Source organism: Thunnus albacares, chromosome 4 (assembly GCF_914725855.1).
Source record: "Thunnus albacares chromosome 4, fThuAlb1.1, whole genome shotgun sequence".
Taxonomy (NCBI): domain Eukaryota; kingdom Metazoa; phylum Chordata; class Actinopteri; order Scombriformes; family Scombridae; genus Thunnus; species Thunnus albacares.
In genome coordinates this window covers 19,648,967-19,755,430 of record NC_058109.1, presented here as the reverse complement: position 1 = coordinate 19,755,430, position 106,464 = coordinate 19,648,967, and the positions used below count along the sequence as shown (strand labels likewise).

The following is a 106,464-nucleotide window of genomic DNA, read 5'->3' as shown; positions in this document are numbered from 1 at the left end:
TTTCCCACTAAATGCATACAATGCTAAGACGAAAGCTCTGGAGACTTACTGTTTTTCTTTATTTGCCCTTTAGGGACGCCTGTACCATGGATTTTCAGATTGCATGCTAAAGGTGTGCCAATCTGAGGGCCTGGTGGGGTTGTATAAAGGCATGGGCCCCGTGTTTCTGCGCTTGGCCCCACACACAGTGCTCAGCATGCTGTTCTGGGATCTGATGAGACAACAGACTGTGAGGGACCGCCAGAGCCAGGGAAGGAGCTAAAACACTCCAAATGCCTGCACAGGATTGACTGGACTCAGTTGTAACTATCTAAGCGGTCCATCAATTGATGAAACACTGAATTTAATGCTAAGGTTTGACATTTTGGGGAAATGCTCTTTTTCTTTCTTGCCAAGAGTTAGATGAGAAGATTGACACCACTCACTGTGATGAAAGTGGCATTGATCTTCTCATCTAACTCTGCCAGAAAGCAAATAAGCTTATTTCCCAAAATGTTGAACTATTCCTTTAAGCAAATCCCAGGAAGAAAGTCTTGCCCAAGGACAGACTCTCCAGCAGTACAGACTATTTTTGTTGCAGTGCAGAAGATGGATGAACATTGAAGTACTTGACAGGATGTACCAATGAATGGATGAAGGACGAACATGCATTGCACACACTCCAAGAAATATTTTGAGGAGTTCCTATCAAATTTCTCAAATACATTAAAGTTGCTGAAGAAGTATCAGGTTTTACCTTAATACCTCAAATGAATTTACAAGCAATCTTTTGGGCTTTTGTATGTCAGCTTGAAGCAGAAGTGAAATGACAGAAGTGGAACGTATATGGCTTGTAAGCATATCAGTGAAGTACTAATGACATGAAGATCAAGTCCAGATTATTAAAACATAAGCTCTGTATTCCATGTGTATAGTCCAGTGTGGCTGCTGTTATGTTTCACAGTTAAATTAATAATTCTAGTTGCCTTGTCTGTTATATGTGAAGAAAGATACCTGATGGGAATGTTTTTATTTACTGACATTTGAACTACTGGTACCTAATGCCAAGAACAGGGCCATTTGATGTATTACAGAAATCCTACGGGTATTTCATGCCTTTGGACAGCAATCAATAATAATAATAATAAAGACAATTTTGTATAAAATGCAATAAATAAATGTGTTTTTGTATCCTTTGTATTGCTTCATTTTTGAAATATGTGATATCTACGTGACATTGTAAGCAAAGTGTGGTTTTATTTTGACCCAGTTAAAAGATATCTGATTGTAAGGCTAATCATCTTTTTTTGAGAGGACTTTCAGCCTCTTTCATCAGGAAATGATTAGACTAACAACCACAGTTAAATCACATTTGACCTTTGGAACTTAACCATGTAGCGCACTCAGAACTGATCAGCAGGAAGAAACAAAGGCAACTTGAAATCTTTACCAAGTTAGTTTTGGCTCACAGGAATTCAACATAAACAGATGAGAGATCATAGCACTCTTTTTGTGAGTGTCCTTGTTGGGATATTACAAGGAAAACATAAAAATGTTTCTCCCGTTCTCCTGGATCCTGGGAACTTCGGAGTGGATGCCGTTTGATTCAAATCCAGTTGACTGCTTTTTTCAAGGTGAGTTTAAAGGATAGGTTCACAATTTTTCAAGCCTGTCTTAGAGCAATTGTCAGGTACCCAAATGAACATTGAAACAGGTTTTACTTGCTATAATCATTCCTCCTGTTCATACTGACTATTAGAAGATCCAAATGCATTTACATTGTAAGTGATGGGGGAATAAACCTACGGTCCTCATTTTGTGCAAAAAAATGTATTTAAAAGTCAATCTGAAGATAATATGAGGCTTCAGTCATCTGAGTTAGTTAAATAAAGTAGATATCTTCCACATGTACAGTCTTTTTAGTGACAAAATCCCTCTTTGTGTCTTGACAGACAGTGTTTCCTTGTTGAGCTGCAGGGAGTATAGCAAAAAAAGAGGGGTTTTGGCACTGAAAAGACAGTAACATTGAAAGATATCTATTTGATTTGACTAATTGGATGGCTAAAGCTTCATATTAGCTTCAGATAAACGTTTAAATACATTTTTGGACAGAAGGAAGATTGTGCATCTGTGTAACCAAGAACTATTCAGATTTGTTTAAATATAATTTCTCGCCTTTGCTTGCCCAACTGGCTGAAGACTTCCACTGTTGGTATCTTTTACCTCTATCTCTGGCTAGCAGGATAAATTGTGTAAAAATGAATGTGCTTCCCAAATTTCTGCATCTCTTTCAATGCATGCCTGGTTTCATTCCAAAAAACATCTTTCCATTCACTTGATAGCTCTATTTCTCAGTTTGTATGGAACAAAAAAAAAATCGTAAAAGCATTCTACAAAAAACCAAAGAAATGGGTGGTTTGGCAGTCAGTTTTGAAACATGTCCACACGTAATCTATTTGTGCCCATCATAGAGTCTTACAATGTACAGTAGTTCATAGAGTCCACTGTTCTAAAAGCAAACTGGCTTGCATTTATCTTGGCACTGACCCTAATTGTGATAAATGTCACTAGGACCAGCTAATCTCACCCACATGTTTTGGACCTGCCCATCTGTCTTTGACTCACTCTCTACCAGCACATCTGCTAATATCCACCCTTCACACTTAGTTGGCCTGTTGGGTGCTTTACACACTGACCATCCACTGCCGTCATACTTCACTGAACTTGTAGCTTTTCTTACATTACTTGCAGGTTGTGTTATTCTGATGCACTGGAATAGTCATCCCCCCTCTCACATCCATTGGATAAAGGATGCCCTATCCTTTGTGAAATTAGAGAAGATTAAACACTCCCTTCATGGCACTAATGTAAAATTTGCAAAAATTTGGCAACCTTTCTTAGAGCATGTCAAGTCCGCCCAGCTGGTTGGTGTCCCCACTGACTGAGTGACCACTTATAATACGTCTGCATTCCAGTAGTTTCTTTACAAACTTTATTTTTGGTTGTGTTGTCATCTGTGTTTTAAAGGTCTTGTTGGTGCATGTGGAGTATCAGTGCTGTGCAATCTGATGAGAGTTTACTACTTCAGTCAAACATGCAGGTGAGTTTATTCTTGGAAAAGAAAAGGAAGAATGTCACACATTTTCGAGTGCATTATTAAATTATTTAAATGTCTCTCCAAACAGTGACTCTGAAAATGAAACTGAAAGCAAACAGAGGTCATCCTCACCAGGCAGTCCACTGAGAAGGAACTGGAGAACCATAGTCCAGTTCTGGTCCCTGACTGTCCTCCTGTCTCTGGTCGGCTCACGGGTTTCCTCTCTGATAGTCCTGGAGTTTTCCCTCAGAGCTGTTTCTGCCTGGGCATCAGCGGGACTGGTGAGCTCCTTTTAGCTTGTTTTACATCTTCATCAGAGCGTACTTTCAGTTTGTTCTTGTGTTCATTGTGTATAGATCTTTCTAATACTGAACTGACCCACTTTTATCCACCCAATCTATCTTAATTCAGGATGCTGATGGCAGAGGCCTGGAGCTGCTCCTGATCCAGTGCCAGTTTTCCCTGGGTTGCGGCCTCACCTGTACTCTGGTCTTCCTCCATCAGGGGGCTCCACACAGTTCCCTCAGCTTGTTTCTGGCTGCTGCACTCAGCTGGGGACTGGCAGGCTACTGCAGCAGTCTGTGGAGCCATGTGGCCAGACTCTACCCGCTGCATAGCACAGAGCGTTACTGTGGGAAGTGCATCACCCTCCTGACCTCTGGACACACCATACTCGCTTCACTGCAAAGAGTGGTTGTCTTGGCTTTCACTCTAGCAACTGTGGCCTCCACCGCTACGGTTTATGACCACTTCCTCTCCCAGAAGGATGCTCTCAAGCTTTGGACTCCACTCACACTGTGCTACACTATGCTGGTAGTCTATGTTCAAGGTGATGATCAGGGCAACTCTTTGGGGGAATGAAAAGGTTCCTTTTGGACTCTTGCCATTGTCTCTAGTGTAACTTTTTTATATTTCACACAGAGGGTCAGCATCGGCAGACTGGTGCAGAGGCACTGTTGCACACCGTAGTGCTGCGGTTGGGAGCCCTGCTGGTGCTCATGCTGACGGTGGGTCAGTGGTCTGATGTCCTCCACGTCCTCATCACTTTCCTGGGAGAAGCTGCCTGCCTGCTGCCCTCTCAGGACCTGCTACAGGTCGTGTTAAAGGTCTGTGTGAAACTCAAAAACTGTGATTTTACCAGCATATTTTATGCTTCCCTTTTTTTGCACAAGCAGTTACTTCTACAACACAACTATTGCTGTATTTATTAACTTATTTGTCAATCATGTTAACAAATGTAAAAATGACATGACTCAAATTGTCATTCTTAATTTTTAGGAGGAAGACACCACCTTGAGCAAACGTGAACAAAGCTCCAGTCACAGAACAAGAGAACACACAACCAAAACATCATCTAATGGCAGATGATGGTAAACCTCAAGTCTACCTCCAATACAAGTGACTACCTCAAATGCCAAGATATACTCATATTCAATATTATTCTTGATGGTATAAATGTTGTACTCATGGTTTCTAATGTCTCATGGCTGTTTTAAACATCATAGAATTTGTAACTCTTCATATGTGATATAGCAACTGCTGATTTCTTCACAGTTTTAACTGCAATATTATGATTCATTGGAGAGGTCATTTTTCTATGATGGTGCACTGTAATGCTTCATTTAATGGAAGACAAATACATGAAAAATGAAAAAGGAGTGGAAAACTGCATATTAAATGTTTTGTATTCATGATTGATTTTCTCTAGTAATACAACATCTCAAGCTGGAAGAGTTTTAAAACATCATAGAGTAGAATACAGATGAGCTAGAAAGTGCAAATAGATTCCACCAGCAGAGGATGAGGGCTTGTCAAAAATATGTTTTAAAATATGTATACCAGTCTTCCGTATGGTCAGGTAGAAAATATGAATTACAAGCACTAATTGCGGTAATTGAGAAGCATTTTGGTGTACTCTTTGTATATTAATTCTACTTTGGCTTGAATCAATTTTTATCAGATATTTTACTCAAATATTTTTTGGAAAGCCGAGAATCACAGTGGCCTACAATTCTGCTACTATGGTCCAGTCATACTTTACCTATATATTATACTATACCTGTCAAATTTACTTTGAACTTAATTTAACTCATTAGTTACTCATTGAGATCTCTTTATGAAGTATGAACAGTTGCTACTTTGAAAGGTGTCGATGAATTGTAGAGGGATTGTTCATTTTAAAATGGTTATCATGCATTGGGCCACTGACAGTGACCATACAGTATGTCACTAATTAAAGGGGCACTCCACCAATTTTACACAATGTCCTCTGTGGCTCTGCAGGGAGCTCTGATGATATCATAGTGATGTCATCAGGGTTATCAGCTTAGGTGTGAGACTTCACATGTTTAGCAGAAAGCCTGCGTTACAAACTGGAAGTGTGTGGTTTTAAAGAAGAGGGCATATTGGAGGCAGAGGGGAGATCTAATGAAAGACAATATTCGGTTGCATCATGGAAAATTTGGATCCAGTGTTTTTTGGAGCTTGACCCTTAACAGGGACAAAAAGTCAGGGTATTTTTCCCTATTTTCTTTTTATTCTGTCTGCTCCAACTTTATGACTTTATGCAATACTGAACTGCTGGAGTATTTAACTGTTATTCAAAGCAGTCTTCAAATAAAGCTTCTCTTTTACATTTACTAGCATAATTTTCAGCTACTTGAGGGATATTTGGGTAAAGTAACAGTATTTACTTAAGTAGGACATTCCAGTAGTTGTTCCAACCCTGAAAATGTTTACAACTAGGAAGTCAGAATCAAAATTATTGTTGCTCCTCTTCCTGTTCCTTTCCCATAATTTCTCTTCATTCATTTAATTTTCTTTTCATTGTCGTCTGGTAGATCCACCAAATAATTACCATAACATTTTCAGTAAACATTATACTATATAGTGACACTCGTAACTGAGAAGTCATGAAGCAGTGCATGAGGTTCAGAGGGTTTAATGAGGATTTTGGCTTTTGGGGGGGCGGAGCATAGAGGTCTGGGGATTGTGTCATCACTAGGCATGCTCCCTCCTGCAGCCGTGACATCACTGCAGCATTCCTTTCCACAGAGCTGGAACAACAGAGACCCCCATCACTTTTCTCATCTCCGTCTCCTGTTAACCCTCTCTCTCGCACATTCCTGCCTCACTCTTCTTTCACGTTGACCCACATTCATCTCTGCGCAGGAAAGTTTTATCCAACATTTGGTTTCTCGCTCCATCCTCCTCCCCTTTGACTCTTTGGAGGGGAGTAGACCTCACAAGGTTTGGCTCCAGAAACTAACCACAATATTTGCTGATCAGCAGACCTGATATTGCTCAGGCTCACTCTGGTGGAGAGCAGCAAACACAACAAAGCAGCTTTTTCATAGCTCTCACAGACATCACTCACGGTTCCCCCCTCTCCTAATATACCAACATCTCCTTTTGCACAATGCCCTGATTCATTGCACTGTTATGCTGCTGCTCCTTTATTTTCAACACAAAAGGTTCGTCAGGAAGGTCTGATGAAGTCCACCACAAATAATAACCAAACGGTGCTCTGGATGTCAATGAGGCACAGACGGAGGCAATGCCATGTGACACTGATAGTGAGTCAAGGCTAAAGTGATATAATGTAGTGGGGGAAGGGAAGAAGGAAAGAGGGAGAAGAAAAAAGGAGGCAGACTCAATGAGGGAGGTAGGGAAAATAAAGCTGACAGAACAATAAGGCAGAGCTGCACAGGAGAGAGAAGGAGGACAGTTTGAGATAGAGGTTTGCTGGAAAAGGCAGGTACAGTCACATCCTGCTGGCATGCAAAAAGATAAGGAGGTGGGAGGTGACTGTGTGTCTTGTGTAAGGGTGAAAACCTTATCAGGTACTTTAAGATGCTGTATATTGCATTTATAAGAAGTCTGACTGTGCTTTTGGTTGGATTGCACAACTGTTGCATGACTTTTCTTTGTGAGTGTGTGTCTGTCTGTGTGCATGCATGCCAGTGTACGTGTGTGTGTGTGTGTGTGTGTGTGTGCCTGCCAAGTTTTCATAGTGGATGGATGTGTCATGTTTTTTACTGCACTTTGCCCGAGATTAACTGTTCACCTTTTACGGTTGGGAGGGAGGTGGTATTGTCATTCAGCCAGAGCAGGAGGAGGGGTCGACGGACGAGAGTTGGGGAGGGAGGTACAGAAGGAAAAGGAGTGGCCTTCTGTAGATAGTCGCCCTCTTTGCCGGAGTTTAAGTCCTCTCTTCTCAGTGCCAGCTTGCAGGAGGGAAAACAGAGAAACAAACCAGAAGTGTTAAGATACAAAGCAGGGAAGGAGAAAGGAGAGAAGACTTCAAACCACTGTTTCTCCCAGGTATGTAGTGTAATGGCAGCTCACAGCCAGTGTGAGTGGGTTTTAAAGGAAACAGATGATTCAGATTTGTGCTTTCTGCCTCTAAAACCTTTCATTATGGGTAATGAGGGCTGTTGAGTGTGTGAATTTACTTCTCTAAAGTGAAAGTGAGCGCTCCCACAAAGTTGACTGAGAGGGCGTTTACACTTAAACATTATTGAGATGGTAGAGATAAAATGTCATGTTCACTGTTTGTATGTATTATTCTTATATTTCATTGTTGCTTAAAAGGATAAAGTGAGGTCTGTGATGTGTGTCTGTGTTTTTATGATTACCCTTTTAAACAGGACTATAAAACAATAAATGTAAGCTTTCTTGAGTTGAGATAATAATTGTTCTGTACTTCTGTTAGACTGTATTTGGGTTATAGACAATCATGGCATCAGCAGCTTCACCAAAAAGGATGGTGTCCTCGGTCTTCATCACCCTGGCGTCTCCCTACCGAGCCACTGTAACACAGCAACAACCCACCCTCCAAGCTCACAGTGCCCCAGCTAGAGACGAGCAGCACACTGCTGTACGAGTCAACCCAAGTGACAGCATCCCCGCCCTCCGACAGAAAAAAGAGGACCACTCGCCTGCTGAGATCTACAGCAGAGTAGACAAGAAAGGCCGGACTCTTGCAGGGGACTCGGTTCGAGCCTCAGAACCTCAGAGTCCCAAAACTGTCCCACCTGGACCCAGCAGAGGAAAGCTGCAAGAGGACAAAGACGACAGGGGTGCTGCAGGTATGCATATAAAAAAACCTTTTCTTCTTGGATTCAGTGCAAAATAGTACACAAGGTGCACTGGAACAAACTTAGAGTTTACAAGAATATATTCAGAAGTTGACCCAAAATGTATCAGTGCCATCAGGGCCCAGCTGACCTCTATCATATGTTTGAACCTGGTGTTTTGAATCACTTGTTGCTCTTTCAGGATCCTCTCTGAGGCAGCGGGTCCACCTAGATACAAATAAGATTTAGTTGCTTTCCTGAACTTTTTTGCAAGGGGTTTAATATTGTTCAATAGCTTAATATGTTTTTAAGCTTGCAACATTGATTGTTTTTAACTTTGTGTTTAACATTGTTTTGTCTTTATTTCCTATCAACTGTGTGTGTATCTGTTAATCTGGGTGGCGAGCTGCTGCATACAATTGCCCTTACAAGAATAAATAAAGTTGTATTGAATTGAATAATTGGAAGAATTTGTATCCCTCCTCTAACGCTCACTGGATTCAGGATGTACCCAGGATGCTGTCTGTGTAAGGCTGAAAAAGATAATGTGTTATTCTTGTATTGCTTCCTAAATTTGATCGCATTTGTCTTCCTTCTCCGGAACAAGTAGAACAGTTGTCACTTTAGTTTGACTATATATGAAGAGCAAAACATGAGCCAGAAAGACATAACCCCATCTTCAATTTCTCCCCTTATTTTACTATTATATGTTGATTTATTATTATGATTTTTTTTTTTTTAATTTCTTTATTTTTCCTAAATTACCTATTTCATAATTTCTCTGTCTTTGGAGGAGGGTCTCTATACATGCGTATATGCATGTGCATTTGTGTAAACATGCATGTGCATACATATGTATGTATATGTACTGTACATGTTTATTTATTTGTATTTTTTTGGTTGAGTTTTATATTAATTTTGAATTGGATTTATACCACCCAGCTTTTATAAAAAGCATGTTTTCTGCAAGGTGATTTAAAATAAGTCTGTCTTTTCCTGTCATACAGAGTTCATCCCTCCTCCTCCTCCTCCTCCTGTCGTACTGCCTTCATCTCTGGGACCATTGCTGTCTGAAGATTCAGCACCTCCACCACCTCCCTCTGCCCAAACACCTCTCTCCCACCCTCCGACCCCAGGCCAGCAGCCAGTTTACAACAGAGAGGTATGCAGACTTTTCTTGCAATGCTGCTAAAACACATTAGCATCACTCATATCCTCACCTTTACCACTGTCGTTTACTGTTTTACTGCTGATTCCCATTTTTAGCATAAATTCCTCTTGAAGTAGACATATAATTTTTTTTCCCATAGTCAAAGATTACAACTTTCCACAGCTTTTACAAATACCGTATAGTGTTGTGCAGTGGTAATAAAGATCATCTGCAGAATCATCTGCAAAACACATTATTGAAGGGAAAGCAGCTGTCTTTTAGATGTTGGTAAATGATCAAAAACACTTTATGAACTGTATGGATTTTCCCTTCACAAACAGAGTACTTTCCAGGCTGTTGATATCTTTATAAGAAACTTTTGTTCCCATCATTATAGCCACATCTCTGTGTAGAAAGCACAGACTTTTCTTTTCTTGGTCTATGTGCCTAGCTTTTTCTATGCATCTATCACAATGCGTCCCATGTTTTAAAGATTTATTGTTGTATTTTTCATTATATTATGTAAGGGATTTAATAAATATGACTTGTATACCTTAAATCTTACAATTATTTAATTCCTTAAGAGGCACCTCTTATGTTTATTTGCACAGTTAATTGCAGGCTTAGAATAATTTTGTAACTTCTTTCCAGTTTGAGAAAATGTCACAACTTCTGGGCGGATTTAGGTCACGTTTTCATATATATTCTTAATTTAAATGTTGAATACAGAGACTTTGAAGACTGATTTGATGCTGCTTCAGCCTTGGAAAAGTCCTAAGATTTAGAAGAGCTTCAAATGATGAGTGTTTTAGAGCAAAAAATTGCATGACTTTTTAAACCTGATCTTCATTTAAAGCAAAAGAAGGATGTTGGTATGTATGGTGGAATGTTTGGAATAACAATAGCTGCTCTGTCAGTCGGCAACATTTTTAAAATTTTAATGTCAACATACTGGGAGATCCACATACTAAGAGGTCCACAAATTAGTGATGCCAGTCCTGAGTCCAGCGTGTAAGGTTCACAGCCACTCCTCATCCTTTTGACCTCTTGCCTCCATTTGAGACCAAACTCAAATGTGAAATTGTCAGTTGTCTTAGTTTAAAGTTCAGCTTTCAACAATGTGCTTTACATTTAAGGTGGAAACAAGCACACCATCTAGTGGGTTAAAACAAAATGAACAATCCCGAGGGATCCACACAAATGACCAAGACATGGGTGAGAAGAATAAAGGTAACATGATCTCTTATTGACACATTTACTACTCCGGCTTTTAACTGTTCTTCTTTGATAATGCATGTGTTATTATAACCTATTTTGACATTTGATCTTTGTGTACAATGCAGAGGTGTGCGGCTTCTGTCGGAAGCCCGTGGCTCCTTCTGAACCTGTGATAGAGGCCTTAAACAGGAATTACCATGACGGTTGCTTCCAGTGTAGATCTTGTCACATTCCTCTGGCTGGTAAACAGTACTACAACAAGGCGGGAATCCCACTCTGTGAAGACTGCTACCAGGTAGATCAACGTCAACACAGCCTCCACGATAGGGTGTTATCAAAGCTGAAAATATAAATGCAAATCTTTTCAAAGGGCCAAACCAATGTTTTTGCATATTTTAACTTATTATCTTCAAATGGTGTATACTTTATTTCACTACTACCTGTTTTCAAAACTTCACAGTAGTGTTTTACATTTTTGAATTGTGTGTGTGTTTTTTTTTACCTTCAAGCTGCTATTTCCATTCATTTCACTAGATTATGAAAATCACCTTGCACAGACTTGAAACTTGCTTGAAATCCATCCATCATAGTTAACATCATCTCAGCTGTTAAAGTAAAATGTATGTTATTGTTGTGCTTTGATGCAATTACAACTGGAGATTACAACTGACAAAAGCTTGACTGTAATCTAAAAATAAATGCAGAAATTATGTTAATTGTGATGGATTGTCCATATTAACCAAGTTTCAAGTCTCTTCAAGTTGTTTTTCACATTGTACTGTAAATAATGGAAGTCAATGGCTGCTTGGAAAGTGGGAAATCACAATTAAAAAATACAAATGGTTTGTAGTAAATGGGTTAAACAGTCAAAAATGTGGGTATCATATGTTAATACAGAAGTTTATTGTATTGACCACGTTTTCTTTCTGTGTCCCTCAGGCCAGTCTTGAACTTTGCTGGGCATGCGGTGAGGTTATCAAAGATCATGTGATCCGCGCACTTGAGCGAGTATACCACCTTTCTTGTTTCACCTGTGCAACATGTAAACAGCAAATTGGAGAGCAAAGCTTTGCACAGGGAGAAGTTGGAGAAGTTTACTGCCTCCAGGACTACTACAGGTATGTAAATTTAAAATGATGGCATTATCCATTTTTCTGTCCTGTTTGAATTTACCATATTTTCCTTTTTATCCTGCTTTTAAGTGTTGCTCTTATGCATTTCTTTGCTTCATGTAAAGCAATTTGAATTACCTCTGTGTTTGAAAGGTGTTGTTAATAAAGTTGCCTTGCTTTGCCTAATATTTCCTCAAAAACTATGTCCATGAAGGAAGTATGCTCCAATGTGTAGCGCCTGCAACCAGCTAATCATTCCCAAAGAAGATGGTACTGACAGCTATACTGTTGAATGCCTGGGACGCTCCTACCATGAGAACTGCTACAGATGCGAGGTAGGCATTCAGCATGCAAACAGTACATAGGCACACTGACAAGTAAGCAAACACACAAGATACACATTAATCATCTCCAGGCAATAAGTCTTTCATATTGTCTGCAGGTCTGCGTCATCCAGCTCTCTCCTGAACCAAATGACCACGGCTGCTATCCTTTGGATGGGAGGATGCTTTGCAAATCTTGCCATCTGACCCTGGTTTCTGGCCAGCACTAACACTGGCTTTATAGCCCGGGATAAACTGCAACCAAAATGCTATACATATCTTTTACCAATAGAATAATAACTAAATATGGTTATTCTTACATTATATCATGCTTTCTGAAGAGCCTCTTGTTCTTCTTTTGTACTTGATATTTTTGCACTCAATAAACACAACAAAATGCACCGAATATATTTATGCAAAAACATTTGGCAAGAATTTTTTGAACTTCTTATTTGAACAGTATACTGTCTCTCAATCATGTTAATCCTTTGCATAAAAAAACCTTTATATGAAAAACCTTTATATAAAAATGAACTAATATATTTTATCTCCAGTCAGCCTCCAATTATATATAACATTTGTTAAATTACACACACAAACTATCAGTACTTATTAGGATGTGAAAAATACATTAAAATTTCATTCACAAGTATGACTGTATAACGTGTAAAATTTTAGTAAAAATATAAAATGCACTGTTAAGCACATTTAAGCCCAAGTGCAGTTTTTGATCATACTGGCAGGCCAAAGACCACCACCACCACCATCATCATCATCATCATCATCATCATCATCATCATCATCGTCATCATCATCATTTTGCTAACCTGCTCAGGTAAAGCAGGTAAAGAAAATAACCTCCAGGCCGCTCAACACCTTAACTACAAGAACAAATTAGCTCTGCTCTCTCACAACACCCTCTACCTAAGGTAGCTAAACATCTGTGTTTAGAAAATGTAAACACCAAATTTTAATACTGACTGAAATTAGACGTTTTATAAAATAGTGTGTATCAATGTGTAACAGAGCAAAGTAACACACCACAAATGACTCATAATGGACCAAAGCTTCTGAATGTGATGCTTACATCTTCATTTATATTACATGCAGATCTTCACATGGATTTGAAATTACAATATAAAGTTTCATTCTGACCATATGAATTATGTTGCTATTTATGTCGTGTATCTCAAAATTGTTTCTAGAATTTATGTTTATCAAAAACATGTATTAAAACTTTTTTTCTGGAAAATGTTATGTTGTTATTCCTCATGCTTCAGTTTTTTTTCTCTTTCTCATGAGATAATGTTGAAATGGTTTGCTTCCCTGCTGTCTTTTCTGTCTGGTCTTTAAGTGGTCCAAGATGTACACGTTTGACTTTTTGTGAAATTGGAGAAAAAAAATCAGTTCAAGCCAAGCTTAAAAAGTCTGATTCAGGCAATTCATATTCAAATTCATCCATAATATATTATTTCCATCAATGTGCATTTTTGCACAAATTGAACAGAATAACACCTTGCTGCAAGATGAGCATTTCATTTTAATCTAAGAAAACAAATCTGCTCAATTCACATTTCCCGCTGATCTATATGAACTGTGTGGCTGCTCTGGACATCAATCTGACAGCTGCTGAGTCAAAAACATACCTGTGGCAGCTACAGGATTTTTGAAATAAGGAGGCCAACAGAGGCTTCATGTTGAATGAGGGTGGCAATCTGTTTTGGTGTGAGTGCATAAGGCATTCTTTTTTTTTTTTTAATGCATCTTTATTTTGCTACCTATACTTTTATAATGAGGTTTGTAAGAACAACTTGACAGCCCACTTGCCAACACCCACCCAGAAATTTTGGGGAGGCTTCTGGGTTGGCCAATCAAGTTCCAGGCGTGTGTCATGTTTTGTGTTTTGAATGTCTTGTGATTGTGTGTTTCTGTGTGTTGGCCAGTCCTCCAGTGGGTGGGGTGGTTGGAATACTAGCTTTGTAATTGTAAATATTTGTAAACTCGATAAAAACATCTGAATAATAGGTGAGGCAAGGCGAGTTTATTTGTATAGTACATTTCATACACAAAGGCAATTCAAAGTGCTTTACATAAAATAGATAAATAAGGAAAGAGCATAGAGTCAGAGTGCAGTTGTTAGCAGCAGTTAAAGACAAAGGTGAACATTCACACACATGTCTTTGGCCTGTTTCTAAAACTAGCCAGAGTTGGGGCAGATCCAAGTTTATTCCAGCTATGTGTAGCATAATAGCTGAATACGGCTTCACCATGTTTTGTTTTAATCCTAGTAACAGTTAGCAGCCTGGTCCCTGATGACCTAAGAAGTCTATTGGGTACATAGGATGAAAGCAAGTCAGAGATGTATTTTGTCCCTAAACCACCGAGTGATTTATAGACAAGTGACAGTATTTTAAAATCAATTCTATGGCACACTGGGAGCCAATGCAGAGACCTGAGGACTGGTGTAATATGCTCAGCTTTCTTAGTTTTTGTTAGAACTCTAGCAGCAGCAATCTGAATGAGCTGTAACTGCCTAAGTGCTTTTTGGGAAGGCCTGAAACGAGACTATTACAGGAGTCTAACCTACTAGAAATAAAAGCATGGATTAGTTTTTCTAGGTCTTGTTTGGACGGGTATCCTCTAATTCTTGCTATATTTTAAAGATGACAATAGGCCGATTTTGTTATTGACTTGATGTGGGTGTTAAAATTTAGATCTGAATAAATAATAACAACAAGATTTCTGACTTGATTTTTGGACTTTAAAGAAAGGGAATCAAGATGAGCCACAACTTTCAGCCTTCCTTCTTTTGCACCGAGGACAATGATCTCAGATTATTCTTTTTTTAGTCGTAGGAAATTCTGGCACATCCAGTCACTGATTTGGTCATTGCATAGACCTAGTGAGTCTATAGGAATATAGTCACTTGGTGAGAGAGCTATGTACTGTGTAATTGAGCGTTGTCCGCATAGTTATGGTAAGTGATTTAGTTCTTTTCCATAATGAGGCCTAGCGGGAGCATGTAGAGGTTGAATAAAAGAGGTCCCAGAATTGAACCATGAGGTACCCCACACGTCATACTAGTTCACTTAGATATGTAGGTGCCAATGGAAACAAAATAGTGCCTATCTTGGAGATAGGAGCTGAACTAGTCTAAGACCATGCTGGAGAGTCCAACCCAGTTTTCAAGTCCATCTAGTAGTATTATATGGTCAACAGTATCAAAAGCAGCACTAAGATCCAGTGAAATTGAAATTTTGCTGGAATCAGTGTTCATGTGAATGTCAGACAGGTTTCGGTGCTGTGACAGGGTCGAAAAACCTGACTGGATTTTGATACTATTTGGAAAGATACTATTTGAGGTTATAAAGTTGTTGGTAGACAACTTCCTCGATTATTTTACCCATGAGGGGTAGATTTGATATGGGTCTGTAGTTGCTAGTTACAGAAGCATCCAGGCTACTCTTTTTTAGTAGAGGCTTAATAACTTCAGTTTTTAAGGCCTTTGGAAAAATGCCTGATAGGAGCGAATAAGACTTAACTATTTGCAGTAAGTCTGTCGCCAAGCAGCTATAAACATTTTTAAGGAAGCTCGTTGGCAGGGTGTCAAGGCAGCATGTTGAAAGCTTAAGTTGTTGTAAATTTCCCTCAAGAGTTTTGTGGTCAATGGCATTAAACAGGTGTCCAGGTGTGCTTTAGGAATGATTTGTCATAATAATAACAAATTCCAGGGGTGGTGGGGTTCTCGGGTGGTGTAAGGGTTGAGGAGTTGGCTATGAACTGCAACGCTCCTGCTTTGAGTCTGGACATTGAGATTAGTTGCATGTCATTCCCTATCTTTCTCTTATTTCCTGTCATCTCATTACTGCCAGCTAAAGGCCACTAGTTTTAGCCTCTTAAATATGACAATTAGTTGCTTTTCTGTCTATATAATTATAAATAGAATGCCTTTGGGTCTCTCCCTGTAAGTTGGACAAAACAAGTTTGAAGACTTTGTGACATTTTATAGACTTAAATGATAGGGTCACTATTTTTCAAGTCTGTCTTAAAACAACAGTCAGGTATCCAAATGAACATTGACACATGTTTTGCTTGCTGTAATCATTCCTTTTGAGAAAAAATTTGTTTGAATGTTTATATGAAGATAATATGAGGCTTCAACCGTCTGAGTTAGTCAAATAAAGAGAGTATCTTCCACAGTTAGTCTTTTCAGAAACTCCCTCTTTGTGTCTTGATGGACAGTGTTTTCCTGTTCAGCTGCAGTGGAAGAATAGTAACAAAAAGAGGGACTTCGGCACCAAAAAGACTGTAATGTTGAAAGATATCTACTTAATTTGATTGATTTCCACAAAAAGTTAAATTGTTAAAATCTTTAAAATTACATCTGATCCTTCTCCCTCATTTCAAAATTCCAGAATCTATAAATATGAAAATATATTTCATTTCAAAAGTTTAACTGTGGGACACAAGATTTCTCCTACTTCAGTGTAAAGTCCATTATCAGTGTTTGTGCACTAAAGGCTACAAGTTTCCACATCACACTTGTGTAAGTTGAATATTGAACCAGGATTGGCTTCAAAACTAGTTGTGATGTCACAAATCCTGCTCATAACTTACCCCTTAAAATCTGATTTTCAATGAGCACAAAGAAAATTTCCACTTGAAAACAGCCTTCCAGTGTGAAACTCTGCACATACATCATTCTGCACAGTGAAGCTCAAATATCCAACTGTGCAGGAACAAGAAGAAAAGCATATTTTTGAGCGGAGGGGGGACTTTGAGGCTCTCAAGGAAAACCTCAACCCTTATGAAAGGGTTAAAAGATGATGGGATCTTCTTTATGCAGTTGGATGTTATTCTAATCGATAACCTTGATTACCTTGCAGACGGTGTTGCAGTGACACTGCAGGCATAGTTAAAAGTCTCCCTCCATTCAAAAACATGTTTTTCTTCTTGTTATAGTTGGATGTTTGAGCTTCACTGTGCAGAATGATGTGCAGAGTTTCACACTAAAAGCTGTTTTCATATTCATCTGCTGAAAGTGGGAAGTTACTCTGTGCACATTGAAAATCCAATTTTAAGGGGTGGGCCTAGGAGCATGATTTCTGACAACACAACTAGTTTTGAAGACAATCAACTTACAAAAGTGTGATGTGGAAACTTAAAGCCTCCAGTGCACATACACAAATGGACTTTACAGTGAAGTAGGAGACATCTTGTGTCAAGCAGTTAAACTTTTGAAATGAAAAATATTTGCATATTCATAGTTTCTGGATTTTTTAATGAGGGTAAAAGAGGGTAATTTTAAGGATTTTGATTGATTGATCTTTTTTATGGAAAGGGTTTAGGGTTAGGGTCAACCATATCAGACACACATAATTATTCAAAGTAGAGTCTTTTATATACATCTTAAAACAGGTCTGGAGGGGATTTTTAATGTATGTACCTTGTAGGCTGCTGTTTTTTTCTATCCTTTTCTGCTGTACATGTGCTTTACTGTCGAGCACGCGCAGCTCGCACCCACAAACCGTCTGGAGCGAGGCTGACGCGCGTCCACGTGCCTGGCTAGAGGACGCAGCAGCTAAGCTAAGCGGCAGCAGGCTATCAGGCCCACAGCGTCACCGACTCAACCGTCGCTCATTTTGTTCAGGCGGACCTCCGAGCGGCGGGGATTAGAAACGTGCCGGATCATATGTGTGTGAAGGGGGGAAGGAAAGCGCAAGATGGTTCGGGAAACCAGACACCTTTGGGTGGGAAATTTACCCGAACATGTTCGAGAGGAGAAGATCGTGGAGCATTTTAAACGGTAGGTTACGCAAGAGGGAAGCAGCGCGCGCTAGGTGCAGCACTAGGTAGCTAGTTGCTATGGACAGCTTGTGACTAAATGCTAACTCAGCTAACGCTAGCATTTTTTAAGTTTTAACGCTTCAAGTCAGGGGATTTCAAATGTGCTGCTTGTGCTAGACTGCTCCACAGCGGTGTTTATGAAGGCCTATCGCTCGGAAAAGCATCACTCAAGTGCAAATTTACACATTTTTGTTTAGTCAACTTTTGCTAATACCAAGAGGCAAGTAGCTAGTTTTGCTAGCCACCGAGCTACCACCCAACCAACCAACCATTTTGTGGGAAGTCGAGACGTTTTCATGCTCAGAAGAAGCCAAAGGGGTAGCTCACGTTAGCTGGACAGCTGCTCAAATAACATTAGATGACTTGTGTTATTTGATCCACTGAAAACGTCTGACATAACGTCATTTCTGTAACAATTAGTGTTGTTAGAGCAACATTAATGTGCGTGAGAAACATTGGAGCTAAAATCTGCGACCGATCAGTGAGCCTACTGGGCTGATAATCAAATGTTAGCAAGTTGAGCTGCTGGTCGTCGGTAGCCATCACTATACTTAATTTGTCTAAGTTGCTTAATTGCAAAGCAGCTTTTTGCTCCCGCTAGTGAACTAGTACTTGACTTTAAAGATAGCCAACAGCAGGGCTAAACTTGTGTGCTGTCCCATGTTCATATAAGTCAAAGCCCGTGTAACTTTATATGTCGTTGCCGTTTGCTACGTAATGCCAAGGCCACCCGATAAACTCATCAACAAACTCGTGTGCAACAAAACAAACATTACATCGAGTCGTATTTAAATTGGAGCTCTTACAGTGCCTCGTTAATAGTGGTCTGTAAACAACAGCGTATTTGAGGATGTGCTTTTTTATAGTTTCATAGTTAAACACTGACATTTTACATGTATTTTTCCCGGGGGATGTTTGAATAACATTCGTACTTGGAAGTTGCTGTTTTGAAGCCTCCCAACACTCACAATACTCATAAGAGCGAGTATAATCATCCAGCATGATATCTGTATAATATAGTCTATATGTGGTCTCACTGTTTAAGACACTTTTTCAAATTCAGACTGTTCATTTCTCTTTCCTGGCATGAACGGAAACATTAGTGGACAATTGCTGTGGTTCATTGGGTTTTTTAAAAATTGTTTTTGATTAGATTAGATTCAACGTTATTGTCATTGAACAAGTACAAGTACTTAACGAGATGCAGTTGGCATCTAACCAGAGTCCAATTTAGCTATAAAGTGCTGATGTGCATGATATAAATTACTCTGAGCAGTTTACAAGATATACAAGATGTAGATATACACTAGTGCAGTGATGCAGTATGTTATCTAAAGTGAGATGGTGAGTTAATAATTCATATCTTTCTGTATTAATGATATCTTGTTATATTATTAGTGTCTCTTTTGCTCTTTGTTTACCATACAAAATAAATGGCAAACAGCTGCACTCACCATTTTTCTCAGCTTGTGTATATGTAATTTCCTGTTTGTTTTCATTGTAATTCCCTCTCAGGTATGGGCGTGTGGAGAGTGTTAAAGTTCTGCGGAAGCGGGGGTCAGAGGGTGGTGTGGCAGCCTTTGTGGATTTTGTGGATATCAAAAGTGCTCAAAAGGCTCACAATGCTGTCAACAAGATGGGGGACAGGGACCTTCGGACTGACTACAATGAACCTGGGTCAGTCCCGAGTGCTGTTCGGGGCCTTGAAGACAGCTCTCCCTCGAGCAGTCGAGACGTTACAGGATTCTCTAGGGGAACAGTTGGTCCAGTGTTTGGCCCACCTGTGTCCCTTCACACCAGAGAGGGACGTTATGAACGGAGACTAGATGGGTAAGTGGACATGGTCTCCCCTTAAAATCCAGGGGAATCTAAGTATCAGATAGGTGTAAAACCTAATCACATAGTTGGGTTTATTCGTGAGAGATAGATGCCTCAAGGGGGTCACACAAAGGTAATCTAGGGATCGTTCCACTTTTCATCATAATCGACTTGCCTTGCCCACGGGATCTAAGTAAATTAACTACACATCTATCTATCATTTCGTAAGGTAACTATAATTCAAGGTTTGACATCTGGTTTGGATATTACATCTGTGAGGAATATCCTGGTGAGTTCTGGATTTATTACATTTTGTGGGAAACTACCTCGGGGAGCTTTTGGATATTTTTTAAACATTTTTCTCCTAAACATGGGATCTAACCTTGATTTTTACTTGGAATCGCTTGAGGCTGGAAGTAAATCCCTACTATGAAGGACACTTTTCTTTGAAGAATCTATTTAGGTAATATATCATTACTTTTTAAGGACCACCCATCTCGGGTTGTCAGGTTTTTTTTCCCCTCTTGGCAACAGCTGATGGTTGGACTACTTTTTTACCATTTTTGCATCTGTGGATACGGCCTGTTCTGGATTTAAGTTTTAAACAAATGGATGGAAGAAATTTTACATTCGTTACACAACTCAAGAGAGACAGATTCAGTGCATATGTCCCAGGCTATTTAGTAATTTCAGGATGAGATTAACTATATATAATAGACATGTTTTGTCCAAAGTATGGAAGCTATACCAAGAAGACTTTGCAAGAACACTGAGGATCCAAACAACCAACCAACCAACCAGCAACATTTGTGGAGCTATTCTTGTTTTGGATTGATGGCCATGAAGACACAAGAAGACCGCATAGTTGGGATGTACCATCCTGGATGTATGCAATATGATACGCCATGTTGGATGTACTGATGTGGACCCTAGTATGGATAGGTGTAGCTGCCATTCATTTGGATTACTCAAGTGTGGATGTAGCTGTGTGAGGCCTCAGTATCTGCGGTGAGGAGAAGAGCACTCCAAGTTCCTACAGAGAGCTGAAGACTTACTTTTTCAAAGTAATTTGAAACGTTAAAGATGAAGACTACCTGTACATACACCGGATAGGATCCATGGATTGTGGAATTATATCATACCCACGGTCTGGGATTTTATGTGCTGTAATGATAGTATCTGAGTCTACGAGCATGTACGCTGTTAAACTACTTGACATTAACCAGTGGAATACATTTTTTCCCATAAAACTTAACTTCTGGAACATACTACTTCCTCTTACTACAAGACAAGACTGATCCAGTTGGATGTATTTTCCATTTGGGCACCAACTTACTCTTTAGTCAACCTGGAATGGGCTGAATTACCCTGAAGTTCATCATCTTTTTTAATTTATGTTTATTTGTTGAGGTTTTACGTTCCTATGTTTTTTTTTTCCCCCACATGTCGTGAAATCCATAAAGAGGTTCATATCTGTGGTTTTATTTTTCCTTTTTTCCATCCAGAGAAGAGAATTAAGTGAATTAAATTGTGGATTATACATCAACAATCTGCTGGCCTGGTGCTCCACAGTATTTGAAGATAACGTGCAGTACCATTCAAGAGAACCGTTTTTGCCTAATTAGATCAATTGATTTTTCCCCTTGGTTTTTTATTCGGGCTCTCACATTCTGACCACCTAGATTTTATTTGGATTAGTTTCGGTAACTTCTTTTCAAAAAGGTTGGTATTGCTCTGCCCTGTGCATATTTTCTTCTAACCTTCCTTAGTGCTTTGTCTAATATTAGGTTTTGCACTGCTTTTAGGGAAAAGATACATTTGATGCAGTGAGAGGAAAATATATGTGTATATGTATATATATATATATATATATATGTATGTATGTATATATATATATATGTGTATATATATATATAATTATTTGTCATTTCTTTTTGTAAGTACCTCCTTTATCCAGCATCATATAAGAACTACAAAGTATTGTTTTTTTCCACATTAAATACATTGATCTCTGCATGGCATTTTAAATTTCAATACCACAAAACTCTTGGAAAGGAGGAATTGTCCAGTTGAATACTTTGGACAAATGTTTCATTTTGATGTTTTCCTTTTCTTACCAGCAGTAAGTAGTTCATGAACAGTCAGCCTATGAAATCTGCTCCCCTGGACACCCTGAGGAGCCAAAAGTGCTGAATGTTTTTAGTTTTGCAAATGACGGTAAAATAAAGAGACTTGTTATATCATTTCAACATTGCTAAAGTATATGTTTGAGTTGATCTTAAAAATTAAACGAAGGTTCAAGTGACTATCAAAGTCTGGGGCGGCTCTGTTTCATGTGACTGTTGATGAATTTACAGTATAGAAAATTGTGCTTCTTAGGAAGTCTTTTTGCTCTCAGTAAATGAGATGTCATTTTAGGCTGCTGACAGTTTAGATATGGGAGCAGCGCCACAGAAATTGGCCTTATTAGTATTTCCAGACAGTACCAGTATTTGATAGGTTGCCTCACATTGTTAATATCTTCAAGAGTCAAATTATGCAGCTTGTTTGTGTAGTTGTGCAGGATTTATTTTTGTTTTTTCTAATTATTAGTACATGCTACTCCTCTCAATCCCATGAGAAGCCCAAACACCACATTTTAAAGTAAATCATGAAACTTTAGTTATGAAAGTTATTGCTGAATAAGCTTTAAGTTAAAAAACAGTTCTTTAGAGTCACAACTTTTTTTCTTAGTCACAGACTAGACAAAAAATGACAGTCAGACTAATGGATTTTGCCAAGGCAAGAGTGACGCAATCTATACTGGCACTGCTCTTTATATCAGTATTAAGCTACTTTAAGAAAACCTCTTATCTGGCCTGCTCTCAGCGGTGTCTTTGCATTATTTTGTGAAGAGGAGATTTGGAGCCATTTAAATTTTCACTATTGTGCATTAGATGCCAAAAAAGCTTTAACAGTAAATAGTTTTTTTTGCCTTTTTCTTTTCTGTTTGGAATCATAATAACTCTTTTTCTCTTTCTATCCTGTTCTTATTTCACAGTAGCTCAGAAAGCCGTGAACGTGCATATGATCACAGCCCATATGGACACCATGAGCGCAGTGGCACTTTCGACAGACAGCGTCACTACAACGCTGATTATTACCGTGATCGTTCTATGTTCGCTGCTGCTGGCCCAGGGAGCAGTGCCATTGGGGGGAGTTTTGAGGCATCAGACCCACATTTTGACTCTAGAATTCGAGACCCCTTTACTCTTACTAATGCTACACGACGTGACCTCTACAGAGATGACAGAGGACGACGTGTTGATAGAACTTACCATCACCGTCGAAGCCGATCATCTCATTCCTCCCAGTCAAGACACCCTTCCCCACAACGGACCACAGGACAGACCCCCAAAACTCCTCACTCCCCTAAAAGAGCTCCTTTGTCCCCTGGCAGAGGCCCACGATCTCAGTCCCGCAGCAGATCTTCAAGCTCTGATTCTGTCAGCAGCACCAGCAGTACGGGCAGTGGCAGGTGAGACTTTTTTTTTGTTATGATATTAACATTTTAATTTTCAGTGAGTTTGATGACTAGAAAAATACATTTTGTCAGCATCAACATGTATGAGCAAATACTTAATTGACTCAGACTGACAAGTGTCTGGTCATTGCGCTCCCTTTTCTTTTGACAACAGCGATTCAAACAGCAGCTCAAGTGATGGATCACGGGCACGTTCTGTTCAGTCGTCGGCTACACACGCACCACCTCAGTCTTCTATGGTTCTTGATTCAGATGAGCCACGTAGAAGCTTTGGAATCAAAGTGCAAAACCTACCAGTGCGCTCCACAGGTGAGCTTTAATATGTCTGAGACAGGTTGAAAGTCCGCCTCCTAAAGAGTCATTCAAATAACTCTTCAGTTTTCAGACTTGCTCAGAACTATCAGGAAATTGTAACTAAAGTAAGTGATATAGATATTAGAAGCATGTTGTCCTACCCCCTTTCAACCTTTTTATATTATGTTTGTTGTTTGGAATATATAACTGTGTAAAATTTCAAGAATAGGCCAGTTGTGATTTTAAAAATTCAATTAAAGAACAGTCATTCACTTGTTTTGCCTAATTATATTTACCATTTTTTGGTGCTTGGCATTCATTTTGATTGATCTCACTAGTGTACAGGTCACTCTACTTCTAATATTTTTGCAGTTGTGGTCTTACCAGTTTACTACTGTAATTATGGCAAAACTTCCCACACTACAATCACATTTACAGTCAGGATATTGTGTGTATTTGACTTTAAAAACTGAAAACATAACCCCCCCCTAACCAACAAAGAACTTTGGAATAGGCACATGCGTTAACTAGTCATCTCTGCTTGGCAGCCACACCAGTTTCACCATAACAAGTGCTTACAGTCCAGAAAAGTGTAATCAGTGACAATAAGAGGAAACTGTAAGAGGTGAGAAAGGTCTTATGAGGGAGAGGTTTTATGAGGGAATGAATTCCTCTGAAATTATGCCTTTTTATTATGATTTCTAGCAGACTGGAAAATCTGTTTCCAGTACTTTTTGAAGATTGAGTATTGGAATAACAGTAATCCATTTTCTCTCTGCAGACACAAGTTTAAAAGATGGACTGTTCCATGAATTCAAGAAACATGGTAAAGTGACCTCAGTGCAGATCCATGGAGCATCAGAGGACCGCTATGGTTTAGTGTTCTTTAGACAGCAAGAGGATCAAGAGAAAGCCCTTAGTGTCTCCAAAGGAAAGCTGTTCTTTGGCATGCTTATTGAAGTCACTGCCTGGAATGGTCCTGGTATGTGGTAACCAATATTATACGGAACAGTATTTAATGTGATAAATACTTGATGCAGACACATTCATTCCCCATAAGTAATTTCACAAATTAATTTTGTGTGCTGGTGGTGGAGAATATGAGCTTGAACTTTAGTAGCATGTCAATAATATTAATAATTAACCTCTTCCTTCCCTCAGAAACAGAGAGTGAAAATGAGTTCAGGCCCTTGGATGGGAGGATAGACGAGTTCCACCCAAAGGCCACAAGGACATTGTTTATAGGCAACCTTGAGAAGACGACCAGTTATCAACAACTCCTTGACATTTTTCAACGCTTTGGAGAAATTGTGGTAAGCTACCATCTTACTGTGCACTGTACAAGTAAATGTGTGCATTTTATATTTGATATTTGTCTGTAATTGTTCTGTTTTGTCTTTTCTGCTCAAGGACATCGACATCAAGAAAGTAAATGGAGTTCCTCAGTATGCCTTTGTGCAGTATTCTGATATTGCCAGTGTTTGCAAGGCCATAAAGAAGATGGATGGCGAGTATCTGGGGAGCAACCGACTAAAGGTAATGGTTTTACAGGATAAAGTAGTGACATTTCTGGTCTGTGTATGTTTTATCAAATGTGTTCGGTGAATATAATAATTCATTATGTTCTCTTTCTCCTTGAAGCTTGGTTTTGGGAAGAGTATGCCCACAACGTGTGTTTGGCTTGATGGTTTGGCAACCAATATTACAGAGCAATACCTCACACGGCATTTCTGCCGCTATGGACATGTAGTCAAGGTAAGGTGTTATATTTTCACCATTGATTTGTTGCTTTTGATTTTAGTGCTGTTAGTTTTTCAAAATTGTAGATTTTGAATTCTGATTTGTCCTTTTCTTAGGTTGTGTTTGACAGGATGAAAGGGATGGCCCTCATCCTGTACAACAACACAGATTTTGCTCAGGCAGCTGTAAGGGAGACCAAAGGCTGGAAGATTGGTGGCAATAAAATAAAGGTAAAAAAAATTAAATTTATGGGTGATTAGTAAAATGTATTTTTCGTGTGTTTATATGTTTATTTAATTGTGGGCTTATTCATTTGTTATAGGTGGATTTTGCAAGTCAAGAGAGTCAGATGGCATTCTACAGATCTATGCAGGCATCTGGTCAAGACATTAGAGACTTCTATGAAATTCCTCCTGAGCGACGGTAAATTGTCCATATTGCTAATTGTGTGCAATTAATGTATTTATGTTTTTATTATATTTTTTAACAATTTTTGTTAGTTAATAACTATGATTGCTGTTTGGAACACTTCTTTCAAATAAATTAACCCTGTTAAAATGTATCTGATGTAAAGTGGTAATGTTTAGAATTACAGTTCGATTGCAAAGCTCGTCTGAATCTGAAAGTGACAGTGCAACTTTATAAATTAATGAATTGCTTAGGTTAACAGAATTCATTACTCTTCTCCTATTCTCACTCTACAGAGAGGATCGCAGACCCCCGTACCATGAATTTACAGCAGAAAGGGCTTACTATGAGAATATACGAACCCCTGGCCTCTATCCAGAGGAGGCTCGAAGAGACTATGCTGCTCGCAGCAGGGAGCGTTTTCCTGAACTGGAACATTATCAGGGGGATCACTTTGACCCACGTTACCATGAAGACCCAAGAGACTACAGGGACTACAGAGACCCCTTTGAGCAAGACATTCGAAAATACATATATAGTCAAAGGGAGCGAGAAAGAGAGCGAGAACGTTTTGAGGCGGACCGCAGCAGGTGGAGCCCCTCCCATCCACGGCGACCCATTACTCCTGCAGTTTCGCCATCACCATCTGACCGCGCTCCCAGAGATTCAGAAAGACGGGTTTATAGCCAGTCCTCTGAGAGAAGTGGTAGTGTGAGCTCACTCTCACCACCACACTTTGACAAATCTGAAAAGACTTTGTTAGAACATGCCTCAAAGAGTGACAAGAGTGAGAAGAGCAGTCTACCTGAGCGTGTGGCAGGTGCTGAGAAAACCAAACGTGCAAAACGAAAAGAGAAAGGTGACAAAGACAAAGCTGAGAAAGTTAAATCAAGAAAAGTGAAGGGGCAATCCCCATCCAACCCACTACCTGACGCAGAGCTTGAGACTGGTTTTGAAGGAGGGTCAGGAAGAGGAAAGGGATCAGAGCAAGATGCTCATGAGAGGCAGAAATATAAGGTGGATGGTGACTCTGCTGGAAATCAGTTGTCAACTGCTCACCTCGACTCTGTAAAAAGTGAAAGATCTGAAATGGGTAAAGGTGATAATGCAGACATGGATGGCAAAAATCGAGTCAAGAAACATCTTAAACCTGATTCTGGAAATGATGGGAAAGATTCAGCAGTGGATTCAGATCGCCTTGCTGCAAGAAAAAGACGCTTTGGTGATTCCAGTGGAAGGACTATTCGTCCGAAGAGAAGTAGGCTTGAGGAAGAGGATGGTAATCAATCCACAGACTTAGGTGCAAGTGCAACATATCTGAAAGAGACAGACTCTGACAAACACAAAGATGCACAACGCAGAGAATCAAGACTCAAAACTGATAAAATTGGCACTCAGAAAGATGGTCAAGAGGACCTTAGAGGACAAAGAGAGAAATCAGAGGGATCTTTGGACCCACTGGAACCAAAACGACATCCAGGGCACACTTCGTCCAGAAGGTTTTCGCATGAGGGTAATACAGACCAAGGCAGTACAAGAGAACAAGAACACCATGCTGCTTTCAAATTTGGTCAGACTGCTGACACTGATAAAAGTGCTAGGAACAAGGAAGACCATGTTGACATTGATCTCTCTCAGAGTTACCGCAAGCAAATGGAGCAAAATAGACGGTTGCACCAGCAGCAACAGCAGCGGGAGTCTGATAAACCTGACAAACTAGGAAGTCCCCAGGGAAGTGAAACAGAGGACTTGGAGCACCGCAGTCTTGTGCATGAAGTTGGCAAACCACCGGAGGATGTCACTGATAATTTCCCATCTCACAAACTAAAGAAACTAGACCAATTTGACACTGACCCAGGAATCAAGAGGGAGCGTGTCTACAGGAGCTTTAGACAAAAAAGTGAAGATCCCGACTGGAACAACACTTCTTCTCCGGGACATCAGCACTTTCCTCACCATGCAGAGGAAGACTTTGCAGATCATTCTCAGAAAGAGCTAAGTAGAAACGATGACAAAATTCACCCAGATTTGGAGTTATTAGTCAAAAGGACTCATAACACACAGGTAAACAAGTCAAATACTCCTTTACTTAGTGTGGAAGAAGAGCAACAAAAAAGATGGGAGAGCAGAGTTAAGCAAGACTTGTTACCTGACCTGAACTTTTCTAGAAGTCTAAGTAAAAACATTCACAATCGCAAGCGTTTGGAATATGGCGTTTGGCATGACTTGGAGCCTGGGGAAGTACGATCAGACTCTGAAGAGGACAGAGACACCAAACCCCACTCTCCTGTGCCGTCAACATCAATGCCTTTTTCAGAGAGGCCAAGGGTTGACAGATTTTCAGACCCCAAACTAGCACACCTTGAAAGGAACAAATTCTACCCTTATGCACTTGACCATACCATTACACCTGATACAAAGGCTCTGCTTGAGCGTGCAAAATCCCTCTCGTCTTCTAGAGAAGATAACTGGTCATTCTTGGATTATGATTCTCATTTTGCAAGTTTTCGCAATAGAAAAGATACTGAGAAAGTAGAATCAACACCACGACCTACACCCTCTTGGTACATGAAAAAGAAAAAGATTCGAAGTGGATCTGAAGACAAAGTTGATGACAGGAAGGAGGAGCCAAAGCCAGAAGAACAAGAACGCAGGGAGCTATTTGCCTCCCGCTTCCTTCATAGCCCTGTCTTTGAGCTGGACTCTAGACGACTTCAACACCTGGAACGCAAGCATGAAGAACCTGAGCATACACAAAACCAACAACCCGGACAGCAAGGGACAGTAGATGGTGAACTTGATTCTGGGCCAGTTGTCCTTTTCCATAGTCGTTTTTTGGAACTCACACGACTACAACAACAGAAGAATAAAACCCAACAGTTGCAAGAAGCAAAAGAAGATGCAATGCTAACAGATGAGAATAAAGTGGAAGAAGCACCTGTTCAAGAGCAACAAGTGCTGGAGTCACCTGAAGCACCAGAAGCTGTCACAGAGCCAGAAATTAAACCCATCAGTCCTGCTGAAGAGGTGATTTCTGAACCCAGACTCACACCTACTTCTGTCACCGAATCTGTGCTCAAGGACTTTCCTCCACCAGAAGAGAAATGTGTTGCGCTAAATCCAGCCAATGAGCCTTATCCCACTGTGTCTCTCATAAAGGAAGAGGTAAAGGAAGAGGTCAAAGAAAATGAACATGTTGTACCTGTGCACAACCTGACAACTGTGGCATCTGAATCTGAACCTGCACCTATAGCAGTACAGGAATCTAGTTATTCAGTGGATCGATGTAAACTTTCTCCATCTGAAGGGAAATTGGATATAATTGAGGATGTAAAACCTCTGTGTGCAGAACAGCCAAGCCGCCACGATTCTCACGATGAGTTTATTAGCAGTTCAGAACCAGAGCTTGATCCTGAGACAACACAACCAGAAGTGCCTGAAGCCACAAGTCCCATACCACTTAGTCCTGAAGAAGAGGTGGATATAGTCAAGGAAGAGACCCATTCCACTTTTAAAGTAATAGCAGAGCCTGAGGGAGAGAAGACACTTCAAGTAAGTAAAGTGCAGATTCCTATTGATGACACAAATGATGAGCCAGTCTCACCCCAGAAAGAGCACAAAACAAAAGAAATGAAAAACAAAAAATGCAAACAATCCCCTGCTGAAATTGCACCAGTTCCGCTCATGTCTACCTCTGGGTCTGAAAAACAAGCAACACGCAAGAGTGAGCGCATTGACAAAGAGAAGCTGAAACGTGCATCATCCCCAAGAGCTGAATATAAGTCCACAGGCAAATCTCCTATTCATGGATCAGATCCTGATATCTTGGAGCAGAGCATATCATTGGGCAGAGCAAGACGAAGAAATGTTAAATCTGTGTATGCCACACCAGTTGAAGATGATGTGCCAGTTCGTTCTGGAAAGGAAATTGCAGAGTCACCACGTTCTGCACGAAAGCGTGGTACAGACAAAGATGCAACACAACAACAAAATATTGATCAGGATGTTCCCGTTCCAACCCATACAACTAAACGGGGCCGTCCTCCCAAGAATCGTAGACAAGGTGAAGAGAATACAACAGTTAAAGTAGAAAAATCTAAAATGGACAACAAAGACACTGATTCAAATGAATCAGAGAGTGGAGAACGAACTCCAAGACTGTCAAAAGGGAAAACATCCCCTCATGTCACAAAGAGTTCATCAAGTCAGATGTCCACAGCTGGATCAACAAGGAAGGGAGAAAAAACTGAGGTGGCTGAGGGTGACGATCAGGAAATGGATTTCACAGATGATGATACCTTGGCTGTGCAAGATTCATCAAGTTCATGTAAAGATAATCCATCAATGAAAGTTGATGAAAAGAAAGAGGAGAAAGACAAACAAGGAAGAGAAATGGGCAAAGATAAAGATGTTCTCTATGAAAAGGCCTGTGAGGGTAAATCAAATGGGAAAGATGCAGATTCCCCTGTTTTAGAAGAAAAAAACACCCCAGAGAAAGACAGGAATGTCAGAGGAAAAACCAAATTGACAAGGACCCCTAAGTCTCCTGTTCTTAAGAACCTCAAAATCAGACTAAATGTCACAGAGGTGAAAGATCATGTTTCAAAGTGCACTAATGCCAACAGAGGGGGCTCCACCAATGAAGAAAATGAAAATGCTTCTTTGGAAAAAAAGGAAATCTTGGAAACACCAAAGAGCTTAATTTCACAGGAGATGGAATTAGAGCAGGCTGTGGAGAACATTGCCAAACTTACAGATCCAGCTTTTCCAACAGAACCACTGACGTCACCTGCCCCACAAACAGAAGTTAAAAGTGACCCAGAGGAAGAAAAACCTTCCAATCCTGCTAGTGAGACAGAACTAATGGCTGCTATTGACTCCATTACTGCTGAGGAGGCAACTGCATCCTTAAGTCAAGCACCTCCAGTAAGTGCAGATGTAGGTTCAGAACCTGAGACACAAGACTTTGTTCAACCTGCCAAAGAAGATGAACCTGAAACAAATACATCTGCTATACAGGAGGAGCCTCTCTTCCCAACCACACCCAAAAAGGGCACAAAGGGAAGACCTAAAACACCCAAACGTAAAGCCCAAAAGCAAGTAAGAAAAGATTTAAAGGAAGGACTTTCAATAAGTGAGGAATCTGGCACTCTTTTAACAGATAGCACAGCCTCCAGTGCAAAGATTGCTCCTGAGACAACTCCATCAGCAGCAATGGCCGCTGTTATTACTCCCACTACTTGGAAACCAGAACCTGAGCCTACAGCTGTCAAGGCTACAGATGTAAATGCAGAGTCAGAGTCATCTTCTGAAGAGCAGATTCAACATCTTAAATCTGTTTATCCCCAGTCCAAAAGTCCAATTTGCCCAAAGCCTCAACAGGTGCCACCAGAGTGCATCTCGCCTTCCCTGTCTCCGCTAGCCAATAGGCCAAATATCAGACCCATTCAAACCAGTAGAATACCTGTTTCTCCACCAGATTGGCTCCACCAGTCTAAAGATACAGGAGTTTCCTCCTCACCTGTCATGCCATTAGCATCCAAGGAAAACCAGCCTTTACCCGCTGATTCTGAAAACACGGATATTGATCATGGTACAAGTGACCTGAGAACAATTCTTATGAAACACAAGAATATTTCGCTACCAGGAAGTAGTTCTATTCCTACTAATCTGCCCACTCTCCGAGATCCGAACCCATCTGAAAGTAATACTCCATCAGCTGTTGTGCCAAATAAATCCCCACTACCTGATAGTAGAATGCCAGCTCATCCGGCCCCACCTATTGTTCGACCTCCAGCTTCACAACCATCTCCTGAGACAAAGTCTGTGATCTCTGTCATTGCATCCACTGCAACCTCTGTTATCAGTCGTGTTTGCAACCCTCCTGAGCCTGAGGACAAAGTAAACATGAACATTGGAAATCCTTGTGTAGACATGGCTTTACCCAAACCAACCTATAGGCCCAGCAAAGATGATACTGGATCATACCATGGGCCATCTGTTGGTGATGAGGGGGGAAGTGCTGCACGGTTCATTGTTGAGAGCCCAACTCTTGGTACAGGATCTTGCCCAGGTCTGAGGGTAAATACATCTGAAGGAGTGGTAGTATTGAGCCACTCAGGACAGAAAACTGAGGGACCACAGCGGATTAGTGCGAAAATAAGTCAGATCCCACAAGCATCAGCAGGTGACATGGAATCTCAGCAGTTGGTCTCTATGCCCCAAATAAAACAGGAAATGTACGGTCATTCTCAGTCAGGACTTCAAAAGGGACCTCCACAGACAGATCATGGGCACCCTGGTAAGACACAGTCAACTTTGTCTTCTATAAAACAAGAAAGCACTGGTTTGGAAAAATTGGAGTCTACTTACCAATCTGGATCTCAAGGAGTAGTGAAACGTCTCACACAGGGAGTTGGTAATCAGCAAGTAATGAGTACCATGTACCATCAAGACTACATGCCAATAAAACATCAGAAGAAAATGGACAGTGCCGACCCTCACAGCACAGATGGTGCTAAACCACCTTGGACCTCTGCTATAAGTCCTGCAATAAGCCCCCATTTGCCCTCTCCACCTGGAAACCATGTAGGTTTTGTTACAGCTGCTGGTGACAGAACTCCTTCACATCTCAGTGGGGTCAAACAGGAACCACGGTCCCCACGCAAGTCAGGTCATCCACATTCTCCGTTTACTAAAGTGTCCTCTCCGATAGGCTCTTCATCACCCAAGGGCATACCAGTGATGTTATCCACCGGCATTCCTGCCATGCAACAGTTTATTACTGGTGTACATCATCCAGAGCAGTCAGTTATCATGCCACCTCACAGTGTGCCTGGAGGCTTAGGACGAATGTCTCCTCACCGTGTTACCCAGTCAATTCCAGTGGGGCATCTTGTGCAAGGAGATGTTCGGGTCAATACTCCACCTCTCTCTGTGATGAGCTATGGGATGCATAGCGATACTCTTGCCTCTCCCTGGCCAGGTCCCATTCAGCCACGCCCCACGTCACCTGTTAGCAGAGACAAGGTTCTCAAGGTAAACCCCAGTTCTTTGAGGAGTCTTGAAGGGGAACAGGATGAAGCCAGACGCTTCCACCAGCCAGGACGACAATCTGCCACACAGCTAAAACCAGAGACTATGCAGGCGGATCCTCGTGGGACTTTGCGGAGTAATGTCCAGTTGGAAACATACATGTCACAAAGAGATATGCGTGTTCTCTTGCACCAGCAAGGAGAGCGTTCAACCACAGACTCTCATTCTGGACACATTCAAGATACTCTTACCCCCTCTTCAACATCTTCCAGCATATCCTTGTCTCCAAGACCACATGTTCTCCCTAAAGGTGTGTCTGAGAAGGATATAACCAAGCCATTGGAGGCCAAGAGGCCCCACTCTCCTCTTCCTAAAGATGGAATGATGGGGATCCGACAATCTGGGCCTGCAATGGCGTCTCCCCAGAGAGTTCAACTAATGCCACCAGGACCCGGTGGCTCCTTCCCAGAGTACTCAGGGATGTACTCAAACCCAAGGAGCATCCATTCTCAAATGCCAGAGACATCGCCTGTTGGACTTAACCAGCCACCACTGAATGTTACACCAGCCATGGTGAGTTTACTGCACTGACACTTAAGGCTGCATGATACTGGTCAAAATAAGAAACACAATTTTTCCACTCAGTTGAGATTAAGATTTTTTCATTCCATATTTCCATATTGTCTTCATGCAGACAGAACACACAATATGATCATTAGCTACTGTTAAAGGATACACTGCGTTTAAAAAAAGAAAAAACCCACACAGCTCATATGCAACTGCATGAGACGTTTAATTCAATAATAATCTGCCAAGTCTATTGTCTACTCTTTAGAATACTTCTGAAAAATCTTTTTTGTCTATGTTTAAAAAAAAAAAAAGATAAAAATTGGAACTACTAGTGTAGCCAGATGTAACCTGTGCCACAAAACACTGAGGCCTAGTGTAGTTATGAAGGGAGACGGCTTTCAGAGTCTTTCATCACACATGTTGTTGGCAAACAAGTATTTATTCCACCTCCAACCTCCCAACAGTTATTAAGAGCCTGCTTCGGTCCTGTGTGATCCTCAATGATCCTGACAGTCTGTAGGCTCATATTGTTCATGATAAATTTATTATTATTGAAAACTGTCAGGCTCACATATGATTCCATAATCTGTTCTGGCCTCAAAATTTTGCTTTTTTTACATTTCTGCTTCAACTGCTGCTTTACATTACGATTAATTGTGCAGCCCTACTTACTCTCCAGTTTATTAGGCACACCTGACTAAACTTTTGCAGTCTGATACAACTGTCCTGCAATATATCCTACCTTCAAGAACGTTATAATGTTTAGTTTTTGTTTAAACAGCCCCCAAAATGACAACTTTATGTAGTTTTTGGTGCTGATGAATTGTTTGTCCTCATATTGAGAGATGCTTCTAAGAAGTCTAACATTAACACACTCAATATAAATGAGGTGGACAAGAATACTGTGTGTTGGTATCTCCATGTTACAGAAACTCTTCATGACTTATGAATATTTTCTCTGATCCTTAGGGTGCAGACCTCCAGGCAAAACCAGATGGCAAGATGACGCAGCCTGTTAATATGGTGCAGTTGCTCACAGTAAGACAAAGCTCGTCACAAAAGTTTAAATTGTGTGAAGGGATGTTGGTGTAAACAATAGCTGACTTTGTGTGACAAACTTGTCTTTGTTTTTTCCTCATTTATACAGAAATACCCTATTGTGTGGCAAGGCCTCCTGGCACTGAAGAATGACACAGCTGCAGTCCAGTTGCATTTTGTCTGTGGCAACAAAGCTTTGGCTCATCGATCACTGCCCCTACAAGAAGGAGGCGCATTGCTTAGGATTGTCCAGAGAATGAGACTAGAGGCTTCTCAACTGGAGAGTGTAGCCAGAAGAATGACAGTACGTGTTTATGGACTTGACTCTCCCTTTAAGTGTTTGCAGAAGGCTACTTCTCATTATTCATGTCATTTTTTCCATTTCATTGAAGAGTCTACTAACAAAATTTCCCCTTTTTCTCTGGACAGGGGGAGTGTGAGTTCTGTCTTCTCCTTGCTCTGCCATGTGGACGAGATCAAGATGACGTCCTAAACCAGACTCAAGCTCTTAAGGCCGCTTTCATCAACTACTTGCAGACAAAGTTGGCTGCTGGTATCATCAATATCCCAAATCCAGGTTCCAATCAGGTGAGACCTTATTACTATATGTAATGGTTTTTCTCTGTAATCTGTTTCCTAGAGCTGCAACGGTTAGTCGATCAACAGAAAATGAATCGACAACTATTTTGATAATTGATTAATCGTTTTGAATAATTTTTCAGGAAAAAATGCTGAAATTCTCTTGGCCCAGCATTTTAAATGTGAATAACTTCTGGTTTCTTGAATCTTCTATGACAGTAAATTGAATGTCTTTAGGTTGTGGACCGTTGCTCAGGACAAAAAGGGGTCACCTAAGATGTCATCTTAGGTGACATCTTGGGCTTTGGGAAACCGCAACAGACCATTTTCTGACATTTTATAGACCAAACAACTAATTGATTAATCAAAAAATTAATCAACAGATTAATTGATAATGAAAATAGTCTAATTGCAACCCTACTGTTTTCATACATTTCCCCTCAAGACATTTATAACATAAAAATATCCTGCTTCGACTAATATTTTTCTGACATGGTTTTCTAGAAAAAAAATTAAATTACCGTGTTAAAAACTCTAAAATCTACAAACTACTCATTTGAAAAATTCTGAATCTATGAATATCTGTGGTCCTGAAGTTGCATTCTGGACCATGATTGGCTCCCAAACTAGTTGTGATGTCACAAATTACATACACTTCTTATACTTTTTTTTATATCTTATATTTTTGGTGAACACAGAGAAACTTTCCCTCTTCTGTAGCTGAATGTGAAAACAGTTCTCTAGTGTCAAACTCTTCACAAGCATCATCCTGCACAATGAAGCTCAAACATCCAAATGAAGTAACAAGAAGCAAAACACATTTTTGAGTGGAGGGGGACTTCGTGTAATAATTTGGTTTGATGACAATAGATTCTTTTAATTGATGTAACTTGTATGTATTAATGTGTGACTTTTTCCATGTAATGACGCACTGGACTGTTATTTGTCATTGTCCTGATATTAAATCTGATGTCTCTTTGTAACTTAATTTGTGTAATTGAGGTTTTTCTCTTCTTTTTTTTTCAGCCTGCCTATGTGCTACAGATTTTCCCACCGTGCGAATTTTCAGAGAGCCACTTATCCCAGCTTGCCCCTGACCTTCTCAACAGGATCTCCAGCATCTCACCACACCTCATGATTGTCATCACCTCTGTGTAACCTTCACTGCTGGGAACTGTCCCATGGACGGAAGTTCTCACCGATGAGCCTCAGGAAACCAGAGGAATATGAGAATTTTTTTTTTTCCTGAACGCAATGGGAATGTGTAGGATACACCCTATCAACTGTTTTTGCTTTTTTTCTTCTTCCCGTCAGTTTTTTTTTCTTTTGTCACTCCTGTCTGGTATTTTTGTCCTTCTCAAAAGAACTCAGGGATGGACCAAACCAGAATCAGTCTTATTTGACCATTTCTCTGCTGTATTTCTATTTATTGGAGTTTTATTTTAATGTTCGGAGATGCTCTGAAGAAAAAAAAATCAGGATGTTTGATGAACAAGAACGAGTGACTATCTGGGTGGCCTTTTTACTTCATCTGTCTTTTTATTGATTGTCATATTCATTTCTTCATGAGAGGATCATAGAAGCTGTTGCACTGCGATGGCTCAAAAGACATTTCAACATGTAATTTTTTGAATAATTATGTACAGACTTCCTCCTCAAGGCTTTCTTTAGAGGAGGAAGAATTAACTTGTAAAACTATGGAGACCCTGTAGAGGACCACATTCGTTTAACAGCTCCTTTTAATTCCACCAGCTCGGCTCATTTTCTCACACTACTGAAGCAGTTACACCTTTGGCACCTGCCTTTGCATTGAACAAGCTACAGTATGATTTGGGAGTTTTTGAATACAGGACTTTGTAAATATTTTAAATATTTAAACTTTGACAATGGAACTTAACAGAGACTTGAACTCTGGGACACACCAGAGCGCAGTGTGGAAATTTAGATGGATATCCTTGATTTTGGGGTGTAAATACTTGTAACACAAGAAGGTTGGCAGACTCTCCTGTGGAGTCTGCTGATGGCACTTCATATTTTGTAACTCAAATAAAACAAACTCCAGAAAACTTGAATATTTAAGATATAATCCTTTATTTTTTTATGTCGTGTTTTTGGTAAGAATGTTCAACTTTTATGTATGATTTTAATCACTTAAATAAGTCATGCCATTTATTAAAAAGGGGTACACTTACATTTTATGCCATACAACAAAGGTTTAAGTAAACAACAGAGGGATTGTCAACAGTTGCAGATGGCTTCCTTTACTGAGTGCAAATGGAAAGTAGTACAATACCATCTATAATAATCAAGTCAGTGACTGATAAGTACAGTAACATTAATTTTGTGTGTGTGAACAATTTTACATTTTCCATAATTCAGTATTTGTATAATTTGGAAACTAGGCAGTGATGGAACTGTACCTCAGTTGCGTAACAATTGTAGCTGGTATTTGTAACTAGTATTGAAATCTGACTGTTCATTCACAGTGTATCTGATTTTGATGGCTCATATCTTGTTCTTATGAGAACTTGATTTTAAGATGTAATTTTAACATTATAGCAAACGTTTAAAACAACTGCTTCAGTTAAAAAAACAAACCAAAAAAAACCTATTAAAGACAGTAGTGTCAGACAACATTTTGACATGTCTGAATAGGAAAAACAGGTGGAAATAATTAATTATGGGTGAATTACATTCAGCTGCTTCAGTTTCAGGGTTCTGGCATTGTGCACGCTGGCTCACTGTCAGCTTACTGGGACACTTGAATAGAAGGGAGCAGTCATTAATGTTGCTTTTCCTACTTTGACAAGTCAAAAAGTGTGGCTCCATTCTTAATAGTGCCTGTTAAGCCACACAATATCAGGACTGAAGCAGACCTGAAACTGAAGCAGCTAAATGTAATTCAGCCATCATTCATTTCATTATTTACACCTGTGTTTTTCCTACGGTGACGTCAAAATGTTAAATCACACCTACATAAAAAAGAACAACATGGGCAATGTTAAATCTGGAGCTTATGAAAGGCTTTATAGACTTGTGGAGTTCAACTAAATAAAAAAGTAAATAAATGTATTCCGATTATTAACCAGTAAAGAATTTTAAGGTTGAGGTACTGTATGTTGGGTTGTGCATCCTCAGGGAACTAGACTGTTGTTAAATTGACTTGTCATTGAGGTATATTTATGCACGTTCAATATCGTTCAAATGTCCTTGTGGTGATTATTTGGGTTGTCACAAGAAACAGCGCATCCTTCTCAGTTTTACCTTCTGCTGCAGGAACGGTAAATTTGACTGAATATAAAATAGTAGGATTCATGTTTCTTTTACATCAGGAGGAAGATAATCATGTTTTACATGTACTGTCATTATATTTGGCTTTAATCCTAGTTTATCTTATGACATTGTGTCCTAGTGTTTCAAATCGACACTGGAGCCAAACAGTGCCACCAGCTGGTCTTCATACTGGGAGATGTTCCTCTTCATGATGTCCATACAGGGGCCCAGCAGACGCTCAAATGCCTGAATGTCAATTACTGAAAGAAAAAGAAAGGCAGTTAAGATTATTTCATCATTATTTCATGAGACAGACGGAGCCTTTAGTCCTGCCATTGGTCAATATATAAACTTTTGTTTATCTGTGAAATGTTGTAGCAGGTCAGTATGATAATAAACAAGGGTTGTGGCAGGACGTCCAAAGACTACATTTGAAACATATCTAAATTATGATCAATGGATATGGTTTTATCACAGCATGAATGATTGATTCCCCTCATCAGCTTCATGCAGTACTGGGTTTCATGGTCAATGCCTTCCTCTTGTATTGGATTTCTGTACCTGCCAAATTCTGAGTAGGACCTCTTCTTGAGGGTGCGGAAACATTTGGGGATTTTGGTCTTTTCTGGGTTGTTGGCATCATGTGGTTCCTTTTTTTGGGGCCAAGCGTTCATGCTGTTAAAGTCCTGTAACACCTCATCCCATCTCTGGTTCGTTGGATTGAGATCTGGCGCCTGTGCAAACCACTAGGAGTGAACTCAAGTCCCTGTCTACATCCTGGAACTGTGTTAAGGTGTTGATGCTTTGAGACATTACAAATGCTGTGGCTAGGCTGAGTATCAGTACTTTTCTAGAAAGTGTTGTGCCACTGAGAATTGAAAACTGTCATATATGGAAACGTGGCTTCAAATGAATGTCTGGTCAGATTTGGAATCTTTATTACTTTGAGGTCTTGTCATCATGATTTAGATCATATTTAGACTATTAAATTGTACAGCTTGCTTTTTGTTTGGACAACATTTAACATTTTAGAACTTTGACTTTGTTAAATTAAAAAAAAAGTATTTCTCAAAGCAAGGTATCAAAAAGAATTACTGTATCAGTGCCATAACTCAGGCATCTTGCATGGAAAAATTTAAAACCAACTTGTGTCATTCATGTGCTGTTTGTGCAGACGTAACACTTCCAAAATCATTACACCACTATTGAGAGTCACTTTGATGAAAGGACAGATTCAGTGGTAGATTCAACTGTTTATGCCAAATGACCGTCTTATCAGCATGTTGCGACAGAAACAGATTTGTGCAGGAGAGGCCACCGTGTAGACCGACTGTAGACACTGCAATGTGTGAAATATCCTGAATAAGGGCAGTTTGTGAGATGCAGAAACCACTTTTAACACAAACTATCATACCACCTATTCTAATATTTGGTGAGTAACAGCATCTCTTGACCCCGTCTGAATACTTTATTTTGTAGCCAAAGGAGTTGACTGTTGTTAGCAAGCAGGAGCTCCTGGGACGCGCTGGTGGCCTCGTTGATTTGGGTGCCGACTGTGAACCACAATGTTTGTGGTTCCTGCCTGGCCAGGGACCTTTGTTGCATGTAGATCCCCATCTCTACACTGTCAAATAAAGGCATAAAGCCCCCAAAAGTAGCAAAAAACACAACAAGCAGTAGCACCTAATTAAAGGCACCTGTCTGTATGTGGACTTCACGTTACTGTGTTCTTGTCTCTGTGGATCCACTGCACCAACCCTCCTACATTCACTGAAAACAAACTAAGACGAGTGGCCTGTTACTCCTAGAACAGAGAGAGACAAACATTCATGAGCCGTAAACTTACCTAAGCATTTGGTTTCTCCCGCAGCATAAACGGACGCTGCACGAGGTTTGTTGGTGACCAGTGCCAGCTCCCCAAAATACTGCCCTCTAGAGCAACAAGCCACCTCCACTTCTGTGTTGTCCTGCTGGCCGGCCTTTGTCTGTAACAGACACACAAAGGAACCTGTGAGTCATTTAGCACAGCAGCACCACAACTTACCAGACATAAAAACTGAAACATTACACTTAAAACTGGTTATGACAGCTTGAATATGTAGCTAAAATAAATTCAGTTATAATATTGGATGCTGCACTTACTTTGCTTTTTATCATAATCTTTACTTCTCCTGATTCCACAATGTAGAAGCAGTCAGCACTTTCTCCCTGCAGTACAGAAGCACAGCAGAAACACATCGATTACATCATTATTAGTTCATATAAAAGACACAGAAACAAATCTCCCAACTTCATACCTGTGCTATTATGCGTTCTCCGTCTTTGAACCCTCGTGCTCCCAAAACATCGACAATCTTCATTCTCTCAGAGAGCTAATGAAAAGAGAATAAACCAAGTCATATTATGCTCAATGAGAGGTGATTTACAGAGGTGTACAACTTATCATGTAGTTATTTTGTTCATATAGAGTTTGTGTTTCTGATACAAACCTCGAGAGACTTCAGAAGAGGAACACATTCAATAAAGGCCTCGTACATCCTCCTCTTCTTCGCATTATTTTTAACAATCAGTCTGTGAAATGTGGCTCGATCCTGGAAGAGCACAAACAGAAACGCTCAGTTTTGTTTTCTCTTAGCTTCAATTCTCCTTTTTGTTTGATTTAAGTCATCACAGTGTACTTGTCTTGTCACAAGGTTCGTTTTTTTTTATTCAAACGTGCACTTGCAGTAACACTACATGGGGTGGATCTTCCTTATTAGCACCATATTTCATACACTCTCTGAAAAACTATGTGATGAAGGTCATCGGTCTTCGTCCGACTCACCAGGCCCCACAGGGCGCCTTCCTGCGTTGCAATGATTGTGGCAGCTCGCGGCGTGTTGTACATGAGAGCCAGCTCACCAAAACTGCCCTTATTGTCGTACTTTCCAACGCACACACTCACTCCGTCTTTCTGAACAACAATATCATACACACCCCTGGAAACGATGGGAGACACAGAGAGGGAGAATCCTCAAGGAGAGGAGTGGAAGTCATTGTTAGACTGACGCAACACAATCAAGTTTAAATATTATGAATAAAATAACCTGAAGAATCTCATTCACTTCTCTATGACGTAGAAATTGTCTCCATCGTCTCCTTGGTCGATGATGTGCTCCTGAGGTTTGACCAGCACCTCGAACATGGCGTCCAAAACCTCAGAGAACTGCTCCTGCAGGACATCACACTCATATTAAGTGTCTGTATGTTCACATTTTGACACTAGAAAGCTGTTTTCACATTCATCTGCTGTTAGTGGAAAATTTCTGAGCTCATTAAAAATCAGATTTTAAGTGGTGGGCCTACGAACAGGATTTATGACATCACAACTAGTTTTGAAGCCAATCCTGGTCCAATATTCAACTTACACAAGTGTGATGTGGAAACTTGAAGCCTCCAGGACACAAACACTGAGAATGGACTTTACAGTGATGTAGGAGACATCTTGTGTCCAGCAGTTAAACTTTTTATATATACAGTATATATCTGCATGCATTGATTCATTAGACACATTATTGTTCCAAACAGTATTTTTTTTATGTCTTAATACCCATCTGGAGGGGATCTTTAAATTTTCGGACACTCTTTCCACCCTTCTTATGGTTTCTCATGTGAGCTGCTATACCTGCTCAAGTGTTTTAAACAGTAAAATGTCTCTGCATGCATCCTGCAGCCTGCAACGCTGCACGTCTGTTTTGGGATGCACAATCCGAGGCTCTGCATCATCATCCTCATCGTCATCGGGGTTGTAGGCCTCTGCACAAACTACAGCAGGTCAAACTAATTAAAACACTGTATAGTGGTCAACGTTCATTGAAATTCATTACACATACTGTTCTAGTTACTGACCTGAAACTCTGCGTCTGTATTTACCAGTGGTGCATTCTGCAAAGAGGCAGACAGTGGTGAATATAATGGATTAGATTTAATGGGTATTTACATTTTTAGCTGGAGTGCATGGTAATAATACTCACTAACAATCTCCTCCTCCTCTTCTTCCTCCTCCTCCTCCTCTTCTTCATCCTTGGTAGACTTATCTGATTTTGTTACAAAAGTGACTCCTTTCCGTGCAGATTTGCCACTGCTTTTCTTTGCTGGTTGGTCATTCCTTCGGTTCTCCAGAACACGTGTAAAATGCTGCACAGCAAATTCAACCAGGTCTGGCGGCCTGCGGCGAAGCACCTCCACTGTGTATCCTTGTAGCAGCTCTTTCAAACCTGCTGGTATCTGAACATTACTCATCATTCAGGCGCAGAGGTCAAACTTGTTGAAAAGATCCAGCTGTCGGGTTTCAATGGCTGACAATTAAGCAATAATTAGCTAAAAAAAAAACCTTCTAGATGACACACATTTCCACTATCAATAACAGAAATATCAAATCTAAGCACTGATTTCATAAACTTCTGTCCAGACCTTCATCACAGGAACAAACTGACTCCTCCTCTTCGCGCCCCCATTCTCTCACACATTCAGCAGCTTATTGATTTCTTTATTTAGGACAGCCTGTCGGAAACTATTGACCAGGACTCAGATGTAATTAAAGGCTGTCCGATGGATGACACCACAGAACTCGATGAATTGGCAAAGAAACAACTCAGAGGAGTTTTAACTGTTTATCCTGGAAGTCAGACAGCTGCACAAACACATTTAAGGACACAGTAGTCTCATTTCTAAATATGGATTCTTGTATTTTATTTCTATACATGCTGACATTCACATACTGTTCAATCAATCTCGACATGACTACTCTCATAATCTCAAACAAAACAAACAGAAAGTGAAGTATCAGAGGCCACCGGGTGGGATGTGACTGTACAGGAAGCAGACAGTTTGAAAAGTGTGTATTTCTGAGAGACTGGACACACACACAGTACAACTAAATGCACCTTTTCCCTGATATGTACACCTGCTCGCAGATAACAAAAAGGTAAGGCACGACATGTTCAGTTCACTCCTTTTCTCATTTAAAAAAAAAAAAAAATTAAAAAAAAAAAGCAGAAAACAAGTTAAACAAAAGGAGTGAGAACATTCGACTGTCAGCGTGTGTGTTTGTGTTTGTGTGTGTGTTTACTGGCACTGGTACAGAGTCATCATAACATCTCTGCTCTGGACCCTCAGCAGGTCTGAATGATCCACATGATCCGTAGTACCACAAGGTTTTCAAAGGTAATCAAGTACATTACTGGAAAATTGTTGAAATCTCTTCATATTGTGTGACTGTGTGTGTGTGCGTGCGTGTGCACTGCTAATGGCTCCGCTGTTGTGTTTCAGAGTTCTGTTCCTGGGATTCACACATGAGGCGACACTGAGCCTTGATCACAGGTTCGGTGCTGCCCAGTTCAGAAACTTCATCGCCAACTCAAATCCTAAGAAGCAAGCCTGAAAAAAAAAAACACACATGCAGAGAAAAAACTGATTAGTTTGTGTATAATAGTGACAGAATGTTATGATTTTAAACATAACTTTTAGCTTTCCAACAGAGCTATATAAAGACATATTGTGTCATTATATTGTACTTATATGCATTTGTACTTCAAATACAAGTACTTATACTTTACAGAGCAACAAACCATATTATGAACTGTTACATGAGAAGTTCAAGGAGGTTTGAGAAGATTTAGTCATTTACATGCTGCGACTCACAGGCAGCAGGTTGGAGTCTCAATGGTTCAGATTTTACAATCTTTCATGTCCAGAAAATAAATCTTGTCATTAGCAGTTCTGCAGCAGTTAAGAGATAAGAGTTTCTTGTGTCCTTTGTAGGATACGATTAGTATAAAAAGATACCAATAATAATTATTATTTTTAAAGAGATTTTGAGGCTGACTAGCAACCTTTATGTGTAAACTTTTAAGGGTTAGCTTTTTTGCTTTAGAAATATTTACTGTCTGGAATTAGACATCATGGATCAGACTGTACTGACGCACAGCGGTGCATGTTTAGCGGGTATCTTTTACCATGTTCACCATCTTAGTTCACATGCTAACATTTGCTAATTTGACCAAAACACAAAGTACGGCTGAGATTGATGGGAATGTTATCAGTTTTACAGTATTTGTTCATAAACCAAAGTATTGGACCAATTAAATTTTTCACCAGATGATGGGGCTAGAGGAAAGTATCGGAGTAAATTTTCATGGCATCCTGGGCCAGTGACATCAGCTTTAAAATGCAGAATGGGGATCAGCCTGATATTATTTTTTATCAATAATAGTTGGACAGATATAAAAAAAATGGAAATTTTGTCTGAAAAAAATAATTAATAAAACATCATTTGTAATAACCCTCTTGGAGAAAAGCCCATCAGTATCGACTGATATGAATACAACATTATTGGATATCATAACGACATAAAAAACACAAACTTCTGCATCTCTACAGCAGCTGTAATACACTGGTGAGGTGAACATTTACTAGTTTGGAAACTGGACACATACAGAAATTGTTCTTGAGAGAAAAATGCATCTTGGTCTTTCAAGATGTTAAAATTACTGTAATCTATGTTTTGGCTTTGGTCTCAGTATTGAACATGTAAACCACATCACTACAGAATATGTTATAGATGTTTTATCGAGTATCTACCTTTTACTGCAGGTATACTAACAAGATTTATTCTCTTCACATCAAATATCAAATCTGAAGGACTGACAGACCTGTGAGGCACAGCACGACAAATTTATGACCAAATCTTCTTCCTCATTTTTGAACTTCTCTCACTGAACACCGCTCTGTGTCGACAACTATGTTAATTTACTGATGAATATGTGAAATGCACTCACTGCATTAGCAGGGAAAGCTCTAAGCATGACAGCAGTGAAGCCCTTATACAGAGAGGCAACACCTTCCTCTCTGATCAGCTCACGCAGAACGTCCCGAAATCCGTTGGGATACTTTCCTTCAGGAGCTGAGTGAGAGATAGATGATTAAAAACTCAGTCACACCAACAAACACAGAAAATATTATGACAAAGACAAAGGTAACTTAGTAAGTTAAAGAAAATGGGAAGTTTTGACACTCTTTCAAGAAGCTTCCTCAATTCTCTTGCCAAATAAGAAGTCCCAATTTTAACTCCACCATTAAATCCAGTTGCCACTGACTCAACCTGGATTAAGGAGAATCTTCATAAACACTAAACTTTTCACAGGCTATTTCAATATCCTTTGTTAAGGTAGTACCTCTTTATTATCACATAGACCAGTATTTGAATTTACAACCAATTCTAAAAACCAAAGCACAGAAAAAACAGCTGTCAAAAGCAGCCGACTTCTGTTGAAATTAATTAAGACATCTCTGAAGCTATAAACATCAACAAACTGGTCATACTTTGAAGGGGAAAAAATATCTCTACAAACTGGATGCAAGTTTCATTTTGAGACCATAAATTTCAATTTAAAAAAACGTTATTTTTCAGACTTGGTAAGACACTCTCACTCAAACTGATATTTTAATCTCAACAAATTGAATTGAGGAATCTAAAAAGCGAACCTGTTTGGAAACGAGACTTGAGTACGTCGGGTGGAATTGCGACCGCCCAGTTAAAGATTCCAGCCATCCCTCCGGCAAACAGGACACTGGGAACGCTGAGTTCGTTATGGCTGCAGGGAAAGAGAACAGGTTCAGCTGCTCAGAGGCCTTTTTTAATGTAACAGACAGTTGTAAACACTGTTGGAGGGGGAAAACAAATATTCACCTCTTTCCTGCTGGTGTGAGGAGGTTCTTCAACCACTCGTAGGACATGAAGTACATCCCACTTGCCGGCACATCTGAGTCACATGACAAAAAAAGAGTCACTTAAACTGCAAAATGTATAAATATAACAGAGTTACACATATTAGATCAATAATGAAACTGGTTTATTTTAACATGATATACATGTGGTTTAACTCAAGACTTAATCACAATTACAAACAGTTTCTACAGAGGTTATCAGATATATACATATCAGATTCCATATCAATTTTCAGTTTCTGTCTGGCAGTTTGCACTTCTGATATTTTTTCAAAGCAACAAGAGAAAAGTAACGAAGCTCCAAAAATCCAAATTACATGTGCAGCAGGAATATGTCAGTAACTTGAGGATTATTTGATATGTCAAAAAGTCATGATAAATTCAGTTATGCGGTTTGTCTAAAACAGACAAACTGCAGCCACAAAGTGCAGCTAAACATCAATGTGAGGGTTAGCGAGGATGCTGCCATGCAACCTACAATTATTACATTACTTCAGAGTTTAAGTCTGTTTTTTATGAAGCTTCCTGCATTTAAGATGTTAAAACTTTAAAAAGGGACGTATCATGCACATTTCCAGGTCTATGTTTGTATTCTGGGGCTCTATTGGAATATCTTTGCATGACTTAAAGTTTAAAAAAAAACCTCATTTATCTTATACTGGCTGTTTACGAAGCCCCTCAGTTCAGCCTCTGTTTGTAACAGGCCGTTTCAGCTCCTGTCTCTTTGAGGCTCCTGTCTCTTTAAGGCCCTCCCTCTTGATAAGCCCACTGTGTTCTGATTGGTCAGCTTCTAGAAGTTGCGTCTTGGGAGACTTAGCAACAACCTCAGCAACAAAGGCTATACAACAGACAGCCGTTTGTGGGCATGTGAGAACGATCTGACTTCACTTTGATGGAGAAGTAGAGATAACTTTGCAAACAGAGCATTCACATCAGGCTGAAGCCCTGGATTTTGACTCACAGGGAGCATTTCTACATATATTCACCTCAAGTTTTGGAACTTTGACCATGTTTAACAAAGACATCCAACATTATAACAGTATATAAATGATATAAAACCACAAAAAGCAAAACATGTCCCCTGTAACAACAGGTTGTGCTCAGGTTTGGGATAAAGAAGCACCTCTCATGAGAGTCAGGGCGGTGCCTTTGTAGATTCCTCTGATCCCAGACTCTTTGTAGAGCTGTTTGACACAGTCCATGGGCCCCGCATACTTCACCTGCCCAGATGATGCCTGGATCTGCAAACACACAGAGGTGCACACACATATTAATTCCCTTTTATTTAACTCCTTTCTATCTCCATTTATTAATTTGTAAATTAATAAAATGTGACTGGAAGAGCACAGGGGACAGTGATTAGATCCTCTGACCTGTAGGAGGCATTTGATGCGCTCTCCAGGAGTCATGATGGCGGTGGTGAACACACCAGACAGCATACCAGCAGCAAAGAGCTGTGGATACCTGGAGGAGGCGAGTGAAAAAAAAGAGGCTGATGCTCGTACAAATAATCATCCACAGAGTGTTTGGAGCAGCCGCTTATGACAGAGCAATCACCTACGTAAGGATATCATGGGGGTGTTTCTGTTGTAGCTTCTTGCCCAGCCCGAATCCAAAGAAACAAACCGCGAACATGGGTGTGACCCCGATGATCGGGGCCGCCATGCCTTTATAGAGTCCTTTTAAACCCTGCAGGGGAAGAAGACAGTGAGGAATCATCAGTATAAGGGAATAAAGACATTTTCTAACATATTTTAGTCAGCAGGCATCCTCACCTCTTGGGCTAAGGTCTTTTTGCAACAATCAATGGTTCCGGCGTACATGGGGGTCTCTCCAGGTTTGGGTTTGGACTGAGTCTGTAAACGCACCTGAGAGAAAAAGAGGAAGTATTGAATTAACACACAAAGAAAGTTCTCAGAGCAAAAGTAACTACTGTATCTCTACTGTACTGTACGTATTTATACAATTACACTAAAAATTAAAGCTGCAAGCAGCGATTATCGGGCCCTCGCACCCTTGCGTACGTCGCCGCGTGCCCTGCCTTTTTGCAAGACCAATAAAATATTTAATTTTTCACCACTTCTGATGTATGTGCAAAGTTTAACAACTTTTTGTGCATGTTTAGGCCCTCAAAAATGCGTTTGTTTTGGAAGAATAATAGAGAAGAAAAATAATCATTCTTTCAGATCCAATAGGGCCTTCGCACCGCTTGGTGCTCGGGCCCTAATTACACTGTTTGGCCAAATGTATGAAACTAGATATCATCTTAGATTTTGGATATTGTAATATCATGATATAGCATAAGTGTTGTCTTTTCCTGGTTTTAAAGGCTTCATTACAGTAAAGTGATGTCATTTTCTGAACTTACCAAACTGTTCTAGCTGCTCTATTATTTGTCTTTACCCTCTTAGTCATTATATCCACATTACTGATAATTAAAATGATTAAAATCTCATTGTGTAAATATTTTGTGAAAGCACCAATATTCATCTCTACAATACTGTTGCAATATCAATATCGAAGTATTTGGTCAAAAATATTTTAATATTTGATTTTGTCCATATCACCCAGCCCTGGTTGACACGTTGTCATATTCACTCCAGTGAGTTTTAGTTTTAGGAGCTACATTTTTTATCAAGTTTGCATTCTTTCCCGTCATGTTTGGGTGCTCACATACATTTGAGTTAAAAGAGTTATTATACTCACATCATGTAGGTGCAAGGCTGTTAAAAAGCAGCATCAATGAAAAAAGTAGCACTGTAGTATATTAAAGGGTACTGAAGCAGTTACTGTGGGTCTAATGGATGACAGTGGAGGTGTGTGATCATACTGCACCCAGGTGAGGTCTCTGCTGTGCAGGAAGCCATAATTGAAGAGTCATATGACAACGTGAATGTGGGTCAAAGGGCTGCAGCAGCCTGAGATTCAGCTCTCTGTATTAAGATTAACATCTACCTATAAATACAATAGTTTGTCTTTGATCTTTAATAAGCTGTCTGACTCAAACCAGGAGCAGCTGTTTTGATTTGTCATCGTTACCGGATACAACTTCCTGTTGTTCCCTATTATGATGCAAAGTAATCGAGCGAAAAGAGAGAGCAGTATTTACTTTAATGGTGTCGAGTGGATGTCCGGCGAAGACGAGGCAGACTCCTCCAAACCCTCCAGCTACGAAGTTCTTCAGCGGACTGATCGGCTGCGGTTGTTTAGACATTTTGACTTTTTCTGCTCTGGAAGAAAAAAGCACAACAAGCAGCTGAATGAATGAAAGTGACGCCGAGAAACCAGGAAAACTAGGAAATAACATCTCACCTGGTCTGCTGCAGCTCTGAGAGGTGTGTTTGTGAGCAGCGGACCTTTCACCCACTTATTGACCCGGACCGCTCTGACTGTGACACAGCTTTACTCTGGTACGTCTCTGTTTGGTGTCCGGGTGGAAATGCTAGTATCAAGTTTTTCAACTTTTGAAACTTGAATAAATATTTACAAAAGAAACAAAATGGTACTGCATATGTTAATATTTATTTTTTTCTTAGTTGTGTTTTTTTATTCTTCAAAATACATGTAAATTCTGTCTGAATGCAAATATTAAATGATGATATACAGTATTTACATATTTTTGTGTGTATCAGTTGTTTATTCATTGGTGTATATTTAGATTTAGAAGGGAAAAAACGAGGGTATAACAGTGTCTTATATAATGCAGAATTTACATCATGTTGATATTACATTCATATATAATTAGAGCTGCAACTAACGATTATTTTCATTATCGATAATCTATCAATTATTTTCTCGATTCATCGATTAGTTGTTTGGTCTAAAAAAATGTCACAAAATGTTGATCACAGTTTCCAAGGTGATGTCCACAAATGCTTTCTTTTGTCCTGACCAACAGTCCACAACCCAAAGATATTCAGTTTTCTATCACAGAAGATTAAACCCAGAAAATATTAATATTTGAGAAGCTGGAATCACAAAATGTGGATATTCTTTTTACATAAAAATGACTAAAACTAATAATCGATTAGCAAAAAATTGGCAATTAATGTTGTTGATCGACAAATCGATTCATCGACTACTCGTTGCAGCTCTATATAGATCTGAAGAAAAAAAAAGAAAAGTATCTGACACCTAGTATTTCTCAAATTATCTTTAACTTTTTATTATTTTCCTCACTAGTGTAGAACCTCATTAAAAAATACATTAAATTTAAAAAGAAAACCGAAAAGGAAAAAAAAGAGTTACAAGAAAAATACACAAACATGCAGAATAGGACAAAAAAAATCAAGTAAAGGGGAAAAAAAGCAAAAAGTAAATTAATAATAAGAGGTTTTAAGGGAAACAGAGTGAGTAAAATACAGGATTATGAGTAAAAAATGTTTTTTATATTAACTTTGAACATGCTGAACACACTTGTTTGCTTCTGACAGTCAAACTTTGTATTTAGTTGCTTTTTTAAATACACAAATTACTGTTTAACTATTTTCCTGGTTAAATCTCACTCCTGTGTGTTGTATTGTGCCCTGAGTGGATAAACAGTTAATGTTCCCACAACTTTGAATTAAAGTTTTTAAGTTCACACACCAGAATATCCAGTCATATAATCAGCCTCTTAATAACCAATCCAACCACTTCCACTGTTAAAATATAGCTTTATTAGTTTTATTATAACACAGTCGTAGCACTTTTGCAGACAATGTTAATCATGGAAAGGAGGGACGTTCACCTCTCTCTCACACACGCTGTAAACAGACACACAAATTAATGAATGAACGAACGTTTGGACACCAAAATAAAAACCGATATCTCTTCTGGATTGTGTCTAACCTTCCCGGAAATATGTTTCCATGCCACAGAGAACAAAAACAGGTCAGTTAAAGTGTAAGACGGGTGAACAACATCAATCACTACACAATGAGGAAAAGTCAAGGAAAGGTATATTTTGCTGTTAAAGTATTAGACCACGAGGAGATAAAATAAATGCCCAGTCTTTCCTCTCACTCCTCTTGATTTTCAGTTGAACCATTAGATCATAACTGTAAATCAACAACACTGACTAATGTATTATCTCAGATAATAACTGCAGAACATCTCTCTCCTCGAGGCAGCCACAGCTCACATCAGCCAAGACTCAGTATATTACAGCAATATCACGAGTTGTTATAAAGCCTTATTGCAGCACAGTTAGTTTGAATGCAGCATACGGACAAAAACTCTTCAGCCAATGACTTGTGATGCTTGAGGAGTTTTGCATATCTAAGTACAGAGAAATCATTTTGAAGTGTTTGAAAAAAAGTCAAAGACAAAAGTACCAGACTGAGAAAACTGAAGACGAAGCCACAGGAGAGACTCTATATGTAGCAGCGAGTTACTCAGCTAACAGCTTAGTAATGATAACACATGAGTCAGAGTGAGCTTTTCTCACTAACAATAGTCACATTCAACTTGTTCTACTCGACCTCAGTTTTTAAGTATGATGGATGTCAGGGTGAATGAAAGAGGAAGTCAGTTTTTATAAAGAAAATAATGCTCTCAGTAACACACAGTAGTTTGGTCCCACTGAAAGGGAAGCACATTAAGTTTTCTCACAACAGTTCAAATCATGGCACTTTCATTTTGTAGCACAACTACAAATTTGCCACCAAACTTTAAATTTGCTCTAAAATCAGTTTGGTTTAAGTTATTTTGGTTAGAATAAGTTTTAGTTGTGGTTTCTGTTGCTTTAATTTCACAGTACTTTGGGCACATACAGTTAGCTAAATGGTTTATTTTAGGTAATTATTGCTAAGAATTCACTGTGAGAACAGTGCCAAAGTTTGGCCTATATTTTGGCTATTTCCTCCTAGTATGACTAAACCTCACAGCTTTTTTTTTTGTGCATTTGTCATATTTTTCCCTTCTTGAAATACACACCAAAGAACCTCCCACTCCTTTGTCATTTTAAAATATAATTTGAGAAGAGAAAAGCTGTAATCTCTGTTAAAATCAACATCACATGCATGCTGAAGCCGTGGAGTCCAAGGAAACACTGGCAAAACTGATTTGCTGGCACAGAATACAGGGCGCCCTGTAAAATGTCAGTTCCTCCTCTTTTCAAGCTTTACTGTACCTCCCTGCAGTAGAAGGGAGCAGACTACAGTGTGTGAGCATGATACTGATATGGTTAGTCTTGTTTCTCACAGATCTGTGGAAACTCCTTGTAGATCTGCTGTACAATTAGCTTATCCATCTGTTTCGCTGTGGCGCTCCCTTCGTCCTCTCCCGGATCGTCCTCCTCCCCGAGGATCCTCTGCAGCGCCCCCTGCAGGTCAGTGAGCCGGTGCTGGTGCTCCAGGTAGTCCGTCGAACGCATTATTGAGTGCATGAGGGAGAGATACTCCATCCGCAGCTTAACACAGGGAAGAGGGAAGAAAGGGAGAGGAGGTTAAAGTCAGGTTGATACAGCAGACATCACTGAAATAGTTTGACATTTTGGGGAAATACAGTTATTGGCTTTCTTGTCAAGAGTTAGATGAGAAGATCAATAGGTCTCTCTTATCTGTCTGTTTAATATGAAGCCAGAGTTTTAAAAAAGTCTCTGGTCCCGGCCAAAAGATGCACAACCACAATGTTGATTTTACACTTTAAACAAACAATATATTACATGTTAATCAGTGAGCTTTAGGGGTGTTGGTAGACAGGTTTTGTTGTCTTCGGACAGAACCAGGCCAGCTGTTTCCCCGTCTTTGTGCTAAGCTAACCGGCTTCTCTCTCCAGCTTCATATTTAGCAGAGAGACAATGTAGTGTTGAAGCTTTTATCTGAACTCTCAGCACAAAAGCAAAAAAAAAAAAGGTGTGTTTCCCAAAATGTCAAACTATTCCTTTAAGGGCTGAGAAGTGCATCCAGGTCTCACCTTGTCCCCAGGTGAAAGGTCCGATATTTGCCGAACGGCGATGTCAATCATCACCATCATGTCAGTGCGGTAGAAGATGTCAGCGGTCTCTCGGCTGGCAAAAACATCCTGCAGAAACTTGAGCACTGAGTGCGGTGCGGGTGGGTTGTGTTTGAACATACAGACGGGGTCGTCTGGAGAGGAGAGGAGAAAAAGAGAATAATGGTGTAAAATAGTAAAAAAGTGAGAGAACTCTGAGAATGGATGTAAAAAAATGTGATATAAAAGTATTTTACCGCCTCTGTTCAGAAGCAGCAGAACTTTCTCCGACAGAATCTTGACATTTTTCTTCTTCAGCTCCTCCATGATCACATTGTTACTGGGTGCTGGGTGACGTAGATATGCAGCACAAAAAACGTATTTATTGTAAAACGATAAACTGTACTCATAGACGTTATAAGGCAGACATTTTGACTTGTCATAGTGAAAAGCACAGGGCCATGGAAATGTAAACCTCAATGAAATGGAGCCATCATTCATGTTGTTAATCACACTCGTACAAACAAATTTGTTCTCAAAATGGATGTATGAGTGAGTTAAGAACATTTGTGGCATTCATCAATTTTCTCTCCTTTTTTTAAGCATCTAACTTCACATCAAAGTATTCCCTCTTTATTTCTGTCACAGCACAGAGCTGCTCTGATGATATTTTTGCTTGATTCATATTTTCTAATTGTTTCTGGTCTCCTACTGTCACACCTAAATTAGGTATGTGTTTGTCTTCTGATTCTTCTGAAAGCAGGACTTGAAGTTGTTTGTTTTTACTCTTTAGGAATTAAACTCGCCCACAGACGGAGCAGAACATGGAGCCTTATATGGCAATTTTAGGGGCGTGGATTATGCTAATGATTCCATCTCACGAATGTGCACCTCCTCATGAACAGGTGCCATTCGTCAGGCTGAGACAAGCGATTCGTGACAAGTCCGGGCAGTTAAGAGAGTTTGTTGAATCCCACGTAGGATTTTCTTATCTTCCTCTTATTGCTTTGTGCAAGAACAAATATAAGAGAAAAATAATAAAACATTCATGCATGAGGCCCAATGTCTACTGAGGCTGCTCTCACCTGTGTGGTGCAGGTTGAAGGCCAGCAGGAGGTTCAGGAAGATGTCAGGCAGCTGCTCTGTGGGATCAGAGGGAAGTCCGTCCTCCACCACACCCAGCAGGAACTGAACAAAGTCAGCATTCAAGTGTTCTGAAAGCAGAAAGGGAGAGAGATTATGTCTTATTTACAGCATGCAGTATCCTTTCGATGCATGCATATATTTTAAAATACGATAATGTGGAAAATGCATTGCCATGAAGCTAAACACAAAGTTGTTTTTAACTGTTTTAGAAGAAGCAGCTGTTTTTGTGGGCATAATTTTATATGAAAAGGAACAGTATACGTATGTTGTACACTGCAGAAATGTTGTTATACAATGGCAGCATCAAACACTGTATAGGCCTGAATATAAGATAATGTATTATTCTAAAGTATTACTACATACTATTACACGTTAACATCAAAAGAGATCCTCTTTGAAAGAGTGTACGGCTGTGACAGCGGCTCCTGCAGAGATTGATGCATTATGGGTTGTTTGTATGTCTTAATGTTGCTCGGCTAGCGAGTGTCTCCAAGTCCATTTATAGTGAGTCTGTCAGCACTAAAAGTTAGCTGATTTTAAACTGCAGGAGTTTCTGAAGGCTCATGTAATGTGTTTTTCTGCCACAGACAAATTCATGACAAATGAAAACAACATCTGAAAACGAGCTGATTCAGCCCGTGCTGTGTAGAAACACAGCACGGGCTGAATCAGCCAAGAATTATTGCTGTCACAGATGATGAGGAGCTCAAAATGACTAACTGAAGGCAAAAAAAAAGGAAACGCTTCCAAGAGTCTGACTGGAGAGAGTGTGAGTGTGTAACTGATAGACAAGATACTCAAATGTGGGATTTATATTCTGCTTTAATTTCACTTTTGTGAGAGAAAAGGCTTAAAAAGGATGAGGACTCTTTTCTCCTTGGATTAATAATATTTCAGGGAAACTATCCCAGCGGGATGAATGTGGAAGTGTGTTGTATCCCCTAAAGGATTTCTTTCCAAACACAGCTGTTGGAAAACGTCTTACAGTCGGGCCAATGCAATAATATCGGCAAGACTTCTCTTACCGTAGTGATGATATGGCACCTGTTCGCCCATTGAGAATATCATAGTAAGTACCAAGGCTGTGTAACACATCTTCTGGTGCTCTGAGGAAAGAAAAAACACAAGTAAAACTGGAGTAATTATGGTTATATTTGACTTGTGGATCACTCGTGAACAATATGGAGAGAAAAAAAAAAAAACAAGAGGAGGAGGTGAAAAGGAGATGTTTTCACCTTGTGTGTCAGTCTGTAAGTCTCTGGCCAGCTCCATGGCGAGGATGGAGTTGAGGAGGGTGGAGATGAGAGCAGCATCCAGGCTGCACATCGCCCCAAACACCTTGAGCAGCAGCAGCCGCAATAACACACGATGCTCCTGTACAGTCACATGATGGCAACAGTGAGCCAACGCCATCCAAATACTATCAGTGTAATGATGCAAGTTCAACATTCAGACTAAAAACCGCAAGAAGCTTTGGATAGAAGAGTATGTACTCAGCATCTTAAACACAGATTGTTTTTTTTTAGTACAGTATCTTAAAAATAACATACTTAGTTATTGATGTCTTACCATCTGATAATATGACACCAGAGAAAGCACATTCTCACAGTGGTTGGCTTTGCACATCCTCTTACACACCTCTGGATCTGCATCAGTCTGAGAAAAGAAAAAACAGCAATGATGTGCAGTAATAACTTCATAACTACGTAAGTGCATTTTCAGCTGTGGTCCCTGGACACACCAGAGGATTATAGAGCCCATTAAGAGCTCATGTGGACATCCCAGCCCTGATTTGAGGTTTGGTTGGGACGAACTGCCAGCAAAGAATATTTGGCAGGCTGAAGAGTTTACAGACTCAGTCTTTAAGCACACTGTTGGATTTGTAAACTCGTCTGAGCTGGTCTGATCCTATCAAACATGTCTAGTATTTAGAGCAGGATCTGGATGGGTCCTGTGGACAGATTATAGATTCAGAGAGGAAACATTTGATAATATATTAAATGATAATTCAGTGATATTAACTTGGAAACTCCCTAATATCTTTCCAGCTCTTTCCAGGCACAACTTTACCCAAATCCTCTTGGGTTTCCTCTTTTTTTTTTTCATTTTAATACATAATGACTCATGTTGGATCACAAGAGTTGTTGTGACCTAATATCAGTGACCTGTGATTTATCAGAAGCGTAACCTCAGTTACCCAGTTTTGTGTTGATGTCCTTTTCTCATCTTGCCTCATCACCCAGTGAGAGCACATTTATGAAATCTGTCTTTATGTGTGTGATACAGTCAATCAGGATGTTACAAGCCTTCTAACACACTGAATCCATCAGAAGACAGACGCCTTGCAGTGCGTTATAGCTCGCTGCATCATACCAGTATCTTCAGCAGCTCCTCCAGATAGCAGGAGATGAGAGCGTGGTCTTCATGGAGCGCCCAGCTCCGCTGCTGGGAGTCGTCCCGGTGACGGACGAGGTCGCTGAAGATCACCTCCAGACGCTGTTCGTCATGACACACCTGCCCCTGCGGCAGCGCTGCACCCAAATCCTACAAAGACAAGAGACATCAGGACCACATGTAGCTCTTTCAAAGCTACAGCTTAACTTACTAAATGCAAATATGTTTTATAAGTGTGTAAAATTCCTTGTCCGTTCATGGAACCACAAGCATTTTAAATTTAATTTAGACTTTTAGGAAGGTGTGTGCTTATAACTGTCACTGACATTGAACATTTTTTACACTGATACAAACATCTTTAAATCTGCATTAATTGATTTTTTGGCCACAACAAGCTGTTGAGAGTGAACCTAAACAGTAACGTTACAAACTGTGAGACAAAAACGATCTGAAAGACACTAAAAAATAGATGAGGTGGCGACCGTCGCTGCTATTGACCCCTTTCATATTACACTTATTAAAAAGATACTGCAGGTTCACATTTTTCCAAGTCTACCTTAAAATACTTACATGCATGTACATTGACATTGTTTGGTCACTCTACTGCTGTCCATACAGGATATATCCCCACAAAATCTACAGTTCCTGTTCTTTGCAAAAATGCTAAAGTCAGACATATTAAGTGGAATTTTGTGCTAAAAACTTAAAAAAGATAAAAAGACAGACTCAAAAAATGTGAACCTATCTTTTAATTGTATCCACTGTTAACATGAAAATATCAATTGAGCAGCTTTAAAAGGACAATACCAGTGTTTTTGAAGTTTGTGCTCCTCTGCTTTGCATCATGGTGTCTGTTTGCAAAGCTTGTTTTCTCTGCTATTCTCTGTCATTCATTTTAAAAGTATTAAAAATACTGTATACAGGCTTGAAAATGATCCGATGCACAACCCTCAATTTTGCTTTGTTTAAGACTTTGTTTTATCATAATTTTGGTGAGCCAATGGTGAGTGTTTCATGTCTACAAGCACACTGAGGAAGCTTCTAACCACCAGTGAAGCCACATGTGTGCCCGGATGTGCCATCTAAATCTCAAGCAATAAATAGTTAATTAACAGTGTTGTGAGCTGATGAGCAGCTGGTCTTGCTGGTGTAAATATACTGTATTTCAGACTGAACGGGATATAACAGACCACCTATTGACTGTACTGTTGTCAGTGTTTTTCTTCTTCTAATGTTTCATGAGTCAGTTTTTCTGGGAAAAGATGGCCCACCCACTTTTGTATTGGCACACACAAAATACAGTTTCTGCTTCTGCCTCTGCTTCTAACTAGACCATGCGGAGTATTTAAAGCTCTTTAAAACACAGATGCAGATGCAAATAAAACTGTTCATCCGTACCTGTTTACATTACACATTACCCACTGTCAACCACCTTATACGCAGAAGAAGAAGCAGAAATGTCTGGCAGGAAACACTCAGGAGTTAATTTTAAGCTTGGTTTGACACTGCAGGTTTCACGTTTAAAAACAGGAAATGAGTGAATTATATTTACTGTCCCCTCTGTTTCAAAAGGACTCTGAGAAATGTCAGCTAAATGCAGACTGAGCTGTAACTCTAAACGACACTGGTATTCTCCTTTAAGCTGGCGAGGGTGCTGAATCCACATGATGTAATGAAAACAAATCTGACCTTGCTCTCCACCAGCGAGAGGAGAACTTGCTCCAAATCAGAGGAGGCTTGAGGTAAGGCGGTCTGCAGATGGCCGACCACCACGCCAACGGCGACCCGTGACAGCCCGTAACTCAAGCCCGTGTTCTTCCGTACCAGCTCGATCAATTCGGCCCCAATAGTCATGGAAACCGGCTCGGAGGTAGTGGGGCTGCCAGGAGGGCTTTCAGCAACAGAGGGGGGGGCAACAGGCCACTCACTCTCCGGCTGGTCCTCTACAGCGAGCTGTAAAGTGGGGGTGGGCTGTGGAGGCTGCGGAGCGGGGCTCTTCTTCGCTGGAGCTGGCTGAGGAGGGGAGTCAGAGGGCAGTATACTTAAGAGCGGTGCAGGGGGCTTCACACGGGATGGCACAGGGGGAGGGGGGGTGCTGGAAACACTCGGCAGACTGACATCAGAGGAGACCAGTGAGTGGGAGGAGCCGGACTCTATAGAGGTGGTGCTGATAGAGAGGGAGGGGCCGGGAGACGGAGGAAGAGAGGACACTCTGGAGGGGACCTCCGGCTCTGCTGAGAGGGACACAGAGAGAGAGAGAGAGAGAGAGAGAGAGAGCTCCAGTTACAGAGAGAAGAGAGAACGGGAATGACATGACTAAGAATAGAGTATGTTTGTGAAGTGTAGAGCTGCAGCAGGTAGCATCAGCAAAACACCGTCTACAGTAACACTGTAATATGGTTGTAAGTAATAAGTCCGTGCTGCTGCTCACTAACCTGGACGCCGGCTGTTTCGCTGTTTCTCGGGGGGAGGAGGGGTGATCGGAGCCGCACGTCGAGGCTGAGGAGGCACCTGCAGGAGAAGGCACAGGCAAGACTGGATTACCAACCGAGCAAAGTGGGCAACTGACCCTCAGAGAAAAGCCCCAAGTCCACTAATTTCAAATTTGTTACAGAAAAGTAAAATATCAACAAAGGCAAGTCCAGCATTATTGCCTTAAAAAATCTGATTTTAAGAGCGGTTAACACTTTAGTTTATATTGTGCTCATATGGTGCATATTCTTACATAAGTTTGCGTTTAATCAAAGTTACCACAAAGTAATTGGCACACAGGATATCCGGGGCAGGAAGTATCATTACAGCATAGAAGTTTCTGGACAAATAATGAAGTTATCATGTACAGCAGTGATTCCCACCCAAAGCTAATTTTAAATAATAGAAACTATGATTTGGTAAATACACATATCTGTGTTTCAGAGGAAAATAAATAGGATTACAATTTGGTGCAAGGCAGATTTTGAATATATTAATTATTCTCACAATAATAAACCACCAGCTACAACAGGCTGACTGCAGAGGATGCACCAACAAACCAACCTCAGTCAGTCGTAACACCTGAACAACACATGCTGGGACTGAGAGAATTCAAATTAGATAGATAGATAAAAGAAAGTTATAATAGACGACATATGTGTGGATCATTTGATGTTGATCACTCACGTATTGTTTGGATAAAATAACTTTGTTCTGGGAAATGTAAAATGTTACAACAAATACGAGGCTATAAAGTCCATATGAGTTGTATGGCACTGTATCTATATAATTTCTCTAAAGAAAAGTGTAATGGGGGGCAACAGATACTTGATTAAAATACTGTTAATAACAATTAAAAAAAAGCTATTACAAGAAACTGGGGGAAAGGAAAGACCACCGGCTGACAACTGTTGAAGAAATCTTCCTAATGGAAAAACTGACACAAATGTTGAGACTGCAAGAAGCTCAAATGGAATAAAAATGGGCAAAATGGGCTTTATATAAGGCTCAAATAGCAACATGGAAATGGAGCTGCAAAAAAACTCATCAACAGGACTGTCTGAAAAAAATAAATTTCCAAAACTGTCTGTTTTTGTTTGGTTTCTTTAAATAGAAAAAAAAAGTAATGGATAACTGGTTTGAATGTGCAGCTTTGAGTGATAATAATAATAATAAAAGCATTGTCTTATATTATCTCTTATATCATAGTAATAATAATTACTAAATACTACAATAGTTCAAATGCAAACTTGACCAAACTGACTGAAAGGAGAACCTGCACTGAAAAACAAGAGTCTAAACACTGAATCGGATCACAATGTCTTGTATAAAAAAAACAACTGCAGCCTTGATTAGTAGTGTTCAGTGGCATCCAGTGTAAAATCCATTTCAATTAACACATTTGGAGAATGACCATTAGTGTGGATGAAAGGGTACTTAGTACTACTGTGTGCTCTGGACTTAATGAGAACCTGGACCGGTGACATACACAGGGGGCTGGTGTTAATCCGGTCATGGAAGCAAGAGTTACAAAAATGAAATTCACTACATTTAGCACAGTTTGGTGGCATATTGTGTGTTTTTGTGTGTGTGTGTGCACTGTGTGACTGTGTAACCTGATAAAACCCCTGCTCTGCTTGCATATTGTCCATGCTTCCTGATATTGGCACGCTTCCCTGTCGTCCGTAGTCTCGGTTAAGGCCATTGGGTGGAGGAGGGGTCTGACTGAGAGATATGTCACTGCTGGAAGATGGGAGGCCTTGTTTATGACCGGAGGAAGAGGAACTCCGTCGTGCAAGAGTCTCCTTTCTGTGATGGATCAGCTTCCTGTAACAGAGAGGGATCGAGGATTCATACGCAACAAAATATGGATTCGCTATCTGACTATTTCAAGTTGTGTGGTTTTTTTTTTAAACACTCACTGTAGAACATCTCGCTGCTCCAGATTGTATTTGCCTCCGTTTTTTAAGGCCACGTTATGGATGCCTTCGATCGCTCTGTCAATAGACTGCAACACCTCATCCTGCTCTGGAGCCTGGCAGACAGAAAGCGGAAAAAAGAAAAAAAAAAAAAAGAAGAGATGAACAAATTAAATATTCATCCACATGGCAGCATGCATAATTATTAAACTTTAAACTAAATTGTGGCTTAGGGACATGCATGACTGGAGGCAGAAAAAAAAAACAAAAACAAAACTAGGACAGTTATCTAACAAAAACAGCCTTTTAAGCAGTGTCGCACGTGCTCAGTGAGGCCTCAGATTCAGCCTCATTAAACCTCCACAGCCAATGTCATTAACAACAGGAGAGAGCATTCCTATCCTGCCAGTGTGTGAGCCTGTTATTTTAGGAAAATACATGCTACGACTAGTTCACTGTAAGTCTGGATCCTTGGAAGAAGGAGTCAGTTCAGTGTGGAGTAAATGTGGGTGTGACTGGAAGCAAAAACCAAAAGCTGTGTAGAAAGGAGCAGCACCTATAAAACAAAGAGGAGAAGGCTGGTTGACAGTGATTATTGATAACAGAATAAAGAAATAGAAATAGGAGCAGATGGTTTTAATTGGAGCAGAAACGATTTACTGTCTTTCTGTCCCATCTTATTCTGTCTCATCCTGTCCTGTCATGTCCCATCCTTTCCTGTCCTATCTCCTCTCTGTCGCAGTGAGCAGCTGCAGTGCAGAAGGCCATGTCCCTCTACATAATGCAACCCTTCCAATAATTTATGGGTTCTTCTGCAAGCATGCATTTTTTCCCCCATTGACAATAATCAGCAGCCAGCTTCAACACGGCCTGCACTGCAGCACATATATACAGTTACACGGGAACTGTCTCTCTCTATCCCATCAATTCAACCCTTACTACGCATTCACTATCTCAGGATGCGACACACAGTCGTCGTATATGTCCACTGAGAGAAAAACAGACAGTCAGCTGGGTCAGAAAGTGCTGTTCACCTGTATTTTTTCGATGTATGAAGCGGGGATGTAGCCGGTTTCCCCCGAGCTGCAGCGGGACCCCAGCCACCAGTGTTTGTTGCTCCTCTCCAGGATTAGGAAGCTTTCTCCGGCCGAGAAGTGCAGCGAGTTGGGCTCCGCGGATCGGAAGGCGTACAGAGAGCGGTACATGCTTCACAAAACACTTTAACACGCCGAAATGACTCGAAACAGATGGACAACCGCTGTCGGAAGATAAGGAGTCTCCGAGTGGAAAGACTTGCTCTGTTGGAGGCGGTTTATAGAGGCTACGAAGGCATGGCCCCGGCGGATCGCTGCTGTCTATTTACAATGTAGCCCGGATCACCTGACCCGAGAGCTGCCAGTGAACGCCGCAGAGGGGCGCTGCTGTTCCCTGAACGCAACACGCCCCCAGACACCTTAATCAAAGGCAGAGCTCTTAATGACCTTTGATCCCTTAAATTAGTGAGATTATCCTCCTTTTTTTACGGTTATAATACTGTTTTAAAGGTCCATTCATTCTTTGTATAATTTCAATATTCATAACTTTAAAAACAATCCATGGTTATTTGTGTTTATATTAATTGTATATAGTAAAAATGCCATTCATATTTTCAAATTCTCAGTTGTACCCTGATCACTGACCATAAGCTTATGATGACATGAGTCTATGAATAATAGAGCCTTTCAGTCCCATTGTATTCATAACTCAGAATATGTTTACAGTGCAAACACCATTAAAAATGTAAAAGGCTAATTATTGCACACTGAACAACTACACATGAGCTTTTTATAATGACATGTACAGTTGACGAGTTATATAGAAGTCTATAGAGGTCCATTTAGCCCCATTTTAATACAGCACATGTAAACAAACTACATTGTATTAGTACAGTATTACACACTAACCAGCTAAAGGCTCATTATGAAAATATGTTCAATTTATAATTAAAGATTCTCATTATATTTATAACACAGCATCTGGTCAAACTCCATTAAAATTTAAAAATGGTGACTGTTTGACTGTGACTAAGCTCATTATAGCATATACAGTTAATGAGTTATACGTAGACTGTGATGAGTTAAAGCTGAATGCAGACCTGTTTTAAAGCCTCCATTCACTCACACTGTATCTAAGCAAATTATGTCTTATCTATATATGATTAGAAAGTCAAACCAAAATCATGCACACATTTTTTTCACACAGTCATGCAGAGCTCAATATAAGACACAGGCCACAATATGAGCAGCAGAACATAAGATAAATAGGTCTACCCAACAAAATATGAAAAATTAAAAAAAAAAAAAAATCAGTAAAACCGAGGTTAACACAGTTATTGTAAAAGCTCAACTTGTACAGTTTTACTACATATTAATACTAATCTGAATATGCTAAATTGATAGAAATTCCATTAAAAAAATTAATTAAATTTTATTTATTTATTTTTCAAATATTTATTTATTTAATTTTTTTTTTGAAGCTTAAAGCTTTTTGACCAGAAATCGTTCGATTTTGCGTCATACAACACCGGAAACGGCAGGCTGGTGTTACATAGAAATCCTTCCCCCTGCTGTCACTGGTTGCTTAACAGTCAACATGGCCGCTGCGATTTGTGCGAGACTCCTCCTGCAGAGATCAACTCAGGGTTCTCTCTTCTCCTCCAGAGCTGTACCTGCTTTCTCAAGGTAACGTAGATTCATCAGATTAATTTCGGCTGAAGGATTAAATTCAGCGATGAAATAACTGGCCGATATTTCCCCTCTGTGTGAAGCCTGAGAGACGAGCACAGCAAAGTCATGTTATTATGAAACACTGGCATTATTATACAAGTTTTTGTTATGTTGCATTCTAGAGTAAATAATGTTTTTTATACCATTATTCCAAGAAAAAAAACTCTACTAACCGTCATTTTTATTATCGATTAATCGCACTATTATTATCCTTTAATATCCTTTCAAAATAAATTGGTAATAACTGACTAATCATAAGGTCTAGAAAATGACAGAAAAATAGTGAAGAACGCCACACTTATACAAAATTAAAAACAACTGAAAACAAGAAAATCTTCACATTTGAGAAACTTGAATTTGCATAACGTCAGGCCCTTTTACCTGATAAATGACTTAAACAATTAATTGATTATCAAAATTGTTAATTTACTGTTTATTTTAATGTTAATAAAGTAATGAGAGCTAGAGACCACATATAATAAATACATTTAGAGACCACAGTTAACCGAAACAACAGTTCAGAGATCAGGTGCAAAGTCTGACCTCTCCACCTGGCTTTAAAATGTGTGGTGATCCTTATGATGTACGGTATTCGTCATTATTTACACAGAAGGACTGATACTTCACTCTGTGTGAGAATTTTTTTGATCATTTTTTTCGTTCCTCCTCACTAGTTTATTCAGATTCATAATGTTTTGTGTAGAGACAGTAGCAGTGAGAACATGAGTACAGTCATAAGTCTTTTGTCTGTCTGTTAATTCAATGGATGGACATGTTATACTGGATGTCGCCTTGTTTAATGTTGTTTTTTATAGATTATTCTTACATGAGGGAACGTGATGTTTAATCCAGCAGCATCCTGCTCACATGTGTTTAAAAGCAAACTTGATATTTGTGAGTGTGTCTTTACTCCTGTTGATTTATGTTCATGGTTCAGTTGAGGTTAATTCATGGTTTTAAAAAAACAATAATGAAAGATTCCCTTTTGGACCAAACCTTGTTCAGGCTGTTTGCCGTCAGACAGCATCTCTGTCTCCATCTGGTGGAGTCATTTGTTACATTAACGTTGTCTTCAGGTCACTTCACCTCTCCAGTCCACTGCTGATGAAACAGCAGCTGACAAGAAGTTGCAGAGCATCACATCCCAGAAACAGAGAATTGCTGATCTTGCTTGTGGTTCTTTGTAAAACTCAGGGACAGAAACTGTAAGAATGTGCTAAAATTTGCCCTGACTCCTGAGGCAAGCAGACATGTTTGTTCCTTGGCTGCCTCCTTTCTGTAGAAGCAGGCGTTAAAGCCTCTGGCTGTCGGCCCTGTCAGTAGGTTGGCATTAGATTTCTGGCTTTTAAACGAGGCCATATGGCAACAGCTCTGCTGTGCAGCCTGATTTTTGTGAAATATAAAGTCATGGTCCAATCAATGCATAATTACATAATTTTTCAGGTCACAAGCAATTTTTTACAATAACAATTATGACAATAATAATAATAGCAAACCATCAGTCTTCTATACTTAATATGGTATTGGTTGTAACTAGGCTTATCTGTCTTTTGTTCCAGCCCATTTCTGTCTCGTGGTCATCGACTGGGTCCCAGTGATGATGAGATGTACCAGCGTACCACAGTGTCCGTCATGCAGAAGGAGCCGGACAGCGGGGTCATGATCAACAGCTACAGTTCCCGAGGATTCAACATCGACGGCAACAAAGTGTTTGGGCCGTGCGCTGTGTTGCCTCCTGCTATCCTGCAGTGGAATGTAAGATAAATATTCACAAGTCTTAGTTTCTGGTCGCATGTGCTGCTTTGTTTGTAGTTTAGAAACTATCTGTGTTTCTCCGTAGGTTGGCAGTTATAAAGACATCACAGAAGAAAGCGTGTCACTTTTCCACATGCTTGAACCCAGAATAGGTAAAAATGAAAACATAATTTGTGGCATCTCTTACAAAAAGTAAGACCATATCCTGATGAATATTATTTGTCTTATTTTCTCACTTATGCAGAGATTCTTGTGCTGGGCACAGGCGCACGACTTGAACGAATTAATCCCTCAGTGTTGGCGCTACTGAAGAAAAAAGGCATTGCTGTGGAGGTGCAAGACACGGTAAAGTACACCCACTGTAGAGAGTGCATATACCCTTCCTGTGACTGTAAAAAGTAATTGAGCCCTCTGTTTTTCTTTTTTCAGCCAAATGCATGTGCCACCTTCAACTTCCTGACTAGTGAGCGAAGAATAGCAGCTGCTGGTCTGATCCCTCCACCGATCAGCACAGCTCTGGACGTGACAAAGGAATAGGTGTTCTGATGTGAACAGAAACTAGGACTGTTTCCTGCAGATAGAGGTTACACGTCCATGAATGATCTCAGGCCTGTGTGATGGTTATTTGTCTTCTGCATCAAGCTCCCAAAGAAACAAACTTACTGATGTCCAGCTCCGATATTTGGTTATTTTTATTGATCCGCTGCCAGTTTTAGATCCTGCTCAAATGTTTGACAATAGTTTTATGTAATAATGTTATTGGTTCTCCGGCTACCATTTCAAGAACTCAAAATGTGGTTTGTACATAAACATAACAGCAGTGTTAAAATGTGTGTTTGCACATTCAGGTGAATGTAGTCAAGTGTGGACACCAATGATGCAGAATTAAACTGTAATAAAGTGTCACTGTTTTCTTGTATATAAGCACAAGTGTATAAAATATGTATTTAAATGATTTACATGCAAACAAACACCAACTCATGTGTCGTGTGTTTTTCCTGCATAGTATATTTGTATATATGTAAAATCTAAATGCATCTTTATCATTTTAAATAGACACAAGGAAGAGTGGCTGCTGTCTTTGAAAGGCATCTGTATATAAAAAGTAAACATGTATACATGTGAATATGTTCCAGCCGTCTACCCGAGGTGGCAGTGGTGACTGTCCTTCATTTAGATAAGCCTCTTAAATCTGTGCGTCTGTCTGTCCTCGGCTTCCAGCAGGGTGGCCACCAGAGAGCTGTGTGTGCAGGATATGACATAATTCAGTGGCTTTGTCCTTCTCACATATAAGCTTCATAGATAAGAGAATCCACAAATCCTCTACACATCACTGTGAATCATCTCTAATCATCTGCCTTCTTGCCACGGGCACAGTGTCGTTGTCACGCATATGCAGGCTGCCGTGGGATTACTTTCACCTGCTGCTGCTGTAGTAGTCGCACTGATTGAAGCTTAAAGGGAAAAAAATAAGCAGCATTTCCAATCAAACTGGTGCCGGTGTCCATATGAAGAAAAAGTAATAAAGTAATTTGTAATTTCAGTTTCAAAAGTGGGCTGTAATTTCCAGACAAATGTAAGAGGACTTCCTCTAGTCCACTAATGATTGTCACAGTCAGTGTACCTGAGATCTTATTTTGTTGGTATAAGCAATAAAAACTACAGAATAATTAGAGATATGAATTTCTTATAGTGTGAAACTTAAAGGATTGACAAAAGACAAAGATGCTTTCAAAACTTTTACTCAACAACATCATGTTTTACAGAATTTTACAAAGGGGGGGGGTTTATAGCAAACAAATTAAGAGGTAAAAACAGATGTTCAACATTTACATAGCACACTCACTGACCCTACACACTACATAACACTTCACAGCTGTGCAGTATAATCATCCATTATGTCATTATGGCCTTCCAGCTGTTGAATCATTTGGTCCTGGTGTTCCTGATGTCACTGGTCCTTGTGAAAGTCTTCCTCAGTCGTCGTCAGAGTTGTATGACTGGTGTCTCTCTGATCCTCCGAGGCAGAGTTCTGCTCCTGTGATCCGGTGGTACATGTCCTTGATGTCCTCGCATTCAGTCTCAAAGTGGTCGGTGGCATCATACGAACGAGACACAAAAATCTAGTGAAGACAGAGAGGAGAAATCTGTCACTCAGACTGAACCCACCGCACTCCAAACCCTTTTTATTTTATTTTATTTGTAGAGAAAATCTTTTGGAAGAAACCCTTCATTACCTGACTCTTTTTTCCATCTTCGTTGGGAACTAGCTGGTTGCTGACTGAGACAAACCTGGATTCAACATGATGACAGGACATCCAGTCAGATAAATCACCATAATTTTACTGATACATCCATGAAAAAATAAACAATTAAATTAAGCCTACTTTACTAGTATAACCTACTTTTGCATGATGGGCTCGAGAAGCTCCAGGCCAGGCTGCACCTCTTTCTCTGGGTTGCTGGTTTCTACGGTTGTGCTCACTGTGGCGATGTACATCCCATCTGAGGCCACATTGTGAGCATAGGACACTACAGATATGAAAATGTCTGCATGGACAAAAAAAAGGGGTAGTCTGTGAATAATAATCAATTTTTCATTGTTAAAATTCAACCAAAATCGTTTATTACCAAAGAATATGTGAACTGCGTTACATGCAAACACATATATGTCTTATAATATGATGTGCACGTTAATCACTTTGAACAAAATCATTGGCCAAATTAATAAATGTTCATTTTAATCTGGTAATAACAATATGATCTCATGTAAACACCGGAAATAAACCTGTTATGTATCTGTGAGAGTCAAAAATACCTGACTTCCTGTTGAGTTGTGTTTGAGGGATGATGATTTGACAGGAGTTTGCCTCGTGGGTGTTTTTAACTGGATGGTTTAACAAACAGATGACCCGTATGACACGTCCCACTTTCCTCACTCGATTGGGAACGTAGCTGGGATCACAGATCAGCTGTTTGCAGTGGAACAGCTGTTAAAGAGAGAAAAATGAGGAGTCATTATGTGCACTTCAACGCCACTGGACATGTTCTCAAATTCCTCCTGACTTCTACCTAAATCCACTTACCTTCCCCTCAGATTTCACAGCTTTCACTTTGCCGTTGTCCATCACAATCTCATCCACTGCTCTGTTCAACAAGAAAGTTCCTCCGTACTCTGCACTCAGTCTGAAACACACAGAAGCCGGTTGAATAAAATGCACTGATGAAAAAAATCTAACTGGAACTGTTTTTAGAGAGTATTCAGAGAGAAATCTGAGTCATTTCTTTCTTTCAGTTAATCTACATGAATATGATCTACAATACAGTACTGATATGTTTTTCAGTGTGACCTGGCAAATCCCTGCGGTAGTTCGCCCAGCCCGTACACTGGGTAGATGTACGGGCTGGTGTTGTGGCGTGCCAGAGACTCAGAGTACAGCTTGATCCGTTTGATGGTCTCCACACAGGGCTGGTCCAGGTAACTACAGGGACACCAGGAGAGAGTTTGGATCATCTGTGATTATTTAAGTACCCCTCCACTCAAAAATGTGTTTTTTTTCTTGTTTCTACAGTGTAATGTTTAACTTCACTGTACAAAATTATTTATGTGCAGAGTTTGACACTAGAGGGCTGTTTTCACATTCATCCGCTAAAGTTTTGTGGAGGGGATCTTTGATCTTAGTCGTATCTGGTTTGCATCAGTTCTTTTGACTGACCTCTCAGTGCTGTGTAAGGCGATGGCATGACCTGTGAACTCTATGACATCCAGTCCAAGGTCAAAGCGACAGAAGAGGTCTCGTGTGGTCGTTTTGTCAGGATCCACGTCCTGGTAGGTCCGAGGGTTTCTCGCATCAAAGTTGAGGGCAAAGAGCAGCAACTTCCTGAACCTTCTCTTGTCAAACATGCCCATCAGATCTGAAATATATGTTTTTTTTTAAACATTTTTTTAAAAAGGGGATACAGATCTGCAAGGAAAAATATCTTTAAAAATTACAACTCATCTTGACAGGTTACCTGAAGCATGGGCTTCTTCCTCTGTGGCAGGGACTTTGTGCACTTTGCCTGCTTTGTATATGTAGCTGCCTTCAATGAGTCTGAAGTCCAGATATCGAGTAACATCAGTATGCACCAAGATTTTAACCAGCTGACCTAAACACACACAACATATGACTCATGTACAGTAAAAAAAATCCTACTACTGTATGAACTGCACTTCAGATGAACAACATAAGCCTCTTACCATTGGCAAGAAAAAATTTGGGGATAAGATCAACATTCCACTCTTTTCCACGGCCCATAGATTTAGCAGGACCTCGAACCTTAAAGTTTTTGTACAGCTGCAAATAAAATCAAACAAATCAAACAATCACAATGTAACATCACCCTTTTTTTTATGATAGAGGAAATATGCATGACTGCTGATGTGTTACCTCCTCAAGGGGAGAAAGACATGCACTCTCTCCTCCATAGTAAGGATTCTTGTCAATGTGAAGAACCTTTTTCCCACTTTGTGACATCAAACCAGAAAGGATACATTCCTGAGAAAAACAGGGTTCAGTTAGCGGGTCGAATGGTGTCAGCAGTTGTTACTCAGATCAGGACAAGCACAATGATTTAATGTCATTTAATGTCTCTAAATCCCTTTAACAGCCAACAGGAGCTCAGTAGGTCTACATGGAGATGTGTAAATTGTGTTATTAACGCTTATATGATAAAAGGGAGAACAGCTGAGGGAGTAAAGAACTGGTCATTCAGTATATTTGTCTCTCTGAATAATTTGATGATGGTAATGGATAAGATGATGATTGTCCTGAAGGATAATTCATTTCTTAGCACCTACAAATAAAACTTAAGTATCACTCATGGGACTCCTTTTAATCATAGTTAAAACTTTAGGCGTTTGTAAAATTGAAGTTGTGGTGAAGTAAATTTGTGTCTCTGGTGAGCAGACTTTGGGTTCTGGTATGAATAACATCAGTTGTGATGAAAGCACAAAAATTTTCTCTTTGTATTTAGAATAAAAACAATTATCTACATGCAGACTCCACAAAAAACTACACCTCCTTATTTTGCGGGGCTACAACTCTTTTGTAGCTATAGATTCCAGTTACTGAACTGAATGGTCCTCAGAGTGAACTGACATTATTTTTTTTCATATGCCTCAAACTATCTTACAACAAACACAAGTTTTCTTACCTTTAGTCCAGTTCCCAGCACTATAATATCATACTCCTGCATCTTATCAGCCTCTCCACTCATTTCTCAGTTTCTCAGTCTTGCAGCCTGTTGCAGTGTTGTGAGTGTGTGAGTGTGTGTGTGGGCATGTGCATGTATATCACAGAGAGAAAAACAGGTATGACGATAAGTGACAGTAATTGCTTTGTGTTCATCTTTGCAGTAATCCTCTTAAGACTGGCACTCTTCTGTGTGTGTGTGTGTGTGTGTGTGTGTGTGTGTGTGTGTGTGTGCATGCGTGTGTGTGTGTGCACCAGATATTCCTCATGTTGTGGGGACACAAATCTGTTTACACAATCACATGCGGGGACTCGCCTCCCTTTTGGTGACAAACAGCAGGTCCAGATAACGTCAATCATTAATTTTAGGGTGAAGACTTGGTATAAAGGTGTCAGTGATGGAAACATGACTGTGTGTGTGTGTGTGTGTGTGTGTGTGTGTGTTATAATATGTTCACACTTGTGTATGTAATGCCAAACACAACAACATGAACCCAGAAACTGTAACATTAAATTACAGTCAGTAAAAGCGTCTGCTGTGCTTCATAGCATATATACGAAAACTCTTCTGATAAAGACCTGCTACATAAAACTCAAGTACCCATCATGCCTTGAGAAGAAGTCTGGAGAAGTCACCGGCGTAGGTGAGTAGAGCAGTTTCAGCTACACCGGATTAAAGTGAAAGTACCCGTGAATAGTGATGGAGGAAACTAAACTTTCTGAAGCACTGAATCAATATGAAAAACTCATTTTCGAGGCATATGATACATTCAAAATGGCGACATCTGCTGGGCAAGTGTTGGTATTACACTAGTATGGCTGAATTAAATCTGACAGATTATAAATGGTGTTACTACTTTCACTGTTGTTATTTTGTTCATTACTGTCTATATTATTAAACGAATCACTTTTAAACAGTCTACAGCTCTGTTTCCAGATATCGTGGCAGATTGGGAAGCACACCTTTTTCATCTCTTTATTTATAGAAAGCGTCATTTACAACATGTGTGACATCAAGACAATAACAGAAAACACTTTGGCATCATAATGAAATAAAGATAACATAACAAGCATGACTTCACTTTCACTTGGTTGAAACATTCAACATGGTAACAGGACATACGGTAAAAGTAATAATAAAAGTAACGGAAAAGGTAGGCAATAAAATCAGATATCTTAAAAAATAAATAAATCTTGGAGCATACTAACTGTATGTGCACATTTCTTATTGTTTATAAACTGGAAAGAATCAAGATACTTAAATGCTAAATTCAATCGTGAAAAGTTCAAACTTTGGTCGAGAACTTGGATTTATGGATGTAAAATGTTCCCAGTAAAATGACTAAATCAGTCGATTGAACTTTCAGGTTTTGTTTTCATAGTATATTATTACATCATTGGCTTCCAGTTTAATTAAATGGTTTGTTTGATTGTCATAGTAATCTTCAATTATTTTCTGACATTCTGACAAAATAGATGTTTCGTTGTTTCTTCTTCATTTTAACAAAATTCATATTTGTTATCGCTATCCACAAATCTTGAGATGAATTTGTTGGTGGAATATATATTATGCACAACTTTGTAATGCACTTCTTTCTTTGTTGGCGATATGAAATAACAAATCCTCATAAATTTCCTATGTGGAGTAATGTTGCTTTTGCTGTAGAAATCATTTTGACAAGTTTATTAGTACAAATGTGACTTTAAATATTTATTCAGTTGACGAATAACGTCGGCTCCAATTCCAGCATCGGGGTGGTCACGTGATTATTGATGTGGTGAAGCGAGGCATCGAAACGTACTCTGCCTCTGATTGGCTAGTACTCGTTGCCTTCGTTGGTTAGGTTTAGATATGAGGAGTGAGATTGGTTAGCGGTAGGGTAAGAATATCAAGGTAATCCAATCAGAGGCAGGGTAGAGGCGGGTCTTCATAAAAAGCGGGTTGGGGGGAAAAAATTCTTGCGATATATTTTTATCCTAGGATGGCGAAGTTATGACCCGCACTGCTCTGCCTCTGATTGGCTTACCATGATATTCTTACCCTAATCCTAACCAATCTCACTCCTCATATCTAAACCTAACCAACCCAACCAACGAAAGTAACGTGTAAATAGCCAATCAGAGGCAGAGTAGGGCGGGTCATGACATCGCCATCCTAGGAAAACAAAATAGTCTAATCTTTGGTGATTCAGCTTCCAGTCTCATCTTCGCTAACATAAACTTTCCTGTTTGACCGTGTAGTTGAACCTGATAGAGAAATGTCTTCAGCACCGACAGTAAGTTGTTTAGATACAAGGCTACGGTTTTATTTGTTTGCAGAGACTTTACCATGATTCATGCGTGCAGTTAAGGTTACTGTAACGTTAGCACTTAAACTTTAGCTTCAGTCTAATCTTCATTAAAGCTACAACATTAGCGTTTAATTTACACTAAGCTGTATTTTATTTAGACGCAGTGACGTAACCCACGATTATTGAATGACTTTTTGTTACAAATGTCACACGTTACTGATAACTTTGGCAATTCATTAGCTGAATCATGAAAATGAAGTTAGGAAGTAAAATTAGCACAGGTCAAAAGAGGTGTGTCAGGTATTCACGTCTAGTTTAACTCTGTGAAACACTTACCGATGTACTTTCACTTTCTTAACTAGCTGTAATGAATCTGATATCTGTGTCAAATGCACAAAAAGAAGTCGACCTAACAGTGTTCACAGCAGATTTGCTGACTTATGTTCAACAACACTAATAGAAAATGTGGAATTACGGCTCCAAGAGTTTAAAAGTTAAAGTTACCTTCTTTTAAATCTTCATACAAAAAGAAAAATGGAAAAATTAGCATAAAATTTGAATATGGTGCAGCCAGTTTTGCTCCATCTTCCACACTGACTGAGTTATTGTCTCAGGTGAGATACACAGTGCTTTGATAGTTAATAAATTGTACCAGAGTGACTGCTAGGCGATTCTTTTAAATTATTATTATTTGTCTTTTCATATATTGTTATCATGACATACATTGGTGCTGCTTTAAGTCGCTGTCAGGGCTACAACTGTCCTGCTACAACTGTTTCTTTAGTGGAGACAAATATGGCCCCACAATCCAGAATAACCAGATATGAACAATAATGAAGGAAGTGTCATTCATTGGGTGTTCCCTCGAAGTCAGGGATTTCATCCATCTTTCCTCTGGATGTTGATTGGTGGTTATTGTTGACATTCAAGTTGAGCTGTTTTTGCATGTTTGTTTCAGTTTTCAAGTAAAGACCCAAACCAACACAAACGTGTGTCTTCAAAGTCAAACCCTGGATTCCTGGAGAGATTAGGTGAAACTGCAGGAGGAACAGTCTTCGGAGTTGGACTGTTTTTCCTTTCAATATACATTCTCTTCACCAATGAGGTAAGAAACCCTCACACAGCGTCACATCAAAGCAGCAATACACTACAGTGAAATAGTTGTGTTATGTTGCATGAAACAACAGACTAACACCGTTGTTCATCTCTTCAGGGACGGGCTCTGCAGACAGCGTCCTCCCTGAATGAAGGTCTCTCTCAGGTCGTGTCACTGGGACCTTCCTCCAGCCTCGACCTGCAGAACAACAACCGTTTAGTTCACCTGTCTGCAAAGCTGCGCACCGCACAGGTAGATTGTACTCGATTATGGGTTGCACTTCCAACATTTTGTTGTGTCAAACTACTTTCTCTAATCACATGTTGAAAGTGACCTCACCATTAATCATAAATGATCAAGCGAGTATATACAACCCCACCTACAGTAAATACATGTATGTGGATTAAATGAATCTTGATATGGATCCAGTTTTCTGTGGAAACTGTGGAGATCATGCGAGACAGACAAAGAAAATGGAAGAGAGAACGGAAAAGGAAACTAACGTATATCAAATTTCAGAGTGAACACAAAATAGTATTTCATTCAATATCATTACTGTCCTATTGATTTTTTAAATTCTTTATGTGTTTAAAGACAAATATATATGTTGGATTATGAGTAACAGGAAATGCTAAAGACATATTTGAGGTAATTTAGAACAATGTCACATTTACATAGTTGACAAGTTTATTTTTCAACTGTAAAATGTTTTGGGCACAATTCTTTAAAATACAAATTTCAGGGACACAGTTGCTGTGTTTTTTTTTGTTAGAAACTTAGCACAGGTTGAAGTGTAAAACAGGATGTATCCTTTTCAGACACGTTTATGACAAGTTTTTTATTCTGTTGCTGCTACCAGAAAAAAACTCACAACAACTCCAAAATCAGCTAAACCCAGGCAGTAATTTCTTATTGCAATCTACAAGTATTTACTTTCTTAATTAATTAATCACCTGCATCTGTGTCTGTGTAGCCCCTGCATGACCCCAACTACAGAGTGGTGGTGCAGGCAGTGAAGCTGAAGAGGCAGGTGGAGATGTATCAGTGGGTGGAGTACCAGGAGAGCAAGTGAGTCTCTTGTCTTGAATGTCAACACTCGGGGTGAGGTCTAAAAATGTTGGCTGGTATACAGATTGTAATGTCATTTCAGGGACTACCAAGAGAACGGTGAAACCAAAACTGAAACGACGTACACCTACAGTGAGTGGTGCTTAACTTCAGTAACAACATGACCTGCTTGATGTTGTTTGAATTGGTTGGATGTGTGATTCTCTCTTTTTCTTTTAGACACAGAGTGGAAATCAGAGTTGATCAACAGTCGCAATTTTGATAAGGAAATTGGTCACCAGAACCCAAGGTACTCAAATACTCTTACGATTACTTTGTTATTCTGTAGTATTAGAAATAACTTATTCGTGGTTGAATAATTGAATCTCTCCATCTCAGTGCCATGGCGGTTGAGAGTGTGACAGTCGTGTCTCCTGAAGTCACAGTTGGACCTTTCAGTCTGTCTAAAGGTATCTGTCTAAACCAACTGAGAAGTCATACAGCTGCTGTACTGTCTGTCACATTGTTTACATTTGACTCGTAATTCATCAGTTGATTGATTGCTCGTCCTCAGGCCTGGTGGAGCAGATCAACAATTTCCAGACACTGAGCTTGAGAAATCTCGTTGGCTTTAACTTGGACCCTTTTCTCACCATTGACGATGATTATTTTTATCACACTCAGTACCCGCGCAGGCCAGAGGTAAGTATCATGATGGGAACTTCTCCCAAATACATGTGGCATTGGCCTCTGTGGTGCTATGTAATTAACACTGGTGCACTTTCTGACCTCATTTATCATTTGTTTGGTTTCATTTGTAAGGTCGGGGATGTTCGTGTGAGATTCTCCTTCGCTGGACTAAGCGGTGAGACGTCCCCCTTCGGCCCGGCCCAAACTGTGAGTTCTGCTGTTCCAATTATACATGCATTTCCACAGTGCCTTTATCAATAAAATACCTATATGTTGTTGTATTTATAACACAGAGATATTTGATCCTCAATAAGCTTGAATTTGTCTGTGATAAATGAGCAATATTATTTTAGTGCTGAAATGAGAAAATTAAGAGTTATTCATCAATTTAGGATTTCACTCATAACATTATCAAACTCACAATGGACAGTTTCTAAAAACAGGATCAAAATCAAAGCAGCAGAACCAGAGATGTTGTCTTCTCTGTTCCATGCATTCTTCTTCCTGTCTTCTTCTGTCGAAACCTAGCGCTGACATTACCCACAATGCAGCTTGACCGCTGACAATTCAGTTGGACATTTGAGTATCTTATGCTAGTAGTGGATAATATAACCTCGGGACGTTAGGCTCAAGGAGAGCTGAGGAGCGGGCTGCAGAGGTCCGGTAACCTCACTTCTTTCTGACTCGATACACCCAGAAACTTGTAGTCAAGTCACATCACTTGAGGCAGTCTATCAGACTTCACACAGCTCGCTCTTGAGCCACAAAAAGCTTTATACAACTTTTTTCACATACGCAGTAGTGCTTCCCATGACCTGAAAACCGATGCGCCAAGTATGTAAAGTCTTTAAAGTTCCCCTTTAATTGGCAACAATTTTGTGACTTAAGTAAAAATGCCAAACATCTTCTGGTTCCAACTTCTCAGATAAACAACTGGGAACTTGTGATGGTCATTTTCTGACCTTTTACAAACCTAATTATTAAGTAAATAATCGAATAGTCAAAAATAAATCAGTAGATTAATCGACAATGAAGAGAATCATTACTTGCTGCACTAGCTTTAATGATAATAGTTTTTGTGAATATTTGAACTTCATCTGAAATCGTGGCCTTCCTCTTCAGTCACTGGTGAAACAACAGTGACGATGTGATGAACTGTTTTTCAGGTCAGTATTGTGGCGATGCAGAGAGGCGAGCAGCTGGTGCCCTTTAAGACCAAGTCAGGTGACACTCTGGAGATCCTGTACCTAGAGGATCTCTCTGCAGAGGTCAGTCTTGATTTTATTTCATGTGCTGAGTAACCAACTCATCTGCGTCTAGATAACATGTATTTTCCATGTAGTCTTCGGTTCTAATAATTGATGGGATCTATTTTATCTATAGGAGATTTTTGAGAAGGAACACCAGTACAACAGTATGAAGACATGGGGTCTCAGGGCTGCTGGCTGGGCGCTCATGTTCCTTAGTATTCAGCTGACCATGCGCATCATCTACACACTGGGTAAACACACAGTAAAGCCACAATGTATAGATTTCTGTCCCTGCATCTGTCCTTTATATTCTTTTGTTCTGTGCCCGCAGTGGACTGGGTTCCTATTCTCAGAGAGCTTGTGTCCGTGGGGCTGAAGATCTTCGCCTTGTGCGTCTCCTGCTCTCTGTCTCTTCTCACCATTGGAGTAGGTTGGCTTTTTTACCGACCGTTAGTGGCAGCGGCTCTGGGAGCGCTTGCTCTGCTTCCAGTGTTTCTCGCCCGCTCGGGACTTCCAGCCAAGAAGAACGAGTGACTAGTCAACTGATGATCATCACAAGTTTCTGACGTCTGGTCGTATCCGTCTATCAGAGGAGAGAGACAGTTATTGTGCAGCTTTTTTTTCTACAGTGGATTGTAAACTGTACAGGATTAAAGTGACAATTTTAACTATGGCAATAAATATGTTTTGCTCGTGTAGATACAATAATAGGTTTAATCCAACATCCATCAAAGTTTAAATGCACTTGAACGTATCAGCCTGTAAATAAATTTGTGTATAAAAGGATATCACACTGTAACCACTCAGTTGATGTACTGTTAGACACAGGTGGAAGTCCTCAGTTGTTGCCTTAAACCAAATGTTATCAGCTGTGACCTTTCAAAAGTTCATCCACACACACAAAACCTCCCGTGTTCTCACTTGATATTTTGTTGTTCACAATGAGCAACACAACATTACTATGGTGTCATTTTTTACTGTAAATAAAACTTGCCAAAGTCTTGTTGCTTCTGCCACTAAACTTATGGTTCTTATGTGAAACGTAGGTTGTTCATAAATCCTGGATTTCCTGCAACAATGAAGGAACATTGTTTATCTATTTTTAAAACATCATATTGCCCATTTCATCAGGTATTTATTAATAAATTAATGACTTGAGGTGATGTATAAACATCTTTGAGTTTAATTCACAGTTCTCATTTGAAAAAGTGATAAATGACTGTCTTTGTTTTGTTAAAGACCAAGACCAAAGACCTGGGTATCTGCAATTTGTATTTGTTTGCATTTGTTTGCATGCATTTTATGTTGAATAAAGCACTTTTTGTTTTTATCAAATTCAGACCTATCAGACTTTTTGCCTCGTGTTTCCAATCAGGGTGCAAGATGGCCTGGAAGTAAAGAGGCTGACCAGTGCCCAGTCAGCCCTGACCCCAACTGACTGAGACTCAGGCTGTCTGAAGTCATTCCCTATTAATTATACAGCACATTACATTTACTTTGAGTGCGAGAGAGTGTCAGTATTAAATATATGCTCTATATACTGTAGTTCCCATAGAGATTTCACAATCCCTGCCGGGCATGTAGTGCAGCCCAGGTGGCCATCTCGAAGACTTCCCTCACGCCATCCTTTGTTTTTGCAGAGCACTCCATGTATCCAAAGGCACCAATCTTGTTAGCCATGTCTCGTCTATAACTGCTCCCAAAAGTTTTCCTCTGGTACAGATAAGCCATGCTCCGTCTGATGTTTGACTAGTATTTATTTTGTTCTTTTAACCAAAAACATATTCTTTTTAACCATCAAACACCTTGAAAAACTAAAATGAAATACGTATGTAGCGACTACTGGCAACAATGTAAAAGTCGCTGAGAGGCTGAGGTTGGGCCTTGTTTGCTGTTTGTCTGACACGCTACCAAAAAGATTCGCTGAGATCAAAAAATAAGTTTAATAACTTTTATTAATGAAAAGGATCAACTTATTATAATGTGCACAAAATATACTCAAAATAATTGCAGCGATCAGGTGTAAAACAGCGGTCAACAAAAAATACGGCAACCCACTCACCCTCTGTCTCTTTCTTACCAGCCGGCATGCAGGTGAACAGGTGCTTATATTAACTATAGGATATCACTGTCTATGTGACCTGATTATTAATCACCGTGATCATGCAATAATAAATAAACCAAAATAACCCAAAATATAAAACAAAAAAATACTACTTTGCAATTCATTCAAACTTGAAAATTAATCCATTCATGACTCCTACACGCCAGGCCCCTAATTATTACGTTATTAAATAATAATTATTCACATTACAGTTGTTAATAGGAGGCATGAAGCAATTAAAAGCTCAATAATCAAAGTCCATAAATTTTCTTTACATTTTCGATCTTCTTTCTTCCTCCCGATCCTGTACATGAGTCATAAGTCAGTAAGACTAGAGGTTACTAGCACATAGTCTTATCAGAGTGATCATTACCATCACTCTATGTCCTGTCAGTCAAAATGGAGGTCAAAGTGTCACAATGTGCATCAGCCACTCCTCATCCAGCTTTGGCCTCCTGTAGTAGACAGACTTTGGTTATTGGTCGGTCCAGGCAGCTACTCTTTGTTTTGATGCGCACCTGACGCACAAAACCTCTCCTGTCTGGAAAGGTTTGTAGGACTCTTCCCATGACCCAGGAGTTACAAGGTGCCGTGTTATCCACTATAAGCACTATATCTCCAGGGATGAGGTGAAGATCTTCTTCACTGACAGGACGACAGGACTCAAGATACCAATAGGATCATAGATGGAGCTAACTGTTGAGAGAATGCCTCTCCTGGTGAGTGGTCTGTCCTTGATCACAATCTTGAACTTAAAAGTATCAGACTAGATACACCATTCCACACCAAGTACTCTCTCTACTGGTAGCACATACTGGTCCATGTCCAACCTTTTCATATCCTTAGCTCTGTGGCTCTCAGGTATCACAGACAGAACATCACGCCTGTTGCTTATCCACTTTGTGAGCTGGAATGCACTTTTAGCACAGATGGAGACGAGGTCATGATAAAGTGACACTGCTTCCTCCTCTGAAGCCACTGACACAAGACAGTCATCAACATAGAAGCAATGTAGGACCTTATCCACCACTTCCTGGCTGAACTGTTCTTTGTTGTCCTCTGCACATTTTCTGAGGGCAAAATTGGCACAGCTGGGAGACGACGTTGCCCCAAAGAGATGCACCATCATCCTGAAGTCGACAAGATCTTGATTTAAATCCCCGTCAGGCCACCAGAGGAACCTCAGCAAATCAACATCTTCCACTGGCACTCTTACCTGGTGAAACATGGATTCAACATCTGCCATGATCACCACTGGTTCTTTCCTGAATCTGGTCACCACTCCTGTCAGTGAACTTGTAAGATCTGGTCCCTGTAGGAGCTGAGCATTAAGTGATGTTCCCTGGAAACTCGCTCCACGGTCAAAGACAACTCTGATCTTTCCTTTTGTAGGATGGTAGACACCATGGTGCGGGATATACCAGACCTTGCCTTCACTATGTTCCACATCCTCTTCAGGCACCCTTTCAGCATAACCTTTGGCAACAAGGTCATTCATGAAGAGTGCTGTCCACTGACACCTCTGCTTTCCTCTCAGCTAGGTCAGATTCCTTTTCCTTTGGAGGAATGTGAAGTATGGTTGGATATTTAAGACCACATTTTGCACAGGAAATCCGTTTTCTGCAATCTTTGCTGATGTGTCCAATACACAAACAGGCAAAACAGACACCATTGTGCTTCAAGAAGCCAATCTTCTCTTTATGTGCTCTTTTCCCCAACTGAGGACACAAATCCAATGCATGACCTCCTCCATAGCAAAGACATGTCTTCCTTTCAGTTTGAACATGTTCCTTCCCTTTGGTTCCAGGTTGAGTTTTGTTTTGGCTACAGTGATAGCAAAACTAGTTCCTTTAATTCCAGAACGAGATTGTGGATTGTGCTTGCTTACACCTTTGTTTGTTGTCAGCAAAGGAGCATCCTGTATGTTTCCAAACACTGGGTCAGTTAAGATTCTCACTTGTCTCTCAATGAAATTAGTGATGTCAATGAATGTAGCTCTCTGGCTGCGCCTTTCTTGCAGTTCACAGGCTACAGTTCTCCACTTGTCCCTAAATTTGTAAGGCAATTTCCTTATAATGGCTAGCATATTGGCAGGCATGTCTAGCTCATGCAAGTATTACACCTCTTCCATGGCATTACAGCAGCCTCTGAGGAAAAAGCTGTAATCTTGAAGAGCTTTTACATCTTCAGTTTCGATCGGAGGCCATGAAAGAGCCCTTTCCATGTATGCAGATGCAACCTTCTGCTCATTTCCAAACTGCTCCTGTAATACAGCCTTAGCCTTAACATATCCCCTCTCTGGATCAATGTGCTGGCAGCTTCTAACAAGCTCTTTTGGATGACCCTTAGTGTGCTGCTCCAGGAAATAGAGTCGGTCACTGTGGCTCACTGTGGCTCACTGTGTTCCACAGTGATCCATCCATGGCTCCTACAACGTATTAAAAACACAAAGATATTATCAATACAAATTAAATATACAAACACATACCATGTGCACCTTCTGACCAGAAATTTAGGAGTTATGACTTTTAATGTCGCACTGATACTCTTCATTGGCGAACTCCTTAGTCCGTGTAGCTTCTGATAGTAGCATCTGGCACTACATTCATTTTCTCTCCCACTAAGTGATCATGTGAACACCGCATGTTGTCCATTCAACGTAATTCACAGGTTTAACAGTAGGTGTTGCCATTACCCCAGGGAAACCAAATTACACTCAAGTGGATGATTGTTCACAATTGACATGACCTCATAGAAGAATGTTCTCAGTGAGGTGTCAGCTTCTATTTGGCGCTCCCACACGCCTCCCATATGGCTTGCTTCCAGAACATTCATGAGAAAGTCGCATTGGTTTCTTGCCAGACAGAAATCCTCTCTTTGTCTAGTTCCATTAGACCTTTCTCCATCTCATTCTTCACCTTGACAAAATTTGTACCTTGGTCAGACCGGATCTGTCTCTCAGCTCCTCTAATCGCAATAAAGCACCTCAAAGCATTTAAAAAGGCATTGTGATGGCCCCAGAGCCTGTTGCCTCTGTTGCCTTTGCAGGTCCTTGGATGGGTGGAGCCGATGTCATTCCAGTACTAACTGGGAACACCTGGCCAGTGCCCCAGAGAGCATTTAAACCCGCCTGCCCTGATTCCAGTCTCTCTCTGATCCCCTCTCCATTCACCACGCTGTGGTTGTTTTTTTGCGTTGCCTTTTTGGTTTTGTTTTGCACTGACAACATGCACCTCACATTATACAACACATCCACACATTTTCAAACACCACTGATACTGACTTCCATATCCCATTGCAATTATTGTTATTTACTTTAATAGACTTCATTTTATTATTGCTGAGTTTGGGTGTGTGTCTCCCTCCTTTTTTGTGGCCTGCGAGCCGGTCATAACAGGCATCAATATTGAGATCCTCCAACATTTCAATGTGGATGGCTCTGGAGCTTCAACATGTGAATAACAGACCGTATCTCTTGAATTCTTTCCGACCTTGTTTTGTGTAGAGGGGGCCAAAACAGTCACCTCCGGTGTATGAGATTGGGGGCGAGGGATCTACTCGGTTAACAGGCAGGTCCACCATAAGTTGTTCTTCGGTGGGTCCATGCACCTTTCTGCAAGTAACACATTTGATATGCTTTGCCACTACCTTGCTGGCACCTATTATCCAATATCTGCTGGCCCTGAGTTCATTCAACGTTTGCCCTCAGCCTTGGTGCTAAGTTTTCTTGTGACAGTGGTCAAGTATTAGTTGTATCACCATGCCTTCCTTAGGAAGGATCACTGGATGTTTCAACTCAAATGATGCAGAGGACTTCCTCAACCGCCCTCCAACCCTGAGCAGTCCATTAACAAGGAAAGGATCAAGTTGGCACATCTTGTGACTTTGTGGTAGATTAGCAAATTTCTGAATGAACCATTTCAGCTCTTCTTCAAAGGCTTCCTTTTGTGCTGCCTTGATGAGTGCAAGGATGGCCATTCTTCTCTCTTCCACACTAATGGACCCTAACCAGTCTCCCCTTGCCAGTCTTTGAATCTGAGCTATGATGTTGAGGGCTGTGTTCCAGTCAGAGAATCTTGACAACCTTTCAAGGAAATTGTCCTTTTCAGAGGCACTTGTCTTGAGAACCTTTACTTTTGGGTCACCAACAAAAAGCTCTGGGGATCCTTGACTTGTGACAATCTCCCGTTCCCACAAAAACCTAGGTCCAGTGAGCCAATTTGAATCAATCAGGTCTGCCACCTTGAGACGCCTAGATGCATGGTCTGCTGGATTTTGACCTGTTTGACCTGTCCCAGATCTGTAGTGTCTCTTATTCTCTGGACGCGATTAACGACAAAAACATGAGAGCGCCGGGCTTCGTTCTTGATATACTCAAGCACCACCTGCAAATCTGTCCAGAAAGACTCCTGATCAAGTCCAACTGATTCAGTTCAATCTCTTTTCTGAGGAGGTTATTTACCTCAAGGCACGGTATGGTGACTTTGTTAGTGGGTGCCACTCTGGCTTTACCCATGACCAGTGCACAATGCACTTGTTCATCAGCAACAATCCTGATATATGAACATTGCCTATAACTGTCATTGCTGGCATCTGAAAAATGATGCAGCTCAATTTTTTGGATTGTGCCAATGTTCTCAGGTACAAAGCATCTTAGTATTTGAATTTTCTGAAGTCTTCTCCAAGTCTTTGAGCTATGCTTCCCACTTTGGCTTTACTTCAGGGGGGAGAGGTTCATCCCAGCCAACACCTTGCTTACACATCTCTTGGAGAACTCTTTTTCCAATCAAAATGTAGGGAGAAAGAAATCCTAACGGGTCGCACACACTTGCGACTATTGATGGGATTCCTCGCTGTGTGGCTGCCTTTTCTTTGAGGATGACATTGCATGAGAACACACCAGTCTCTACATTCCACTTTACTCCCAATACACTCTGCATTGGAGCCTCATTGTAGTTCAGATCCACCTCCTTCTTTACACTGGCATGTTCAGTCTCTGGAATCGTATCCCAGACTTCTCTGATGTTGGACACAAATTTGTGTAGATATAGTTTCCCTTAGCACAGATTTTTTGTGCTTCATTGATCAGCTGCTTGGCCTTTTCGACTTAATCAATGCTGATGATCCCATCATCCACATAGAAATTTCTTCAAATGAAGCTTGCTGCCAATGGGTAGTCCCTATCATGTTCACTGGCAAGGTGTTTCATGCCATAATTAGCACATCCCAGAGATGATGCTGTTCTGAAAATATGCACTCTCATTCGATATTCCTTGGGCTCCCTTTCTGCGTTCCCATTTTCCCACCACAGGAACCTCAGGAAATCCTGATCTTCTTCGCTGACATGGAAGTGGTGGAACATTTTCTCCATGTCGCAAATAATTGCGATTTTATGCTCATGGAACCTACACAGCACCCCAGTCAGAGCATTAGTTAAATCAGGACCTGTGAGTAGGTGATCATTAAGAGACATGCCTTCAAATTGGGCAGAGCAGTCAAAGACAACTCTAATTTTTTCTGGCTTCCTAGGATGGTACACCTCGTGGTGTGGGATGTACCATGTATTGCCCTCTTTCAGTGTAGCATCTGCTTTTTCTGCATCACCATCCTTAAAGACACTGTCCATGAATTTCACATAATCCTGCTTGTACTTGGGACTTTTTTTCAATTTCTTTTTAAATGCTTCAATCGGACTTTAGCAAGCTGCTTATTGTTTGGAAGCTGAGGACGCTCTTTGAGGGGTAAGGGCATTTCCAGATGTCCTTCTTTATTATGCTGAATTTTCTCATTTGAGAACTGTAAAAATAGAATGTCCTCTTGAGATATATTTCTTTCCTTAGGGTTTGTGTCCCGAAAATCTGTTTCCAGTGCCTCGATCACAGAGGCAGGTGTGATAGACGGATGCTCCTTTACAGAGATGCGATGGCAGACCCCTGTCACGTCCATTGAACTAATTCAAGTTTTCATGCATCCCACTATACTCTAGACTAAATCAGTCTTGACTGCATATGGATCGTATTCTTTCCCTGATATCACTTGTTTTGGTTTCAGGGCCCTTGTGCAGTCATAGCCAATCAGGAGTCCCGCAGGAAAGTTCAATAGATCTGGCATCTCTTCTGCTATGCTATGAATGTTGGTCCAATCCTTCACTGTTTCGTGAGTGGGAATACTATTCTGCTCCAGTGGGATGTATTCTTGAGTGTATGTGGGTGGCAGCTCAATGTACTCTTGTGAAAGGTACTCTCTCACTCTTAGTGCATCCTGTCTTTGGCAATGCACTATTGAACCCCTGTCAGTCATTGTTGACAACTTCAATTTAACAGGTTCTGTGTCTGCTTGAATTTTTTCACAAACATCTTGGTCAATAAATGTATTACTGCTCTGTGTGTATAGTAGTGCATACACCAAGGTTTCTGGGCTGTTTTTTGTTGCACAAGAGAGCCACACTGAACAATCATTGAAGTGCGATCACTGTTGTCCACTCTCACACTGCATGCAATGGTAGAAGCACTTTCCTCCCGTGGTGGCGTTTCAGGCCTTTCTCCTTGCGGACATCTTTCATGAAATGGAGATGGGTGACTACGCCTGCAAATATTGCATGTGACCCTCTGTCTACAGTTTCTGAAGACATGGCCAACTCTGAGGTAACCAAAGCACATCTTATTGTAAATGACAAATTTTTTCCTTTCCTCCAGAGGCATCGCTGCAAAATTTTCACATTTATATATAAAGTGATGTTGTTGACAGCAGATATATTCTGAAAATCAGAATATACCACCGCACACTGTAATGACTTTACTGTGACTTTATTAAGAGCGAACAATGCGTTTCGCCTGTAGCTTCTTCAGGTTCGCTCAGTACAACTGCTGAGTACTCACAGGTGTGATAAATACATTTGAGTCACATGACTAATTATGACAGTCTTAATTTTCTCAAAGTGAACATTTTACAAAGGGCACAAAAATGAAAATATACATATTACAAAAAACATGACGTGATTAATGTTGCACAAAGTTACAAGAATTACACCATTTTACATAATTAAACTTCATTACATCCTGTAAACAATTGACTGAATAGGATGGGTAAAATTCCCTAAGCAGAGTGGACTACAGGTCCTACAGCTGTCCCTCTACATCACTAAATGGGAAGGGTGAGTGCCAGGGGACCTAGTGGCTCATCTCTCCCTAAGAGTCCAAATAGCCTGTGGAGAGAAATACAAGTTAATATTTACATATCTCAGACGAAAACTCAAATCCTGTATTTCATAAAGTTAACATACTCATATCACAGAAAAGAGTTCAAATACTATGTATCATATGGTTAACAACACTAGCAGATATATTCTATTTGCCTTTTATCTTGAGTAGGAGAACGGGTGGTTTGGGTACCTTTGACGCCCTTTGATGCACTTAAGGCTTTTGAAATGGATTTTGGGTTTTGAGACCCTTTTGTTGATGCCACCAGGACACTGACTTTGAGACACTTCTGTTTGAGATGCTTCTCTCACAGGTTTTTTATCTGTGTGCTTTAATGCATAGAGAGAGGAGACTGGATTGCATACTATGCATGCCTCTTCTGCCATGAAGTCAGAAAATTCCTTGAAACCTGGATAGGACTTCCTTTCATTGAGTTCTTTTGTGACATACCGGTTCCAGTGGGTTGTTGCCCAGTCAGGATGTTTCAGTAATAATTTTTGATTTCTTCACAATAATCTAAAACCCTTAGAACTTGAACATGGGGCATCGCATTCTTACAGGAGATGAGGAAATCACTAAACTCTCTTAACTTAAGTGAGTCCTTTGGTCCAATCAAATCAAAATTTCCTTTTTCCTGTTTATTTCAGCCTGTTTTGATGTGAAATGTGCCGCTGCGTCTGCCGTCTTTGCAGATACATGACTCTCTTGCTGACTACTCCGATCAGCTCTAGACACAGTTGAGCCGTAAACTGACCTAGCGTCATTTCTCTGGAGTAACTGGAGGAGTGATTCTTTCAAAGCCACTGCATCAAACTCCTTGGTATCAACTTCTATATACCACTTTTTCAGGAGTACAGTTATTTCAGTAGTAACTGAGGTGCAGCTATCCATTTTCCTTCTTATATCTTGAGATGGCGTGGTCAGTGCAGGTAAGCTCTCATATTCCTGTTTTAGTTTTGACACATTTTTCCACTGATTTGATCATTTCACCTAACTCAGTTTTAGAGCATTCTTCTTTGAGTTTAGATCTAGTGAGTTGAACCTCTGCTTTGAAGTTTACATATGTGAACATAAACTTTCTTTCCTCTTTTGTCATCTCATTCCTTTTAAACTCAAGCGTTTTTTCTGTAAGGTTTCTCCCTCACTGATCGTCTCACCTCTTGTTCAACTTGAGATGGTGCCTCTGGTAGCCCTATCCTGTGTATTTCAAGATCTGCATGAATTTCAGCAATGCGTTCTTCAATTTTTTGTCTTTCTGATTCTTCAATTTCACCACTCTGCTCCATTTGCACACTCCTTGCAAAACCTGCACAATTGTAATATTAAACAATGAAGGGCAAACTTACAAAACCATCAGGAAAATACACATCAATTATCAAACAAGCTACACACTTCCATTCAACTTGGAACATTTTCAAAATGCAATTTTCGATTTCCCCCTTTTCTTTTGTCTTTTTTTTTTGAGTACTTTGATTTGCAAAAAATATTAACTAAGAAGGGGAACCATGTTTTCAAACTTAAAAGATACAGTCTGACCTGGTATGTCCCAAAGGTGTTATGACTTATTGTAAACTGCAATGTCCACAGGCGTAACAAATTGCCTCCACTCTGGATCAGGCGATTGTGGTTCAGATGTCTGACAAATGTTGGGATATGCAGGCAGATCTTCCACGTGGACTATGGTAATGAAGTCTTTGAAGCATGGCAGAATTATTTACAATATGATTACAACGTAAACAAGCCACTTTCTTCAGAAAGGAGTTCAAATCTCTGGAAATCAGCACATTTTTATGCAACAGCTACACCGTCCATCCTCTGGTTTCACAGATGTCACAGCCCAGCTCTAGACTGTGGCAAAAAAGAGAAGTCACACAGGTATTCAGTAATACTGCCCCTTAACTCAGCAACCCCCAGCTCTTAGAGAAGCAAATTTAAGAGTTTACAGGGAAAGCCAGAAGAGGAAAGTGGGGACCAATGAGTTGGAAACAAGAAAATGCAAAAAACCAGAACAGTTAAGTCTAAATGAAATTCTCTAGGTGCACCAGTGCACAACTTGACGTGTGACCCTCAAATGCATAAGGCTTTACCTTAACCAGTAGTATGCTCTTTAGACTGGAGCAAATCTGTGATGCTCAGACTTATGGTTATTCCAGCACTTTTTCTCACCAGGCTTACTGTACTTAGGTGTTCGTATTGTACCAACTCTGCCTGTGGTCTGCATACCTGTAGGAGCTGTGGACAACACAGAATACGGCTGCAAACATTCAGGCTGTTCTGATCTGATTGAATAGATGCTGCTAGTGCGGCAGGTTTAACATGCACATCACCACAACACTTACTCTTAGCTCTTATGGCGGAACATTCCAGTGTCCCCTTTCCGTACAATAATTACACATGTCAGCATCAGACTGTCCTCCTGAAACCTGTTTTGACCTACCAGCCCCGTCCTTGGACCACATCTTTGGTCGCAGCTTAAGCCAGTTCCCAGCATCACGGGCACGGGACTCAAAATCAAGCTTATGCACCAGGACATACTTGTCTGCAAGAGCAGCGGCCCCAGCAGCAGTTTTGACTTGACACTCATTAATATAGGTGGCAACATTACGTGGCAGAGATTTTTTTAACTGCTCCAAAACCATTGCATGGCATAAATCAGCAAATGTTTTAACTTCCAAAGCTGTACACCACTGATTAAAGTGAGTTGCCAACTCCCTTGCAAAATCCATATGTGTCTGGTTACTTGACCTTTCCCATGATCTAAATTTCTGCCTGCAAAGAGTACTACACACTGTTAACTGAGCCGTACGCACTAACACAGGACCGTACAGACCACCAAATGCACATAACAAAGTCAGAGCCCTCTAACTGCCTAACCAGAAACCACCTTGTCTTCAGGTAGCTACTTGTGGTGGGTATTTATGCACTAATAGCCCGATGGAACAGTGAGGCAACCAGAGAACTGGCGACCCCTTCGTAGCCACGGATGTGCCCCCGAGACTAACCACGTTCGCCACCACACGACAAACTCCCCCCAACGAATACCATAGGGAATCAACAGCCTAATCAGGGTGTGAACTCTGACAAACTACATTGAATGTGCATCTGACAGCAGGTACAACCTGCTGTGCACCTCAAAAATTACAAGAGTACATGCTCTCTGGTGAAAAACTAACCTCTCCTTTACTTCAACACCCACCACTAACATTCCAAGCATCAACACAACAAAACAAGACACTGACAAACTACACTTACATGCAACCAATTATACCCGTTTAGAGTGACTCCCTGTAGCACACTTCTACAACCTCATTCACAAAACACTGAAAACTCTGGATGTAATACCAACACACCAGAGACCAATACTACTGATTATACACTACCTTCACAATTTTCAAACTTGCTTGCTTAAGAGGCAACAACTTTAACTAAATAAACTTACCACTATACCTCCAAAGACTGTTAGGACGACCCCCAATTGTCAGATTCCGGCTCTAGATTGTAGCAAAAAAAGGGAAGTCACAAGGGTATTCAATAAAACAAGAGTACATTTTTGTAACACAAGGTACTCTAAACCAACAAAAACTAAAAGTAGGTAGAGTTTGTCTGTAAAATCAGTCATGTAGGGAGTTGCTGAGTGAGTGTATGCTGTGTGGGTGTTGTATGGTGAAACAAAAGGAACCAAAAAGCAACCCAGGAGTGTGTGGGGGAGAGAGAAGAGAGGATCTGAGGGCACACCGGGCCCAAGTGTGTCCCATCCTGTTCAGTCCCATCAGTGTGCTCAGGAACCTGCCCCTGCAAACACAGCAGCAACAAGGAGTACAAAGTAGAGGGGCCATCACACAGGTTCCTAAAGAAAAGGTCCAGACAAGTGTTAGGAAACATGCATTCATTACTAGGAGACTGAGTGTGAGTGTGTGTGTGTTTGTGTTTGTTTTAACATTTTTACCTGCTTCATTTTGGCAAGCTCCCTTCTGGTGTGCTCATCCTTGCGCAGGTCCTTTTTATTTCCCACCAGTATAATGGGAACATTAGGGCAGAAGTGTTTCACCTCAGGAGTCCACTTCTCAGGGATGTTCTCTAAATAAGGAGACAAAAGACACCATCAGTCAGAGCACAGACACAGCTGTAGTGTGCATGATATATGTAGTGTGAAATGATTTATCTTAGTTGAGTAATTAATCGGGAATTAAGAATGTTGCACAGAGTCCTGACAAATTTCATTATACAATAAATGCCTTGGTAAGTGTGCACAGTTGTGATTTATAGCGGAGAGCAAACAGACACGTGGTGGGATAACATGTACCCGAGGAGGAGCATGTGAATATACTTCTCCGTGTCCAACAGATGTTCAGTTATTTTGTGTGTGGCTGGTTCTTTGCATTAAATTATTAAAGCTGTTTTTAACACAAAACCTTTGCCTGAATTCAGATGACATTAACTTGTATCAGATAAAAATGTAACACAGACACTGACACACACTGTCAGAGGTCTCTGGTTTCACTTACCGAGACTGTCAGGACTGTCAATGGAGAAGCACATGAGAATGACATCAGTGTCTGGATAAGAGAGTGGGCGCAGTCTGTCGTAGTCTTCTTGACCTGCTGTATCCCAGAGTGCTAACTCGACCTGTGGGAATAGTTTACAAGTTATCAACCACATGAAGCTGAACTGTGTTCAGGGAGTTTTGACATTAGACTGACTTACTGAGTGCATACACACCAATATCCTCTTATTCAGGAATTCTTAAGTATTATACTTAAAGCACATAAATCATCCAATTTATATGACTGACATGAACGATTTTATATAAAGCAGTACATTCACTTACAAGACAAACAAAAAATTATAAATTCCACACATTATACTTCCTTGTCAAAACAAATGATTTCATTTTCAAACTTGTAGCCTTCATCCCAAACCAGTGTTAGTGACATCTAGGGTTGCCAACTTTTTCACTACCAAACAAAGGACAAAAGTTGGCATGCTGTGGCACTGTGGGCATGGTGTTGTGTGAATATACAGTGTATTGTTTTAAACCATTTGTCATAATAATAGCTAATCTCTTACAGTCAAATTAAAGATTAATACACAACTCTCATGCCTTGGCAACATGTGGTAGGTTTAATAATAGTTTGTTAATTTACAGCACGTACCTTTAAGACAGTCCTTTATTTTAACCATTACCTATTACCTTTACTATAAGTCTAAGTCAAAACACTTGTGACTCTTGCACTGTAGGTTAGAAAACATTATCCCCTTCTTGTTAATCCTACAAGTGACAAACAAGAAGTAACAATAGCTTCTGTATGCTGTAGTTTTGCAGAGGAATCAAACAGCCGAGACTCACAGAAAGGACACCCTCTGTGTACACAAACAGTGGTGGGGAATGAATGCTTCATATTCTTATTCACTAAAACTATATAAGTAAGTAAGTAACTATATAAATTGGACCCTCACAACAACAACAAAAAACATTTAATGCAAAAGAGGAAAAGAGGGACATGCCTCTGCTCACCAAGTCTACTTTTTCCATGGATATTTTTTGCTGCTCTTGACCGATTCAAGCAGTCTTTTGTCCTTTTGTGCAGCCAGATAAAAGTCCTTACATGAAAAGTCATAGTTCACAGATATTTGAAGTTCATTTTTAATCAGCTCTGTGCTGCATCTGTTTCTTGAGTCTAACCATTTAATGGCAATCAAAGAGAAAATCCCCTCTACAAAGGCATTTGAGCCTGGCACACTGCGGAAAAATTAGACAATCCTGAACATGTTGATTAAGTTGGCTTTCCCTATGTTTTGGAAAACTGCCACTCACTTCTCATTGGTGTATTTTGTGGTATCCTGTCTGGCTTTCTGTATTTCCTTCCGGCTAGCACAAAACTCTTCATAGAGTTGGTCCATACTGACTGTCTCTGTCATTTTGAGGGCAGCCACCAACTGCTCCATGTCAGTGAAGGAGAGCTCCTCGTGTAGGCCGATCAGTTTCAGTTTCATCATCACATTTTCTGATGAGAAATCAAACCACTTGTCAATGTATGCAATGACAGAGTCATAGAACTTCAGAAAGTCCTTTTGCCGCTTTGATCTTTGTGCTGACACTTGTTTGTTCATCAGCTGCTTGCTCTGGTATCCAAAAAAGCTGTCTTGTTTCCGCTAAAGCATCTTCACTTTGAATTTTCCCACCTCCTCGGTAAACATCTGTGATGTAGAGCGTTGTTTCCTTCAGCTTCCTAACGAGTGTGTCAAAAACACACCCCACGTTGTGGAAACAGCACAGATAAATCTAAGCAGTTCCAGTTCTCTTCGTCCTCAAAAATCCTCTTCAGTGCCACAGGACAGGTCTCCCCAAGGGACCTTAAGTATGAGGTGAGAACTGGCCAGCTCTGCAGCAGATGAACAGCTGGATGAAGAGACAGCCATCGCATGCAAACATAACGCAGAATTTCACGCCATTCAGTGTCAACAAAGGCAACAAACAAATGCACGCAGTTCCTCTCTTCAGGAAGCAGACACTGAGAAGTGGCTGTGGATGCAGTTTTATCACTGCGTAAAAGTTCAGTAACTTGCACTGCACCCTATCAGACAGAAAAATATCTCACGCACACTGGACACATTTTTCTATTTCCCTTGTTTGACGCCTGAGACACACAGCCTGCGTGAACCTCAGCAGTGCGTGTGCGTCGCAGAACTGCTGCGTCTCGCGCGCTTGCAGCAGCCACATAGACAGCGTTGCTGCTGCGGCGCTTCTGCTGCCAGCTCTATCTGTCTACATAGAGTTTGGCTTTGATAATGGCCATCAATGATAGCATGTTTCGTATCATTTAATTATAAATTTCATTTGTATTTAGTTTAGTCAGAAAAAGATTAAGAAGCGTATGCTTAATTGTTAAAAATAAATAAATCATATGTGAGGTGAAAGCGGCTTTCTTTCTGATGGGCATGGTGGGGTCTAGTTGGGGATACTTCTGTGTCAGCCACATACACTCCTCACAAAGGACGGTTTTTAAAATTCATTATATTAATCATTTCACTAGTTAAACCCTGCTGTCACCTCCCCAAGTGAAGAAAATCCCTCCTGACGACACCAAACGAGCCAACCACTCCGATAAACAAACCTCAAAACTAACTGTCGGGAAGGAAACTGACAACAATTAAGGAAAATGACAACACCAAATCTCTGCCTGGAAGCAGGTGAAACAACATGCAGGAGCCCCGGTTTGAGTTAATATCACGGAAAGCGAGCAGGGGCCGAGAAAAGAAGCTCGAGTTCCCCGCCAGAGAGGCTTCCTGCACCGCACAGGCTGACAGGCTACAGATATAGACATTGAAAACATAGTGAAAGGTGTAATGTTGCTGGTATGATGTTAATATGACTGTCAACAGATCATTTTTTCTGTCTATTTTTGCTGAGAACCGCACGCGTCACGCGGAGAAATGGGCGAGACCCCAAATCTCTATATGAGGCGCAGTTGAGACGCGCAGCTGCTGAAAAGCAAGAGGTTCCGCGACACACACGCACTGCTCAAGCAGACTGTGTCCCAGGCGTAAAACACACTCACCTTCAGTCGGGGACAGATAATCCAGAATATCCTGCACAGTCTTTGGTCCTAAAACATTCATTGTGATGATCTCAGATTTCGTTCTTCCTAAATGCATCTTCTTCACAACATCTGAGTCATGAAACAAAGCACCGTTGAGTTTAACAAGACAGTTGGTGCTGTTGTAGCTGAGTCCATGGTTCACTTGCCGCAATTTTGTCATTTTCCACAGTAGATGCCACGAGGAATGCACCGATATTGCTTGCACCTTTAGCTGGTGTGGCCTTCTTGTGCATTTCTGTGGACGCATGCTGAGTCGGGTCATTCTCACCTCCATGGCCAACCGAAAATTCCCTGCTACAGAAAGTACAGAAGGCTTTCATTGAGTCACTGCTGACGGGCTTAACCCACGTCTTTTTTACTTCCCATTGCTTTTTGTAGCTTAGTGTTGGAGTTCTCGAGTCCAGGACTCGATCTCGAGTCCGACTTGCGCACTGATGAGTCGGACTCGGACTTGGACTTGAGTATTGACTGCATTCGGACTCGGAAGTTGAAGACGAGGACTCGAACTTGTTAATTAATAAAGAGGTTTTATATATCCGAATTTTTGCCGGTCAAATTTTCACATAGCCACACTATGATTCATTTCACGCACACAGCAGCAGCTGCGGACAGACTGTACACACACACACACACACACACACACACACACACACACACACACACACACACACACACACACACACACACACACCCTGCAGTCGCGCACACAGCGCATAGACATTACAGCAACACACACACATCGCCGTTGGTATGGTGAGTGAAGAAGTCACAAAGCTCGCAATTTGTAATACTTTTAAGTCCAAAAAAAGTATTTAGTTCTTATAAAGAAAATCAGAATCGACAAAAATCCAAGAAAATGCAATCGGTGTTTAGTCAACTGATGATCATCACAAGTTTCTGATGTCTGGTCGTATCCGTCTATCAGAGAAGAGAGACTTATTGCGCAGCTTTTTTTGTCTACAGTGGATTGTAAACTGTACAGGATTAAAGTGACTCTCCCTGGCAATGTGTTTTGCTCTACTAGGTACAATAATAGGTTTAATCCAACATCCATCAATGTTAAAATGCACTTGAACGTATTTGGAGTTTTATCATCCTGTAAATAAATGTGTGTATAAAAGGATATCACACTGTAACCACTCTGTTGATGTACTGTTAGACACAGGTGGAAGTCCTCAGTTGTTGCCTTAAACCAAATGTTATCAGCTGTGACCTTTTCAGAAGTTCATCCACACACACAAAACCGCTGTGTTCTCACTTGATATTTTGTTGCTCACCTTGAGCAACACAACATTACTGTGGTGTCATTTTTTACTAAATAAAACTTGCTTAAGTCTTGATGCTTCTGACACTAAACTTATGGTTCTTATGTGAAACGTAGGTTGTTTGTTCATAAATCCTGGATCTCCTCCCTGTCAGCAACAATGAAGGAACACTGTTTATCTATTTTTAAAACATTACGTTGCCTGTCTCATCAGGTATTTATTCATAAATTAATGACTTGAGGTGATGTATAAACATCTTAGAGTTTAATTCAGTTTTCATTTGAAAAAGTGATAAATGACTGTCTTTGTTTTTTTCAAACCACTTTGTTTGGTCAAAAACCAACACCAAAGACCTGGGTATCTGCAATTTGTATTTGTTTGCATGCATTTTATGTTGAATAAAGCGCTTTTTGTCTATCAAATTCAGACCTATCAGACTTTTTGCCTCGTGTTTCCAATCAGGGTGAAAGATGGCCTGGAAGTATAGAGGCTGACCAGTGCTCAGTCCAGCTTATCTGTCCTTGAGCTTGTTCTGTTACTGAACCACCACCCTGACCCCAAGTCTGACTGAGACTCAGGCTGTGTCTGAAGTCACTCCCTAATAATTATACAGCACATTACATTTACTTTACACCGTTTTATTTGATCGTGAGAGAGTGTGTCAGTATGAAATAAACACTCTATATACTGTAGTTCCCATTGAGATTTCACGGTGTAATGACAAAATAGTGTCTGTGGCACGTCCACGACTTTCTTCTAACAATCTCACAGTGCAATGTGTTGGATTTTCTAGAAAATGACTTTAATACAACATTACACCTGTCAGGGATTATGCAAAATGATTCATAGATGTCCAAAGTCTCTATTTACTGCTCACCACTGAGTACATTATGCAGGGAAAGGTAAATGAGTGAAGGAGGGGCTGATTTCAGACACAGCTCTGGTATATTTGTAATTCAAGGATATGCAAAAGACAAAATGCCTGTGCATGCAAAGTTTTATCTTCAAAGTAACTTTCCCTACCTAAAATCTTTCATTTTGTATCCAAGCAGGACTATGATTCAGTGGCGTAAGTGCTCGTCAGTGTTTTTCAAGCAAATGATGCAAATTATCAAGCTTCTTACAAAGTAATTTATTACACAAAACACTAAGTTTCCATTTGCGTTTTAACAAAATGCGTTTCCAGTCTCATACTGTGCATGTGATCATAATGCACGTAGGATTTGTATATGAAGCACACAAACAAATTTTTGACTTCACGTGTGCATCTGTTTGTTGAAATAATTAAAGGACTACGGGTCACAGTGTATAGGTACTTCACCCTAGTTGGCTGTGGAAACATTCCTCAGATCAGCAGGCAGGGCTTAAGCACTTAACTGTAGTTGGCAGGTATGACACAACAGGTCCCCTGGCTGACTTCTCTGATTACATAGTACATGTTGATAAAGGAGATTTCATTATGGCAGATTTACTCATGTTAAAGTACAAAAAAGTATTTTCCATAACCTCAAAATTGAATACTGACAGAACCTGACTACTTTTGCTTAAGACAAAAAAAGTAAAAGCATTACACCTTTAGTAAAAACTGGGGAGAACAGTCTTTTGTGTGGGTGTGTTTGGGGGGATTTGACCTAATGCTCCTTCTTTCCCCCTGTAGGAAGCAGTCCTCATGCCCCCGTTTACAGTAGGACGCATTTACTGCTCTTCTTTCCCCGCCGGGCTTGTAGTGCAGCCCTGGTGGCCATCTCGAAGACTTCCCTCACACCATCCTTTGTTTTTGCAGAGCACTCCATGTATCCAAAGGCACCAATCCTGTTAGCCATGTCCCGTCCATCCTCTGGTTTCACAGGTTCCTACAGAAAAGGTCCAGACAAGTGTTAGGAAACATGCATTCATTACTAGGAAACTGAGTGTGAGTGTGTGTGTGTTTGTTTTAACATTTTTACCTGCTTCATTTTGGCAAGCTCTCTTCTGGTGTGCTCATCGTTGCGCAGGTCCTTTTTATTTCCCACCAGTATAATGGGAACATTAGGGCAGAAGTGTTTCACCTCAGGAGTCCACTTCTCAGGGATGTTCTCTAAATAAGGAGACAAAAGACACCATCAGTCAGAGCACAGACACAGCTGTAGTGTGCATGATATATGTAGTGTGAAATGATTTATCTTAGTTGAGTAATTAATCGGGAATTAAGAATGTTGCACAGAGTCCTGACAAATTTCATTATACAATAAATGCCTTGGTAAGTGTGCACAGTTGTGATTTATAGCGGAGAGCAAACAGACACGTGGTGGGATAACATGTACCCGAGGAGGAGCATGTGAATATACTTCTCCGTGTCCAACAGATGTTCAGTTATTTTGTGTGTGGCTGGTTCTTTGCATTAAATTATTAAAGCTGTTTTTAACACAAAACCTTTGCCTGAATTCAGATGACATTAACTTGTATCAGAGAAAAAAAATGTAACACAGACACTGACACACACTGTCAGAGGTCTCTGGTTTCACTTACCGAGACTGTCGGGACTGTCAATGGAGAAGCACATGAGAATGACATCAGTGTCTGGATAAGAGAGTGGGCGCAGTCTGTCGTAGTCTTCTTGACCTGCTGTATCCCAGAGTGCTAACTCGACCTGCGGGAATAGTTCACAAGTTATCAACCACATGAAGCTGAACTGTGTTCAGGGAGTTTTGACATTAGACTGACTTACTGAGTGCATACACACCAATATCCTCTTATTCAGGAATTCTTAGGTATTATACATAAAGCACATAAATCATCCATTTTATATGACTGACATGAACGATTTTATATAAAGCAGTACATTCACTTACAAGACAAACAAAAAATTATAAATTCCACACATTACACTTCCTTGTCAAAACAAATGTTTTCATTTTCAAACTTGTAGCCTTCATCCCAAACCAGCGTTAGAGACATCACTTGAGACAATTGTATTTTTCACATATGCAGATGTACTCAAGACATGTAAATAGACTTTGAGGAGTAAAATCTGTGGAGTTCTTTAATTTCTTTAACCAAGGCCCCATACTGTCCAAAGTCACTCACTCCTGCAATAACTGTCTATGCCTCCTTTGGTTACTGAAGACTGGAATATCAATTATCATGATATAAAGATAAATCTCCAGTGTCATAACAGTTTCACTATTGAAATGATGTTTAGACCTCAATTTTGGGCAAAAACAGAGACACAGACAGTAAAGCTTGATTAATGTGAGTGTTATTTTCTAATTAAACACTTATGGCCATATATGAATTTTTAAAACCTTTTAAAACAACCTTAATTTGTAATTATTCAAGAGATTTTACTGCCATCTGCACAGGCACAAGGTACATGCATGTTGGAATTATTGCGTGGTTCAATCAGTCAGGTTTAAAAGACCCTGACAAAAAACAAATTTACAATAAACTAACTTAAAAAATTAGATAAAAAAAATCTAAGAGTAACAAACACACATTTGTTTTTTCAGCCCTAAGGAACCCGGTTATTTAAAAGTTTACCCAAAGTAAAAACGTATCTGGGTTTAAACTGATACATGTATTGTTAAATACTTATTCACAATCAGAATCATCTTAATTGGCCGATTATGTTTATGCATACAAGGAATTTGACTCCAGTTTAGTGCCTCTTGGTGTACTTACAGAGAATACAACAATCTTCAGAAAGATACAAAAGGAATTAATATACAGGGGAAACCTTTTCAGTGAACAGTAAACAGGATACAAACGCAAAGGTGTGAAGTTTGCAAAGAGTGTTGAGTTAATATTGAACAGTAAAAAAAAAAACAGGTTACATGTTACTTATACATATAGTAGGTTAAAATGTCCCCATGTTCCACAAGTCTTAAATCAATTGAAATCCTCAAGCTTTATTCCTATTAATCACATCAGTGGATCATACAGTATATAACCTGTACGTAACACTGTTTATGAAAGCGGGTGGAAAAGAAAATACAACCAGCAATCAGCTCTTGTTGTAATCAGATATTAAGTTATACAACGCTGATTCCTGGTCTGAAATGTGAGAAGAGCAAAATTTCTCATACCTGTTTGCTATCAACTTCAATGTCAGCAACGTAGTTCTCAAACACTGTGGGCACATAGACCTCTGGAAACTGGTCCTTGCTGAACACGATGAGCAGGCAGGTCTTCCCACAGGCTCCATCTCCCACTATGACCAGCTTTTTCCTGATTGCTGCCATAGCTACAGACAAGAGACAGAAAACAGCAGAGGTTACGACATAGGAACACTTTATCTAAAACAACTGCAGGGCCATTTTTTTATTGCATTCAAGGATTATGCAACTACTACCAGCACCAGCACTACTACCCCTGTGAGAAACGATGAGAGGCCAGTAACCTTCAGCTGTGTTGACACAACGCCAAACCCGTCTGAAACCAACACCCGAGGCTAACAATTTAGCCTTCTGTAGCAACATCAGCATCATCACGGATATTTATGGTCAGTCTGTCAACTACACAGCAGGTTTTATACAAGGCTGACAGTCTTTAGTTGACTTTGTCTTGTATTTTAAGGCAAATTAGCAACCTTCTTCCATGATGATACATTTCCGCTCCAGTGTTTCTGACCCACCCCGGTATCAAGCTTGACAAAGTCTTCCCTTTATTTGGTCTCACATCGTCCCAAAAAAACAATAAATGTAATATGTTGATAGCCGGTGTCAACAATATGATTAAGAATAACTGCAGTGATGTCTGACCTAGATTTTATTGAGCTAGGAGGGTGTTCTGTTTACCAAAGACTGAACGTTAGCTACCGTAGCTAACCAGCTAGCCGGATACGTAGCTAGTGCGCTAAATTTACATTTTTATCTGATTATTCAAAGGTGGTGTAGGATACATGTGTACCTGTGTGTGTACATAATGAACCTGACGCCACAGTGGTGTGTGTGGTTCCCTTTTAAGAGCCAAAGCTCACTTCACAAACCGGGGTTTGCTACCCAAGCTTAGCTTAGCATAACGGAAGTCAATCGGTATGTTAGCTAGCTGGCTAGCGTAAGCAGAATATCGGAAGAAAATACACGTAAACAAACTATATGTAGCGATGTTATGACCACTAAAACACACTGACGCGGTGCTGCAATTCCACTTTACTTGTAAATACCATATGCTCACCCAGTGATTGATTTAAAATTTGTCCAAATGACTTCCAAGTAGTGCTTTGTTGGCCTCCGTCGCTGCTGGCTGACTGCGCTGCTGCTGCTGGAGGATTAACAGGAGGGAAGTGAGGGGGTGGGGAGAGCATAACAATACACTATTATACCAACACTAAAACATGGACTTTATCATATAATATCTTATTATAATAATAATGAGTATCATGATTATGATAATAATAATAATAATAATAATAATAATAATTTGTAGTAGTAGTAGTAGTAGTAGTAGTAGTGGTAGTATTTCTATGTTGCATGCTTCAACATACAATATTTATGCTTTTATATTTTGTCTTACATGATTAAAGCCCCTTCTATACATTATTTACAGCACATATGTTTTGAATATGTCAGGACCTGCTGTAAATTACACAGGTCCCTATGCAGTGGTGGAAAGTAACTAAGTACATTTACTCAAGTACTGTAATTAAGTACAATTTTGAGCTAATTGTACTTTACTTGAGTATTTCCATTTTATGCAACTTCATACTTCCACTCCACTACATTTCAAAGGGAAATGTTGTACTTTTTACTTTTTACTGTTGTACTTTTCTCACATGGTTTCATTTCAATAAATGTTCAAATGATTCAATATTTCACCAAAAATCAAAGATTAAAGAAAAAGAAACCCAAAAACTGAAAACAGATTTATGTATCAGAACTTTGTTTTTTCTTCTCCCATTAATCACTTCATGACCCCTCAGATGTATCCGATGACACTTTGGAGGGGCCCGACCCCTAGGTCGGGAACTTATATATACTCATGCAGTGCTACCTGATTTCTTGGCCTCCGTTATTGCTGCTTCAATGCATAGAAAAATAAATACTGTTGATGTGAGATATGAATGAGTAGCAACAGCATGAAAGAACATTACAAACATAAACAGATGCTAAGTCCTGTAATAGTGAATCTTTTCTCATTTCAAGTATAATGAGGGCTGAATTTAAAAATAAAATACATAACAGAGAGCTTTTGAAAAAATGCATCCTAAAATAAAGTGGATCAATCATATTAGGCTCTTAGATCGTTTATTTTCTGTGACTTCAGTTTGGATCATTTGAGTTGGCATATTTGCTCAAAAGATTTGTGCTTATATGACACATCCTGGTTTTGAACTGCCTGTGGAAGTAGCCCTAGAGTCTGTCCATTCTTGATTAAAAGCTGTGTTTTCACTGTCTACTTTTCTCTTTTTAGAGCATGCCATGTGAAAAAACTTTTCTATTTAGCTGAGCTGATACTAAACGGTGACATGAAAACACTGCTGACCACTGATTGGTCAGTCGTTTATCTCACAAATTAATTTAGAACTATGCATCATGTCAGCACAATAGACTTTTTTTTTTTTTTTTACAGCAGGCATTTTTATACATTATGTTAGGAAAAGCACAGGTGTTAAAAATAACATAAACAACAGCTCTGCTCTATTGAAGACTCAAAACGTCACAACACTGAAGCAGCTAAATGGAATTCAGCCATAGTTGATTTTATTAACACCTGTGCGTTTCCTGGGACATGTCATAATGTCTTCTGTGAAAAAGGCTTGTATCAACTAAAATAATAATAATAATAATAATACATTTAATTTGTACTGCACTTTTCATTCTCAGTGAAACTCAAAGCGCTACAGTATTAATAACATAGAACACACAACATAAAGAAAATAATATGAGTTAAGATGAAAAAGCCTTCCTGAATGGAAAGGTTTTGAGACCTTTTTTTTTTTTTAAAAGAGTCTAGGGTCTGTGCTGCCCTCAGATGGTTTAGGAACGCTCAATCCCCCGTGGTGCGGAGCTTAGTACTGGGGGCCGGACGAGCAAGCTGCTGGCAGATCTGAGGCTGTGAGTGGAGGTTTGTGGTGTGATTAGTTCCTGTAGGAAGGGAGGCACATGTCCGTTAATGGATTTGTATGTAAGTAGCAGGACTTTGTAGTGAATCCTGAAGGAGACAGAGAGCCAGTGCAATGAAAACAGAATTGTTGTTGGTGCTCTATGTTTGTGTTTTTGGATCCTGGCAGCAGTGTTCTGAATGTACTGGAGCTTCTCGATGCTCCTGCCAGGGATCCCTGTGAAGAGCTCATTGGCTTTATCTCCTCAAGGTAACTACTTGAGGAGATAAAAGCATGGGCAAGTTTCTCTTCATCTGACAGGGTGAGAGGGGGGTGGAGTTGAGAGATGTTTTTGAGATGGTAGAAAGAGGTTTTGCATAGATCTCTTATATGATCATCAAAAGTCAGCTGAGGGTCAAACCTAACACCCAGAACCTTAGTACTTAATGTACTTTAGTGGTGAAAATTCTCCAACAAATTTGCAACTAATCAAATTACCACAAACCAGCTTACAGGCAGTGTACCTGGAACTTGTGGGGATCTTACAGGTCTGAGTCACTTGTGCAGTTTTCCTCTTTGCCTGGCTGCTAATCCAGCCGTGTAAGGTAGTTGTACATTACTTGAGTGTTTCAACTGTATGCTACTTTAGACTTTGTCTCCTCTGTGTTTCTTTGACATGAACAGTATATGACAGCTATAGTTACTAGTTACTCTGCAGATTAAGATTTAACAAATATAAGATCAGCAAATACAATATGATGCATTGTTGTAAAATAGAAAACCCAGCAGAATATAAATATATATTTATAGCTCCAACTCAACCAGCCAGCTGCTTACACATAACAGATCTATAATTACTGCCCAATAATAAATATATAATCATATAAAACTCTGAAGGGGGTCATTCTGCATTATAAGCACTTTTTAATTTTTACTTTTGAATGCCCAACTTGAAACAAGGTATTTTTTCTATCGTGGTATTGCTACTTTTACTTCAGTAAACCATCTGTGTATTTCCTGTATGACTCCATATGTGTGGACATATGCAGTTGGTATAATATTGTTTTAAGTCTGCATTAAGGAAGACAGAAGAAAACTGACATATACATTGTACATTAACATCAGCTACAGCTACTTCTGTTAGCCTTCCTGTTAGACATAGTGCACTTCTATGCTTTCACCATGCTGATAAAGGTTGTAATGAGGAAAGTGTCTCAGCGATGCTGCTGCTGATTATTTAATTACAGACTGAGAAATTATTTTAATACTTCAGATTGACAGGTTGAAGTAGAGAGAGACAGAAAGGTGGCCTGCTCTCAGTTGGGGCAGCAGTGTATTAATAACTGCAGCTCGTTCTCTAATCCTGATAAGAGGCTTTCTCAGCACTGCTCTGTTCCACCTCTTGGAAACCAAGGCTGAGCTCATTTATGAGCAGCGAGGTCACAGTGAAGTGTATTAAACCATTACTCTATTCTCCCTCTGGGTTGCTCTCTACTGCCTGGGGTCTCAGACTGTTCCAGATTCACAGTCTGTGTGGTAATGGAGAGAGACCCTGATCCATATTCTTGTCTGTGTGTCCTGCACCGCAAAGATAGAGACCCTCATATGTGGAAAGGATAGTCCTGCAGGTAGTGCAGGAGCCGCTTTGGGAGTGGCAGCTGGTCGGGGCAGTTTGTGTGTCTGTTGATGGTGAGGCGTGTCAGGTGCTGCAAAGAAGGGAAGGCCTCAGGTCTGCAAAGGGGGCGCATGAGCCTCAAAGGCACGCCACTGTCCTTAGCTGTGCACTGGACAGAGCTGGGCTTTGCTTTGGGGTGGATGTTGTCCTCATTAGACGCCTGGTCCTGTGGTGTGCGGCCTGAGCCAGTGTAGTGCTGTATCAGACTGAGAACATCAGGGAAGGACTGCAGGTGAGGCAGGCCGGGGAGGAGGGAGTCCAGCCAGAAAGAACCCCTGTTGTACTCTATTCGTACACTGGTGGGTCCACAGCGGGTCTTCACTGACAGGGCCAGCATGTACTGAGGGTGGCTGCTGTCCCGCACCAGGAACGTGCCTTCAGACTTTGTCAGGAGAGCATCCCGAGCCTCACTCGCTGAGATGGAACCCCAGTACCAGCCTGCAATAAGACAGATGGTTTTGATATCAGTTTTTAATTAATTTTTCACTTTAATTTAGTTCTAGATCCACTTGTTAGGATGATTCCTCTTTTCACCCCAGTTCCCTCTGCAATATCACCCCCAAAGCCTTTAGTACAATATCACCTTCCAAAATGTTTATCATGTGCTCATAAATGTCTCTTAATCAAATAAATAATGCATATATGAGCTGGATTCAAACAGCTAGATGTTATATTTAAATGAAATGAAATGCAATGCCAAAATGAGAGAGGCTGCTGGTGTACCTGAGGTCTGTAGATACTGGAAGGTGGTGGTGATGCAGCAGAGGTCCTCTGCTGGGTCCCAGGGTGGAGGGGAGGGATGTGGGTAGCATGAACCTCCTCGCTCCTCATGATGAAAAATGGTCACTGCCCGGGCAACCATCTCTGACTAACAGAAGCCCTGTCAGGACAACGTTGATGTTGGTGCATCCACATTTATCAACATGTGTCAAGCAAGATTTTTGTGCAAGTTTATACTGTATTTTGTTCCAAAAACTCTGTGAAATAAAGTAAGTGGTAAAAGTTTTCATATCAGTCTTTAAATGCATATTTTGGTTGTACAATTTTATTTGAGAAACCATCACAATTATTACAAAAATGAGAGACAAGACTGTCATTGTCCAAAATTAGCAAACAAACTATAAAACCAAACAATAACAAAAAAAGAGGCAGAAGCAAAAACTATACATACAATAAACAACAACAATTACATAATAATAAAGTTTATATAGCTTTAAGCTCGCTGTCTAGACAATTCCTGTATTTTTGTATTAATAAAAAATGCTAGAATAAATCTAATTTATGCGATTGTTTTTAAATATTCTCACCTTAGATTACAGAAAAACATGAGGCCAGTTGCGACCAGTTTGAGAAGCAGTTGAAAAAAACAGTCCAGAGAAAAATCCAGCAATTTCTCACGGTAAATAATTAATTTTCATGGGCGAATAGTGTCGGATAAAGGCGCAACAAAAACTATAAAACATTCATAATCACTATCTGTTGTAGTCAAATAAAATGAGAAAGAATATCACCGGTGGTCTGCTGAAGTAAAAATGTGAGCGAGAAGCGGAGCGGCTGCGTTTTATTCAGTAAAGTGCAGCACAGAAAACAGATCAGTTGAGTTTGTACTGACGGAGGTTCCAGGAATCTGTTTCCAAGAAAGGTTTTGTGTTTCAGCGCCCGCAGTGACAGACAGGCTGCAGCCAGCAGCTCCACTGAGCTGCGTCAACACGCACACTGTCCACACACTGCACTTCCTGCTCAGATTTCACAGTGAAACGTACTGATGGTACAACTCCATGAAGAAGAAGTCAATCCTTGTGCAATGCAGAATAAGAATAATAAAAATTGCATTGCATGAGAGGAGTACAGGTGTTGTAGATAAGTCCTAAACCTGCTTTGAGAAATGATTTCTAAGTTTGTAAATGGCCTCATATAGCTGAGAGCAGGACCGTATGCAGGATTTCTGAAATACAGAGGTCATTACAACCAAACCCACCTCAACATTTTGAGTCTGTGAAGTTGTTCTGATTATTAAGACTTAGACAATTTATTTCATTATGTTTATAAAATGTCATTTTTCATCACAAAGTCTTGACTGTTACTTCAGTGTGAATGAACGGACAGATAAACGGACATGAAGTTGGCATTGTGAAATAAAATCAGACTTTAGATGAGTGTTTGGGGCACCGCTGCCCTGCATGTTTTAGATGTTTCCCTGCTCCAACACACCTGATTCAAATGAATGGAGCTTGATGATGAGCAGATCATTTGAATCAGGGGTGTTGGAAGAGGGAAACATCTAAAACATGCAGGACCAGGACTGGAAAACATTGCTTTAGAAAAGAGCATTTTGAAATAATATCTGCTTAAAAAGAAAAAAAAAAGAGAAAGAAAATAAGCATAAACTCTGTTATTGTCTAAAGAAGCAAGATGAAACATTTCACAATAATTATTAAAATATATGTCATAGTTATAAACTATGTTTGTACATATTTACATGATTATTATTTCATGATTTCTTATTAACAATGTAATATTGAACGCTTTGGGTCTCCAAATAAAATAGATACCTGTGGATCTTCAAATCTGATTTATAATAGTATAATATAATTTTAATTTTATTCTGATCTATAATTTACGGCAGATTATTATTTATTATTTCTTTCATCACTTGTAATGTAAGAATTTTCAACCTTTTATGTTGAAGGCACAGAGCATTGCTTCCTGTGATGTTTGTGTTATTTCTGCCAGCAGTAATGTGTTTGATGCTGCATTCAAGTCCAATGGAAATTAC

General features: G+C 40.1%; 12 protein-coding genes across 21 annotated transcripts in view; 6 read left to right on the top strand and 6 right to left on the bottom strand.

Annotated features, from left to right (window-relative positions):
- The window catches only part of slc25a34 (solute carrier family 25 member 34), a 6,010-nt gene extending 4,835 nt beyond the window's left edge, over window positions 1–1,175 (top strand). For both annotated transcript variants that reach the window (XM_044347963.1, XM_044347964.1), the window contains exon 6: window positions 74–1,175. In XM_044347963.1, coding sequence (XP_044203898.1) covers window positions 74–262 — 189 coding nt within the window. In that variant the 3' untranslated portion in view covers window positions 263–1,175. The remainder of the gene's footprint in view (window positions 1–73) is intronic.
- A 293-nt stretch (window positions 1,176–1,468) lies between these two features.
- On the top strand, window positions 1,469–4,597 carry LOC122980192 (transmembrane protein 82-like). The gene is made up of 6 exons (XM_044347965.1): window positions 1,469–1,613; window positions 3,007–3,079; window positions 3,165–3,357; window positions 3,488–3,905; window positions 3,998–4,182; window positions 4,355–4,597. The coding sequence occupies exons 1-6, from the start codon at window positions 1,532–1,534 to the stop codon at window positions 4,442–4,444; spliced, it is 1,041 nt and encodes a 346-aa protein (XP_044203900.1). The 5' UTR covers window positions 1,469–1,531; the 3' UTR covers window positions 4,445–4,597.
- Window positions 4,598–6,776: 2,179 nt separating this feature from the next.
- On the top strand, window positions 6,777–13,201 carry fblim1 (filamin binding LIM protein 1). The gene is made up of 9 exons (XM_044347958.1): window positions 6,777–6,918; window positions 7,159–7,399; window positions 7,791–8,166; window positions 9,162–9,316; window positions 10,441–10,534; window positions 10,648–10,817; window positions 11,462–11,640; window positions 11,849–11,969; window positions 12,077–13,201. The coding sequence occupies exons 3-9, from the start codon at window positions 7,815–7,817 to the stop codon at window positions 12,185–12,187; spliced, it is 1,182 nt and encodes a 393-aa protein (XP_044203893.1). The 5' UTR covers window positions 6,777–6,918; window positions 7,159–7,399; window positions 7,791–7,814; the 3' UTR covers window positions 12,188–13,201.
- A 4,303-nt stretch (window positions 13,202–17,504) lies between these two features.
- On the top strand, window positions 17,505–36,881 carry si:ch1073-335m2.2 (msx2-interacting protein). 4 transcript variants are annotated; one of them, XM_044347890.1, is made up of 15 exons: window positions 17,505–17,763; window positions 19,320–19,634; window positions 22,666–23,139; window positions 23,300–23,454; window positions 24,221–24,421; window positions 24,601–24,752; window positions 24,850–24,975; window positions 25,081–25,194; window positions 25,296–25,409; window positions 25,502–25,602; window positions 25,884–33,195; window positions 34,162–34,230; window positions 34,340–34,534; window positions 34,660–34,818; window positions 35,836–36,881. In XM_044347890.1, exons 1-15 carry the CDS (start codon window positions 17,681–17,683, stop codon window positions 35,965–35,967), a joined length of 9,702 nt encoding a protein of 3,233 aa, XP_044203825.1. In that variant the 5' UTR covers window positions 17,505–17,680; the 3' UTR covers window positions 35,968–36,881. The 4 variants fall into 4 exon arrangements, with proteins under 4 accessions (XP_044203825.1, XP_044203824.1, XP_044203827.1 ...); XM_044347889.1 differs by having other exon boundaries at window positions 22,663–23,139; XM_044347892.1 differs by lacking the exons at window positions 17,505–17,763; window positions 19,320–19,634 and adding an exon at window positions 19,646–21,344.
- Window positions 36,882–42,710, bottom strand: prkar2ab (protein kinase, cAMP-dependent, regulatory, type II, alpha, B). Its single transcript, XM_044347956.1, has 10 exons — window positions 42,096–42,710; window positions 41,971–42,006; window positions 41,747–41,886; window positions 41,187–41,293; window positions 40,907–41,060; window positions 40,572–40,673; window positions 40,380–40,454; window positions 40,225–40,290; window positions 39,929–40,067; window positions 36,882–38,342 (listed from the first exon to the last, which is right to left on the bottom strand). The coding sequence occupies exons 1-10, from the start codon at window positions 42,364–42,366 to the stop codon at window positions 38,218–38,220; spliced, it is 1,215 nt and encodes a 404-aa protein (XP_044203891.1). The 5' UTR covers window positions 42,367–42,710; the 3' UTR covers window positions 36,882–38,217.
- Window positions 42,711–42,783: 73 nt separating this feature from the next.
- On the bottom strand, window positions 42,784–49,271 carry slc25a20 (solute carrier family 25 member 20). Of its 2 annotated transcripts, none has more exons than XM_044347972.1 (10): window positions 49,162–49,271; window positions 48,959–49,079; window positions 47,625–47,717; window positions 47,411–47,538; window positions 47,223–47,313; window positions 46,973–47,090; window positions 45,812–45,884; window positions 45,607–45,716; window positions 44,901–45,025; window positions 42,784–43,500 (listed from the first exon to the last, which is right to left on the bottom strand). In XM_044347972.1, the coding sequence occupies exons 2-10, from the start codon at window positions 49,061–49,063 to the stop codon at window positions 43,438–43,440; spliced, it is 906 nt and encodes a 301-aa protein (XP_044203907.1). In that variant the 5' UTR covers window positions 49,064–49,079; window positions 49,162–49,271; the 3' UTR covers window positions 42,784–43,437. The 2 variants fall into 2 exon arrangements, with proteins under 2 accessions (XP_044203907.1, XP_044203908.1); XM_044347973.1 differs by having other exon boundaries at window positions 48,959–49,074; window positions 49,162–49,254.
- A 1,216-nt stretch (window positions 49,272–50,487) lies between these two features.
- LOC122980167 (NCK-interacting protein with SH3 domain-like) lies at window positions 50,488–62,216 on the bottom strand. Of its 2 annotated transcripts, none has more exons than XM_044347927.1 (13): window positions 61,730–62,216; window positions 60,699–60,811; window positions 60,393–60,603; window positions 58,740–58,815; window positions 57,994–58,538; window positions 56,284–56,454; window positions 55,480–55,566; window positions 55,146–55,284; window positions 54,936–55,016; window positions 53,850–53,978; window positions 53,022–53,111; window positions 52,747–52,919; window positions 50,488–52,240 (listed from the first exon to the last, which is right to left on the bottom strand). In XM_044347927.1, exons 1-13 carry the CDS (start codon window positions 61,898–61,900, stop codon window positions 52,016–52,018), a joined length of 2,211 nt encoding a protein of 736 aa, XP_044203862.1. In that variant the 5' UTR covers window positions 61,901–62,216; the 3' UTR covers window positions 50,488–52,015. The 2 variants fall into 2 exon arrangements, with proteins under 2 accessions (XP_044203862.1, XP_044203863.1); XM_044347928.1 differs by having other exon boundaries at window positions 57,994–58,535; window positions 61,730–62,214.
- Window positions 62,217–63,294: 1,078 nt separating this feature from the next.
- On the top strand, window positions 63,295–66,186 carry ndufaf3 (NADH:ubiquinone oxidoreductase complex assembly factor). Its single transcript, XM_044347988.1, has 5 exons — window positions 63,295–63,415; window positions 65,020–65,215; window positions 65,301–65,367; window positions 65,460–65,560; window positions 65,645–66,186. Exons 1-5 carry the CDS (start codon window positions 63,327–63,329, stop codon window positions 65,750–65,752), a joined length of 561 nt encoding a protein of 186 aa, XP_044203923.1. The 5' UTR covers window positions 63,295–63,326; the 3' UTR covers window positions 65,753–66,186.
- A 755-nt stretch (window positions 66,187–66,941) lies between these two features.
- zgc:112334 (uncharacterized protein LOC619199 homolog) lies at window positions 66,942–71,188 on the bottom strand. Of its 3 annotated transcripts, none has more exons than XM_044347954.1 (12): window positions 71,029–71,188; window positions 70,412–70,498; window positions 69,646–69,753; window positions 69,456–69,552; window positions 69,230–69,364; window positions 68,932–69,130; window positions 68,566–68,697; window positions 68,302–68,401; window positions 68,034–68,205; window positions 67,621–67,765; window positions 67,453–67,507; window positions 66,942–67,338 (listed from the first exon to the last, which is right to left on the bottom strand). In XM_044347954.1, the coding sequence occupies exons 2-12, from the start codon at window positions 70,472–70,474 to the stop codon at window positions 67,192–67,194; spliced, it is 1,353 nt and encodes a 450-aa protein (XP_044203889.1). In that variant the 5' UTR covers window positions 70,475–70,498; window positions 71,029–71,188; the 3' UTR covers window positions 66,942–67,191. The 3 variants fall into 3 exon arrangements, with proteins under 3 accessions (XP_044203889.1, XP_044203888.1, XP_044203887.1); XM_044347953.1 differs by having other exon boundaries at window positions 71,051–71,188; XM_044347952.1 differs by lacking the exon at window positions 71,029–71,188 and having other exon boundaries at window positions 70,412–70,635.
- Window positions 71,189–72,597: 1,409 nt separating this feature from the next.
- On the top strand, window positions 72,598–78,162 carry LOC122980186 (transmembrane protein 43). The gene is made up of 12 exons (XM_044347957.1): window positions 72,598–72,725; window positions 73,699–73,845; window positions 73,954–74,088; window positions 74,810–74,904; window positions 74,987–75,036; window positions 75,124–75,193; window positions 75,283–75,353; window positions 75,458–75,585; window positions 75,706–75,780; window positions 76,740–76,841; window positions 76,957–77,074; window positions 77,155–78,162. Exons 1-12 carry the CDS (start codon window positions 72,708–72,710, stop codon window positions 77,355–77,357), a joined length of 1,212 nt encoding a protein of 403 aa, XP_044203892.1. The 5' UTR covers window positions 72,598–72,707; the 3' UTR covers window positions 77,358–78,162.
- A 17,943-nt stretch (window positions 78,163–96,105) lies between these two features.
- LOC122980204 (transforming protein RhoA) lies at window positions 96,106–100,274 on the bottom strand. Its single transcript, XM_044347978.1, has 5 exons — window positions 100,147–100,274; window positions 99,057–99,214; window positions 97,501–97,621; window positions 96,939–97,069; window positions 96,106–96,845 (listed from the first exon to the last, which is right to left on the bottom strand). The coding sequence occupies exons 2-5, from the start codon at window positions 99,210–99,212 to the stop codon at window positions 96,672–96,674; spliced, it is 582 nt and encodes a 193-aa protein (XP_044203913.1). The 5' UTR covers window positions 99,213–99,214; window positions 100,147–100,274; the 3' UTR covers window positions 96,106–96,671.
- A 1,589-nt stretch (window positions 100,275–101,863) lies between these two features.
- Window positions 101,864–105,355, bottom strand: LOC122980205 (cytokine-inducible SH2-containing protein-like). Of its 2 annotated transcripts, none has more exons than XM_044347980.1 (3): window positions 104,996–105,355; window positions 104,412–104,665; window positions 101,864–104,126 (listed from the first exon to the last, which is right to left on the bottom strand). In XM_044347980.1, the coding sequence occupies exons 2-3, from the start codon at window positions 104,548–104,550 to the stop codon at window positions 103,615–103,617; spliced, it is 651 nt and encodes a 216-aa protein (XP_044203915.1). In that variant the 5' UTR covers window positions 104,551–104,665; window positions 104,996–105,355; the 3' UTR covers window positions 101,864–103,614. The 2 variants fall into 2 exon arrangements, with proteins under 2 accessions (XP_044203915.1, XP_044203914.1); XM_044347979.1 differs by having other exon boundaries at window positions 104,412–104,568; window positions 104,996–105,354.
- Between the last annotated feature and the right edge of the window lie 1,109 nt (window positions 105,356–106,464).

Bases quoted from the DNA above. Each gene is read 5' to 3' on its own strand.
- LOC122980192 (XM_044347965.1), top strand. From the start codon at position 1,532: ATGTTTCTCCCGTTCTCCTGGATCCTGGGAACTTCGGAGTGGATGCCG. The intron at 3,080-3,164 runs GTGAGTTTATTC...CTCTCCAAACAG, and splicing joins TACTTCAGTCAAACATGCAG to TGACTCTGAAAATGAAACTG. The intron at 4,183-4,354 runs GTCTGTGTGAAA...CTTAATTTTTAG, and splicing joins TGCTACAGGTCGTGTTAAAG to GAGGAAGACACCACCTTGAG.
- fblim1 (XM_044347958.1), top strand. From the start codon at position 7,815: ATGGCATCAGCAGCTTCACCAAAAAGGATGGTGTCCTCGGTCTTCATC. The intron at 9,317-10,440 runs GTATGCAGACTT...TTTACATTTAAG, and splicing joins AGCCAGTTTACAACAGAGAG to GTGGAAACAAGCACACCATC. The intron at 11,970-12,076 runs GTAGGCATTCAG...TATTGTCTGCAG, and splicing joins AGAACTGCTACAGATGCGAG to GTCTGCGTCATCCAGCTCTC.
- si:ch1073-335m2.2 (XM_044347889.1), top strand. From the start codon at position 17,681: ATGGTTCGGGAAACCAGACACCTTTGGGTGGGAAATTTACCCGAACAT. The intron at 24,753-24,849 runs GTAAGCTACCAT...TTTCTGCTCAAG, and splicing joins AACGCTTTGGAGAAATTGTG to GACATCGACATCAAGAAAGT. The intron at 25,195-25,295 runs GTAAGGTGTTAT...TCCTTTTCTTAG, and splicing joins GCTATGGACATGTAGTCAAG to GTTGTGTTTGACAGGATGAA.
- prkar2ab (XM_044347956.1), bottom strand. From the start codon at position 42,366: ATGATGAGTAATGTTCAGATACCAGCAGGTTTGAAAGAGCTGCTACAA. The intron at 42,007-42,095 runs GTGAGTATTATT...GCCTCTTTGCAG, and splicing joins AGAGGAGGAGGAGATTGTTA to AATGCACCACTGGTAAATAC. The intron at 41,061-41,186 runs GTGAATGAGATT...CATCGTTTCCAG, and splicing joins AATTTCTACGTCATAGAGAA to GGGTGTGTATGATATTGTTG.
- slc25a20 (XM_044347972.1), bottom strand. From the start codon at position 49,063: ATGTCTAAACAACCGCAGCCGATCAGTCCGCTGAAGAACTTCGTAGCT. The intron at 45,885-46,972 runs GTGCTTCTTTAT...CATGTGACTCAG, and splicing joins CGCCCTGACTCTCATGAGAG to ATGTGCCGGCAAGTGGGATG. The intron at 43,501-44,900 runs GTGAGTGCATTT...TTTTTTTTTCAG, and splicing joins GAGCTTTCCCTGCTAATGCA to GCTTGCTTCTTAGGATTTGA.
- LOC122980167 (XM_044347927.1), bottom strand. From the start codon at position 61,900: ATGTACCGCTCTCTGTACGCCTTCCGATCCGCGGAGCCCAACTCGCTG. The intron at 58,816-60,392 runs GTTACACAGTCA...CTTCTCCTGCAG, and splicing joins CAGAGCAGGGGTTTTATCAG to GTGCCTCCTCAGCCTCGACG. The intron at 52,241-52,746 runs GTGAGACCTGGA...CCCTGTGTTAAG, and splicing joins ACCTTTCACCTGGGGACAAG to CTGCGGATGGAGTATCTCTC.
- ndufaf3 (XM_044347988.1), top strand. From the start codon at position 63,327: ATGGCCGCTGCGATTTGTGCGAGACTCCTCCTGCAGAGATCAACTCAG. The intron at 65,216-65,300 runs GTAAGATAAATA...GTTTCTCCGTAG, and splicing joins CTGCTATCCTGCAGTGGAAT to GTTGGCAGTTATAAAGACAT. The intron at 65,561-65,644 runs GTAAAGTACACC...TTCTTTTTTCAG, and splicing joins CTGTGGAGGTGCAAGACACG to CCAAATGCATGTGCCACCTT.
- zgc:112334 (XM_044347954.1), bottom strand. From the start codon at position 70,474: ATGAGTGGAGAGGCTGATAAGATGCAGGAGTATGATATTATAGTGCTG. The intron at 69,131-69,229 runs GTAACCTGTCAA...CATATATTTCAG, and splicing joins GGAAGAAGCCCATGCTTCAG to ATCTGATGGGCATGTTTGAC. The intron at 67,339-67,452 runs GTAATGAAGGGT...TGTCTTCACTAG, and splicing joins AAGATGGAAAAAAGAGTCAG to ATTTTTGTGTCTCGTTCGTA.
- LOC122980186 (XM_044347957.1), top strand. The intron at 75,037-75,123 runs GTGAGTGGTGCT...TTTTTCTTTTAG, and splicing joins TGAAACGACGTACACCTACA to ACACAGAGTGGAAATCAGAG. The intron at 75,586-75,705 runs GTAAGTATCATG...TTCATTTGTAAG, and splicing joins AGTACCCGCGCAGGCCAGAG to GTCGGGGATGTTCGTGTGAG.
- LOC122980204 (XM_044347978.1), bottom strand. From the start codon at position 99,212: ATGGCAGCAATCAGGAAAAAGCTGGTCATAGTGGGAGATGGAGCCTGT. The intron at 97,622-99,056 runs GTATGAGAAATT...CTATTCCCGCAG, and splicing joins TTGAAGTTGATAGCAAACAG to GTCGAGTTAGCACTCTGGGA. The intron at 97,070-97,500 runs GTAAGTGAAACC...CTCCTTATTTAG, and splicing joins TGACAGTCCCGACAGTCTCG to AGAACATCCCTGAGAAGTGG.
- LOC122980205 (XM_044347980.1), bottom strand. From the start codon at position 104,550: ATGGTTGCCCGGGCAGTGACCATTTTTCATCATGAGGAGCGAGGAGGT. The intron at 104,127-104,411 runs GTACACCAGCAG...GTCTTATTGCAG, and splicing joins CCAGTATCTACAGACCTCAG to GCTGGTACTGGGGTTCCATC.